We start from the raw sequence: 123,647 nt of genomic DNA, 5'->3' as shown, positions 1-123,647 counted from the left end.
TGTATTGCTATTATTTTTTTATATGAATATACAATATTTGGCATAATTTGAATTCAATTTATCTTAAAATCCTTAAATATGCCTTCTTAGATTCTTGTCTGCAACCAAACACACATCTGAATGGGCCAACCAAAGTTACAGAGAAATCGGCGGCCTAGGGTAAGACCATAAGTACATATAAGCAACGAGCAAAAATAAGAGGGAGTGAACTTTACAGGGTTTACCAAGAGGCCCCCAGATAAGCAAGGTTGGAAACCTCTTGTGTAGATGTATCAACTAACATTTTATAGACTCATCTAAAAAAAATTTTATGACAGATTTTGCATCATGATCTCTGTGAAATAAGCTATGTGGAAAGCATTTTACGTAACATGTTTCTTTTTTATTGGAAAGTTCATTAAAAATATATATTAAGTGTTATTTCGTGTACACTTCTATGGTTAGAATGATTTCATGAATCGTAAAAGAAATATTTCTTCTTTTTTAAATATATGTGTTGGCAAATTATGACTGACACGTTTAGATTATTACCTTGTAAACAGTAACATCTTCTCTTTGTGGTTACACATGAATTTTCATCGTAATATACGTTCTACAAGTAATTCATTTTGTGATAATTTTTTACTGATTGATACACATAATTACAAACTTTTGTGGATAATAATATTTCTGATCGATACTTTTGTTGTTGTTGTTGTTCATCTGGAAATTTTCATTGGTATAGGCTGTAATCAGTGTTTCTTCCAGACACGTTTTTTTGGGGAGCATTACGACCCGGAGCTCTGAGAGTGCCCCCCGGACAAGACCAAAATAATACGTCTATAATATATAATATAATAATAAGTAAAATGGTACTAGCAGTGGCCCCCGGAATATTACGTGTTCCCCCCCCCCCCGGAACATTTTTTTCTGAAAGAACGACTGGCTGTAAAGTTTGAACTTTCAACAGATGTTAACCTTGTTCTTAACAAATTTAAGTCCCCCACGAAATGTAGGCACCAACGTCACTTTAAATTTTATTTAAGGGGGTTCGAGATTTCCCACCGACATAAAGGCTTCATATTTTCTTTTTATTAGTACGGTATATTAGTATACGATTTAACCTTCACTAAAAAAATCCATTATCTGGACAGCAGTATATTGTACAAATATATGGAATCAATAAGTTTACTACGGAAATCTGTACTGAGCATACTTTATCCATATGCTACATACCCACTGCCCTTAGATGTTACATCATGCCGTTGCAGGATATCTGACATCTAACAATCTTCCGAATATTACATACGTATATGTATGTTACATACGTCTGCTATATGTTATACGCGTCCTTTTGTATGTGAGATCCTGGTCCCCTTATATATAGTTCTTTGTTTGATACGGAAAATACGTATAGATGGAACACTTATAGGGAAAGTGTTATAAAAGCATATGTTTTCAGTTACACATTTGCTGCCGGATGTTACGTAGAATTGTACCTTAAGTCCAAAAACTACAGGATTTACGCATGTAACCTATGTTTTTTCTCTATATTGCTGCTGAACAGGACGCTACAATCTAAAACAACAACAGCAATAAAAGAACTAACGTGTACCTGTTATCACATTTTCTCATAGAAAGAAGTCACCTTGAACCACTCATTTCTGTACATAAGTATATATAATCGTCTACGAAGCAGTTTTTTTTTTTTTCGATTTTTGGCTCGGGAGTGGTCGGGTACGATTTATCGGCGGCCCAAAATGTATCAAAAAATGTACGCACGATTCACACAGTATCTAAACACACCGAACCTCTGTGTAATAAACATTACGACTTGGTTATGTGTGTCTTACATAACAGCGGAGAATTAATACCCTAAGAACATTATTCTCTCTTTTTATCCAGGTTTTGAATTAATATTCAGCAACGACGTGTTTTTACATGTAGTAATAAATAAAAATAAAATAAATGTTAACAGACAGTGGAAAAGAGTTTTCTGTTAGGTCTGTTGGAGTTTCAGTGTTCAATCCGGGATTGCGAGTGTAGGGTCGAAACTGTTGAATAAATTATGACAAACGATTGGTTAGCCAACATACAGTTCAAGCAGTAATGAGTCAACATATTTTTCAACTTTATTTTTGCAATTACCAATTCGTAACCACCCTGACCATCAGCCTACGTTTGGCCAATGTATTTTTCAACTTTATTTTTGTAATTACCAATTCATAACCACCCTGACCATCAGCCTACGTTTGGCCAATGTATTTTTCAACTTTATTTTTGTAATTACCAATTCATAACCACCCTGACCATCAGTCTACGTTTGGCCAATGTATTTTTCAACTTTATTTTTGTAATTACCAATTCATAACCACCCTGACCATCAGCCTACGTTTGGCCAATGTATTTTTCAACTTTATTTTTGTAATTACCAATTCGTAACCACCCCGACCATCAGCCTACGTTTGGCCAATGTATTTTTCAACTTTATTTTTGTAATTACCAATTCGTAACCACCCTGACCATCAGTCTACGTTTGGCCAATGTATTTTTCAACTTTATTTTTGTAATTACCAATTCATAACCACCCTGACCATCAGCCTACGTTTGGCCAATGTATTTTTCAACTTTATTTTTGTAATTACCAATTCATAACCACCCTGACCATCAGCCTACGTTTGCCCAATGTATTTTTCAACTTTATTTTTGTAATTACCAATTCGTAACCACCTCGACCATCAGCCTACATTTGGCCAATGTATTTTTCAACTTTATTTTTGTAATTACCAATTCGTAACCACCCCGACCATCAGCCTACGTTTGGCCAATGTATTTTTTCAACTTTATTTTTGTAATTACTAATTCATAACCACCCCGACCATCAGCCTACGTTTGGCCAATGTATTTTTCAACTTTATTTTTGTAATTATCAATTCGTAACCACCCCGACCATCAGCCTACGTTTGGCCAATGTATTTTTCAACTTTATTTTTGTAATTACCAATTCATAACCACCCTGACCATCAGCCTACGTTTGGCCAATGTATTTTCCAACTTTATTTTTGTAATTACCAATTCGTAACCACCCCGATCATCAGCCAACGTTTAGCCAATGTATTTTTCAGCGTTAGTTTTGTAATTATCAATTAGTAATCATTAGCCTACATTGAGTCAACTTATTTTTCAACTTTATCCTTGTAGTTATCAATTCCGAACTAAAGCGACCAGTGGCGTATTTAAAGGGGCTTCCAGGCTTAAGCCCCTCCCGAAATGTTATTTACTATTTTAAAGTAAATGAAATATCTTGCAGAATTTTCACATTCCCAAAATAAAGCTAGCAAAGCCTCCCCCCGAAACAAAATCGTAAATACGCCACTAAAAGCGATTATTAGCCGATATGGTCTGTCAAGTGTGCTTCTAGGATCTTCTCTTCCTCTGTTTCCTTTCGTAATTTGTTTCTTAATTTTATGTAGACATTTTTGGCTTACGTGTTAGTCGGCAATAAGTAAAAAATGATAAAATAGCTAACATTGAGTGGAGTCCAAATTCGGAGAACTCCGTTACACCACTGTGTGGCACAGAAAACCTATTGTAATTTAATTAGATAGGCTACCAGATTTCAAATAAATAATGTATTTCTAACAATCTTTACCTAACATAAAGCTACAGTATTTTTCTTAGCTTTTCTTTCTTAAAGCTTAATATCAAATATTTATGTTATGTTAAATCGGAAAGAAGGAACACAGTTTTCCTTTCTCATCTCTGAATTATTAAAGGATTGGGACCCTGGTGCCCAGGTCAAGGAGTATTTTCATGAACAATTTTAGAACCGACTTACAAGTGACGAAACTGGAAAGAAAATCGTGGAAGAGCATTTGAAAGTCAGAAAGACGTTCCGTGATCAATACTGCGGAGCCATCTAACGGAAACTTCGAGACCTAACTTACATGACGACGACAAAATGCATGAATAAATTGAGGGAAACGATCGGTCATCGTGGGTAGGAATTATCACTTCTCTTCGTCCTCGAAGCAGCCAACTTGCATGAATTAATCATAAAGTGAAGAACACAAAACACTTCCCCTTTTGTTCGATTAGAAGGAGTATACTTTTTTTTTTCTTTCACAAGTGATTCATTGTGTAAAGAAGTGTAAGAAGGTTATAGATACTTTAACCTTTAAATGTAAAGTAAAATATGGAAAAATATTCATTTCTTATTACACGATTTTAATCAACTATTTAGGCCGAATTTAGAAATGATTTTTGTTCACTCATTCTACCGACCTTAGCATTCTCTTTAGGCTTTGCGTCGATGTTTCCTCTGTTAACAACACGATACTTTATAAATTCCTTTGCTCTATTAATTAAGTCAAAATTAATTTTTAAAAAGTTTGAGTTAACAAACCTATTTTTACTATCGGGTGGGTTTTTAAACTTGAGACTCAAAAATATTTGGAGAAATAATTATCGGACGAAAACAAATGTTCTCAACAAGTTAATATTTATATTTTAATATTTTAAAGTGGGAAATTCGCCTGTAATAATATTATCCCCCCCCCCTTGTAGCTGGAGGGATTTTTAAAATTTAAGTGGAGACCGCCATTTTTATGGCAGATTCCGATGCTAAAGGGGGGAGGGGAGATTATTCGAACTATTTTTTTCGATTCGTGATAGATGTCACTGTAATAAGGGAAAACTAGTTTCACCAATTGGGAGCCCCATGTTTCATTCTCGAATAAATCTGCGATAAATGGAACCAACGTTTTCTCGACTCGTGATAGATGACGTGGAAGATTGCTCTGTATTCGGCGTGAATTGAGATACATTCAAATGTATCATGTGAAATTTTAATGCAGTCTGCGACGATAATGGTAAAAAATGAAATGAAATCTTTAAGTTTAACGTCCCTCGATTATGCCGGTTAGGCTAAAGGAGACGGTGATAATGAGAAATGAGTGAAATGGTGGAATGAAGAAAGTGGGAGGAAACGGGAAAATCCCGAGTAAACCCACGGCAACGGTGTTTGTCCACCACAAAGTCCACACGGCGCGAGCTGGGTCGAACCAGGGATCTCAAGCACCGGAGGTGAACGCTCTACCACTGAGCCCCCACGCCCCCCGCGATGATAATGGTAGTTGGCTACGAAGCATCTTTGTCAACTGCATCGCTCCATAGTCGCTCCGATTTCTGTAAATTTGAGGGTAAGGATGCACACGAGACAAGATTTGTAGCTGTCTCGTCTCGAAAATGTACTGTAAAAGTGATGTCTCGACTCGAAAAATGTATATTTTACTATTGGAAGAGCCCTGTCTCGACTCGAATTTTGTCAGGAAAATCCTGTCTCGACTCGTCTCGTGCGCATCCCTATTTGGGGGGGCCCATTCAGATGCAGAAGGTATATGTATATCAGGATTTTAAAACAAACTGCATTCAAATTATGGCAAATATTGTGTATTCATAAATACAATAGGGGATCCACATGAGCTTTAGGGAGGCCCGGGCCCCGGCCTCACAGGATCGGTGCCCTTATCCATAGTCATGAAACTAGGCAAAACTACAGTAGTTCAAAAATAACAAATAAAGCAACTGAACGATTGTAGTAAAAAGTATCAAGCTAAATGAGGTGTCAGTCAGAGATGCACAGACAGGGAAGGTCTACCGGACTCAGACCCACAAAAAGAGTTTCATAACTCGAAATATATATTTACACGGTTTCTTAATAAACCTATACTTGTTCGGAAGAGATTTGATCGATGTAACGTAAAATTTGATCTTACACCATCTATACTTTACCATACAAAAGCAATTTAATTATATAGTTTTTTTTTCTGAGCATATGGTTGACAGTATTTATCAATTACTTATCTGTTTTCAGATGTAGAATGAAATATGTCCAATATTACATAGATATGCTGTCTTGTAGTATTGCCACCCCCCCCCAAAAAAAATAGACCCCTCCCAACAAAAGTTTCTGGGGTACATGCCTGGTGTCTGTACACAAAATGCCGTAGCGACGTACACAAAATGGAAAATGAAAGAAACGAGTGAACTGATAAACAAACTTCTTGATTAACAATTAAATTAACGTATTTCTCAATTAAAGAAGTGAGTGTCAACCACGAGAAAATCAAGAACACAGTGTTTGTCCACCACCAAGTTCACTTGACGCGAGCTGGGATCACACCAGAGGTGAACGCTCTACCACTGAGCCACCGCGCCCCTCCCATCTCAGCATGAATATCCAGCATACGGGCTTCATAGAACTGAAATACTATAGCGTTAACGCTGGCTGCCGAGCAAAAAAAAAAAAATCAATGATCTTAACGCGAAAGACAAATCATGTTCTACTCTTTGATTACGAAAGTAGTCGTTCAGCTTTTCTTGGACCTCTCTTCAGATTTCGCTTTTTCAGTAGCAAACTTAAACAAATTTAAATTTGCATAGGAATTTACATTTGTATAAGAGTTTCTACACTGAACAAAAGTACAGATAATAATCTATCTATTAAAATGCTACAATAGCAATTAAAAGCGCCTGATCTCCAACCTATAACTTTGGCTTTCTTTACAGTTATGTGTGATTTCACGTTTAACAGAGACAAACATTTTGAGTATGTGTACTTTAAATAAATTAGTTCACTAGATCTTTTTCGTAAAGTTTATGTTTCAAAATCATTGTTCAAAGCCTTTGTATTTTAATAAGCCTTCTCTAAAATCAATGCACGTGAATTGTGCTTCCATCTTCCGAATACTTTTAAACTATATGTTGTGGACGTTTATATGTTTGTGGTCAATCCTTTCGACAATGAGATTTCGGAAAATACAGGCTCTAGAAAGATGACATTTTCACTGATTGATTGGAAATTTTTCGTAGAGTGTCCAGTCCTAATTTAATATTTATTTAAAAAAACATGGCCATTATTTCTTTATTACATTTTTAAGGGCACACTGGAAGCGTTGAAATTAAAAAAAAAACTAAAGTGTCATATCCTACACATTATACATTCCAACAACATATTTTTGTATATAGGGGTTCCATATATCTCAGGCGTTTGTTGCGTGGTCAAATAATAATGAAAAAGGAAGGATAACCATTTCTCCCGTGTAAAATGAATCTTTATTTTTGGAGTGTTTTGTCCAATGAACACCAAAATATAACTGCCATTACAATTAATTGTGTATGTAATGTATTTGCTTATTACATACTGCATGCAAGAAGAAAGAAAACACTGGTCATGCATGAATTAGAAACTCCAACCGGAAGTAGGCTCAAATCTTGCAAACGGTGCGAGATATGGAGAAAAAATAATCGAAAAAATATCCCCTTTATGATACCCTTGCCGATTTTTTAAAAATCAAGACGTCTTTCACTTGTGTCTGTAAAGGCACATGTACAGATGTTATGAGGAATGAGAAGGATATTTATGCTCATATAGGAATGATGCGCTGTGTAGAGAGCGCAGGTTCAGCTAGTCTATATATTAAAATGCTAGGTTTATATGTTTGTCGCCAATCGTTTAGACAATGAGATCTATTCGATTCCAAATTTTGTGTAGATATAATTGAATATTCAAAAACCATGGCCATTATTTCTTTATTATATTTTTTAGGGGTACACTCGAAGTGTTGAAATTTTAAAAATACAAACATCATATTCTATGAGCTATACATTCCAACACCACATATTTGTATATAGGGGTTGCATATCTCTCCGGTGTTTGATTCATGAAAAATGAAAAACGAACGATAATCATTTACCCAGTTTAATATAAGTCTACTTTTTGAAATGTTTTGTCCAATGTATACCATATACCACTAACATTAATTGTCTGTGTAATATATATACAGGGTGTCGAATATACAATGCAACCCGGAGTTTGGGATAGAAGAACTTTTGAAAATAAAGCGATATACAAAATAAGGTTATACCAAAATGAAGTTTTGCTCAAGTATATATTTTTAAGTAGGAAGCAACGATTGAGGTACACTAGGACTACACAGTGTTGCCAGATGTAACCGAAGGTGTAAATCATTTTTTTTCTTTTTGCAAAACATGTAAATAGACTCATAAGTCATACATACGTATGTATGTTCTGTCATTAATTTTCAGTTTGTTCAGTTTGAGTACCTTGTAATCTGTGGAGCAGAAAAAAGAATTTTTCATTTCCACTGATAACTAATTGGATGCGGCCTCTATCAAGAGGAAATAGGAAAATCGCAGTTTTCATAAATTAACAGTCTGATTCGGCAACATTGCTGATGTTTCAGTGCATCAAAAGCTCTGTCTACATTATTCAATTCCTGAAAACAACGAAAAAGAAACTTCGAAATTATCATGATAAAACATTTACTTACAAGCACCCGGCAATACTGCTATACATTTCTATGGGGCTACTTAAAGCAAGAGGTATACAACAACAATTTTCGAACTATACAAGATTTGGAAACGAACATTCACAGTCCCATTGAGAACATTAACTTTTCTACTCTTCGCAAAGTTGCTACTAACATGGTGAAACGTGTGAACCAGTTTTTGAATCAAAACAGGGGACACTCCCAGCATCCGCTGTAGAGCTGGTAACACTTTTCTGATAGTAACAGTGTTGCCGAGTGCATGTTAGTAAACGTTTTATCATGATAATTTCAAAGTTTTTTTCATTGTTTTCAGGAATTGCATAATATAGACAGATACTTAACACACCTTTTGATGCACTGAAACATCAGCAATGTTGCCAATTCAGACTGTTGATTTATGAAAACTACGATCTCCCTAATTCGCCCTTACAGAGGCTTCATCCAATTAGTTATCGGTGGAAATGAAAAAAATATTTTTTCTGCTCCATAAATTACAAGGTACTCCAACTAAACAAACTGAAAATTAACGACAGAACATACATACGTATGAGTTATGAGTCAATTTATATGTTTTGCAAAAAAAAAAAAAAAAATTGATTTACACCTTTGGTTACATCTGGCAACACTGTGTAATACTTAGTGTACTTCAATCGTTGCTTTCTACTTTAAAAATATATACATGAACAAAGCTTCATTTTGATATAACCATTATTTGGGTATCACTTCAGGTTCAAAAGTTCTACTATCCCGAACTTTGGGTTGCATTGTATATTTGACACCCTGTATTTTGCTTATTATATACTGCATGCAAGAAGAAAGAAAACACTGATTATATATGAACTAGCATCAATTATCCGCTTCGCTGGGTTAAATTAAGAAAAAATAGTAATGTGTTTCGTTAGTAAGTTACTTTTTACTATTACTAAAGCTCTCCTTGATATTCATCATTTTCGATTATTTTTTATATCCCCTCTCCTCCCCATGTTGCGGGCCACGGCATCGGAAGTATAATTGTTCATCTCAGCGACCCCAAAAAGTATGAATTCGACACTATATTGGTCATTTTGATTATATATACCCCTCCCCCACATAATTTTTGCGGGACTGAATTTGGATTTAAATGACATCAGAACTATTCATCTTAGCGACCTCAAAAACTATAGATTCAACACTAATATCGGTCATTTTCGATCATTTGTAAATGCCTTTCCCCTCCTTTAAGTGATACATCCTCAAAGTGATATGACAAAAATCATCTCATGTTCAAACTTAATCTATGTTGAAAATTTGATCGAGATCGGCCAGGTAGTTCAAGAGTGAAGTCACATAGACAGTCACTTTTATTTTTATTTTTTTTACATATATATTTCCGCCACCCCCTCCCCCTTTCCTACGTTGCACCGTCAAAGTTAAATGACAAAAATTATCCCAAGCCCGAACGTCATCTATGTTGAAAATTTGATCGAGATCGGTTGGGTGGTTCAAGAGTTTTAATTATTTTTATATATTTGTCTCCTCTCCTCCCCCTTCCCTAAGGTCAACCGTCAAAGTGATATGATAAAAACCACCCCAGATCCGAACTTCATCCATATTGAAAATTTGATTAAGATGGTCCTGTGGTTAAAGCGTGATGAAGTCACAAAGACGGTCACTTTTATTTTTATTCTTTTTACATATATATATCTCCCTCCTCCCCCTCCCCTAGGTTGCACCGTAAAAGTGAAATAACGAAAACATCCCCATTCTTCGTTCTTTATGCTCATTGGCCATACATGTTTTTTTAGATGACCCCTTCTGCGACTTCAGATTCAGCTTCCAATTTATTTATTTATTTTGCGTTCAAACGACCACAGTGCTGTACAGTTGTACGTGCGGCATAGAACATGTCAACATTCTTCTATATGAATAGCAAACATACATTAGTAATGAAATGTATATACCTTTATATACATCTCATTACTAATAAAGCATTTATCTTCTTTTAGGTGATAGTTTGATACATAGTACAAAAATTTTAAAAAATGAAATGAAATCTTTAAGTTTTACGTCCCAGGATTATCCCGGTTAGGCTAAAGGAGACAGTGATTATGAGAAATGAATGAAATGGTGGAATGAAGAAAGTGGGAGGAAATGGGAGAACCCCGAGAAAACCGGCGAGCACGGTGTTTGTCCACCTCAAAGTCCACACGGCGCGAGCTAGGATCGAACCAGGGACCCCAGATGAACGCTCTACCACTGAGCCACCGTGCCCCCACAAAAGTTATAAGTATACACGTATTACGTATTACTAATACATATTCTTACTTATACACCTAATTGCTGTATTATTTACAGTTGTCAACCTTATTATGATAACTTTATAGTTACTAGCTTTTCATTTAATTGTGGCTTTACAAGTTTCTTGTGTATGTTCAGAGAGAGAATAAAATCAATGATTCAATAGGCATCGTGTTAGTCTTTCTTTGAAAATTTTATATGATTTAGAATCTCTTATATTGTTAGGTAATTTGTTGTAAATTAATATTCCTGTATACTTAAGGTCTTTGTGATAAAGCGTTGTACTATGTGTAGAGATAGCAAAATCTCCTTTCTTCCTCTTATTGTATGTATGTATGTACGTCATTATAGCACTTAAGTGTCAGTTTGAGATGTTTATTTATTAAAATTGCAATCCGTGTGTGTAATTCGCAAATCTTCAATAATAATAATAATAATAATAATAATAATAATAATAATAATAATAATAATAATAATAATAATAATAATAATAATAATAATACTTTTATTGCATACTATAAATTACAGACAGAACTGCCCACTTACAATTTCCAGTTACAATTTCCAATACAAAGAAACATGCAAATAGCAAAAATAAACGTAATCTTATATATAAAAGAGAACGTACAAAATCCTTTGTTCCCTCATCACGCTAATACGGCTGAACCAATTTCTTTTATTTTTGGGGGGTTATTAGGATTTGGACCCTAGATGTTTTTTATCATATCACTTTAATTTTTAATTACCAGTGTCTTGAGATAATTGACCATTCAAGTGTCCATAACGTACAAATCCTTTGTTAGTTATTCATCATAGGTAAAAATAAACGTATTTATATGCAACCCGCATGACCGTGTCACTCGGCGGGTTAACATAAATGACAGGCGATATAATGTTAACATTTACTGCAATAGCGAAAAAGTAAAAATTATCTAAGTAACAAAGTTTATTGCGTTCCGGGGTGACCGCAGCGAAGCGGGGCGGGTTAACATAAATGACAGGCGATATAATGTTAACATTTAATGCAATCTTCTATGGTTTTTATCATATCACTTGAAAGCGAAAAAGTAAAAATTATCTAAGTAACAACGTTTATTGCGTTCCGGGGTGACCGCAGCGAAGCGGGGTGAACGCTGCTAGTACATAATAAAATACAAATCATACATGCACAGAAGGAAAAAATCATGCATAAAACAAACATGCTCTTATATAAAAGAAAGTAATACTCTCAGCTGACTATGAAATGATTATATAACTGTCTCTTTATATTGCTAAAATTATAATCAAAAATGTCAATAACACTGGCAAAATCATTGACCACTGATAAGATTTTATAGCCTACAGAGGAACATCATTGAGAAAGTGAATAGGTTTAAATATTCTCGGATTTCTTATATGATAACTGGTTGTACACAGAGTTTTTATTGATAACAGATTCAAATTACCGTGAAGAATTGAATGTAGCATTTTAAGATCCAGAATAATCCTGCTTTCAGACAATCTTAACATACCTAAGGGCAACCTAACTTCATCCAGCGACATACTTTCATAACACTTAAACTTCAAGCGTAAGCACACAAGAAAAAGATTTTGAATTGTCTCCAAAGTAGTAGATATATAATCTATACTTCTATTCCATATAATTGAACAACATTCAAGATAACTTCTAACATTGGAATAATAAAGCATAAGGCATGTTTTGACAGAATTAAAATCTTTGGACATCCATTTAAGAATTCAAAGATTTCTTCTCGCTTTGGGGGTTATATTCTCAAGATATTGTTTGAAAAGCAATGTACTGACAAAAAAAATATCGAAATCTTTAATAGTATCTACAATTCTAATTGGACTATCATTTATATTATAAGTGAAGAAATTGGATTTGTTTTATTTGTAATATTCATTGAAAAAGTTTTGTTACAATTTAAAGGTACTACATTGTTTTTAGACCAAAGTAGTATTTTATTAATTTTATTTTGGAGCACCAAACAATCATCCAAATTTACTTTTGGTTTTTTAGATTTTGAGGTCATCTGCATACATCAAACATTTACAATCCAAATTTTCAGTTATATCATTAATAAACATAAGGAATAGAAGTGGTCCGAAATTTGATCCTTGCGGAACACCGGAGTAAATGTTATATATATCTGAAAGACTACCCTTAAACCTAACCACAAACTTTCTTTGGAACAAACGTGATACTAACCAAGCAATAAATACAATGGAAAAATCATAATGTTTCAATTTGTAAATTAAGATGTCATGTGGTAGCTTATCAAAGGCTTTAGAGAAATCGAAATAAATTACATCGATCTAACCATTACTCTTAAAAATAGGTAGAGTATCAGCCATAAAACATCTCAAGTTAGTTGTAGTTTATCTATTTTTCATAAAGCCATGTTGATAGATAGTACTATTGGGACAAACATGATTATACAAATAATTATATATCAATTTATTAAAAACCTTGGGTATGAAACTCAACAGAGAAGTTGGTCTATAGTCGGATGATTTTTTTCCCATCAGTCTTGAGGATAGGAACAACAACAACCATCTTCCAATGTTCAGGATAAACAGAAGTAAGCAAACTCGTTGAACAAAGATGTTAAAACAGGCGCAATGATGGACACAATCCCTTTAGTATATAAGCACATACAATACAATCTAAGCCACAAGAAGATTTAGTATTAAGATTGTTTATAGCCTTAATTACTTGCTCAGTTGTGATAACAGGATAAAAAGAATTATTTCCCGCTAAATCTGATAAGTCAATATTATGAAGAGAAGGACGGCTTTGATATATAGTGTCATGAATTAGCCAAAGTTTTAGGATCAGATACGTACACATCATCAACCATAAGTCTAGTGGCTTGGTTCATTTGGCCTTTATTTTTGTTAACAAACTTCCAAAACTTTTGAGGTGAATTGTTTAGTGCATTCTCCACTATATAAGCAAGCTTATCCAACCTTAACCTTTCTTTAAATTGTTTCCATACAGTATATAAGCAAAGACATTATAATCTTCATTTGAACCAGTAAGTTTAAATCTCTTATGAGCATTTTCTTTCGCTTTAATTAATTAAATCAGATTCCTGGAGTACCAAGAAGGATATGTTCTAGATTTAGATCTATTTAGAGGCATGTTCTTACCCATACTGGATTTTATTAAATTTTCTACAGCAATGACAGCAGTATTAAGGTCTGAATTCAACAGAATATTAGTCCAATCAGCTACAAGAAGTTGTTGATAAAGGGCTAAATAATCGCCCTTATGATAAGCATAATGAGAAGAATTATCAACAATCGGAGTATTGAAATAAAAAGAAAACGTAATTTCAATAGGATAATGAAAACTATCAGGCACGACAATCGGTTGGACATTCTTGGAAGCACATAAATTAAAATTAGATATTACCAAATCTAAATCAAATATATTATAATCACAATTAAGATTAAGATCAACCAGAAATGAAAATAAAATTTTAGCTTTAAATTTAGCATAATAATAAATACCTGTTAAAAATTGTTTCTTAGCCCAATCCACTTTGGATACATTATAATCACCAACCATTAAAATGTCATAATGTAAAATATCTATTTTATTAGAAAAGGCCTCGAAAAATTCACTAAATACATTCAATTGCAAATTAGGATGAAAATATACACAAAATAATAAAATATTTTTTCCAACTTTTCTTGGAAATTCTAAACAAACACTTTCCTCAAAGAATTCAAATTCAGTTCGCTTCAATACTTTATTGTTTTTCTTCACTTCACAGAGACCACCACCATCTCTCTCACAAACATGGCATTCATAGTGTCTATCGGATCTAAAGCAAGAGTTAGTGTCGGGAAAATAATCATCATTAATGTAAGTGTTACTTAACCAAGTCTCAGTGACAGCAACAACATATTTGCAGTCTGCCACAGAACTATGAAACTGTTTGTTTTTAGTTCGTAATCCACGTACATTTTGGTACCATAACTCAATGTTCTCCATGACAAGTCTCTATGCTTTCATTCACTTCTTCCATATTATTTGTGGCATTTAATTTCTTTAGTTTTCCATAGAATAAACCAACTAAAATACCTTTAGGCCAAATTTCAGGATCACTTATAACATTATAATCAAACTCAGGGACCTCAATATGAAATGAAGAATAAGAGTCATGTTTAGTTTTGAGTTTAGTACATTTGACAGATTTTACATATTCATTTAATAATTCTTCAATATCCTCAACAGAAGTGGATGGGCTAAATCTTGTAACAAACAAAACCTTTTTCCTTGCATTTGAAACCAACTTAGTTTTAGTATTACCACGACCAACATTCAATTTGCGTAAATTATTCTTTACTCCTATACCTGCATTCAAATTTTGATTTAAGTTTTCCCATTGTCTTTATTAACAGCTTTACTTCTCATTCTTCTTTGATTTCTCTAAATTACTTCAACCCAACTTCCTTCCGAATTATCCTTCCGATTAGTCGTACCTGATGCTTGATTAACACTTACAAGCGATGGAAAACTGTTTTCTTGATCTAATTCTTTAACCTGACTGCTTTGATCATTTTCTAATTGCGATTTCATATTAGGTACATGATCGGACATAATTACATTATGTTGTAAAAGCGACCTCAACTGATAATTCTCATCACGTAAGGAAGTTATCTCAGCTTTGAGAGCTCTTATTTCTCTCAAGAAAATTTGAGTCATTTTATCTAAAGAATTATCAATGACCCGCTGAAAAGTAGCCAAAGAAGGATTTTCACTCAGATTAGATTTACTCTGTTTATTCATTTCACTACTATTTCCAGTGTTATCATAGTCTTTTTGTTCCACACAGTTTTCACATACATAATTTCCTTCAGTTTTCACTGAAATACATGATACATGACATTTACTTCTACATTTATTACAATTAGCAGCTTTTTGTCTTCCATAAACTAGGAGATTATAATGTGGACAATTTTCAGCTGAGGGTGGCATAATAAAAAATGACAAATAAAAACTACACTCATCAAAAAGAAAAGAAAAGGTCGAACTCCGCTGGCCTAAGGAGCAAGACAAAGAAAAGGACCATCCAAAACACAGACACCAAAACACAAAATTGCTTCTCAGCACTGCAAGAGGATCTAAAAACAACAAGAGGACCTCACGACCTTTCCTACTCAGAAATATGAGGATATAGATAACGGACAGATGGAAATGTCCCTCCTTAGCCGCTGAAGGCCCTGCTGCAAGACACAGTCACTGCGACATACTGTCACACTACCGGTTGACTAACTGCCATCAGCGTTAACCAACCCACCAGCCAAGGATAAGAATTAGATGTAAATATATATATATATATATATATATATATATATATATATATATATATATATATATATATATATAATAAGAAAGCACTTGGCACTTTAGGAGCACGGGCGCCTACCCTGCTCCACCCCCAAAGCTCATGTGGGCCACCAAATTTTATTTATGAATTTACAATATTTAATCCTCATATATATATGCATTCTGCATCTGAATGAGCCCCCAAATTTGCATAGAAATCGGCGCCCTTGACTAGGGGGAAAGGACACCTACTCTAGATAGAAATTGGCCAGAGAACTAAAGAAATACTTTCAAAAAATAGAGTAGCCACGGGGCGAAAGGCCGAGAAGCGATCCGAATAATAATAATAATAATAATAATAATAATAATAATAATAATAATAATAATAATAATAATAATAATAATAATAATAATAATAATAATAATAATATCCTATTTTATGTGTTTATATTAACTTGCAGCAACACTTCTGCATGCTGTTTGATTATTATTATTATTATTATTATTATTATTATTATTATTATTATTATTATTATTATTATTATTAGAAGTAGTAGTAGTAGTAGGAATAGTGTTATTACGAGAACTCAAATGAATTAATATCAAATGGAAATAAAACATTTGTTGAGGTAGTGGATAGTCCATCGCCAAACAATCCAAACGGTTTACTGTACATGCAAAACACAAACAATGTCAATGATATAAGCATTATTAGGGTGTTATTCTCCAAGAAGGAAGCATTTGTACTCAATATGAACACTAAAAGATATTATATGCATTGTCGAAGGTATTTTGAATGACAGTGAACAGAAATAACATTCTCTCCTGTTCTTCCAAGTGAGGTTAAATTTACATTAAAGTTGTACCACCCGATCATGACATAATGTCACGTTGTATTAGTCCACTTTACACACACTATTGATAAAAAAAAAGTAATTCACTATACTACGGAACATAGCTGAGCCAGGCACGTAGCCAGGATTTCGTGAAGGGGGGGGTCCGTGACATGAAATACTGTGGTCATCACAAAAGGTGCTCGATCACTCTAAACTATTTTACTGAAACATATATTGGTTCGTTTAGCCAGGATTTCGTAACGGGGGGGGGGGTGACATGAAATTGTGAGGGCCCAGGAGCTCGATCAATCTAAACTACTTTACTATCAACATATATTGGTTTGTTAGGACAATAAAATGAGGATATGTTGGCAAGTATTTTAATAAACTATGAAGAAATTTCGAGCAAAATAATAATAAAAAAAAAACATTGAAAAAGATTTTGCAATACTTACGTCCTTCTGTTTATTCAAATATAACAATTTTCCTTTCGTTATGACCTCAATTATTATAAAAAGTACATACTGAATACTGTCTTGTAAACTATCTTCTAATATAAATAAACTAAAGAGTTAGTTTGTGTGTTTGTCTGTCTGTCTGTGTGCGGCCTGGGGACCAGACGAGTGGACCGATAGTTACCAAATTTTGGTCAGAGGTACCTTGGCCCAGGCCCCAGATCAAGACCAAGAGTTTTTTTTTAATTTCGAAAAAGTGGGGTCTCAGGGGGCGTTTACGGGAACCGGCTTGGGAACCAGACAAATCGACAGAGAGTTACCAAATTTTAGTCACGAATACCTTGGTCCAGGCTCCAGACCAGAGTTAAACGTTTTTGCAGAAATTCGAACCAGGGGAGTCTCAAGGAGGGCGTTTACCGGGACATGTAAAAGTAGTAGAAAATGACCGATATTTATTTGTTTAACAATCATCAGATACAGCTCAGAGGCCATTTTACATTGAATATCCAACAACATTAACAATGGAAAGGATTTGGGAAGGTATCGGCCAGGGCTGTTTAGTAGGTGCCATCCCGGCATTTGCCTGGTAGGACTGAGGGAAACCCTGGAAAACCTCAGTCAGGATGGTAGGCAGCGTGATTCGAAGCCACGACCTCCCGAATGCGAAGCCAACGCTCTACCACTTGAGCTGTTAGTGTCGAATCCATATTTTTGCGGTCGCTGAAATCAATGGTGACACTTCCATTAGCGATGACTTGCAAGAATGCGGGCCGGGAGTCAGCGGGGGGTGGATACCGAGCCATGTAAAAAAAATAGCCCAAAATGACCGGTATTAGTATCAAATCCATAGTTTTCGCGGTCGCTGAGATCAATGGTGATGCTCCCACAGGCGTTGACTTCCAAATACAGCCCCTGTGCGAAGCATGTGTATATTCAACTAGTTTTACAATATATGCGTTCCTTTCTCTGTTGAATCAAATGCTAACAGAACTTTCTTTCAACATAATTTTTGGTTTTTATTATTCCGTCAACTACTGTCGGTTCCAAATGACAGGTTAAAGGAGCAACAGAAAACTGTCCTTGAAATAACATGTTTGATACTGCAAGGATGCGATGACGAAAAGTTATGATTTAAAATGTCCACGCTGTTACACAACGGCACTTATGCTTTCGAAAGCTTGAAATCTCCCTGACTAGTAGCAGGATTTCTAAGAATTCCATAACTTTTCTTGAAATTCCAAATTCCCTGACTCTTCCAGAATACCCGCTTACCTCGCCACCATATTGCAAGTAATACAATTCCTCATAAGAAAGAGTAAGCAAAAGCTTCCTATAGTTTTCTTTTTAATTTTTAACGCAGATCCTTCTTTTTGTCATTTCATTTTGTTTTATCCTTCCTTAATTTTTTTCATTTCTGGTCTCGAAGGGGGGGGGGGTCCGGACCCCCCGGACCCCCCCCCCCTTGGCTACGTGCCTGGCTGAGCGAGGGTCAGCGAGCGAAGGGGTTTAGAAGCCCCGCTAGACTCGTTTTATTCAATCCTTATCACAATTCACAGAAAAACACCCTTCCCTTCACAGTCACCATGCCGCCTAGATAATACCACGTGACATTACGTCACGATCGGGTGGTGCAATTTCAATGTAAATTTAACCTCACCCTTTTTCTTTTGTATATTATTATTACACTATTGAGTAACAAAACATACGTCTTAATCTCAGGGCGCGGGACAATTGCCCTCCTCTGGCACCTCTAAGTGACTCGCTTGTTCTTACTTATGCCAACATTCTGAAAATTAAAATTGTAAAGTCACTAATGCAATAAGTGTTTTTAAGGCAGTACCGGTATTAGATGATTTGAGCCCTTTAACCAGTAAAAAAAAAACACTTTTAGACATTATTTGATTATTATTTTTTTAATGAAATATCTAGTGCATCATTCCGGTGGTTTTACTCCGTAATAATCCTTCCAAAATGTTCGGATAGCAATGCAATGCAATTGTGCAGCATTAACTGCTACGCGGACTATCGCAAACTAAAATTTGCGTGGTGTTAACATAACTGCTACGGAATGAGGCCCCTATAGTTAGCTCTTTTACAGATGAATCAAAATCCTGCAACAGTGTTCAGTCGTAGTTGCTATGACAACGGTATGTTTGTAAAGAAGTTGCGGTGAAAGTGACGTAAGGTGTTAAGCGGCATTCGTGTAAATGTGTATGTTGTAAATTTTGTGTTTTATGTTAAGTGAAATTGAAGGATGTGAGTGCTTATTAAAAATAAATAATAGGTCTAAGCATCTACAATTGCTTTGAATTAAGGTTGAAGACTGAAACTTTTGTAGTCATGAAAGATTAGGGATATTGATGACTGTAATATACAGTAAATCGAGGAAATTTGTTAATGTCGGTTATGTAATTTTCCTTTAATAATAGTTAAGTTCCACGAAAATGCAAAGAAAGTACATTGAGAGCAATTCATATGATATAGACATTCACGGTGACGTTGACTTTGAATTCTTTGAATCTGATGATAATGATTCTAGTAAATCGAGCAAGTGTAGGGACCTGAGCATTTCGGACAGAAAAGATCAAGGGGATATAAATTCATCATACAATAGAAAAGCAGATGTTAACTCTGATAGTCCAAGGTTGTTGGAGGTAGAAGTGCATCCACCTCCTGCGAAAGGCCAAGCTGGGGATACCTATATTATAAAAGATCTTCCGAGAAACAATGGGAAAGCGAAAAAGACTGTTCCCGTATATAAATCAGATTCTAGACCAGAAACAACGGTCGAATTTATGGCATCCTTGCATGGGGCTGCTACAAATGCAGATACAAGCAGTAAACCTTTAACGTCGTCCAATGTGTGTGGTATTAATAAACAAAACAGAGTATCGCGTAAGGAAACTGTTAGTGAATCTACGTTGAAAAGAAATCAAGTTCAAAGTGTTAGGGATGAAAAATGTACTGTTCACGGGCAAAAGTATAAAGAATTAAAGAACTGCATTGCTTTCCGTGATGAAAAAGTGCCTTCAAAGAATAATACACAGGAAGAGCGAAGAAAACTTATGTCAGTTTTGGCGTTAAATGAAAATGCAGATGGAGACCAAGGGAGTTCTGATAGTGAAAGTGATATGACTAATGTGACACCAATTTCATCGTCCTATGAAAGTCTTGTGTTTGGCGATCACACAACGAATGCTAATAGTAATGTTCGTGAAAGTAATAAACATGAGGAGAAACTCGAGGAACGCAATGGAAATCAGGAGCCAGATGAGGAGGATAATTCTGCGAAACCAACGGACATGAAACTTCTCATGGAAGCCATCAGCGAATTGGAGTCAAATTCTCATTGTTCGTCGAGCGTCATCAGACAGATAACACCTGCAGAATTGAAAGGACGAAGGAAGAACATGTCAGTTGTTAGCCAAGAGGCAAGAAGGATTGATCGAGAGAATCAAATTCTGTTGAGAAAAATATTAGCTACACAGAAGTCACGCTCTCCCACCGTTGCAAATCCACCCAAAAATTTTGTCTCAAGTGCGGCTATTAATAGGAAGCAAAGGCAGATGAAAATTGAGCGAGAAAATATGGTAAGTATTTACGTTATTAGTGATACAGGAAGTTCTTACTTTGACTCGGAGAGTGATTGCAACCGATTCGTCTGACCCGGATCATTTTAGGAATCACATTGAAGTTATTCCACCCGATCGTTTGTTTCGTAACGTAAGTAAATCACTTTAATCAACCAATTTGTGTGTGAAAAGTGGACTATTTGACAGCACCAAAGGCACAAACAGTTCCAGGAATGACTGAACCTATAAGAACCGATTGAAGTCACTGTCTGAGACAAAGTAAAATCTTGCCGTGATTCGTGTTTCTATTTCATATATTTCATATATTTTCCGAGGGAACACTTGAAGTAGAAAGGGTTTAGGTTATATAACTGGGGTCTTCGTGGCTATATGCCAAAACTCATAGAGAACTCCCTGGATGAACTTATTTTAAAGTGCGATTCTAGTCCAGGGTGTCTATCGGTCACGAAATCAGAAAATGGTCATGAAAGTCACGGAAAAGTCACGAAATTTAGCTTTTCGGTTATGATTTTTTTAACTGTTCAAATGTAAATGCAGATTGGAAAATTTTATTCTATAAAAAACGTCAAAGTTCACCACAAAAAATGTCTATGATCGGCTTTAGACACTACCAAATCGCAAGCAAAGTATGTTTTAATCGCATGGATGAAACTTCTGCCTAATTCGCACCCAAATTCGCTCTTGAAAATATTAGGAAATTTTATGATTTGGTAAAGAAAAGGTCATGAAAAAGTCACTAAATTTCATTTTGGAATTTTAGTAGACACCCTGTAGTCCCTCACATCGATTTCTGCAGGAAAGCGGTGTTCCACAAGGCAGTGTCACACTGTTCGCTGTCGCCATCAACAGTGTTCTATTGTAGATTCAGATTACTGCATGTGGTTTGCTTTACGTTGACGATCTTCCAAAATTCTCTAACTTTCTCTCTATATACAAAAACAGACGTGTAGGTGTCTATGTCAGAGATGTTACAAAGGCATCCAGGTTCAGCAGATTTTAAATAGAGTACCTTCGTTAATAGTTATTTATTTGCTGATGATCTGAATATTTGTGTTAACTCACGACAAAAAGACTCAGTTCAGTCTATATTAAGCATCACCTCAGATATTATTAAAGACTGGTGTACTTCCAACTTGCTTTGTATTAACTCTGATAAGATCAAAGACTTGGTGCTTACCTACAATAACAAAAATTCGAATGCAGAACTTAAAAAATATTCCGCTTCTTTTTTGGGTTTTTTAATTGATAATCATTTGAACTGGGACGACCATATCCTTAAAGTGGAATCTAGAGCTAGTAAAGGGGTTTATCTAATTCGTAGATTAAGACTGTGCGTAAGTTTAAAGGTACTTAAAACTGTTTATTATGCACAAATTCACAGTCATTTAAGTTACGGAACGATACTTTGGGGTCATCAGTCCTCCATTAAAAGCCTATTGAAAATACAAAAGATATGTGTAAGATTAATGCTCGGTCTCCCTAGTCGTGCACATTGTAGGTCAAGCTTCGTTAAATTAGGAATTATGACAGTACCTGCAATTTTCATATACCAATGTTTGCTTTACATCAAGGAAAACAATCATATTTACAATGAGTTAGGGTACTCTCATACGTATCAAACTAGAAACAGAAACCGTTTAGGATTATTTAGATGTGAATATAGTAAGACGCAGAAGACCTTTTACTACATGTCAGTTAAATTTTATAATTTTCTTCCTATATTTCTAAGAGAACTTCCATTTCTGGCTTTTAAAAAAGAAGTACAGAAATTACTTATTAATAATTGTATATATAGTGTTGAAGAATTTTTTGAACTCAAAATTGATAGTTAAAATATTTGCGTCTGTTATCCAGTAATCTTTGTTTATATTATGGTATATTATGTTATGTTATATATGTAACCCTAAAAATTTCAACTTCTATTTCTGACGATTGTAATACATCTGATGTTCTCAGATGTTTCTCCAATAAAATTTATTATTATTATTATTATTATTACCAAAAAGCATTATTTTGATACATTTTCTTCAAATTTTATATTCTTGCTAGAAGAGAACGCTGTCATAAATACTCCAGTTTCTTTTTTTTATTTCCTTTTTTTATTATTATTTTGACATAATTTCCTCAAAGTGTAACATAATGGGAAAATTATATAACCCCTTGGTAAATCATACCATTTATTGTAACAACTAATGTAATTATTTTTTATATAGTACTTTGAAACATGGTTAAATCATCTAAATTACTAAAAACAAACAAAAAAATAATAATAAATTGGTAGCTTAAAATATTACACTAGGTAAAGTGTGGTGAATGGAATCAGTCTCTTTTTTCTGATAACAGCGTCTGAAAACAGTGTAAAAGAAACAATTATGTTTTGTAAGTGTTAAACTAAATAACCCACGTTATACTAAATTGAGCTATAAAACTAAAATACATAGAAATTATAGCCCCCTTGCCATAATTGCCTCGTATCAGAATTTCCTCGCGTCACTCTTCAAAACACCCTGGTGATATAGTCCATGAAGAGCTATAGCTGGCCAGATGTGCCACGTTTAACTGGGTGATGCGTGATCAGCATATCAATACATGAGGCTTTCTCCACTGTCAATCTAAAGTCTCATTCTTAATATGCTAGGTATTCACTTCAGGTTTTGTCTTTTACTTAAAAAAAAAAAAAAAAAAAAAAAAAAAAAAATTATATATTAAAAAAAATAACTAATGATTGATTGAGTTCTTATTAATAATAGCTTTTTAGATCGACACTCGTTTGTAAACGAGTGAATTAGCAACTACTCTCTATGGGCTGTCTATGCTCTGACTTTTGTTACTACTACTACTACTTATTTATTGTATTGTGCAACTTGATGATAATAAGGATGATGATGTCACCCTTCCACATTACCATGCACGAGCAGTTACCCGAAGGGGTCAGTCCTCTGTACTAGGTTAGGCCTACACCCGTTCAGAGAACAAGCCCTTCGTGTATATGCTACTTCAGTGCAATATGGAATGGAAGAGTCAAATACAAGCCTGGATTCGAACTCGGGCCTTGACTCAATCTTGGTCGTTGACCCTCACGGCTCGCATGCATACCTCCGACCTTTGACTTTGATTTGAGAACCCAATCAATTGCCAGGCATGGATACAAAACGCGAGTACTTCAACTTTCCAGATTAAGCAAGCGCTCACAGGAAAAAAAAAAAAAGCTCGAAAATAAAATTAATTATTCAATAAAATATTGATTTTGAAGCCAAAAGTTGTCTAACACGAAGAAGATTCCACAAACTGTTTTCCAAGCACGGTTTCCATTCTCATACAACGCAAATATGAGGCTTGTTTACATTCGAAATAACCCCTGCACTAGCTTCCGCTTCCTAACGAAAATATATTGAAACAACAGCAAATCTCTACCTAGCAATACGAATACAGTTCTGCTTGTGAAATGAAAAGTTTCTTCCACTAAATTATTTATTATAAACTCCAACTAATAATAATAATATACACAGTAACGTTACATTATTCAACTTCCAAAACAGGTTTATCCAAATAGTTTCATGTACTTCAAATAAAACAGGATTTAATTTTGAATGTCCTTTTTTCGAAATAATTCTGAACTTGTTTACATATTTTCTTGACAATAATGTAGAAGGAATTCAAAGCTTGTAAAATGCACATTAAGAATTTAAAACATTAAGTACCTCTGCTCTGCATTGTACAACCTGCGGATCGCATACTACGCTCTTGAAACAGCTCTATACAGTACGGGTTACTTGGCTTATAGAGAATCAGGGTAAATGTCAGTGCTACTTTCGGCCCCCTTTCCGCATTCTTACGTTTCATTCAACATTATCAAGGGACACAATATTTATTTTATTCAATACCTAATTTAACCTACTACTACAGGACCTATGCTAAGTACACCTATAAAATACACATATATAAATACTCACACACGAAAATATTACAGGCACTGACCTTCAATGTAAATATTATGCACAAAATTTAATCTAGATTCCCTGTTCTCAAGCGCTTCTCCCAAATATACACCCTATGACGATATATATGAGCCTCGAGCACAAACAACACGATCAAATAGCATATAAACATACAACGCAACTGTTACATTCTTTATATCGGGCAGAGAGAAAATATTTATCCTACTTAATTATTTACTTAGCCTTTTTCCATAGGAACTAATATGAAGTATTGAATTCCTCTAACAAATTTTTTTAGATCAACATTCCGAATTATCTATCAGGGTAAACAAACTGTTTTCTTTTAATTCAAGGAAAATGCCATCATAAACAAATGAATACTATATAGCGAAAGCTCATACTGAAGACGGAAGCAGACAAATGACGATCGAACCTCGTTAATTTCTAGTACCCAACTGCATTGTTGTACAAGATTCTGATTTCTTTCTTTACTTTATATTGAAATATCGAAACATCATACCACAAAAATAATGTTAATAGTAATTTTAAGAGCCAATTATTTAAGATATTAATTTGTAAGGTTGTTATTTCTGAAATAAGACTATCTATATCAATGTAGCCAAACTATGATCACATTTTGAAGTTATGATACAAATTCCCCCTAACCCCCAAAAGGTATACTTTCGAACTACATGTGGAATATATTATCGAAGGTATCCGAGGGAACTTTAGCTTACTACACCATCATTGCCATTATGATTCTTGCACATACGAAATTTTAGCCAAAGGGTTAGTCAAGGTTATTACTTTTGAAGATTCCTAAAAAAAAAAAAAAAAAAAAAAAAAAAAAAAAAAAAAAAAAAAAAAAAAAAAACCTCCACATAAACAATCCACTAATTCTTGTAGATTCCACTGACGAGTTTCCGTAGTTCACAAGACACGCATTAATCTAAATGAAACTTACTTGCTGTCCTAGTTGGAATAACTAGGATACTGACACCTCATCACTCCAAGAAAACAGTAATCCAGCCTCCTGGTTACTTCGTTACTACAAGGTAAATCACAAGTCCAACTGAACTGTCCCAAAGCCATGTTTTATCTGGATGTAATCTGCCATACTTTACCTCTCCAAAAGAAACTCCAAGGTTATCATGAACAATAGCGATTGTTCCAATTGTCCATTAACATGGATCCGCCAAGCCGTGAACCTCGAACACCACGTTCAAACAGATGACCGAACTGTTTATATAACCCGCACTGACTAATCAGTTTACGTTCAAATGTAGACATTCCTCTAACCTCTTGAAAGCATAATTTTAGTTATTTTGAGGGTTGAATCACGGATTTCATCGTTCTCTTGAAAGTTTTCCAGGAACCATTCAATACGGGTCCCTCCTATGATACAGCATCCCGCCATACAAGCGTCTAGAAGCCTCTTACAACAGAACTATGGGTAATTAAAAGCGAATCATAGAATTGTTTTCATGATGACGTAACTGAAAACCAATTAAATTCAACACCTTTTCTTTTATCCCTCTAGAGTCTAATTGATTATTGGATACCTGGATTAGAAAAGAAATATGTTTTCGAAGAACTTAAAATGTTAAATATGGCCGAACAAGAAATTTTTGAAAATTAAAATGAATTCGGTTATTACCTAGTTCAATCCATTTCCTACTTCCCTCTTAGTAATTTCGAAAAAAATCCTAAGCAAACAAAATAATAATAATAAAGTACCATCCTTGAAACGAATTTCCTTACTACAAATTGTATGAAATAATAAACTATTACAAACCCTACACTACCTTTCCTCTACATACAAGATATTAAAATGACAAATAATAATAATTAAAAAAAATGCTAATAAGAAACACAAAATCAACTGCGTAATCAATATCTATTACATGAGCATATTCTCATGCGCCATGCTTGACATTACTCACTTCTTTTTCTCAGCAGTTGGATTTTTTTTTTTCGAAATATTCCAAATGCTCCATGTATATTCCAGATTGGAACATCCAACTGGGATGTTACATGTCCATAGATGAGACCCTTTCGCTAATTTTGGACATGAGGCCTTATCCAACTCAACCCTTCATATACTTTCTTTTTATAAATGCTCTCTATTCACAAACGCAGATGATAAATTTTGATGCATAAGCAGACGATAAAGAACCTTAAAAAATTAAGAGCACAATACATAACAAATTTGTTGAAATCACACGTAGGATTAAAGATATTACTTCCGGGAAGTAAGATATTTTCTTCTCTACAAAATTCTAACCCTTTATGTTTAGCTCTTCTAGTGTCAAATCAAATTACTGAGTATGTCATTTTGTGTGTGTGTTTTCATATTACCCTTCAAATCACAACAATATTATAACAATGAACCAAGAAATAGGCAGTGCCTGTTGAGATTTACTATTCTTATATTCTGGCAACCCTGTAAATTAATGCAGAAAACCATTTATATATCCCCCAACAGCATCTAGTAAACACAACAACAGTGACTCCACAAAACAAACACAGTAACTCATCATACCAGTACTTCATTCTCTTCTATCTAATAACTAACTAACTCCATGACCTATGGAACCCGGAGGTTTAATGCCGCACTCACAAAAGCTCTTCCTTGACTTCTGTCCCTAGCTAACTGGATCCAGGTTCTATTTTTTATTCCGATTTATGCGAGACTCATCTTAATATTTTCCTCCCATCTGCGCCTTGGTCGTTTTCGGCTTAGGTTTCCATTTAAAATTTTGAAAGCGTTCTTTCTGCCATTTTGGCTATATGACCCATCCACCTGAGCCTTCTAGACTCAATGACCCTAACAATCTTAGATAAACGGTATAAATATGCATTTCTCCGTTATGAAGGTTTTGCCATTCTCCATTCCGATCCTTAGGTCCGAATATACGTCTCAGGATTTTATTTTCAGATACTTTCAGTCTGCGTTCTTCCTTCAAAGTAAGTGACCTGGTTTCCCAACCATACAGTACAACTGGTATATTATCGTTTTGTATATTTTAGTCCAATTTTTTCGAGCAGAATTCGTGAAGACAAAAGACTTTGGACTAAATGATAACACGAATTCCCTGCTTTCATTCGACATTTAATTTCTTCTAGGATATGGTTTTAATCTGTTAATGTTGATGCTAGATATTTGAAAGTGCTTACTTTGTCGAATATATTATTTGATATTTTAACGTATCCAGAATTTCCAGTATTATGCTCATTATTTCTATTATGGCCAATTGCAGTACTTTTATCTGATTCACTTTGTATCTAATCAGTTATTTTTGTGCAAGACTTACTATATTGCTGATTCTACAAGTTGTATATAAGTAAATTGAATGTACAACTTCGGGTTTTGTTTTGATTAGTAATTTTGTCAGACTTTCTCTCCTCTATTGAGGAAATGTTAACACTCTAGTACAGCAAATACTCTATTTTAATCCATGAAATACAATGAGTTAAACTGTCGCAGTTTTAACAACTCAGTTTGTCGCATTCATTCCGAACAAGAAACTGCGATGTACGTTAGATATTTATATAAAGAAAGAGATGTTGATCATAAAACGTTATCTAGATAATAGTAACGTTCTTATATTTGTGATTCATTTAGGCAGTTTCAGTGTACTTTGTCACCTTCTTCAGTGGCATCCTAAAATTGCTAAACTCGAAATTTTTAGACTATAGGTGGGATGATGTTTCAACATTTAAGAAAACAAAAGTCTACTAAATAAATCTATTACTTTTTGCGTTACAGAAATCAGTTACAAACAATTAAAAAAGCTTTTATTCATATACACTAATGGAACGAGGAAACAACCGGTTTTTTTTTTTTTTTTTTATTTTTTTTTTTTTTTATTTTACACACAAAGTCTTCTATAGATGTGAATTCTAACGCAGAGACTGAAAAAGTTAGTGACTGGACCGCGACTCGTACCCCGGAACCTCCGGCATACCGTGCCGATACGTTAACCACTACGTCACTCAGTCCGCTCCCCAGAACAGCTACTCTCTCGCTCGCTCCCCTTCTCTCTAGGAAGCGGACTGGGTAGCGTAGTGGTTAACGTATCGACACGTATGCCGGAGTTTTCGGTCCAGTCAGTCCCTTGTTTACTCTGTGCTTTAGAATTCACTTTTATTCATAACTCAATCCATTTTAACAGCAACATAAAACCTATCTTGGTACAGAGGTCGTTTTTCATTTGTTTATCAACACAGTGAAGTCTTCTGCAAATTAAATATATATATATATATTGTTTCTCGTATACGTTATCTTCACACATTAGTGAATATTAATTTTGACAACCAATAAATGGTGATAATAATGAATGAAATGGTCAGATGAAGAAAGTGGGAGGAGACGAGAGAACTTAGGTATACGATGTTTAGTCACCACTTGGCGCGAGCTGAGATCGAATCAGGGACCTCGCGCATCAGAGGTGGATGAATGCTCTACCTTTGAGCCATTGCGGCCCTCAGGAAGAATTAAGACCTATCAGACTAGTGATAATATTCCCTTACCTATGTGTTGATAATGCTTACAGTGGTCGGCGAAAATTTAACTTGATTCTTTTTTTTTAACTATAGAACGAGAAGGAGCAAAAGTGAGTTAAATTTATTGAACTGACACGTTCTTTACCTTGGGAGCCGCGTGATACGCAAGCGACTTACATTACTATGCTGTAACATTTATATAGTCTGATGGGTGGCCTCCGGAGCAAGGTCCTGCAGTTGGTTCCTAAAAATCGTAATTATTTACATTTTCATGGCTGAAATAAATTTTTAATCTTTTTTCGTAATAAGACAATGTGGCTTCCAGGAAAACATTTCTTTTTTCTAGTGTGGCAGTCAACGTGTTAATGATGTGTATTAAAAGGACTCATCACGGCGAAATTAAAATACCGCTAGTTTTATAGTATTTATGTGATATCTTCAAATAGATATAAGATAATCGAAATATAAAACAAGAGCTCACTAGACAATATTATTTTACATGAGATACCGTTATCACGACTTACTTGTCTGTTTTCGATTTCCAGCCATTTAGAAAATCGGCATTTATTTTCGCGTTTCTAAATGGCCGCAAACGGAAAGCTGCTAGGTGACTCGTGATAACAAGGGCGTTATGCAAAATAATATTGTCTAGAGCGCTTTTGTTCCACATTTCGCTTATCTTTTATCTATTTGAATATATTACATAATTACTGTAAAATTAGCGGTATTTTAATTTCACAGCAATTAGGCCTCTTAAAAGTATTTCTGTTCTGTTGTAATCTGAGCATAGTAAATCATTTATCTTTCTTTTAAAAGTAATTACTATCGATTTCTTGCAGATCCTTCTGAAGAAAATTCAGTCAGCTCGCTCTACTATAGGTTCATTCCCGAAATCTGACCCTTACGATAATTACAGAAGTGTCTCCCAAACGAAGTCCATCGGCGGGAAAAGCATCAGGTCTTCTGCGAGTAGCAGCAGTAAGTGATTGTTACTGACTGTTTGTGTGAATGTATGCTTGTGTGATTGTGAGATAAATCGTCTGTTGTAATTCCTACGAGGTAAAGAATATACATATTTATTATATATTCTTCTAAATTATCTATTGAGGTATTCAGAGATCTTCCACTAGATAAATTACTATATCTGAGGACTAAGACACGTTTTTATCTTCCAACTATTATCAAGACTTCCACTATTTTATGATGAATTTTTCATTTTGTACTGTAACGTGTATAATATTAAGATATTTCCGCAAATAATACATAAAGGAAAATCTAGTCGAATTCAAATAATAACTTGTTAAATTGTTTGCATTGCAAAGTAACGAGAGATATTTATTGCCTATGTATTTTGAAAGTGTTATGAAACGAAGTTTGTGTCTGGCATTGTGAGTCGTTTATAGTAATCATGGACACGATACAACAATGTTTAGCACTAGTATTAAGCTATCTAGTCGAATCGTAATTAATGATTTTTATTTTCTTATTGATATTTTTCAGACAATTCTATCATGTGTGATAAAAGTTTCAGAAATTGTATTTACTTTTTCCGAGAAAAAAAATACATTTATCTTTTGTTTCACTGTAAGTGTATTTATGAATTACAGTTCTTCAAAGACATCGAGAATTTTATTTTTGTTATTTTCAGTGCTAGTATATGTAATAAGACTTATTTGACTTTAAAATAATACATTATGTTTTTATAGTATTGTTATTATCAGTTAAAAGTATTTGAGGTATCTGAAATTGGAGTGAACTAACTGTTATATTCAATTTTTGTGGAAATAGTGGTAACTTAACACGAACTGCTTCCATTGGGAAATGGGCTTCACATGATCGTTGCTTGAGTTTCTACACTTTGTGTGGCACAAAATTCATATCTGTAACTCAAATTATTTCAAGCTTAAACTTAGAAATCAGCGAAAATGCAGTTAGTTCACTGTTGTTTCAGACACTTTATTTATACACTGTAGGAACGAAAGAAAGTTAGGTAAAGTTGTAGTGTTTTTTTTTTTTTTCTTTCTTTCTTTTTTCTTTTCATTAAGCTTCGAATCTATTGGCTTTGAAGTCTAGAATTATTTAAGACAATATGAACTCACCTTAGTTGTAATCTACCTACAAGTTTTGTTGGTAACAATTGTGGTGACATTTCTCTTTAATCTGTATCAGAGATTAGAGAAAGTTAGGAAGTTTGAGGTATTACAGAAAGTAAAATTACATGAAAGAAAAATGTCCTTCTCTTAATAAAATTAATATGTTATATTTTCTGTAATCTGAACTACTTTTTTTTTTTAACAATTTTATCATTTTTAACATTTTCCATAAGTAGAAGCTTTGCTTTGTATATACTGAAACACAAACAAACTATTTGCTGAGCAAAACAATATATTCACATAAAAAACTACATGCGTGTTACAGTTTCGCCAACTAACATTTTGGCTTCATCAGACACTATCCGCACAGTGTCCGATGAAGCCAAAATGTTAGTTGGCGAAACTGTAACACGCATGTAGTTTTTTATGTGAATATATTGTTTTGCTCAGCAAATAGTTTGTTTGTGTTTCACTTTTAACAGCTTTATTGATAAAATTATAGATACAACTAGATGTAGTAATTTCTTCAAACATTTTGTTCAAATCAAGAAATTCTGCTGATTACTGTGTTTGAAAACGTACTCGCATAAAAAATAAGATTGCAATAGAAATATATTTCTATAACTTTTGGTTTGTAATAAACCTTAAGTTAGAGAAAATTCACCTTTCGGATATTCCTTGGTATTTTGTGACGATTATGTGAATTTTTTTTTTCCTAACAAAAAACCAAACCAACTTTTGTTCTTTGTTCAGGAGTGTACATTGTTTTTACTTTATTTACTTTTCCCAGAAAATTGTTTCGCTAGCTATTCTACGGATACATTTTGATATATTCGACTTTTAACATCTACAGCAGTTCAAATAAAAATAAAATATGTAGTGAAATATCAAAATTTAAAAAAAAAAATAATAATTACAAAATCTCTGTGAAAATTATGTGGAATATATAAAGAAGCATTGTTTTTGGATCAAAAGATTCAATATATTTCAATTAAAAATTTTCTTGTAAGCCTTATATCTGGAGAAGTACATATAGTGTAGCCAAACCCAAACTATCACTTTACTCAGTATAGAGCTCCTTCGTGGCTAAGCGGTTAGCGTACGCGCCTTTGGCGTGGGAGACCCGGGGTTCGGATTCCACGTTAATCAGTAGGTCCGCGTCTAATATAGCCTCGCTGCTGAATGGGACGTTAAACTCAAAATCAACTCAGCTCAACTCACTTTACTCAGTATGATGTGCTTACTACGTAGAAAATACGAAAACTAGCGGCCGTTCAAAAATTTTGTGGTCCCTGACTCAGAAAACTAATTCTTGGGCAAGATCGCAATCTTTTGATCCGTTTTTTTGATCATTCCTAAAATTCTTGTTGTTATGTATGTTTTTTAATTATTATTTTTAACCAAAGAGATAATTGAAGGAATTAATCAATAATAATAATTGAGAACCGTCGTGGTGCAGTGGTTAGAGCGCTCCTCTCTGACGCCATAGGGTCCCTGGTTCGATCCCATCTCCCGCTAAATGGGCTTTGTGGTGAACAAACACCGTGTGCGTGGGTTTTCTCGGGGTTCTCCCACTTGGTCATTCCGCCATTATCATTCATGTTATCATTACCGTCTTCTTTAGCTTCATTGCATAATAGTAGGACGTTAAATTAATAATAATAATAGAATGAAAAGTTACATGAAGGAATTAATATTGAAGTCTAATATATCAATGCAGTGGTTCTCAACCTTTTTTGTCTGACGACACACTTTTGCTGAGCGTCCAGGACATAGCGACACATTTGTTTGATATCTTTGTTGTTGTTATTATTATTATTATTATTATTATTATTATTATTATTATTATTAGTAGTAGTAGTAGTAGTAGTAGTAGTAGTAGTAGTAGTAGTAGTAGTAGTAGTAGTAGTAGTAGTAATAATAATAATAATAATAACTATTACAATAGTGAAACCAATTAATTTTTATAATGACTCTATATAGCACTGAGCATTATTGCTACCACAGGAGGTGTGTTGACTGGTACAGTCTGTCACGATTTTAACTAATTATTATTAAATTCTTCATGATTTTTAAATTCTAAAATTTCTCCACATACCTTAGGGGACTGCGTGACACAGCAGTGTGTTGGGACACATCGGTTGAGAACCACTGTGTTAATGCATCCTTGAAAATGCTATGAAAATTGGTAGCGAAATATCGTTTTAAAAAATCCCAAAACAGGGTACTTTTATTTTTTAAAAAAAAATTGACCTTGGTAGATTACTATAGAGCTCTCTAGAATTATGTGGAAGTTTTTTTTTCTTTCTTTTGAACACTACTATACTCATTGGATGGACTGTCTTTATTTACTTATATATTTGTATAAACATATAGTGCAAGTATATGTACTTGTTAATTATACTTTTCTAATGTTTTCATGCTGTAATATGATTTTAAAAAAATGAGTAAGCAATTGAAAATTCCTGTGTCATGGTAATTCTAACGTCAAAAGAAAGATAAGCGAAAGAACATGAGGCATGGAAAGAGACCTGTAAATGATGGGAATATACATGTTGATCCAAAAGCCAATTTCCTCCAAGAAAATTTACATGTGTAATTCTAAGACTTAAAATATTGTTAAGAGTTTCTCGCAGACTATGTTGGGCAGTAGTGGCCTCCATGTGAAAACTGGTAATTGTGGTTCTCCTATCTTCCTTCAGCAATAAATATAGATTTTCTTACTATTGTGCGGTTAACCAAAGCTGGCGTCTGGAACATAGCTGCACATGCTATAAGCAAAACAAAGGAAGGGCTCTTCGCCAATTACTGCATGCAGTATTCTTTCCAATGTTTCTAGGCAATCAAATTCATCAACGCGCTTTTGCCGGTTCTGAAATGTTAAATCTTCTGACAAATGTCCCAATTACTATCAGGGCCGGCTTTGCCATATGTGCATTTACACGGAGCGGCAAAATCTGTCGTAACTATACTATTAAAAATAAATATCTTCATAAAGATGGTAGTTAAATTTACTAAGCTGACCTTCGATTTGAATACTACATTCATAAATCATGTTTAGATCGCATTAGTTTAAGATCACATGGACAGATCTAAAGCAAATGATCAAACAAATCCCAGCATGAATTACTTGATTGTTGTCAAATACAAGAACTCAAGTTCCTAACAGTAACGAACACCTATGTATTCCATTTAGTTAGTTATCACTATTTTAATATGAAAACTAGTCTTGTCTTTGTCACAAACAGGTTCCTTATCATTGAAAGTGGAAACAAGTTTTTAAAAAAAAAAATGTAGAAGGAAAATCAAGAAATAAATATAAAAGAGCTAGTTGCACTGGAATTGCAAACTGATATATTGAGATTAAAGCTATATTGAGTCTATATTGACTTTTATAAAAAGAATCACCGTATTTCATCTGCAAGATGTTTGCTTATCTTTTACTAATGTAATAGGTTATTATTTAAAGAAAGAAAAAAAAAAAACGCAACCAGATTGATTTGTAGTGTTAGGTCTTTTTGAGTGCCAATGCACTTTCCCTCCCCTTTGTTGTTCATGATGGCGTAGCATACTTAAATCGTGGCTTTTACGATTTGTTCTTTTTGGAGAAAGGAAGGGGGTGGCAAATTACCGAGGGCTGGCCTTGTTTAATATTACTTTTGTTATTTCGAAATAGCACTTACAAATCATCCTTTGACATTATTACAATTATAGAATTGTAGTTGGTTAAATATTTGACGTTTGTCGACAGAGCTAGTATCTCTGTTGTTGCAGAGCCTTTGGCAACAGCGCCTCCAATGCACCACGTGTTCTGTCCCGTTGCCAGACGCTAGGTTTCTTTAATTGTACAGTACAATTACAATAATTGTGATCTCTCCTAGAGGAAGCTGAGTGTTGGACTACCCTGTACAATGATTGTGATAAATTTTGGAATATAGTAAAGGGTGATTCTTTTAAAACTCACGGATTTCATTTGGGTCTAGAATTTCTATCTGAAGTCCGATTTTCATGCGGTTTGTAGGAAGTGATCAAGGAAGGATGGGAGATTTATGGGACTATGTTTACTGGTTTAAATTTATCCAGGGTAATATAGATTACGCTTCAAGAAAAACAGCAAATTTTCGCCAGTGTACCTTACAATTGGAATGAAGTGTGGTGTGATGTGGAGATTTGAGTTTTCTTTGTTAGATGGCAACCATGCCAAAGTCAATAAAAAACAGGAAACTGGGCCGACTGCATTGGGAATTGTGCTGCACAATTCTGTGCTACTGTGTGAGTATGATCAGCGCACAGTAAGAATAGTGTACTCTTTGGAACAACATAAATTTATCATTAAAACTTTGGAGAACAGAATCTGTTGTTGCTATGCAAAGGGCATTCAGAAACAAATTTGCCTCACATTCTTCCCCAGACAGGAACATCATGTGATCGCTAGTGAATAAATTGGAAGAAAGAGGATCGGTTCTGAGTGAGACAGGGAAGCATCGGATCCTGCAGGCGGATGTTGTGAAAGATGTCAGTTATCGACTCCTTAGGTCACCCAAGAAATCTCTCCGTCGTTTGTGGCAAGAAACCGGCTATAGCTATTCAATATGTGATTTGTGGGCATTACCACTAACACTTAATTTGTTTTCTGCAGTTTCGCTTCAAAAATCCAAAACCTCATTCTAATTGTAAGGTACACTGGCGAAAATTTGCTGTTTTTCTTGAGGCGTGATCGATATGATCCCGGATGAATTTTTAAACAAGTAAACATAGTCCCATAAATCTCCCATCCTTCCTTGATCACTTCCTACAAACCGCATGAAAATCGGACTTCAGATAGAAATTCTAGACCCAAATGAAATCAGTGAGTTTTAAAAGAATCACCCTGTATAATCTTTTGAAGATGGTTCTGTAAAACCGAGTTGGCCTTACATCGTATTTGAGAGAACATTATGTGAATTACAGAGAATATCATGTGAATTAAGAGATTCTGGTGCTCGTATCTCTATTGGCTTTCCTTTGCACAAGGAGAGAGATAAAGAATGGTAGACTTCTTTTAATAGGCCTTTTGTTAATTTGTATGTTAATATAGTACTAAGGAACTACAGTCCATGATGAATAATTTTGAATTCTGTGTGAACATCCTCTCAGGCAAATTCTTTGTATGTCAATCATTTCTAACGCTGTCTATGTCGCTAATTTCTAACCGTATATATTTCTCAGGGACCTGTAAAAATATTACTTATTTCTTCAACTAGTTTATTTTGCTAGCGGTATATATACAAAAATATTATCGAACTACAGCAGACATTTTAGCTTAATGAAATCAAGTTGATTTTAATTAGGATTTTTCGTTCAGAATGATTGATATCGAGAAATATTACAATTAAAGAGCGAAAACAAACAGAAAAATCAAGTTATAAACTTGAATTCTCCACAGGTTCTAAAACTACTTGAGGGTATACTCCATTGGACTAAGGATTACTTGTAAAAATTGTATTATTACGTCTTGTCTGTGTCTTCTTTTCTTTCGTCGAGAAAATTTTTTCCAGGGTCCGTAAGACTGTATAACGTCAATTTCAGACTGTTAGATGATTCACGATTTTTCGTAGAAGAGTCAGTTCAACAGCCATGAGAAGGGGCGAAACCCTCTAGTGTCTTTCTATTTCAACTGGGCCCCTTCTGGCGCTGCTGTCGATATGTGATTTCCCGTACGTCCCGTAGGGACAAGTTGCTGGGGCCGAGACTCTTTCAATTGTTGGATGCGGAAGGAATTATTTCAGGGACCTCGCTGTGCTCTGTCTTGTTATTCATTCTAAGTAGCCTACGATCTTCACTCATCAAGACCAAACGACTGAATGACAAATTAACAACAGAGCTGAGGTCATTCAATTCTTTTCCGTAAGCAAAGGGAAGGTTTCATCCGTCAGAGTGTAGGTAGGGGTGGGGCCGAAGTATGTTTCACATATTTTCCGAGGACACAAGTGAAATAGACAGGCTCTAGTGGCAGATTATATGTACCTCTTGCTTTAACAACTTCTCCAAAAAAAAGAATACTATTCCAATAAGCGATGCCCTTGAACGCATTACTAAATAAATAAAATATTACTGAAACACATTCTTTAAGTAAATAAAATCATGATCGACCGAAATTGCAACGTGGTTGAGACGGTGTTGACAGACCAAGACTAAGATCCTATTCTATTCTTAAATAGAAAGTTGAAGTGCTTGTTAAATAGGAGATAAAAACATTACCGATTGCGTTTTCTCTATCAATACTTAATTACATCATTAAGTTGCGCTGTTGATAGTGTGGAGAAAGCAGTTTCTCTAATTAAAATTAAATTAATTCGGACTATTTTATAAAACTATTTTAAAAGTATCTAGGACTACCACTTTGATTTATGAAGAATGACAGAAAACTGAAAGAAATCGTTTCATGGGGAATCTAAAAACGTATAACATAAGACCCGGCAACCCTAGTTTGGATGTCAATGGTACACAATCGGAGGTTTGGCGATGAACCTTAATAAGCAAAGAAAGGAAAGAAAAAAAAAACATTGAACTTCACTGTAAGTGCAGACAAAAATTTTGATGATAAAATTAATAGTTTTCAAGTAGAGTTTTAGTTTAATAAAGTAGTTTTATGGACTTACAGCATATTGACGTTTTTCATTATCTGAGGAACTTTAAGTACTTATAAATTGTGACACGAAATAAATATCACATTCCAATTGTCGCAATTGAGGTCTATTCATGTAGTTTTAGTGTTATCCCGAAAATGATGGTACGATTACAACACTTTAAAAAATAATAATAATATTTTTACTAACACTTTAAAAAATAATAATAATATTTTTACTTTCAGCCTGTGACAATACATGGAATGCTAAGACCATATAAATTTGTGAGAAACATATAACTCAATTGTAGTTTAGCATTATGTTGTACCGAGGGTTGTAGTAGCTTTGCTCAAAATATTTCCAATCTGTAATTTTATTCATTGAGTTCACTCACACTGTTCTTTGTCATCTATAAAGTTGACATCTTGTTGATACTTATAACAGTGTGAGATAGTACCGTTAAAACTATTTGATTATTTTTTCTGTTGTTGTTCAAATATCCGAATGTTCAGACAATCTATTATTCGAGCACTCCAATAATGAATTATTCATATTTTAAAAGGACTGGTGTCACGTGTACACCATGTAAAGGGACTTAGTTTATATGGCGTGATATTTTCTCGATATTCAAATCGATAGTTGTAGCAGATTTCTGCTACTTTCGGTTTTAGTAGAGAGATTAGATTAGAGATGGAATATATTTCAGGAAAGTTTGATTGCAGAGAACCGCTTCTTGCTATCTATTATAGTTTTTACTCTATAGCGATCAAAGTCACACCCGGAAGTATTTGATTTCTGCCACTTCCGGTCGGAATAAAAGACTAAGAGAAAAGACGGTACCGATTTTTTAGAACAAGATCGATTCACAAAGACCGCTTCTCGCTATCTCTATGTAGACCATGTTGAAACCGGAAGTAATAGTGTATTACTATGACTTCCGGTTTTCATACAGAGTTAAGGATAAAGATAAAATGTATTCTTGGGACGTTCAGTCAGTTGCAGGAGACTGCTTTTCGCTAACCGCTTTTGCTCTATACTGATGAATGTTAAAACCAGAAATGGCTGATTTCTACCTCTCCCAGTTTGAATCTCACCAACATTAACAAACTTGATTCCGCACTTTTGATCCTTTACAACGCATCAAATACACAGTGTGTACTAAATTTCAAGACTGTCAATACTGTAAGATAACCGCTGGAGCCACCAAGTTGTTATTGTGTGTAGCTTTTAGTACCGAGTGTGTTATTCATTGTAGGAAGAATTCACGAATTTATGTTCTGAAGTTTGTGAGTTATAGTGATTTCAGTGAACTGTATGTTCTTTGTTCGTAAAGTAGAGCAGAGAGTAGTCATCAAGTTTTGTGTAGAACTTGGCAAAACAGCCACACGGAGACCGTGAACATGATTCAAACAGTTCACAACAACGATGCTCTTTCTCGAGCGAACATTTTTATGTGGCTTCATCGTTTTCGTGAGGGTCGGGAGGCAGTCACGAGCGACCTTAGACTTGACCGTCCGGTAACCGTTCGAATTGACGAAAATGTTGAAAAAATGCGGAGAAAGCTGACTGAAAACTGTTGTTAGTTCTTTAGGATGATTGCGGAGGACTTGAACATTAGTATGGATACTGTTCGGATGATGTGGAACAAACTGGTTCATTCGGATGATTGGCTCTTTTTGCATGACAGTGCACCGTGCCAGAGCCATTAACGTAAAGACTTTTTGAAAAAAAAAAAATCGTTTGAACCATTCTTCCTACTCACCTAACCTGACCCCAGCAGACTATTCTTGTTTCCAGATGTCAAAATGACGTTGAAAAAAAAAGCATTTTGATTCAATTTTGGGCATCCAGAGAGCTGTAACGAAGGAATTCAACACTGTCGGACAAGAAGACTTCCAGAAAGGAATCCAGAAACTATACAACAAGGAGGGTCATATATATTGGAGATTAAAAGCCAATCAAGGTAGTTCTCTTATGCATTATTTTCAGATAATGCCAGTCTTAAAATGTAACCGACACACTGTGCAATTCTTGAGATTTTATGTCTGCCGGACGGACACACAGACAGACAGGATAAATATATAAAGAAGCGTTGGTAGACCAAACTCTTTAATGAATTGAACCTTCATTTGTGATGACACGTGTAATAGGAAGTTGTAGTCTTCAACACTATTTCTTTTGCTATTATCAAAACTCGCCGATTGGAAATGTTATGAGCACGGCTACTATAGAAATATTATGAGAAAGTTAAAAGATTAGCATAGAAGTTGTTTCAAACAATTTTAATTGTATATGAAAGAGGTAGGTTGGACAGTGCGAATCTTTTCCATTGCACAAAATACAATACTAACATTTTTCAACCATTGTCTACATATGAAGCATGTACTTTCTGTAAGGAATTGACTGTTCCTCATGTAAGTTGCATGTGGTACTAATGTGTATATTGCATGTTCAAAACAGATATTGAGAAATTATATTGTGAAATAAACCCATTGTCATTAAATAAATAAAAAATGAAATAAATACTAGTCAAAAGAAAGATGATCGCTTGCGTTAGAGGTTGTACAGACTGTATATTAAGTCAATTAAATGTACTTCGTAGTATAGTAATGTAACAGTGTAAGAAACGTTATGGTATATGTGTACACATAACTTATTACAAAATATTCTTAGAATTTGTTGAAGTCTTATAGTATCAATTAAGACATTAATAGGATTAGGAAGGAGCCGAGAGTTCTTATTGTACACTATTTGATTATTTTTGATAAAAACTTCTCTTTCTGTGCAGAATAGGAGATGTTGGCTGTAAAGAACTCACTAAAATGGTTGGAAGTACTTTTAAAAATAATAAATAAATTTCGCATTTGTAAACATTGTCTTCGAAGTGAAAGTGAACATTAAAACATTTGCTTTCTGATAACTTAAGTTTATAGTGATGTAAAGTCAGTGTACGGTACTCAGTTTGAAACAACATTCTCCGAGTCTTGCCTCACTCGTCCTCAACTTTAGAAATACTACTATTTAAGCCATCGAATTTTCAACTGTTACAGATACTTCAAAGGTTAGGAGCCTGACATATTAAAAATAATACAAAATTTACCATTTTTCTTTTGCTTGGTTTTCGTAAGTGAAAGGAGATAATGAAATGCAACTTACCACAATCATAGATAATGTTATTCTACAACAGAAGATATGACTGAAGAATTTTCAGTGTTCCCATCCATAGAAATTAGTGTTCTCAGAGTAACATTTCCTCCAAAAATCTTAGTAGCAACTAGAGGAACGAACTCAATTGCACTTTATTACGTATCACGTTGTTTTGGTATCCTGTAAATTACTTTTTAAATAACATTATTATTTAATTTTAATAACTGTGTGTTAAAACGGATTTTTTTATTACAAACTAAATACAACTATTATTTAAAAAGTAGTTCACAGGATTCCAAGACAACATAATACATAATCAAATGCAGTTGAGTTAGTTCCTCTGGTCACTGCCTTGACTTTAGATTTTTGGGGAAATATTATTCTGGCAACACTGAAAATTCTTGAGGTTCATATTTTCTGTTGTAGGATAACATTATCTATAATTGTGGTAAGTTGCATTTTATTATCTCCTTTCACTTACGAAAAACAAGAAAAGAAAAATGGTAAATGTTGTATTATTTTTAGTATGTCAAGCTCTTAAATAATAAATCCTGTATCTCTGTAACGGAATTTTGTCAATTTTCATGTTTGATCAATTCTTCCTTCTACTTAACATTCGCAATATAATAAAGAAGACTGCCGAATTCGATAGTGTAATCAGTAGTATTTCAGGACGCAATTGTAAAGCTTCGCTTTATTCAGAAAATCTTTTTCTATGATTAAAACTTTTTTTTAAATAATTTCAAAACGATATTTACTTTTACGGACCAGCAATATTTTGAATAGAATTGCAATATAAAAAGGTTCAATTTGAACATGAATTATTCTTTTTATTGGTAATAAAAAGGACCATTTTTTTACAAAGTGTGAGCAAAAGAGACAAACAGGTGTTTAGTATGTTTATCAAATGTTTACATAATTAATCAATTGCTTTACAAATTCATAATACAGTAGAATCCCGAAAACTTGGCCTAATGTGAACCAAAGGGTGGCCGAGTTATCGGGAATGGTGTTTAAAAAGAATAATTAGGAGTGTTTTCTCAGAAAATACAATACTGTACTTCTATGTATTGGTTACTTGAGAATACAACAGAGAATAAGCTGCCTAAATATCTTTAAAGAAAGGAAAACTAGTTACTTTATGAAGGCATAAAAATGTCTATAATGAAAATTAACTAGCCGACTTTGCAAAAACTTTTTTTTTTTTTTTTAATGTGTATTGTCCTGTTGTTTTCCGCACTGCATTCTGCGTAATGCCATACTCTCTCCAATTCGTAATTTTTCACGTTCCGAAAAAAGAAATACAAAATTTCATCATTTTCATATACTTCTGGCATTTGTGAGGAGGAATGTCGAACCCTCTCCTCATGGTTTGTATCTCGAAAATATGTACACAGACAGACCTTCCCTGGGTGATAATTTTATTTCATTTGGACTTATGATTGAAAAGTTCTGATACTCCTTCAACTTTCAGATTGTCCGACTTTCCGGACACATTATAGTATAACCTTTAACACAAACCCTATTCTACCTATTGTCTAACTACTTTTGGTACACCCTGTATTTATGGAACAGTTATGCCTATTTCTTTTTATGCAAAATATTGTATCAATGATCCCTATTCTACTCTTTAAATTCTATCTGCAATAAATTTGATTTATTCTGATGGAGAAAATTTTCTCGGAAACGAAGCATCGGCAAATATGTTGGTTACTTTTTTCTTAGCCGAAGTTCAGAAAAGGGATAATAACTTCACATATATTGACAAGACTAATGTATATAATCTGAAATTTGTGGTATTATCAAATGTCATCTATAAAATATATTGTATGTATTTCCTGTTACAGATTATATTGAGTGTGATAATTCGTTAAATTGCACATTGTTAACTTCTAATGCGTAATATGGAAAATAAATATATATTTTAAATATTAAAACTTGTTTTCAGTTTCTATTCCAGAGTACTGTAGTAGTATGACGTATGCAGATTAGCAATTGATAATACAAACATGATCCAATTGGTATAATTGTTTACAGTTAGTTGAACTGATTTCTGGACAACCCTGTATATGACTAAAAACCCTTTGCAAGCTAAATAATTTCAGAGCTATGAACTTAATAAAGTTGACAGTACCTTTAGCGCTATAATCGTATCTTGAAACTCATGAAGATTAAATGTCTGTACTTGTTATAGCTTGGTAGAGGCTTTCATAATTCTTTTTTTTTTTTTAAAGAACTTTGTAACTTGAACTGCATTTAACCTGTAGGTGTTTCTTGTCTAATGTCGCAAATTCCTGCAAGTTTTCTATTGCTAAATATCCAGCGTTCATAACGTAATGTAAACTCGTACCACCTCATCCCATAAGTAATATAGTATTTTTTTATCGTTATCGTTGCGGTGCCGCCATCTGACGAGCGAATAGTGAAATAGACAACACGTGCCATAATGTGTCATCTCATATGAGACATTTCATTGTGCAGCCATGTGTGGAAGGAGAATGATCTTCACGTTTTGGAATTCTGGTTTCTGTTTAATCATGACAAATCATGACAGTGTTGGAGAATTACATACGGCATGTTACGTTGTATGAATTTCACCAGGGACATTCAGCCAGTGCAGTAACGGAAACATCAATGCTAAATATAGTCAAGGTCCTGAGGATATCCGGAAGTGCCAGTGATTTCCGCCTCACCGATAAACCACAACATAAGACACCCTGCGAGCAGTAGTGGAGGCAAATCCGATGCATACTATTGAAGAACTGGCCAGCGAACTCTCTGTGTCACCCATTCAACCGTTTATCGTCATCTACAGGACTTTGGGTACCTATCAAAACCAGGTAAATGAGTGCATCATACGTTAACATGTGAACAGAAGTAGTAACGAGTGGACATTGCACTTCCCTCACAGACATAAGACGTTTCAGGACGGAGTGGTGACAGGGGATGGAAAGTGGGTCCTCTACCATAACATTACCAATGTCAGTGGGTTCCTAAGGGGGGAAGACGCAGGAACTGTGCCAAAACAAGACCTCCATCCTTGTAAAGTAATGATGAGTGTTTTGAACTTTTGTCACGTAACTAGACAATCAATGTAACATCTTCAACGCCTATGGACTGCATTGTTGGAGAAAAGTCCTGCTCTGATTCATTCCAAGGGAATGCTCATCCATGGGAAGAAGGACCTATGCTAAGATCGAGGAATGTGACTGGGAGAAAATCCCCAGTCGGCGTTTTCACCACGTCTTACACGCACAGAATTTTTCACAGTCTACAAAATAACTTTTCCGGGAAAATACTGCAAGATTACGATGATGTGCGACGAATAATGACCCAAATTTTTGCCTCTAAATCCGGTGATTTCTTTCACCGTGAGATTCATCAAATGGTTGATAGGTGGCAGTGTTGTGGAGTCCGACGGAGATTGTTTTCGTTATTAATGGTAATGCTTATATATTTAACGTTCTTTTTATTATGGTGCAAATGTAAGACACCAATCCAGATGTGATGGACTGCATAGCTAAATGGACAAATTTAGTTGGGTTAGACCCTCCGGCTCTCGAAAATCGTAACAATCAGTCGGCTTGGGACGAGCCCATCGTTAATTGCCAGGCAGCTTCTTTATTGCAGACTACAAATAACATTGAAGATAAAGCCAGACTTTTAGCGGTAATGTCCCCAGAAAACGGAGCATGGCTTCAAGCTCTACCATCACCATCTCTGGGCCTACACCTATCCAATGAGAGCTTCCCAGTATCAGTTGCACTACGGTTGGGAGCAGATATATGTGAACCACACCACTGCCCCATTTGTAACACCTTTGTAGATAAAAAAAAGGATTACACGGTTTGTCGTGCAAAAGCAGCGCAGGCAGATACCCACGTCATTCAAGTGTAAATGATATAATATTAAGAGCATTAATAGCAGCAGGAGTCCCAGCAGTGAGGGAACCGATTGGATGCAGCCGATCTGACGGAAAAAGACCCGATGGTATGACATTAGTACCTTGGAAGAAAGGAAAGGCATTGATTTGGGACTTCACATGTTCAGACACCTATGCCCCCTCCAACCTACAATATGTCTCAGTACAAGCTGGACTCGTAGCTGCTCGAAGAGCGAAAGAAAAAAGGAATAAATATAGCAATCTACTCGATAACTATTCCTTTGTCGCAATAGCAATTGAGTCTAGCGGTTCTTGGGAAGAAGGAGGCCTCAAATTTATAAAAGAAATCGGCCACCGTCTATCGATTAAATCAGGAGATAATCAGCGAAAAGTTTCCTGATTCAACGCATAAGCATAGCCATTCAACGTGGGAACGTGTCGGCTCTAATGGGAACGTTATCCACTAGTAAAGAGCTAGAACAAATCTTTCTTCTGTAATTGCGAAGAAGGGAGGTTAGGAGTAAGAACAGACATCATTGGTGCATCAATTTATGTAGCAACCGAGCAAGGAGTATGGAGAGACAGCTCACAGTCCATAAGTTTATATGAAAAATTACAGCATGAATGCTGTACCGTACGTCAAGACAGTGACATAACATGACAGGTTGGAGCCTTTGAAAGCAAAAGATTTAGTACTACCTGCCGAACATTATGGGAACAAAGTACCGAAGAATAGATATTTACTGTTTCATTTTAAATTTTCATTATAACAGTTTTTTAATAATCATTGTTATTTTAAAACCTGTAAAAATGTGATTTCTTATCATATCATTGGAAGATAATTAATTTATCTATATACAAGTTAATGTTCAAGTTTTTGATTAATAGAGACTAAAACTTATCAAAGTTAGGAGTGAACCATGTTTTATGTTGGAAATTGAAATTTTAGAAATAAAATAAAACAGCAAATAAATATATATAAAGGTAACCAATAAAGTTCTGTCGCTTTTTCACCCACTACCTTCCAACATTGATATGTCACCTAAGACGTACCTGGAAGGTCAAAAATAGTCCTCATAAGCATCAACGACCTGCCAACGTTCTGGAAGGCTATGGATTCCATAGAGGTAGAACATGGTAGGCCGTGAACCGAAAGTATCAAGTGCATTTTGCACCTCTATTAGGAATTTGAACTGGCTTCTTCTAAGGGGATTGTCCAAGGAATAGAACAGGTGATAATCGGGCGGTGCAATGTTTGGTGAGTATGGTGGATGCAATTGTTTCCCATATAAGGCGTAGAATGGTGTTCCGGGTCATCCTAGTCACGTGGGACTTAGCGTTGTCCTGTAACAGAAGGATCCCTTTGCGATTCAGAAGTGCTGGCTCCTGAGTTTTTCTTGAACATGGCTCAACTGCTGACAGTACACAGTTGGATTGACCAGCTGGTAGCAGTTCCCGATGCACGATGCCGCAAGCAGTCCACCAAACACACAGGAGGACCTCCTTCTGGTGCAATGCTGGTTTCGGCTGTTTTGGAATCGGTTCGTGGGATGCTAACAATAATGACGGCGCCATGGAGCTTCGTACAGGACCCACTTTTCATCACATGTCAACGGCTCCTTCCTCAGACGAAACAGCAAAGAAACAGAGGTGTCTGCTCGCGTTGCCTTCTGGCCTGGAGTCAAATCATGTAGGACTATCGACCCCAACTTGTAGTGCTTCCCAAGTTGATGGAGATGCTGCAGAATGGTTTCTCCACTCACACTGACTTGTAGTCCCAGTTCCTCACATGTCTGGCCATTGTTCGCCTCAATTGCTGCCTGGAGATCTTCATTTTGTACGTGTGTTGGTCTTCCGAGTCACTGTCCTTAAACTTGTTATACCACCGCTGTACTGTTCGCGTAATCACACCTTCACCAGAGGCCTGGCATATCTTACGCCCCGCTGCAGCGGCGTTTGACAACAGTTTGAACTCGTACAGCATACACGCCCTTATGACGCTCTGTGGAGGTCCCTGTTCACTCTGTCCTTACGCAAGTTCATGGTGTATCTGAACTGCCACAACCAGGTAGAATGTTGGATATACCCACACCAACAACTGACCTTCGCCTTATCTCTGTTGGCATTCAACTCATGGTGTGAGGGCCAATTGAACACAGAAGTAAGTGTTCTTGACATATCTTGTAGCCCAGAGCTCTCCAAATGGCGGCCCGCCAAACCATTTTGTGCGGCCCGGAAAGCTCTCACGATTTACAATTGTTATTACTGATAATATTTTTAGTTATATTTGTTCATGCTTTTAATGTTTCCACTCTTCTGTCGAAATAAGGCATCCATTTAGCAATTCTGTACAAGAAAAAGACGGTCATCCATGGCAACACTGAAGTCGGGAGTCGGTAATGCAACTACAAGCAAGGCATCGTTGCTGAAGGGACGATTACTTCAATAAGCCAAACCAATACCTCTGGTCTAGCTTTGTAAAGCAGACCCTTTCTTCCTCGAACTCTGCCTAGCACGCAAGGAATGCACCAGTTCCTGTAATAAACACACACACACACAAACTGATTTTAGAGTGAAACTAAGATGGCATTTTTTAACGTCAAGCAAAACTTTCCCATCCCCTCTTGTCATATTTTGGGTTCAGGACAGAGTTCATGTTCCCTAAAAATGAGTTTGTAAATTAAGTACTCATATTCGAATTTTTTTCTGTTTTGGGGAGATGACTTTTTTTTTTTTCGTAACAGAGCTTTTATTTGAACGTAGTTGACAGCTACAAAAGGAACATTTTCCAGTTGTGTTTCTAAGTCACGAGTTTACCAGAACAAACCCCCGTAATCTGTTGGAACTCAAACAAGAAATTCGACGTGTCCTCGACGAAGTTGATGGGAAAATGTGTGAGTGATGGTTAATTTCATGGACCGAGCTATCACGTGTAGAACTAGTAGAGGGAGGGAGGGGCGGTCATATACCCGATATTGTGCTTCATGTTTAAACCTCAACATTTCCTGAAGAAAACGGAGTGATTTGTTTGCTTCTTTCAAATAAAAAAAAAAATAAATTCGATTTATAATAGCTTCAAATCCGGAGTTCTTTTTAAGACACCCTATAGATTGTTGCTACTGTGGTTGAGCTATAGAGAAAAAAATAGGTAGAAAGCAAGAATAAAACAATGAAACAATTACAGCACAAAATAGTTCATTTGATTGTTTATACTTACAATACAAAATACCACTGAAAACAATATGATTACAAGTATGTCGCTATTTAACAAGTTATTCCGGTGCATTATACGGTTATATACAAATACATCTTACAAGGTTCTAATTGTACAGGTATCACAGGCGTCTTCTTAAGTGTTAATTCATTGCTACATTCTCATACATTCAAACGTTTAACAAATCTCACACACACACATTCACTCTTACATACACTCTCTCTCAGAACATGATGTGTCACTTTTTGGTTTGTGTATCAGATGCTATTTGAGCTGCGAGATCGGCAAACTTCGCCATGTAATCCACGCTGTTCTCACTCATCAGGCATTGCAATTGGGCATCAACCTGTAACAAATACAAAATGAAATTAAAGAGAGATCCTACAACCATTGTACAGGGTGTCAGTAAAGTTACTATACCTAGGTACAATATGAATGCATGCTTCTATGTAATATATCGCCTGTTTATTTCAAAAGTGACATAACTTAAAATTAATCTTTTCAGGAAAAGCGTTTGAAAATTTTGAAAAACATTGAAAAAGATTTGGCGCAAGAATGACGTAAGTGCTCTCCTCTAACGACTAGTTTTGGAAGCACATCTGTGAAATTTTTGTCAGAGATAGACATCATTAGCTTTCATTTTCTGCCCATAAATCGATAAGGACGATTTTTTGAGTTATGTCACTTTTGAAATAAACAGGTGAACGACGTATAAATCAGATATATTGCATGGTCTGAAACCTATTTAGCAGGGGGTGATGCTAGATGTAAAAAGAAGACGAAAACGTTATATGACCAATAACCTCTAGGGGCCTTGTTTCGGTGGTAAGGTCCGGTAAATATAGATGTGGCACAACATTGCATGGCGTCTACGTGAAGTAGAAACAACATATATAACTGGCAATCAGGTAATCCATGTTCGATATATATATATAGATGAAAGTTACTGGGTCTACCCAGTATATATACACACCCCTCCCTCCCCCAAGTTGGGGGACTGAATTTGGATTTAAACGGCATCGGAACTGGCACTGTTCGTGTCAGCAACCGCGAACACTATGGATTCGACACTAATATCGGTCATTTTCAATCATTTTTAAATATCCCCCCTCCCCTAACTTGCACTGTCAAAGTGAAATGATAAAAACCATCCCAGGCCCGATCCTCATCTAATTTGAAAATTTGATTCGGATTTGTCGGATGGTTCAAGAGGTATCAAGTCAGTAAGAGGTGATTCCTTACATCAAAATAAGAAAGAAAAAAAAAAAAAGTTTATATGGACCTGTGGCAAAAAGTGCATACTTTCAGAGCTAGGGCTTTCCAAAATCGCGAAAAAGCCGGATTTCAACAGATCCTATTTCGAATTCCAGACACTGTGGATGGTGGTCTTTTTCAGCGTAAAGGAAGTCACACATACGCAATCCAAAAATGCATATTTCATTAATTTTCAGTGGGTGTACAGAGTATTCCGTACACAGGGTGAAATTCCCACACATTCCATCAACCGAATTTTGAAATATGCTCTGATTTTATAATTGGTAGGCGAACGATGAGTCTTGATAGCAGTGAACACAGAATCTTTTGGCGCGATGTCGGAAGTGTTAAGGATCGTCAGGAGCACGGTTTCTGGTACCCGGGAAAACGTATGCTGCAATGTTTTATTTCACGCTTATAAGTGAAGAAAACGTGAAATATACCGTGACCAAATACATTGTATCACACACTGTTCCGAACACACACACACACACACACACACACACACAAAAAAAAAAAAAAAAAAAAAAAAAACATGAGCTGCCGGTTCTTAGCACTTCCTACTTCCCTCCGAAGCATTGGATGTCCATTGTTGTCAAGGCTTACCTTCTGCCTACTTTGGACCCTCCTTGAAATCTGGGTACATCTGAAAACTCTATTGAGAGCGTATCTGAGAATTATACCCTGTATACCTATTGAAAATTAACGAAAGATGCACTTTTGGAAAAAAAAAAATGAAATGTTTAAGTTTAACGTCCCACGGTTATGCCGGTTAGGCTAAAGGAGATTGTGATAATGAGAAATGAGTGAAATGGTGGAATGAAGAAAATGGGAGGAAACGGGAGAACCCCGAGAAAACCTACGAGCACGGTGTTTGTCCACCACAAAGGTGCACTTTTGGATTGTGTATGCGTGGCTTCCTTTACGTTGATAAGGACCACCCTGGAATTCAACATAGGGCCTGTTGAAATTTGGCTTTTTCGCGATTTTGGACAGCCCTAGCTCTGAAACTATGCACTTTTCTATTTTGATGTGAGGAATCACCTCTTACAGTTTGTCGATATAGTTCATTAACACTATATAGATAGATAGATAGATAGATATAAATGATCATGATCGAAAACGGCCGATATTAGAAACGGCGCTTCAGTAATAGTAAAAAGTGACTGATTAACGAAACATATTACAGGGTGTCTACTAAAATTCCAAAATGAAATTTCATTACTTCTTCGTGACCCTTTCTTTACTAAACCATAAAATTCCTTAACATTCTCAAGAGCAAATTTGGGTGCGAATTAGGTCGAATTTTCATGCATGCGGAAGAAGCATTCTTTGCTTGCGATTTGGTAGTATTTAAAGCCGACCATAGACATTTTTGGAGGTGAATTTTGACGTTTTATAGAACAAAATTTTCCTGTCTGTACTTATATTTGTACAGGTTAAAAAAAATCGTGACCCAAAAGCTAAATTTCGTGACGTTTCCTTGACTTTCATGACCGTTTTGTAATTTCGTGACTTTTTGTGGAATTTCGTGACCGATAGACACCCTGTATTACTTTCCATTTTTTTTTTTTTTTTTTTTTAAATCCAGCAAAGAGGGTACCTGAGGCTAGTTCCAAGTTAAATTTGAACAGAAACCATGAAACAACGTGGGAATAGTGTAAAGAAATAGAAGTACACTGACGTACCATGTAAATGTGTAAACGTATTTAATTTGTGCTACAAAGTGGACATACGGTTCTAGATGTTCTAACAAAGAGACACAAACAAATTATATACATATGCCAGATATGCGCAAGCTCATACTGGATCACATTTTGCTATAAGCAAAGTGAGTCATAATGTAATACAGGGTTCCCACTCTCTTTCCCGAAAACATTTTCAGGATACTTCCAGGACAAATCACCAATTTTCCAGGACTCAGGAAGGTATAACAGGACTGCAACTGTAGGTTCAAAACCCTCAATAGTGAAAAGTACAGTAGCTTATGCAGTAAATATTAATACAATTACAGTATTAATACACAATAATTAAATACACACAGCGGAGAGTAATGTGCTGATTTTTTTAAGGGGGGGGGGGAGATGGCCTCCCAACCCCCATTATAGCCACCCATATCCAACACATGTATTTTCATTCTTTCTACATGACATTTCAATTGTGCACCGAACAAATTTACAAACAACAAAAATGTATTTTTCGTACATGGCATCTTCATTGCGTAACAATGTGACAGATATAATTAGAAGAAAAAAAGAATTATATTACAAGTTTTTCAACTGAGTATTGAGCTGTGTGATTTCCTCATCTATAGACATAATCTCTTTCTTCTTTAGTGAAGCTGCTCTACGGATAGCATTTGAATTTATCAATAAAGTACCTAGGTACAGCAAGATGGTTTGCTTCAGTCTCTAAAGCTTCACTTGTTTCCATCAATGTTCTTTTCTTTCTCTGCAGCTCCTGTACATGTTCACATCTCTTTCCTCTTGCTCTGTACTTGAATTTCTCTTTCAACAGTTCTTATTTTCTCAAGCTCTGTTATATACGTTGCCTTGCATGGAAGGCATGATGCAGCATTTCTTTCGCGATATTGACTTAAGTAAATTATTTATGCGAAATGTTATTAGGACTCAGGATTTTATACCCTATAAAACTGTAAAATATGTATGTAAATATGTCACAAAAACTTGAAAAAATGTCACGAAAATTTTAAAAAGTCAAAAAATGTCATCTTCCCAAAACAAAAAAATTAGACGCTTACAACTATGTCCTTACCGTTTGCAATTGCTACAAGCTCTAAAGCCTGCAGATTACAGTTTACAGGCCAACTTTGCAAATGAAGTGTTGATGCATGACGATGTAGATTTTCTGGATCGTGTCATTTTCAGTGATGAATCGACATTTCACTTAAGTGGCAATGTGAAAGCTCATAATGTTGAAATCTGGGGATCGGCTATGGTATAGCTGCAACGAGACTCTCGTAAATTAAATGTGTTTTGTGCCATATCCGGGCGGAAAGTTTATGGACCTTTCTCGCCTAAGTAATGCCATTTATGTTTATCCTTATATTAATAACTGTATACCCACTTTAAAATTTCTCAGCTTACACAACTCGGGTTATAAAACAAGCAAACCTAACAAAAAAAAAAAAAAAAATGTATCCCACTCTCAACCATTGTTTCTACAGGGACGAATATTTGTCAAAAATGTAGTTCTTCAAGCAACGTAATGAGTCCTATTGTTTCATTAAGTAATTTTACACTCAAACTACTTTTAAATCCTGTATTGGAATACACAATTAAGTAATGCGACTGATTTTATTGTGGCAAAATAGTGAATGCAATCCGTAAGCCAATACATGTGTTCGAAGAGTAATCCCTCTTCTACATATAGCAATTCCACATTGTCGTACGTGAAGCATAACGGGAAATATGACGCCATTACCAGCAGTCACTGAGAGACCCTCATCACACTAGCAGCATGAAGCAGAGAGCGAATACCAAATTGTGTGTTAAACTGGGTAAAAGTGCCACAGAGACTGTTTATTTGATGCAGAGAATGTATCGGTGTGTGTGTGTGTCTCATGTACAGATTTTTAGAAGGTCTGAACGTTTTAAACGTGGCGTGGACTTCAGAAATCAAAATTGAAGACAATGCTCTGTGTTTCTACAACAGTAAGGATATCATTCACCATGTATTTCATGAAGATAATTCGTCGTGTTCGGTGTGAATACTCAGCTCCAGACACCTGGTTCCTTATCCATGACAATGTACCCGCTCACCGGGCACTACTTGTTCAGGAATATTTGGCCAAAAAACAAGTGGTATGCTGCAGCACTCCCTTTATTCTCCAGATATGTCCCCCTGCGACTATTTTCTGCTCCCTAAACTGAAGTTAAAAGGATAACTTTTTGACAATGTTGAAGACATCCAAGCAGCTGTGACAACGGCATTAGGGAACATACCACGAACTGAGAGTTGCAGATGTCATTCTATTTCTTGCGTGACCGCGCCACTCGCTATATTGACGCTGGAGGAATATACTTTCAATAATAAATAGGTATTATTACATTACCTTTGTTTGTTTGGTCACAATAAAATCAGTCTCACTACTTTAATTGTCAGACAGTGTATATTCATTATCATTATCCAAGCTGCTGACATGCTACGTTGCGTTCCAGGGATTTTTCCCGGAATCTGAGAGTCACAATAATCTAATAAAAGTTGGTTGTTCACTAAGAGACTACTTTGAAGGTGACAAAAGCCAATAAGGTATAGGTATACATATTTCTTTTTATTACGGACTCCCGGAACTGTCATGCTTCGTAGAATAGAATAAAACTTACATCAGATGAAAGCCTCGTATCTTCTCCACTTGGTCCATTCGCTGTGCCGACTGAAGATTTCAACGGAGACTCCAAATGACCCAAAAAGCTGCTCAACGAGAAATCGGCCACCTGAAAACAAGAAATAAAAAATTAAAACAAACCAATCATCAGAATGATTCATCACGTAGTACGTATGCTGTCAAGGTATTAAGATTATTTGTTAACCGGCCACAGAGAAACGGAGATGGTTTTCAATTCGACTCGAAACTATTGTGACGAATTTAACTGAAACTTAAAAACTGTATTGTTACTAAAAGAACCATCCGATTTCACAAGTTATATTGTTTACATGAATAAAGATAGATCTTCGCGGCAAATTTCAAAGTTCACTTCGAAACTAAAGTTTCCTTGGCGCCAGTTCCCAATCTCTGGTTCCTGTGGTCGCCCTCCCTGGTCCAGCAAGCTCGCTCGTTCAAGTACTCAATATTCATAGAGTCAAGATAACAACAAGCAAGTAACAAAACGAATTCTGCGTTTCAACAATTGCCAGTCGATTATAACTGTGCAACATGGATTTTTGTCGATAGTATGGCACTACAGCTTCTACAACTCGGAAAAACGAAATGAAATGAAATCTTACAATTTAACATCCCACGATTATACCCTTTAAGCTAAGAGAGACTATGATTAAGGGACGATTATACCCTTTAAGCTAAGAGAGACTATGATTAAGGGACGATTATACCCTTTAAGCTAAGAGAGACTATGATTAAGGGACGATTATACCCTTTAAGCTAAGAGAGACTATGATTAAGGGACGATTATACCCTTTAAGCTAAGAGAGACTATGATTAAGGGACGATTATACCCTTTAAGCTAAAAGAGACTATGATTAAGGGACGATTATACCCTTTAAGCTAAGAGAGACTATGATTAAGGGACGATTATACCCTTTAAGCTAAGAGAGACTATGATTAAGGGACGATTATACCCTTTAAGCTAAGAGAGACTATGATTAAGGGACGATTATACCCTTTAAGCTAAGAGAGACTATGATTAAGGGACGATTATACCCTTTAAGCTAAGAGAGACTATGATTAAGGGACGATTATACCCTTTAAGCTAAAAGAGACTATGATTAAGGGACGATTATACCCTTTAAGCTAAGAGAGACTATGATTAAGGGACGATTATACCCTTTAAGCTAAGAGAGACTATGATTAAGGGACGATTATACCCTTTAAGCTAAGAGAGACTATGATTAAGGGACGACTATACCCTTTAAGTTAAGAGAGACTATGATTAAGGGACGATTATACCCTTTAAGCTAAGAGAGACTATGATTAAGGGACGATTATACCCTTTAAGCTAAGAGAGACTATGATTAAGGGACGATTATACCCTTTAAGCTAAGAGAGACTATGATTAAGGGACGATTATACCCTTTAAGCTAAGAGAGACTATGATTAAGGGACGATTATACCCTTTAAGCTAAGAGAGACTATGATTAAGGGATGATTATACCCTTTAAGCTAAGAGAGACTATGATTAAGGGACGATTATACCCTTTAAGCTAAGAGAGACTATGATTAATGGACGATTATACCCTTTAAGCTAAGAGAGACTATGATTAAGGGAAGTGAATGATGATGGAATGAGAAAGTGGGAACAAACGGAAGTACCCCGAGAAAACCCACGGGCACAATGTTGTCTACCATAAACTTGCTTGGCCGGAGATCGAACAGGGGACGCGACGCACCAGAGACAGGCGTTCCAGCACTGAGCCACCGTGCCCCCTACAACTCAGAACATTCGACATTAGCACCAGCAGTTTGAAAATCGATGGAGAGCATACTGAACGTTTGTGAAAAGATAAAAAAACTACCTCAAGATTTTACGTGCATTTATATCAAAGAAAGGGGATACCGTGGTCTGAGCGTTGGATTCACGTCCACGTGGTCTCGAGTTCGATTCCCGGTCGATGCTTCCCAATTTTCGGCGTCCATCCAGCGTCGTGAGGCAAACTGGAGAGCCACGTGAATGAAAGAAGTGACGGTTACTATTCCCTGTTCAGAGTAAGCTCTAAACTCCGATAAACAAAATGTTTGTATCCTTCCGCTTGTCACAAATACGATTGGTTAGTAATGTATCACTCCCACTCCCCACGGGAAGGAGCAAATTATACACGTGCATTTTGACAATATTCTCTCGTGTTGTCCAGATACTTACAGCAGCAGCAGAAAAGAGAAAAACCTGGAAAGATTAAAAAAAATATATATATTTGAATTTCGCTGGTAAACAATTGTTGCTTAATGAGTCATGTTTTACCTTGTTGGTGTTTCACCACAACACTCGCGGAATCGTGATTCATGCCATCCATCTTTTCAGTACTTTAAAAGCAGAACACGCCTTCACAGTTGAATTGGCGCCATAATTACTGCGCATGCTTAGTGTTTATTTCTATTGTTCCATTAACCACACTCGATTGCAGTACTATTAGATAATCCGGATTATATTTTTGTTATTTATAATAATGTGGCAGTTTTATATGGAGCTTCATAGTAAAAGTAATAATCAAATCACATGAACAATTTTGCGGAGGAGTACAAGCGTCTGTAGGACAACAGCAAATCAGCGAGATTTAGTTTTACGTGGCTTTGTTTATCGCAGTTTAGAGCTTACGTCGAATAGGGGTATAGGTCTAGAATAGAGATGGGCAAAACCGGTTTTTATAAAAACCGAAAACAGGTTTCTATAAAAACCGAAACCCGAAAAACCGACATTTCGGTTTTCTCCAAAACCGGTTCGGCTTTTCACCGAAACCGGTTTCGTTCGGTGAAAACTTTTCGAAAACACACAAAACTATTTCTGTGGAAATGGATTCGGTTTCCGGAGAACAACGCAACACCATTCTGGTCAGAAATAGAACAAATTTTGAGAAAAAACCGGAATCGGATTTGAAGAAAACCGAAACCGGATCAGGTGAAAAACCGAACCGGTTTTGGAGAAAACCGATAACCGGTTTCGGCGAAAAACTGGTTTTTATGCCCACTACTAGTCTAGAATGCTCCCGATAAGCCGGTTAGTGACCACGTGCTCGTCGCTAGCCGGCCGCTGACAGATGGCATTGGAGCGGTTCAGGCCCTCAAAATGGGCTGTTAGGCCAAGTGGTGATGGTGGTGATGGATGTATATCAAAGAACATGAGCATCATTAGTGCTTTCTGAAATCGGATGATTCTTTTTATATATATATCTGCGCTGCCTCACATCAATAGATATCGCTAGTCAGGCAATTTCCTTATTTAAAATTATTCTGACGATTTAATTACAACTTACGAACTATATTCTTTCAATATTCAAAACAGGATAAAAGGCCATAATAATTTTCCGGTTTCAGTATTAATATTTGAGTATTTGTACAGCATTACGTATACAGACGATTTAGTTGGAACTTAAACTGTATTGTTTCAATTTAATAATTTCAATGATCATAGTAATAATACTGAATTAGAACATGCTGTGTTGTTTCTTATTAGGCCAAAGATCGTAACCACATTTAGATTTGACTATTAATGTTTGTGTAACCGCATGTTTATTAGAGAGCAAACTATCTATCTATTAAAATCCTACAATAACAACAAAAATGCATGAGCTCCAACGTCTAATTTTTGATTTCAATCCTTTGATTTACGGTTATTTGTGATTTCACGTTTAACAAAGACGTGAATAAATTCAGTTTCAAGTACTTTAAATAAATTATTTAAATACATCTTTTTCATAAAGTTTGTTTTAAAATTATTGTTCAAAGCCTTTTTATTTTAACAAAATATTTAAAAAACAAGGCAATTATTTCTTTATTACATTTTTACGTGTACGCTAGAAGTGTTGAAATAATAATAATAATAATAAAAAAAAACTAAAGCATGATATCCTACGTATTATACATTCCAACACTATATTGTTATATATAGGGGTTGTAGTATATGTCTCAGGCGTTTTTTCATGGCCAAATAATAATAAAAAAAGGAAGAATAAGCATTTCTCCAAACTAAAATGAATCTTCACTTTTGGGGGGTTTTGCCGCATGAACATCATATATATAACTGACATTATAATTAATTGTGTATGTAATGTATTTGCTTATTACATACTGCATGCAAGAAGAAAGAAAACACTGGTCATACACGAATTAGAAACTCCAACCGGAAGTAGGCTCAAATCTTGCAAACGGTGCGAGGTATTGAGAAAATAAAAATCCAAAAATTTCCCCCTATAGGGACATGTACAGATGCTGTCAGGAATAAGGAGATTTATGCTCATATACGAATGATGCGCTGTGTAGAGAGCGCAGGTTCAGCTAGTTTTTAAAAAAATAAAAAACTAAAAAATAACCAATTCGAGTTTTTAATCAAGCACAATATTAACCTATAGTGTAGCAGTCTGAAGGCTTGGGTGCAACAACTGGTATTATAACGGTATTTTACGGGAGACAGAGTGTTTACTACATGTTTGTTTCTTAAATTCAAGGCTTTTTGCACATTTCACCAGGTCTCTATTTTTTATAAACAAAGAAAAGTTGATACTGTTAATATCCCCTACCAGAAGGCCAGTTGAGAAAAATATACAGTAACTGAAATAACCAATCAGAATTCTCACTTTTAACTAACATGTGATTCATATCCCTTGGTAATATTACTCTCGCGTTTCAATTATCGGCTTATCTTAACAAATAGGTAAAACGTAAATAATAATAATAATAATAATAATAATAATAATAATAATAATAATAATAATAATAATAAAGTTTCACTTCCTGAGCAAAAATCCTCATTTTTTCTTGATTTCCATCTTAAGTACCATTTTTCCTGACGGATCCTTACTTTTTCGTAAAATTTTCTTTTCCAGTATTTTCCTGATTTCTAGATTTGAAGTGTAGCAAAAAAGGTTTTCGAACTGCCACATAAAATACAGATAGAAATTCCACCTAAAGACTTCTTAGGTCTATGGGAACTCTGCCAACAGGAAGCGTACAAAAAAAAAAAAAAAAAAAAAAAAAAAGTGTCTCAGGCAAGTAGAAGCAGTGACAGAATCCAGCTCAAGTATCCCGTGCTCGCCATCAACACAGTCACAAAACATAAACCTTTTCTATTATATCCACAGAAAAAGGTAGGATTGAGAAAAATTCAGTTTTGTTAAATTCCAGGCTTTTCCAGGTACAAAAATAAATTCCATTCTAATTTCAGGTCTTCCAGGTCAGTACACACCCTGCCTGATCGGACGCCGATGAAAAAATGTAAGTATGAAGAATAAAAGAGAATTTTCCGGGTAAAACGCACCAATTATAAAAGTTTGAGTGCGTCATAAAGATATCCAAACATGATCGAAAAGCAATATACGAATTTCACATACAAACATGCACTGCTACTATGGAAAAACCGTGCGTAGGAATCTCACACACACAAATTATATTTAACTTAATCGATTTATATATTATGCATATTTACACACACGAAATAGAGTATCACTAATAAGTATTACTTTACGACGATACTTCAACAAAATCGCGGTTTCTGGGCAAAATGATGAAGTGGTTAATGCATGTCATTCCTAATTAATATCGAACTGCACAGTGATTCGCAAGTCGGCTGACGCTTCCCAGCGTGCTGCGTTAAGTCTCGAACCTAATGCTTTTTCACTAAAAATCATGATCTCAAATGTCTCAGGTATTACATTTTTTATTCACGCGTCATCTGCAGGCACGTTACCACTGCCTACTACTGTCAAGTACCTTGCAGCGACAAGCCTGGGATCTACTGAACCCGAACGTTCTTACGGCCTTGAGAAAGAACCGAGAACAATGCATTTCTGTCCATACGAGTAAAGAAAATTGAGAAAACTCTCCGATGCACAGAAAATGTCTCAGTGAGTCCAGTTCATTCAAATGAAACTAATGTTCAAAACAACGTATATTAAAATTATTATAGTATATATATCCTTACTTAGAGCAGGTGATGGGGACCCAAAATAGAATATCACTAATACAAAAATACTTTACAGCGATACTTCAAGAAATACGGGATTTCTGTGCAAAATGATGAGCTAAATTAATGCGTGCCGTTCTTGATTAATATCGAGCTGCACACTGATTCGCAGGCCCTCGTCGACCTACGACAGGTTACAAAGTATATGTTGTTGATAATTATCAACGACCTACAATAATAATAATAATTAACAGGGTTCCCACTTATTTGGAGTGCACGAATTCCTTGACTTTTCCAGGTTTCCCAGGTCACAATTTAGGAATTTCCAGGTCTATTTATAATGTACAAAAGCAACTATATTTTCCCTGACAAGGAGGGTTCCTCATTTAGTATGCGTGTATGTTATATATAGTGTATATGTAGGTAGGGATTTCGAAAAACAAACTAATTTATTTTATAAAATATTCCCTACCAATAGCCGGGCAAAGGAAAAAGAGAAATGGGTTTTGAGAAGTCAATACTTTAAATTCCATGACTTTTCCAAGTTTTCCAAGTCAGAGAGAACCCTGTATAAAGAAGATACGGGAGATGATAAAATGATAGAAAGCCAATTATGGCTTATGTGTGAGACAGCTGGAAGATCAACACACCTGATGATAAAGAGCACTCAACACTAGTCCCAACCACTTATCACAACGGCAGATAGCATACCATTTGCATAAAAATCTGCGTCAAGTTCTCGTAGCTACTGTGAGGCAGCGGTTTTCACATAATCACATGCCAGATAATAGGGGCCAGTCATTTTTTGCTTTACAACAGGATAAAGGTGGAAGTCAACAAGGCTAAGTCAGGGCTTTAAAAAGGGTCTTCTAGTCGTTCCAAGCGTAACGTGTGGTTGAAGTACTGGGTCTTCCGCTGTGTCCAGGGTTGTTATTAACAATATTGGTCCATATTTACCACTTTCCTACATGATGCTTCGAAATTTAGCCTTCCCCACAGGTCTCTACAATCTGTATGAATGTCAGCATGTGTAGTGTTTTTGGCCCATAGGAACCGCACCAGTGACCTCACTTCTACTCTAGACCAATTTTCAAGACGTGTCATCATTTTTAATGCTTCTCGGGTATACATGACCAGAATCCGAAGGCTTCAAAAACCTGCATTAAGACATGTTATTAATCTACAAATAAAATTTAAGTTACAATGAATAATAACATGGAAGCTTTAATGTTTCGATCATTCCTCGTATATCGTCATATCACATGCTCATACTAGAACTGATCAGACTTTCCATCTATACAGTGCGCACTCGCTATTTACTGTTTTTCTTTTCGCAATTTTTAGGAATTTGAATTGGCAAACCTATTCGCAAGTCGTAAATACATGTAATAACAAAACCATGTTGCTAAAAAACCACGTTTTGCAAAGTACTCCTGTAACTAACTAACTAACCCTATGACCTATGGAACCCGGAGGTTCAATGCCGCGTTCACAAAAGCTCTCCACTGACTTCTATCCTTAGTAAACTGGATCCAGTTTCTACTTTCTATTCCTATCTCTGCGAGATCCATCTTAATATTGTCCTCCTATTTGCGCCTAGGTCTTCCTAATGGTCGTTTTCCGATTGGTCTTCCAGTTAAGACTTTGAAAGCGTACCTACTTTCTTACATCCTGGCTAAATGGTCTGCCCACCTAAGCCTCTTAGACTTGATGACCGTAACAATGTTTGGTAAACCGTATAAATTATGTAGTTCCTCGTTATGAAGTTTCCGCCATTCCCTATTACCGTTTCTCTTGAATCCGAATATTCGTCTGAGCATTTTATTGTCTCAGAGTAATGTTCTTCTCTCAGAGTAAGCGACCATGTTTCGCATCCATATAGAACAACAAGCATGATTGTCGTTTTATATATTTTAAGCTTCAAATTCCTCGGCAGAATTTGCGACCACAAGAGATTTTGAACTGAATAATAACATGAATTCCCTGCTTTTAGTTGACGTGAATATGTTTTTCGTCTATTCATATTGATCCTAGATACAAATTAAACATAACTTTCTTACAAGGCTGTCTATAATCTTTATTATAAATTAATGAGAAATGTTACAGTTTCGGAAGTATATCACTTCCTTCTTCAGACTACTATTCCAACTGAAATCATAGATAACGTAACATAATTTGTTATCTCTACCAATCAAGAATCTATATATATATATGATCCTAGATATATGAAAGTATCCACTTTATCAAAAGCATTATTCGATATTTTAACGCATTCATAATTTGCCGTGTTACGACCCCGAAGAACTTCATTGTATTTAGTATAACTGCACATATCACATGAATATACACAAATTTCCACATTAAAAGACCAGAGAAAGAAATGTGACTACTTACCTCTGAATTGAGCCACTGGTTGTCCGTTTCCTCTTTGAGGATCCGCGAAGGACTCGGTGGCGGTGTGTTGCTCGTTAGCTCCGGACTAATGACGCGTACAGGAGTATTAAGGCCACTAGGGATTTCTGGACTAGCTACACGCACAGGAGTCTGGAGACCACAGCTACTCGATACGCCTTGATTAGCTGCTTCATTAGCAAGCAAGTCTGCAAAACAAGGCACATCATTTATATATTAAATATCTCTAAAAGTATCAAGAACATTTTAAAAAGTATTACCGTCATTTTTTTTTTTTTTTTTTTTTTTGTTTGTTTTATACTGTTTCTACAAGCATTCTAACCTAGTTTTGGCCTGTTGTTTGTTAGCATGAGAGTAACGAGATTTTATAGCGTTAAGAAGTCGTTATAGCGTACACCAACGGTCCCCGATTTTTTTTTTTTTTTCTGGTAATAATATGCCCCATTGTGAATTATTTGCTTGCTTTCACTACTTATTTTGTTAAAAGGATTTTCGACCGAAAGAAGTAAAGAAGAAAAAATTTAATACACAAAAGTTTAAAAACACGGTAAAATGCAAAAACAGAAATAAATTTAAAACAGAAGAAATTTAAATAAAATCAGAATCTTATTTTAAAAATATAAAAAAATCTTATGTTCCTAATAAGGTATATTTTCAAAACAGCTGAAGTATAGGGTGGCCCAAAAGTAGATATACAGTCTAGCGTACTGATCGACTTATGGCATTTTATATAAATTTACTTATTATTATTATTTATACAGGTCTAACTTAGGCTACTTTATTATTTGTTTTTGATCTCTTTTCACTTATTCCCTAAAGTCGGAATAGACCGAAGCAAATAACCTTATTATCTTAAACTGTCATACTTAATCAATGCAGGGTTTTATACCTACTTTTGGAGCACCCTGTATTATTATATTGGTCATTAGGATAAAAGGGATGGTGACACCCCTTTAGTTTATGATTTTGCACTTGAATTGGGATTTTTTTTTTCGAAATCGTTTTTATATCGTTTTGTGATACTATAAAATTTTATAATTATCGTTAGAATTCATATTAATTGAACGGTAGAAATAATTTCTAAGTAGAAAAACCCTAATTCCCGATCTACAAATAAAAAGGTTTGGAAACCGTTCTTAACTTAACAGCATTTTGTGGATACTATCTTGCTCACATTTTTTATTTTTGATATTCTTCACTGTCTTTTAAGTTATTCGCTAGAAGCAAAAAAGAAAAGAAAAAGTGAGCCTAGAAGAGAGCCTTAACGTGGAATCCGAATAATTACATTATCGAGGATCGAACCCGGGGTCCCCCACGCCTAAACTGCATACGCTAACTATGCGGCCATCCACAATGGAGCTCTTTAGAAATTAGTTATCAATATCTGGTCGAGGCGAAGGCTGAAAAGTCAAAGGAAAATGCAAGTCCCGCCCCAGCAGATCCGGTCTTCAATTCCCGGTAGGCAGATTCCATCGTCTTTTGCGAAAGGATAACTATACTGAAAGAATTGACGCTGGCGCTCCCATGTATTTGGATACAATCATGGAATACCTGGCAGCTGAGGTTCTTAAGTTGGCAGGCAACGCTGCTTGTGACAAGACGACTACGATTATTCCACGTCATTTGCAATTAGCTATCAGTAATGACGAGAAATTGAACAAGTTGCCTGGAGTGACAATCGCTCAGGGTGGTCGTTTACCCACAAATCGTAATTCTGCTCAAGAAAACTGTAAAGAAGGCATAAATGTAAGACCTATTTCTCATACAAATTATACATTTTTTTTATATGAGAGTCACGATGAAGCTCTTGAGGAATGACAGTCTTTCGTGTTTGGCTACTATAAAACTATAGTAACTTATACTTTGCGTTATCCCTAAGTGGATTCTCGAGCATTTTTTTGAAAGAAAATCTCTGCATGAATTAACCAATCATATACACAATTTAGTAGTTTTGTGTAAGTTAGAAAAAAAACTGCACTGAAAAACCCATCCATTTGAAAGTATCAAACTAAGTTTGTCGCAGGAAATCCAACTTTGAACAATAACTGTAAAAGGATCGTGTAAACTCGAAGAATGATACTCACCAACGAAGTTTGCATTGGAATCTGGCAACGCCACATCCAGCAGCCCTTGACTAGCCTCCGTGCCTTCAGTAAGTGCTAGCTCTGCACTTGGCAACGAAATATCCAACAGCGACGAGATATTCGGTGGAGAAGATGGCACTGCCGACAAAGGAGCATCGCTTACAGGTGGCACTTTCGCTTCCTCATTTTTGACTTCCGAAAGGCAACTTTGGTTATTTGGTTCTTGCAAAGTATTGTCAGGTTCCGCTGGAACAGTCTGCGTGATCACAGGCGCTGTGGTCACAAGCGTTTTCACTGTTTGCTGTTGTAAAGGCACGGATGTTTGTGATGGTTGTTGAATGACGCCCGGCGCCGGAGCGATCGTTAGAACAGATGATGACGTGCATAACGGCGCTGTCATTGGTATAAAACCTCCGGACAATTGACTAGTCTGTGGGATCACTTTCAGTGTGACCATTGCGTGGCCATTCGGAGATTTCGGCAGTAGAGGGAGCACTCGTTGAACAACCACATTCTTCCGACCATGCCTTCCTCTTCGGTTGCAATACCTTGGCCGAAATTTCTGAAAAACAAAAATGTACATGTTAATCTTAACACTGAAGTGAAAAAATCGAAGATCTTAATTATTTTATGAGCTCGCCCAAGTGTTCTCTCTTGACAGATTTATTGTGAATTATCACCTGTAATATATTTGGAGGAAAATTCAATCACCGGCAGCAACAACTGCTTATTTTAACATTATTTTATTCCTTATTCTCAAAAGTCTATCTTCTTGTCAAGCTCGATAAAACCAATAAATCTCAAAGAAACAAAATGCGTCCTATGTAGAGAACACAAAGAAGTAATAAAATCTTAACGATAATTATTGGGTAATTACTTAAAGAACGCAAGAAACATTTATATTTACAACTCTTCATCTCCACGTTCCATTAATCATCCTCTGAAATATTTCAAGGCCTAATTAAACCCCATCTTCAGCACCAGTAGACTGCGAATTTCACGTATTTTTATTTTGCCTTACATTATAATGCTTGAGAATCATTAGAAATGCATATTTCCCCTCAAACTTACGAAAAAAGGCATCTCCATCCAATGCATTGTTGACTCCCTACGTTCTTGACCGGTGAGTACCAGGGTCGATATGGGTATGAAGAGAACACGTACGCTCTGTAGGTCACGAACACGTTGGTCTCCATGTCGCAAAGTGACGTGTGTTCGAACAGGAGTTGAAAAACCGATCGACGGTCCCGACAGTGTTGAAGTCACTTCTCGGGTCACCGTGCGCCACTAGAGAGGCTTTTGGTAGAGATCTTTGGATCTATCCTCATCTCTTGACTTCGTTGCGTAATTCTATATCGCACACTACCCATGAAACCACAAAGATCCAACAGGTTCCTCACAAGAAGTGACAAGAACTGGCATAAAAGCACGGATAGAGTAAAAAGCATGGGGGTGCGTATTTCCGGTGGTCAACGGGCCCCTCGTGCATTGTGGGTATGGGGTACAAAGGGTACAAAGAGCAGATACACTAATTTCCGAATATGCAAAATCCCGGTATCAAATTTGAGGTTGTTTCAGTGCAAGAACTGAGTTTGACTTGGTTCCAGTGGAACTCATTTTGGGCTTAGTTGTGATATCTAGCATGCCAGTAGCTACGAGCGTGTTATGGGGGAGACACAGTTCAGTTTCTTCTCTGACACACACACACACACACAAACCAAGCTCATCTAACGCATGGGTCGAAATAGCCGAGAACGCTCAGCAGTGTCTGGCTGTTTTGAGCCCTGGCACTGGAACAACTTCAAATGCGACATCGGGGGTTGCATATTAGGAAAACTAGTGTCTCTTACTGTTGTCCCCACACTCACAATACCCGAGGGGCCCGTTGGTCACCGGAGATACGTGCCTCCACAAGTAAACAATCCGTGCTTTTGTGTCGGTTCTCGTCACTTCTTGTGAGGAACCTGCTGGATCTCTGTAGTTTCATGGGTAATGTGCGGCATAGAATTACGCAGTAGAATTGGGAGATGAGGATAGACCCAAAGATCTCCATCGTTAGCCTCTCCAGTAGCGCACGGGGACCCGAGAAGTGACTACAATAATGTCAGGACCGTCAATCGAGTTTTCGACTTTGTTCGAACACACCTCACTTTGCGACATCAAGATCAACGTATTCGTGACCTACGGAGCCTATCAGTTCTCTACATACCCATGTCGACTTTGGTACTCACCAGTCAAGTAGGTAGAGTCACTAGAGATGCACTTTATCAACTACAGAGTAAATTAACTCTATAGAAAAGACTTACAGGTTCGACACTCTCAGCTAGCTTATGATCACAAATTAATGTTTTCAGATGCATCGAAATAAATAACAATCTTCCACACACCACAAACAACTTATTATGTACCAAACCCGCTGTTTAAACTAGTTTGTAGCTTCAACTAACTGGGAACATCGAATCTCTATATCTCTATACAATTAATTTTCTCTCAAGTTAGGATTATTATTTTTTTTTTTTTTTAATTTGACAGAAGGTATACGTTTCCAATAATACTGGAATGGCTTCAAAAGGAAGAAAATAATAAAAATATGTAAAATTTGCAATCTGCTGCTGCCAGAAGATGAAATCCGATTAGCAGGGTTCCCAAACGTCCTCTTTTACCACACGTCATCTTCATCTTTTAAAAGAGTACAGTAAGCGTCTGAACTTTCTCCCACAATGAAATTGTTCATGTTTTCTAACAATTCCAGAAAAATTAAAAGTTGAAATAAATGGTTCCATCTCGATTCTTGCACGTATTTGTATCTATCGACCACAAAGAAAATGACTAATAGTCGGACGCAGCTCAGAAAGTGCTGGTTTGGTTATACTGAGCAGAAAAAAAAGAGCTATAATTTGCTCAGCAATAACATCAGGAATGCATGTAACAAACTGATATTTGGATGTTTAAACTTTGTAAAGCAGAAAGAAATTGTCATCTGAAAACTAAAAGAATAAAGTTTGTTTCACTCATTCTAATTTTCGTATTTATAATTCTTTTCCTATGAAATTTACCACTAATATACATTTCCCGATTATATACATAGTATCAGTAGTAAAAGTACCCTGCAAAATCATTATCAAATTATATTCTTACAAGAAGGCAGTTATACATACGCGACAATCATTTTGGACATGAGTGTACCTCTTACTTCGATTCTATTTAGGATTCAATTCCACGATATTTCAGTCTACTCTGCGACTGTGATCACGTGCAATATGCGATGTAAGAAGAAACTATCATTTCTGTTCCATTAAATTTATAAACTTTTCCTTGACCTGAAAATTAAAAACCCAATTGAAAGTAAGCGTCCGAGCACACCTTCTCCCATTGCACGTTTCCTAACAATTCCAGAAAAATTGGAAGTTGAAATAAATAGTTCTTTCTCGACTCGTGCAAGTATTTATATCTATCGACCACAAAGGAAGTAACAATCGAACGGAGCTCGGAAGGCACTCGCATTGTGGAAACCACTCTTGTCGTCAATCAATTCAACACTTGTAGGTACAAGAAACTAATCACTTTCTTGAACTTTAAACAGTGTTAGCAATGATGATGATAATTTTTTTATAGCAATGGAAAATGCATAGTGGACACCATAGGTGACCAAACTCGCGAGCCCGACGCTCGTGAGCTCGGCACTCACGCTCAACCGGGCTCGGGCTCAATAATTGAGCGCGAGCCCGAGTGAGCCCGAGCCCACTTGAGATTAGTGAGCGCGAGTCCCAGTGAGCGCGAACCCAATCGAGAGAAGTGAGTGCGAGCCCGAGTGAGCGCGAGCTCAGTTAACAGAAGTGATCGCGAGCCCGAGTGATCGCGAGCCCAGTTCAGAGAAATGATCGCGAACCCGAGTGAGCGCGAGCCCAGTTGGGAGAAGTGATCGCGAGCGCGAGTGAGTGCGAGCCCAGTTGGGAGAAGTGATCGCGAGCCCGAGTGAGTGCGAGCTCAGTCGAGAGAGATGAGCGCGAGCCCGCGTGAGTGCGAGCCCAGTTGGGAGAAGTGATCGCGAGCGCTAGTGATCGCGAGTCCAGTTGAGACTGGTGAGCGCGAGCGCGTGAGTGCGAGCTCAGTTGAGTGCGAGCCCACGCTCACGTGGACTAATTTGCTTTAGACTCAAAAAAATAGGAAATTCATTCCATGTGCAGAATTGTAAAGGAAGAATTAAACAACTTTACAAAATGAAAAATCACATTCTTGAGGTCTGAGCTGTCATTTTATTGTCCAGAGGACTTCAAACACCTTTCGATAGAGAACCGACTTTTTCATGGCTATTATGAGAGGATGGTATTTGAGGCAGGTATTTGTTTTTGTTGTTTTAGTAACAACTTACATGACTCAAGCTTTTTTTTTTGTGTGTGTGTGTGTGTGCGAGATCATAGAATAAGGAAACTACTTGACCTTGCGAAGTAGGGAATTTATTTACTAACAACTAATGAAGCTATGCGTTCATAGAAAAGTCGAGCGAAATAATTACGTATTATTTAATTATAGCTTCTTTAAATCCCAACAAACAAGAGCAGCTCTTAAGAATGTTGATAACTTGCATCATAATGGTTATTCAGCCCATTAATTTATATGAGGAAACAAAGAATTTTAGCCAGTTAATTTTACTGACTACTTCTTCTTGAGATCTTTAAATGTATTCTATGCGAAATTTAACCACTGTATTATGTAATTTTAATATATATAAATAAAAACTAAAACAATATCATTACATTGAATATTTTTAAAGCAAGGAACCCTTAAATAGGCCAGAAGAAGAAATTAGTAAAATTGAATGAGTAAAATCTCGTCTATTTAAAAGAAAAATACTTCCTCATATAAGTCAATGGGCTATTAAAAAAAAAAAAAAAGAAAGATAGCAATTCAACATCCAAAAAAAAAAAAAAACACACACACACACCTCCTTTCATTAAAGTATTTTTTTCGAAAGCTACCCTGAAACGATGGCGTGTCGTTTGTTGCAGCCAGAGTTAAAAGTGAAGGAAAACACGGGGGATGTCATCTCCCACTTCCAAAAATATCTATGGCGTCCCTCCACTTCCTAAAAAATATAGTGGACAAAGATAGGCACAAGGGATGACATGACGTCATGCGTTCCCCAACCTTTTCAGATCAATTTTTACCCCTGGTTACAACTCGATTTTGATGTTGTTTGACTTTTATTAAAAACAGACTCCAAATTGAACTGAACCCGCTTGATATAGACCGAGCTCACAGAATGGGTAAGGGCAAAAATAGACCGATCATTGTTAAATTTGCATACTACAAAAGGAAAGAGGCCATACTGAAAAATGCATATCGTGCCAAGGGGACACCTGTGCGTATAAGTCAGGATTTTTCCTATAGTATTAGAGCCATTAGAAGAGAACTCAATGAATACCAGGTTCAAGCCAAGGCACGCGGACAAAGGGTGCGAATGCAATTCGATAAGTTGTATATTGATGGGAAATCTTATACTATCGAGGACCTACGAAACACAGATGACAAAAATCTAAGTGATATAGTTGGTGTGTGTTCAGTGAGTGTGAACAATGGAGACGCTTCAAAAAATTCAGCAGTTGCAGGTGCTTCTTGTAGTGTGTGGTCACCTGCAGAGCCTGTGGGGGTGAGTGATGAAGAGTTTCCAGCTTTGAGACAAACAATGAATGCAGCTCGAAGGAGCAGAGATCATCCACGCCCTGGAGGAAGAAGCATCCCTTGACAAACAAGGGAGAATGACCTTCAACAAGGTAAGACTTCTCAAAGTGAGTGCAGTGATGTGTTATGTAATAATGACAGCAAGTGTGTTGTAGATAACGCAAAAAATGATAATTTTCTAATGTATTATATGAATACGAGATCACTTAGGAACAAAGCATGTGAGTTTTCCAGCAACATTTCATTGAACAATTATGATATCGTAGTAATAACAGAGACCTGGTTGTCTTGTGATTATTTTGATTCAGAGTATTTCGATAACAGATACCTAGTGTATCGTAAAGATAGGGACTATAATACAAGTGGTAAAGCAAGGGGGGTGGGATGTTGCTGGCAGTACAGAACCTGGAAGTGAGTCAAGTGACTGTTACTGACCAGAATCCAGAAGGCATTCTAGTGAAAACTATGGTTAATTACAAACCGCTTTATATCTGTGTTGTGTATTTTGAACCAAACTCACATCTATCATTATACGAATATTTTTTTCATTTTATCGAAAGTAATTGTACGATAGGTAGCATTATTCTCCTTGTAGGTGATATCAGGGGTGCCCATCCCCCCCAAAGCTGATGGCGCACTCCCCCCCAAAGTGATGCCACTTTTGAACTGGTTTTCAGTTTACCGCAGGCTCTGGAAAATGTAATCGCACAAACAGAAAACTATACAAAATATTATCATTAATTCATTTATTATACATCATGTAGCAATTGAACAGTATTACTTATTAAGTGTCGTACGTGGTATAAATAAGAAATAAATAAATGCTCCCAGCAGAAAATGGGTAAATTACCTACACAAAGCGATAAACCGACCAGCCCATCCTTTCATATAGCAACTTGCGCGGTACCGTACTTCATTCATAGTTTCTAAGCAGGGGGCAGGGGGATTCATTCTCGAGATGTAAAAAAAAAAAAAAAAAAAAAAGTCGCATCGTGTTCCAATGTTATTCTGACGACAGCAAAATTACTTATTCGACATTAGAGTAAAATTCTTCCCCAATTTTTTTCTCGATGGCACAACTTGCGCCATTCATCCCTCCTGTGGGCGTCCCTTCTCTCTCAAAACGAACCAACCTTTCCTTTCATACGGCTACTTGCGCGGTACTTCATTCATCGAGTATCGAAGCAGGGGGTACGGGGGTTCACCCCGGAAAATTTTTGAAAATTAGCTTCTCAAAATCGTGTTTTAATGCTATTCCGACAGTAAAATTGCTAGTTCGAAAGCAGAGTAAAATCCCCCCCAAAATTTTTCTCAATGGCGCAGCTTGCGCCATACACCCCCCCTGTGGGCGGCCCTGGGTGATATGAATTTGCCTGAAATAACTGGAACAAACTTTGATTTTCTACAGTCAACGAGTAAATCCCAAAGTCTCTATCATTTTATGTTATATCATGACATGAAATCACTCAATAATGTTACAAATAGCTTAGGGAGAACATTAGATTTAGTAATAAGTAATCTTTCCAATGTAACACTAATAAGAGAACCACACCCATTAATTAAAGAAGATAATTACCACCCATCTATTTGTATAAGCTTTCCGCATGTTAAATCATCTAGAATAAAAAACAAAAACATATTTAGTTTCAATTTTAAGAAAGGAAATTATGATAATCTCTATAATGAGTTAGCGAGAATAGATTGGCATATCTAAACGAATATACGGATCCAAATAAAGCAGTAGAAGAATTCTATAAAGTAATTTATGACATATTTGAGAAGTGCATTCCCATGGAAAGGCCAACGCAAAAAAGGTACCCTTGCTGGTTTAGTAACAGTATAATACAAAAAATAAAACTTAAATGGCAGCATCGCATAAAATGGCTTAAGAGTAGGGGAATGATTAATCACCAATATCATTATAACGAGTACTGCAGACTACGTAGAGAAGTGAAGCGTGAAATAGCAATAGCACATAATGATTTTATCTTTAATGCTGAAAATAATATAACCGAAGACCCACAACACTTCTGGACCTACTTAAAAGTAAATCCCGACATTATTCTTCTGATTGGTGATGGACAAAAGCTCACCGATAGCAAACATAAGCTTCCTTGAAGGACTTGTAATAAAATTCACCGAATATTGAAATTCAGGTGTTAGTTACTTCCTAAGCAGAAAATGGAGCTACTATCTTATATGACTTATCTATCAGGTATAAAAAAAAATAATAAGGACGTTGCGGAGTTGCGTTGTATTAAACGTGGGCAGACCTTGAGGAACTTGTAATAAAATGCCCTGGATATTAAAATCTAGCTTTTGACTACAATTACAAATAGGCCAAATAACTCGGTAGAAAGTAGAGCTACTAATGTCGTATAGCAGTTATCAGATATCTGAATAAAATAGGGATGTTGCAAGTTTAATGTGTGAAGCATGGGCGACAGTAAGCCTAATTTTGGCTCTGGAAATTTTCGAACCAAATTTTTCTTATAAGCCTGACAATTCATCAACTGCATTAAAATAATTTCATGATAAGGCATGAGTACTTACATAATAGAATTTTCTTGCTAACAGGACTGGTGTTTTTTTTTTTACGAAATCATCATACTCAGATAGGCTTTGCTTCTTAATGCTGCCGTCGTGCTTGCAAACAAACACTCAAACAAGTTTTTTTTTCGTATTTACTAACACTAAGCTTATTTTTTTTCATAAGTTGTTTTGATCTTAGTAAATAAGAAAGAGATTCATTTAATGAGTATTGGTCTGCAAGTGTGATGACAGCCTTAAGACTTAAAGTCTGCAACACTCTTAATATTTTATTCTGATGTCTGATAACTCCTATTTCTGTGCTTAAATAGGAAGCAGAGCAAACACACCTGAAAGATGTGTAATTGGCTAAAACTGGGAAACGTAAACAAATCTTTGTCTCTGATTGGTCGAATACCTGTCCACGCTATTTAAAGGAAACTTCCAAACATATTTTTTCTTCCTTTATATAAATTTGTTTTCTTAACAGATTTCCAATAACTATTTACCAATGTTTACTCAGAGTTGAAATATAATATTCTTTCAATGGCCTCTTTTCACCTGACGTAGTCAACATGGAGGAAGGTCCAAGAGCTTAGACTCACAGAACAATACAAGAACGATGAAAATTTTCGTAACATTCTGATATTGGCAAATCCTAATATTTGTAAATAATGATATACAAACCCGTTATAGACCCATTTTGCCTGTGCTTTTAACATTTGCTGAAGCTGACATTATGTTGTTCTACTGATGAAATTACTGTGTAAAAATTTCTGTGACGAAATTACCTACATGCTAATATTTTGGTGACGAAATTTCCGGTGACAAAATTACCGTCGCCCAGGTCCAAGAGCTTAGACTCACAGAATAATACAAGAACGATGAAAATTTTCGTAACATTCTGATATTGCCAAATCCTAATATTTGTAAATAATGATATACAAACCCGTCATAGACCCATTTTGCCTGTGCTTTTAACATTTGCTGAAGCTGACATTATGTTCTTCTACTGACGAAATTACTGTGTAAAAATTTCTGTGACGAAATTACCTACATACTAATATTTTGGTGACGAAATTACCGGTGACGAAATTTCCGGTGACAAAATTACCGTCGCCCTAGTCATATAGCCTATTTTCTATTGAGGAACTAGGCCTACTAGTGGTCAAAGCCCAGATTTTTAATATCTGGAGCATTTTATTTCAAGTTCCTCAAAGTCCGCCCACGTTTAATACATTAAACCCTGCAACATCTTTATTATTTTATTTTTATATCTGACAACTGATATATAGAATTAATAGCTCTATTTTCTACTGAATTAGGCCTAGTGCTAGTCAAAGTCTAGATTTTAATACCTCTTTATACCCATCATATACCCGCGAGCCCAATTGAGGCAAGTGAGCGTGAACCCGGGTGAGCGCAAGCCTATTGGAGAGAAGTGAGCGCGAGCCCGAGTGAGTGCGAGCCCAGTTGGGAGAAGTGATCGCGAGCGCGAGTGAGTGCGAGCCCAGTTGGGAGAAGTGATCGCAAGTCCAGTTGAGACAAGTGAGCGCGAGCCCGGGTGAGTGCAAGCCCAGTGGACAGAAGTGAGCGCGAGCCCAGTTGGGAGAAGTGATCGCGAGCGCGAGTGAGTGCGAGCCCAGTTAGGAGAAGTGATCGCGAGCGCGAGTGAGTGCGAGCCCAGTCGAGAGAGATGAGCGCGAGCCCGAGTGAGTGCGAGCTCAGTCGAGAGAGATGAGCGCGAGCCCGAGTGAGTGCGAGCCCAGATAAGATTAGTGAGTACGAGCGCGAGCCCAGTTGGGAGAAGTGATCGCGAGCGCGAGTGAGTGCGAGCCCAGTTGGGAGAAGTGATCGCGAGCGTGAGTGAGTGCGAGCCCAGTCCAGAGAGATGAGCGCGAGCTCAGTCCAGAGAGATGAGCGCGAGCTCAGTTGAGACAGGTGAGCGCGAGCGCGAGAGAGTGCGAGCCCAGTCCAGAGAGATGAGCACGAGCCCGAGTGAGTGCGAGCTCAGTTGAGAGAAGTGATCGCGAGCGCGAGTGAGCGCGAGCCCAGCTGAAACAGGTGAGCGCGAGCCCGAGCGAGCTCAGTGGAAAATGGCCACCTTTGGTGGACACACAAGTGTTGCAGAACGATTATTATACAGAAGGTAATAACCGCCACTAGAACCACGGTATTTAATATATTTTTTTAGGGTAAATGATATTGAAACATTTTTGGATAAACTCTCACTGAAATGAATTTAAAGTCTAAAAAAATGATTGGATTTTGTTCCCACAAGTATTGAATTAATTAACGCGTGTGGTCTCCACAATATTTGGGACTGTTGTCGAATTTGAAGGAACAGTCTACCTCATGGAATAGAAGTGATAGTTTCTCCTTACATCGCATATTGCACTGATCACGGTCGCAGAGTAGAATGAAATATCGTGGAATGGAAAAATGAAATCTTTGAGTTTTACGTCCCACGGTTATGCCGGTTAGGCTAAAGGAGACGGTGATGATGAGTAATGAATGAAATGGTGGAATGAAGAAAGTGGGAGGAAACGGGAGAACCCCGGGAAAACCCACGCACACGGTGTTTGTCCACCACAAAGTTCACTTGGCGGGGGCTGGGATCGAACCCGGGACCCCAAGCACCAGAGGTGAACGCTCTACCACTGAGCCACCGCGGCCCCATCGTGGAATGGAATCCTAAGCAGGTTCGAAAAGGTGAATGATGGGATTTTGTTTTTTGAAAAATTCATCCTAGAATTTACAACAACTACTTCATATTTAGTGGAAATTGATGTTTTATATTTTCAGTTATTAAATGAATTTGTCAATACTTACATACAACTGTTCTTTGAAAGCTTCTTCAGCTCCTGGTTTGACTATCGTCTTCCTCTGCGAAGGGGCTAACAACGGTCTTCTGAACACTCCATCGTGTAGCGCTGGAAGCGTTGTATTCACTGGTCGAAGGGCGGGATTTGGGGGTGTAACTACTTTATTTAAAATTTTGGTCTCCTTGTCTTCAGGTTTATCTTTAGAAGAATCAGTCTCACTTTTCTGAAACAAAATAAGAGTCGTAATTAGTAATGTATCCAGTCAAGCATGACCACCAAAATTTGGAACAAAACAATCTGAAACGGGATGGACAACTAATAAATTAACGGAACATAGTGAAAGATGTCATCACACAGCAATAAAAAGGTACACCAAAGTTCTTTAGCTAAACGTTTCATTAGATAAGAGGGGAAAGAACAGACACGTAGATGTGAAGTGCCAATTAAAATGAGCTAAGCAACAGTATTGCCACGTGGAAAGAATGTAATTGAGAAAGATAAAAATAAAAGAACGCACTAGTCGGTAAGAGCACAAGAAAGGAATAAATGAAGAAATGTACATATAATATAATTATGTGAAATATCAGAGCAGTCAAAAAGTTCCGGGAATGTTGATTATAGTTTTGGCCCTTGTGATGCAATTTCAATGACTCTTGTACAGCACAGTCCTTAAGTTGTCTACTTATGAATTAGACAGGTGTGAACATGCCATAAATGAGCAAGATGGAGGAATGCGTGGTAATAATTTGGCGCAATGTCGCAGTTCAAGCAACGCACAAACATCAAGTTAATGTGCAAAGTGGGGGAACTCTTCTTCAGAGACTGATAGCCTTAAAACAGTTTACAGTGACAATGCTTTGAGGAAAAATTGGCGTCAAAAGTGCCCGTTTCATTATCGTAGAAGACGATCAAAATAAACGTGACGGCTGAACTGCTAAACATACAACACCAACAGAGGACTTTCGTCTCTGGTTCCAGCAATGATAGGAGCACTTGAACAAGTGTATGTGTTCCCAAGAAGCATACTGTACTTTGAAGGCAATTGAGTGAATGTGTACTTATGTTGTGACAATAAAAGAGCTCCAACAAAATTCCGGGAACTTTTTGACTGCCCTGGTAACATAAAAGCAATAATAAAAAAAAAAAAAATTAAAAAAAAAAGCAAGAAATGAATTTTAACTGTTAGTTTACACTGTAAGTTATAAAATCGGAAGAGAAGGAAATCTTATTCCCAAATTTTGAGCTCATTTCATCACTTTTAATCTACAGGATGGACAAAAAGGATTTCGTTTTCTTCAGATCCTTCAAACAAGAGGCGACGAACGCCTCGAAACTGTGCGCAGATTTTATATCTTTTAGATGTTTTAAAAGTACGAGAATTCTGATTTAGGTCTGCATTCCATTGTATCCACTGTTAAAGACGGAAATGTAACGTATTGTTGAAAAGCTGGTTTCATATTAGAAAACAGTTCTTGCTATCTGTAACTGCTTTTGTTTTATACGAGGGTGAGTAAAAAATTATCCGCAATTTTGACATTGTTCATACTGACGTCTGTACTTGGGTATTTTATTGTTATGCTGGTGTGATCACGCTACGAAAGTTTGATTCTAATTCCTCCATTTGTCTTCTTTTTGTTGCCAATAGATCATGGCCGCTCCATTAGAAGTTTGCACCAAAGAGGAACAACGAGCAGTGATCCGGTTTTTGCGGTCGGAAGGTGTACCAGGGGCCGTTATGCATCAAAGACTTTCGGCACAAAACGGGAACAGTGTTTTGCCGCAACAGTGTGTCTATGAATGGACTACAAAATTAAAAAATGGTCACAAAAATATAACTCACGAGGAAGAAGCCGGACGACCATCAACGGCCACAAATGATAACACTAAGTGTGCACCTGACATGGTTCTGTTATATCCTGGCCGATGAACGATGATTTCTGACAGCTTTGGACAAGGCCACGGCGAGCGAGCAGAAGACAGCAGGTCAATCAATCTTAGACTGAGAGAGCCAGTTGCATCTCCATGGTAACCACCGCACATTGCCAAACTTACACTCACCCCCTCCCGCCCTCAACGAGGAAGCAAATGAGTTTTCCCTTGCGCGAGAAGCACATGGCAACACCTCAGTCATCCTCGCGAGCTGAGCTGTCAGAAATCATCGTTCGCCGGCCAGGGTATAGACAAGACGAATGACTATTGATGAAGTGGCACGTCGTCGGAAAATTAGTCATGGTTCCTGATACACCTTCCGACCACAAAAACCGGATCACTGGTCGTTGTTCCTCTTTGCCGCAAACTTCTAATGGAGCGGCCATGATCTATCTGCAACAAAAGAAAGGCATATGGAGGAATTAGAATCAAACTTTCATAGCATGACCACAACAGCATAAAAATAAAATAAAGGACAGATCAGTATGAACAATGTAATATATATACACATTCTGGATAATTTTTGCCTTATCCTCGTACATAGCAATAGTTTGAACGTCGAAAGAATACATAGATATAAAACGAGAATTTTGGGTTGGAGACAAAGAAATCTCTTTCCTTACCTCTACAAGTTCTGTTGTACTATTCGCCTTATTAACTTTCGCCACCGTAGTTCGAGGGCGATTAATAACGGAGCTGCGGGATACTGACGATTTACTGGAGCTGGTGCACTCGTGACCACACGGGCAATTTATCTACAAAACAAAAACAAATTTTAATATTCACTACAGATACATAATATAAACTCTTCTTGTTACGTTATATAATAGATAACACATACAGTATGTATATGGATTACACACATTCAATGCACAGAAAAAATGGACCATTTTCTTAAAAAGAGAATGAAATATGCAAATAAATGGCAATGAAATGTCAGGTTTCACAAAAGAGAGAGCCAGTTTGATGTTTATCGTGCGATTATTAACAAATATCAAGTAGACAATATAACCTCTTATCTGAAACATCCATACAGATAAATCTGACAAACAATTTTAAGGTATACTTGAACTCCTCTTCACTGGAGCTGAAAAACTTTCGCTGTCAAACCGATTCCATATTATAGAGAAAAATGAAGTCTTTCAGTTTTACGTCACATGGTTATGGCGCCTAAGCTAAAGGAGGCGACGATGATTAGAAATGAATGCAATGGTGCAATGAATAATGTGAGAGGAAACGGAAGAACCCGGTGTTTGTCCACCACAAAGCCCATTTGGCGCTAGCTTGGATCGAGCCAGGGACTCCATGCACCAGAGATAAACGCTCTACTACTGAGCCGCGCCCCTTCGTTTATAGAGATTTACCATTGTTATCTCATATATGTAATTAACTATGGAGATTTACCATTGTAATTTTACATTACACAGAATATTCGTTATTGAGTCATTGGTATCTAATCACAGGAACTGTGGGACTTTAATGTGAACTAATTTGAGGAAAAACTCGCCTCAAAGACAATGGTGTTCTAGAAAAGTGCACGGGTCAATAAATTTTCCCCATAAGATGAGTAAAGATAACACAAATTAATCACGAATCATTATTCTACTTTCAATTTAAATTTAGCAATGAAACTCAAATCAGTCGTACACTTACGAAGAGGTGAGTATACGTTGAAACCCGGTAAAATAATTTATGAATGTTCTAGGATCGGGTAAGTGTATTTTTGTTTATATTTTAATAAGCCAATGACCTACCGCACCGGAATACCGCTTCTCGCGAGATCAGCAAAGTCAAGTAGTGCTAGCTCTGGTCAGGGGAAAGTTGGGTGACCGTTTATACTCACCAGGTGGCGTTCGTGAGGACAAGGGGAGCTACTTGAAAGAAAGAAGTAGCGAATCCCGGTGTAGAAAGACAGCATGAACGGTGATGTGCTTACCATGTATTACCCCAAAGGTATGAATGCCACAAGTCGGCTGGTAGACCCTGGACCCCTTAAGTGTGCTGCGCACGCGAGGAGAATATTTTAGTATGCACCGAATAATGTCTGTTGGCAATTATCAACAAATTTATTTATTAATGAAGTTTCAGACGACGGGAGTATGGGGGAGATTTTTAGACTGGAAAAATCGTAATGGGAAACAAATTTCGCAAGGAACTTCGCCAAGATTTATATAGACATTACCTACTTATCTGGTGGTGAGGAAAAAAAAATGCCTGGCAGCAGAATTCGAATTCGGGATCTGTTCATGTGAAATCCATTCATAAACGAAGAATATTCATAAATGTGTGTTTCCCAGATCTGAATCAAAATTGGTGGATAAGTAACACACGGTCTAAGAAATAAAGACCGCTATATTTTGTGGCCAAACTCGACCAGAAACAGGCTCGACTTGTTTATAGTATCTTATTTCTTGGTAACTACTACACAGATCAGACCAAATTTGGTGGGCAAGTAGCCCATCGTCTAAGAAAGTATTTTTAGTAGCCGAGCTGGGTCGTGAAATAAAGGATATTTGGTATCCGAGCTAGGCCAAGGACAAGCTCAACTTGCATGTAGTATCTTACTTCTTGGTAACTATTAGCCGAATCAGACCAAATTTGGTGGTCAAGTAACCTATCGTCTAAGAAATAAAGTTTACTATGTTTAGCAGCCGAGCTAGGCCTGGAAAAGGTTCGGCTTGTATGTAGTACTTTACTCCTTGGTAACTTCAGCCAGATCTGAACCAAAGTTGGTGGGTAAGTAGCCCATCATATAAGAAATAAAGCTTGCTATATTTGGTAGCCGAGCTCGGCTAAGACAGGCTCGACTTGTACAATCCGCGGCAAAAAACCTGCAACATGAGCACATAAGTTCATTGTGAAATGACGAAATCTTTTGCTCCAAAATAAGTGTGCACGAGAGGAGGCCGAGGTTTATCCTGACGTGATTCGTTCCACTTAGACGTTATGTTCATTCCCTGTGCTGTTAGGGGTAGTTTCACAATAAACTTACATCCTCATGTTGCAGGTTTTTTGCCGCGGATTGTACCTTATTTCTTGGTAAGTACTAGCCGGATCAGACGAAATTTGGTGGGCAAGTAGCTCATCGCCTAAGAAATAAAGCGTACTATGTTTAGTAAGCGAGCTGGGCCAAGAAACGGCTCGGCTTGTATGTAGTACTTCATTTATTGGTAACTACTGCCCAGATCTGAACCGAAGCTGGTGGGCAAGTAGCTCATGGTCTAAGAAATATAGACAGCTATGTTTAGTGGTCGAGCTCGGCTAGGGACAGGCTCGGCTCGACAAGAGAAGCTGTATTTCGCAGCTTTGCACGCCGGGAGCTTCTAAGTTCGACCACCAAATTTGGCCATCACGGCTTGCATTTGACAAAATACCTGGACTCAGTGATAAGAGCACTCCTCTCTACTCTCTGGTTCGATCCTCGGCTACGCAAGTTTGTGGTAAACAACACTGTGTTCGTGGGTTCTCCCATTTCCTTCCACATTCTTATTCCACCAATTGCTTCACAACTATTTACTTGTGGCACAAAACTAGAAATTCCACTATCGTTTTATTCTTCTATTTTATTTTTTAAAACACAGTGTTGATTTTCATTCTTAATTTCTTTCTCTAGTTCCTATTAAACAAATGTGATGAAATAAACCCTTACCTTAACCTTCTTGAGATTTAATTTGGCCAATGAAACTAACTTCTGAAGAACCACTGTGACCGAATGAATTTTCTTCTCTGGAATGTCCAATAAGGTTTTGGCTGCTGTTACCTCCTCCTCCTTATCGCTTTTACATCCAGATGAGACATTACAATCCACTTCCTGAGTATTTCCTTCTTCCTTCAAGCTAACAACTTGGGTTTTACACACGTCAAACCTATATTCCAGCTGCAGTTTTCCCTCGCTGCCAAACTGTTGAGAAAAATATTAACATCTCTTACTATCTGATGCTGTACCGTAACGTATTAACGATAACACTTGGAAAAAAAAAAATTCCAAACAAAGCTATTTGTGATTGTGCGATCCCTAATACCTATTATATCGGTTAGCACAAATTCTATTTTCAATGCAAAACACGTTTGGTTATCAGCTCTTTTTAGTTGAACTGTGGAATGACAAAAGGAGGAGGACATGGAAGAACTCCGAGAAAATCCACGCACACAGTTTTGTCCACCGTAAAGCCCACTTTGCGAGCTGGGACCCCACGCGCCAGAAATTAACGCTCTATCACAGAACCATCGCGGGTCTTTTAGTAGCATCTTTATACAAGATAATTTACTAGAGTACTTCACGAAAAAAATAAAAATTTTACGACAATTTATTTTCGTTTATGAAAAGGAAAAACGAGCAAAATTTACACGACAATGTCTGAAAACTCTACGGAAACAATCTGTGATTTTTTTTTTTTTAACAAATCTACACTTTCTCGACAATATGAATGCTGTGCTTTTGTTTGCATCAGAACTGTTACAAAGAACAATGCATCGTAAGTACACACTTAATTTGAAGAGGGTTCCCACTCGAACTAAATAATCGAATTCACGGCCTTTCTACGGTTTTAACGAGCCAAAATGTTTCAATTTCACGGTCAGGAAGTTCATAAAAATAACCCTTCCTGAACGCACGACAATGAAACATTCTGGTATGGGATCGAAATTATTAAATTTGCGGAAACTATTAAATTTAGAACACTTCAAATCACAGTTTCGCTACTCAAAACTATTTTCTTCTGGTAAGTTTTTACTATTAATTTGAAAATTTTATAATTTTCAAGGTTTGATAACGAAATTCACGGCTTATTCTACGTTATTTCAGGTATACGAAATCCACAACTTATTCCCAGTTGGGTGGGTACCTTGTTGAAATCGAAATGATTCCATTTTCACAGGTTTGGAAAACTACTCAAAACTATTTTCCTCTGGTAAGTTTTTACTATTAATTTGAAAATTTTATAATTTTCAAGGTTTGATAACGAAATTCACGGTTTATTCCACATTATTTCAGGTAGATGAGATCCACATCTTATTTACGGTTGGGTGGACATCCTGTTGAAAGCAGAATGGTTTCATTTTCACTACATACCCAAAATGATGAACAACGACCTCGTTCTGTCAGGAACAAATGAAGATACCAAAATTTATGAACTCCATTGTCACTAAACGGCTGAAGTGTCGCACTTACAGAGAGAAAACCAGATTTGATTCTCGGTGAGGGTATAATGTGGTTTTAGATGGTATTTAACGATGTAACGCTACTTCTCATACTGCAAGAGATGTCGTTATGGTCCACACAAACAATACGAATTGCTAACTTCGATTGAGGTAGTCAATGGCTTATTATTCCACATTGCTTCTTGTAATTCATGGACAGTTTGCTATAAAATGCTCTTAAGGTTACTTAAAAATTAAAGAAACACCCAAACATTTTAAAATACTGTAACAGCAGAATACTCAAATTTTACTACTTCTTAATTTGAAGTCTGCTATTTGTCATATCTTATATCGGCATAACAAAACGCTGCAAAGTAAAGATCAATAAACAGACCAAATACAAGAAAAGCAATCTGAACCGAAGAATAAATCGTCTTACACAAGTCACGAGTCTAAGTTTTACAAAATAATAATAATAATAATAATAATAATAATAATAATAATAATAATAATAATAATAATAATAATAATAATAATAATAATAATAATAATAATAATATAAATAATACTGACCAAAAGAACGGAAGCAAAATATATGTACATAGCCAGGGTTTGAAAAATCCACTCGACTGCTCGTCAGTAAAGAGTAATTTTTACATTTGGCGAATAAAGACACTATGACTGCAAAATAGTCTGGCTAGTAGATTTTTTGACTGGCTAGTACTTGTAAGCAAGATTTTACAAGCCCTGTATATAGCATTGTTGGATAACTGAATTCATATAACAAAGTTAACTACAAAAGTTGAAAATAACTAAAATTACGCCCCCAAAGAAGTGATTTACTCGAAATAATAAGAAATAAAACTAAGTTTTGCTCATGGTACAAAGGAGATAAAGAGGTAACATCCTGAGTGCGTATAACGAAGTCACAGATGAATAAGAAACTTGGCTAACATTTTGTAAGTACCAAAATGTAATCTTTTCAAGTTTTAATATTACCTCTTATTTCTTTAAGTGTTCTGAAAACGTAAAAGCATACAAAATTAAACAAAAAAGCCTTAATATAGAATCAATAATCATTTAACTTACTTGGAACTTCTGATTCCTGAAAATATCTAATACTTTCTAGCTTTCGGCTTTCCCCTGGAGACTTATTCAATTCACAGAGGATAACACTAACAAGGAAACTTTTTCTGGTGTCACACGAAATGTGGAACGAAACTATGGTCAATCGATTTGTGTTAGTGAACAAGAAAGTCCACAGGCAGGAAAATCCCTCGATCGGAACTGTTCCGTACTTATGGGGGTGGGAGTAGGTGTTGGCAGTGCCCCTACTCTTTCACTAACACAATAGTTTCGTTCCTCATTTCGTGTGACACCAGAAAAAGGTCCCTTGTAAGAGAAAAAGTAATATGAATAATTTTACATCACAGAAATAAAAGGGAACGAGTTCACCACGACAGAACCAGGGACGGCTTTGGGATTTTAATTTTGGGTAGACCCACTCCCCCACTTATGGGTACATATACATATCTGATTAATTACTGACAGTAGGAAATTACTTTTACAGTAATGATTGATGCTATTTGTTAAATAATTATCTACTATTAATATAAATTGTGCGAAATATACTACTTACTCTTTACCGTTTATATATTTTTGAAAACTTTTGAGTAGGCTCGTGCCTACTCGGCCTACCCGCTAAAACCGCCACTGGATAGAGCAGTGAGCAAAACACCTTGTCGACAGTTGCCGATCACATATCAAATGCTAGTGCAGCACGCTGTGAAATAGTGGATTCACGATATGTTGTTGTTGTGCCAATACTGTGTGTATTTTTTTTAATTACTGTCTTTCCATTCCTTCATAATCAACTCTTTATCTATACTAACCAAAAATACATACAACATTGACACAAGTTGAGAATTTTCCCAGCTTGAGCAAAAGACAATATAGTGAAAAAGTGTGACTGGCCCGAGACTCGAACCAGAACCTCCAGCATACCGTGCCGATGCGTTAACCTCTACGCTACCCAGAACAACCATTCACTCTCGAGGTCGGTGCTCTCCACTCGGACTACATGGGTTGTACCACAGACCACTGCTGTGCTTGAACAATCCTTGTTTTCATATACTGAGCATTTATGACTGATTTTTAACACACATCAGATCCTCCGTAGATGTGAATTTCATAACTAAAGCGCACTGCGTGGCGTAGTGATTAACGCATCGGCACGGAGTCGGAGATCCCTCACTCAATTTTTCACTCTTTGTAGGTTGTTTTCTCTTTCATCGCTATATATAAAAGAGAATATAACTTGGACACCGTCATTTCATAGCACGCTACGCTACCATTTGATGCATGACCGACAGCAATCGACAAGGTGTCTCTCCCACTTTCCTTCTTGGTGAGTCCGTTCCTTTTATTTCTCTCATTTTTTTTCTTCTCTATTTATTTTCAGGAATCAGAATTTCAAGGAAGTCAAACGGTTATCGAAATTCCTGAGATAGAATCAATAAATTTATAAATAATAAATAATGTGATACCATTAAATATAGTTCACCAACTGTTATAGTGCCAGCACTTTCAACGGTCCACCCTTCTCGAATTTGGGCAATTTTTTCTTCCGGAGTATTTCGCTCACTAACATCACAATTATTATCTCCTACGTGTACGCAATTATTACAAAGTTTCATATTGGAACAGGTACTTTCACACGACACACACTGGCATTTCTTTGGTACTTCGTCATGTTTCTGTTGTTGTGATGGTTTATTTTCACACACTTTATCATCGTTTGTTTCTGTTCTGGAATTGATAACGTGATTCACTACGGTTTCTTTGGTCCTACTACATTCAAGTTCTTTTATTTCAGGTTGGTTACCGACGACAGTGCTTAAATTGTGTTGCAACGACAAGATTCCTTCAACGGCTACAACGTTCATATCGATCTCATTTGGGCTACCCACGTTCATTTTCTCCATTACAGCTGCGCTATTTTCTTCTGATTTCTCTTCGCTGCCTTCTTCCGATTTGGCCAAATTCAACTTTTCTTCTCCGATTTCACTTTCTTTCGCACAAATATTCAGTTTCGCTTCACTGTCTTTGCACTCACTATCGCTTTTCTGCCGTTTGCTTCTCTTGATGCAGTTTTTACCTTTGTACTTTGCTCGAACGGAATTTTTGAAACCTGGATTGGACACACGTTCCTGGTACGTTTTCAAACATAAGCTTGAACTGGTTAAGTATTCGCTAATGTTTATAGTTGGAAGACATATGTTAGCCCCTGTCTTTGGTATCACTCGAAGCACTGGCTCTGGAACTTTACGATTCTCGCATGGAAATGGACTTGAAGCTATCAATTTGTCACGCTAGAAACAAGTTAAGGAAACATACGTATCTAGAACAACATAAACACTTTCAAAAAGGTAATTTCAGTTCACGAAATACATTACGGAAAAGATTCCTGAAGACATTAAAAAGAATTCTAAAACGTACCAATTCAGGTGACTAGAATAGTAGAAATACAAAGAAATTTGTATTTAATGTATCCAACAGGTTATTAACGAACTCACCTATAAGCATACGAGATGAGAAGTCTCCGAAAATAAGTTTCCTCGGGCGACTGTAGACAGAGGTGGGTATGTATGCAGCCATAAAGGTCAGACGTACCTTTATTTTTGCACGTAAGTACCACGTACATTGAGACATTTATCATACCGGTCTATAAGCTTCAAAAATCCTTCCAGGAAAAATTCAGGGCTCTGCATACTGAAGAAGCGTCCAGCAGCTTCTGTGACTTCAGCACTGCTTCCAAAGCGCCTGCCGCCATCCTGACATTTTCGTCTGTAATGGCCGTGCACATCCTTCCAGGTCTCTGCGTGTCTAGCACTTGCTGGCGTTCCTCACTGAATTAGCGACACCATCTCCGCACCATTTGTTTCGACATCACATCAGGCCCATAGACTTCCACGAGGCGGTTACAGCGTGTCTACTAAAATTCCAAAATAAAATTTCGTGACCTTTTCTTTTCCAAATCATAAAATTTCCTAATATTTTCAAGAGTGAATTTGGGTACGAATTAGGCCGAATTTTCATCCATGCGATAGAAACGTACTTTGCTTGCGATTTGGTAGCGTCTAAAGCCGACTATAAACATTTTTAGTGGTGAATTTTGACGTTTTGTAGAACAAAAATTTCCAATCTGTACTTACATTTGTACAGTTTAAAAAAATCGTGACCCAAAAGCTAAATTTCGTGACTTTCATGACCGTTTTTTGATTTCGTGACTTTTTCGTGACCGATAGACACCGTGTTATAGATTTCTGCTTCCGATACGCTACGTGCCCATTCATAGCGGACAACCGCTCGCACTTCCTCCTTTGACCACGACGTCAAAGCGGCGCCTTCTCTCCATAGCTACCAGGCTCAAACTAAGACACTCGTCTCCGCTTTGCGCAGGCGCTGTGACGACGCCATCTGCAGAATCCCGGACGACAAATATCCATTTGTGTAGGGGTGTGTTGTGCGTGCAACTGCTGTCTTGTTTCCCCTCACTGCTGTTCACTTTCCTGGGGAAAACGAAAGGGGGAAACTTATTTTCGTTCTCCTCCTCGTACTCTAGACACCAACAAAACTGTTTCAACGAACTACTATCATCTTTATTAATGTGACTGAACACAAAAGCTTAAGCCATTGAATAGAATGTTTATATATTACTATTACGTATTATTAAGAATTGCGCTACTATTTAAAGTCTTTCCCACAATATCTGTACAATTCTAATCTGTGGGAAAATGTAACAGTAAATCCAGACAGACATTTACAGACACAATAAAGATATAAGCATACAAGTATTTTTCTTTTATTATAATGATAAAATTAGTTACTAGTAGGATACGAATTTCACTTCATGTGGTCTCCAACGATGTTGCAGGTACGCTAGAAGCGAGGATAACCGTCGCTGTAACGGAAGATAGGTTCGAACTCGGGGATTCTGCGCCGTTGATTGCACAGCCGCCCACGCTTCATTATGGATTGGTCGTAGTTCTACTAGAACACGTGACGGAAGTCGCAGTGCTTCTTGTATATCTGCTCAAATAAGAAAGAAACGAAAAATTTCAGATGATGAAAAGGAATAACATTTAATAAAATTATAATTACAAGAAAGAAAAAAAAAACTTCCAGATCAGAGAAATGGCCTTAGTTATGTGATTTGTGGTCATACAGATTGTTTTACAATTCCTGATGAATAAGACAGTTATATCTTGATAATCACGAAGCAGTAGTATTTTAATCAAACATTTTCAATGTGGGCTGATATCTCCTCTGCTGATGATATCTTAGGGTGTCTACTAAAATTCTAAAATGAAATTTCGTGACCTTTTCTTTACCAATTCATAAAATTTCGTAACACTCTGAAGAGCGAATTTGGGTGCGACTTAGGCCAAATTTTCATCTATAGTCTGCTTGCGATTTGATAGCGTTTAAAGCCGACCACAGACATTTTGGATGGTGAATTTCGATGTTTTATAGAACGAAATTCTCCAATCTGTATTTAAATTTGTACAGATTTAAAAAAAAAAAAAAAAAAAAAATGTGACCCAAAAGCTTTTTCTTGACTTTCATGACCGATAGACACCCTGCATCTGCTAAACTTTGAAACATACATAACACTATCCATTACGACTAAAACTTATTCATTTATTTAAAAAAAAAAAAAAAAAAAAACTTTTTCATTAGAGCAGTGGTTGTCAACCGTTGTGTCGCGACACTGGTGTCACGAAGTCTCCTAAGGTATGTCGCGAAATGTTACAATTTCAAAATCATGAAGAATTTAGTAATTTAAAATCTAGAGAGCCTGTACCAGTCAACACCTCCAGCGGTAGCAATAATGCTCAGTGTGGTATAGAGTGATTATAAAAAACTAATTGGTTTCATTATTATAATAGATATTATTATTATAATTTATAATAAAAACATCGAAGAAGTGTGTCGAGATGTCCCGAAAATTCAGTAAAGTAAGTCGTCAGTCAAAAAAGGTTGAGAACCACTGGACTAGAGTAGTACATTTGTTTCTTAATTTGGTTTGATTTGAGTTTAGCGTTCCTTTTAGCAGCGTGGCTATATGAGACATGGACCTCTATCCGAACTACATGATTTTCCGTCGGGAACCGAAACCGGGTCTCCCGCACCAAAGGCGCGTACCCAGTGTTGCCAATTTGGGGGAAAAGTCGCTAAGTCTAGGGGATTCGACCTCCACGATAACGACAAAAAATAATTTTTCCGATTGGCGACTTTTTTGGTGATTTTTAAATGACGATTTACCTACTTACTTACAAATTTAGAGACTTTTTGCTGCAAACAACCTGTTAATATATAGAGAAGCATTTTTTCTTTCTTTTTGTTTGTTTTAATCAACTCAAGTGATGAGGAGTTTGGAAATACAGCGTACCCACTCCCCCACAATCCTGCATTGTTATCTGTTACTTTTGTCCTCTAATGGAGAACAACTACAAACTTGATGTCCTCTAGTTCGCGTTCGCAGAGCTTCCGTTGAGAGACAAGTAATACGGCATTAACAATAGCAACGAGATTAGCTATAGATGCGTGAATAAAAACGAAATGGTTGTTAGTCATATTTGTCCTTAGAGATCTTTTAATTATTCTCCACTTTTTCTTTTAAAAAATGCACATCGTAAGAACAGTAGTGTTAATTATCTCGGAATTATTTTGACTCCAAAATATGAACAAAAGTACCCGAAATAATGTTAAATGATCCCTGAATTCAAGGATTGGCTGCTCCCTGTTGACAACGATGTGAGTAGAATATTGTTTATTTTACATCTACAACTTTAAAACAATGCTTATAGACAACGGATTTCACGAATAACTTTATTTAGCGACTTTCACTCAAAATTGGAGTCATTTCACCTCTCGTTTAGCGACCTATTGTCAACATTTTGGCAACACTGCGCGTACCCTATGCACATAGCTATGAACGAGCTTAGTTATTTCTTGAAATTGAAATAATATACAACAGTTTCAATAACTTTAACGCTATCTTCCTCAGACATAACCTTCTGTGTTAGATTCAATATCTGAGGAAGACAGCGTAAAGTTGTTGAAACTATTATACATTATTTCAGTTTTAAGAAATGTATATATTACTCACGTCAGAAAGTTTTTAAATAATTAAAACATATAAGAACGTTTCTACTTTCCTGTGGAAACCTTCTGAAAGAAAAGTAAACGACTTCACACAACTGTAACGTAGTCGGTTTCTGGAAAAACTATGATACATAACTTAATAAGCTTATCATTGGTTTTAATTTGTTGCCATTCTTGTGAGTAAAGCTAGGTTGCCATGCTGCACTAATCTTGTAGCTGCCATTAAAAAAATCTTACAATCTTATCTTTCTATTTACTGTTTACACAATACAGCTTTCTGAAACAAGAAAGATATCTCCACCCATGAAGCACTGCACTCTATTGGACAAATAGTGAACCTTTTCATTAAAAACGTGTAGCGCTTGGTGCGCTTCCCCTCCACGTCCAAAAAGAATCCGTCGTTTCGGAAGTGGTGAAACTGTTTTTTTTCTTTATATCGGTGGAAGGGCGATAGCAGGTACCAAGCAAGACGACCCAGAAAGTGCATATGGTTTGATTCCTTGCAAAATGAAAAAATTCTTGTATGTCCCTTTCAAGACTATGTTTGGAGAAAGAGACTTAAAGAGCTGTTGACGTGATTCTGAAAAAGAAATCTCTGTTTACCGGCCCACGATTATGCCTCTTAGACTAAGGGAGACAATGATTAAGGCAAGTGAATGATGATGGAAGAATTGGTGGAGTGAGAAGCGGGAGTAAACAGAAGTAAACGAAGAAACCCACTGACATGGTGTTGTACACTACAAATTTACTTGGCCGGGGTTCGAACCAGGGACACCACGCACCAGAGGTAATCGCTCTACCACTAAGCCACCCCCACACCCCCGGAAAACACTTAAGTACACTGTTTTCATATCCAATACATTTTGAAATATGTAGTGAATTATTTGTATTTCCCTACGAATGAAGACTTAAGCGCCATCTAAAATCGATTCAAACATTATTTTAGCAAATTTTATTATTTACAAGTTTTTCTCATGACTAATAACCTGATTTCCGAGATTGACTCTACTCTAAGAGATGTTCGTAAATTTACACTATTGCACCGTAAGGTGGTAAGAACCCAGGGACGTACGCAGGGGGTGGGTCCTGGGGGGTCCGGAAGTTACGACTTTGGTGTAAATTTAGCCAAATTTTAGGGGCAATTTTAGAGATTTTAATACAAAAAACTCATATATTCAGTTTGGACCCCCCCCCCCCCGCCCGAAATAAATTCCTGCGTACGCTACTGTTAGAACTTGCCAACTGGCAGAACACTCAATTATTTCAGATGAGCAAGAAATAAATACTCTGATTCAAATGCATATCAAACACGCAAAACTATCATATAGTCGATATCTCTGTTACAAAACAGGTGTCTGGCAACTGCGAGATCAGGGTTCGAGATCCAATTTTGCTTCCGTACACTGATTAATTTTCTGAGATTTATTTTCAGTACTATTTCCTCATTAATTAATTTATTATTTTTTTCGACAATCAAGATCACAATTTTTCCAAGTTCACTGGGGAAAACCGTTACATTCACCTACGCTGGTAGGCATATCGTCGTATTATCTTTATCCTGAAAAATTAAATTAAATCTTCAAAGTGCCTACTAAAATTCCAAAATGAAATTTCGTGAAATGGTGGAATGAAGCAAGTGGGAAAACCCCAAGTAAACCCACGTACACGGTGTTTGTCCAGCACAAAGCTCACTTGGTGCGAGCTGGGATCGAACCAAGGACTCCATGCACTAGAGGTGAACGCTCTAATACTGAGCCACCGCGGCCCCCAATCTATCTTGACCCTGAGTCTGGATCTTCAAGTATACCACTCCCTATTATTTACGTGTAAAAAAGCACACCAAACTGAAAAGAAGTTGCGTGGATTATTTTAGTTTTCAGTTTACAATTATTTTTCTAACGACACGTAGATTGTATTCATTGTTCTGGTACATTAAAAATATATACCGTGAATTATAATATATCTATATGTGGACTAAAGAAAGAATTGGATTTTTCCTGGCAACGTGACTCTTCTCGGGCTATCAGCCAGGTGAAGGTACTGACATCCGACGTTTCGAATGCAGACATTGCATTCGTCTTCAGGGATTGTAATGAAGAAACTGGAGACGTGGCTATTATCATAGTAAACAAGTTGAGCAATTTTTGGAACAGAACAATAAAGGAAGCCATAGCCATCTCACGTGAAAGGAACAGTCTCAATAGAGACAATGAGTTTGAACTTAGAACTACAGTATCTGGTCGGTCCTTTTCAGGAACAAAAACAGACATCCAACAAAGCCATTCTCGGAGTGACAACAACAGCCAATCAGGAGCCAGCATTCCTCAGCCAATCACAAGCCCCCATTCATAGCTCTGCCCCTAAGTAGTCATTATATATATACATGCTCACGTCTCCGGTCTCTTCATTACAATCCCTAAAAATGAATGAGATGTCTGTATTCAAACTGTCGCATGTCAATACCTTCACCTGGCTGATAGCTTGACACAGCCATATAGTTACTATATGTGGACTACTAGTGGAAGATGCCAAATGTGGATCTGCTGTTTAGAATAGACTTCTAATGAAAATCCTATGAGAAAAATACTAACAAAACTTAAAAGCTACTGTACAATGTATCTATACTATACCTTGTACTTGATTTAGTTTCCTTAAGGCTCGGCACATAGGCGTCTTGATTCGATGCGTTTTCCCTCGAATTTTAATCTGAGTTGTACCTTTATAAATAAGTTCATTTAATCTGACGCTACTCTTTTCATTTAATAAACCACCGATTTTTTTCCTCAACTCTCCGTAGTTGATTAAACCATATAATTCCCGAGTTGCCTTTTTCACGTCTGAAAATAAAGGAAAAAAATCAAATTTATTACTAACAGATACTTCTACTTTAAATATGCTTCAAATTTCATTGTGAGAGAACTTGTGCATATGAAATAGAACATATTTTACCTTTATTTCTTGATGTGGGCGTCATCGGAGGACCGAAAGACCTTCAGATAAATCCTGAATTCCTACTCCTTTTGCACGATGTTTATTATAGATCATACACTTTACTGTAGGTCCAATACAAAATAAAAATATACTTATCTATATAGACTTCACCACGTAAGAGGAGCAAAAACTCAAGTTTTATCCCTAACTCCCCTTTGGCTATATAGTTAGTGCACGCGGGAAATCCGGCTTCAATTCCTGTAATTCGGACCCCACACGTTAAGCTGTGGGTCCACGTGTCATATAGCCTTAGTACTCAGTGGTACACTACATTCCAAATAAACCAATTCGGTTTTGTTCCAAGGAATTGCTGTTATCCGATGAAGCCCACAGCAAGAAAGGTGGAAGAAATATAACAAAAAGCCAATTCACGCAATATAATGATGACAAAAAATCATTATTGCAGTAATTTCCAATTGATCGATGTATAAAGGCAGAAAACAGTACCTACTACAGGGTGTCTACTAGAATTCCAAAATGAAATTTCGTGACCTTTTCTTTACCAAATCATAAAATTTCTTAACATTTTCAAGAGCGAATTTGGGTGCGAATTAGGTCGAATTTTCATCCATGCGATAGACACATACTTTGCTTGCGATTTGGTAGCGTCTAAACCCGACCATCGACATTTTTGGTGGTGAATTTTAACGTTTTATAGAACAAAATTTCCCAATCTCTTCTTAAATTTGTACTGTTTAAAAAAAATCGTAACCCAAAAGCTAAATTTCGTGACTTCCATGACCGTTTTCTGATTTCTTGTCTTTTTCGTGACATTCGTGATCGACAGACACCCTGTACTAAGAACAAAGATCTGGAGAAGGGCCAATGACGGTAGATAAGAGGCAAGTATGGCATTATGCGAATGGTCAGTCATGAGTTGCGTACTTGAAAGGCTATTGAAGTTTTTATTTGACAACACTGTATCGACAACGTCAAGCTGCTCTCCTGAGTTTTGCCTCATGATTAGGATAGGAGCTATATTTCTGGGCTTTCGGCATCTACGGCCATATTAGCTGTCATGCATGAGGAGAGTGGGGAAGGGAAGAAGAGGCCTGGGATCTTTAAATTAAATACCATCTCGGCATTTGTCTAGTATGAATAAGGAAACCCATGGAAAATCTCTCAGGATGGCTGTCCTGAAAAGGAAAAATTCTTCAGTTTAACGTCCCACGATTATGCTCTTTACCCTAAGGGAGACGATGATTAAGGCAAGTGAATGATGATGGAAGAATTGGTGGAATGAGAAAGTGGGAGGAAACTGGAGTACCTCGAGAAACCCCACGGACACGATGTTATCCATCACAAACTAACTTGGCCGGAGATCGAACCACGGACCCCACGCACCAAAGGTAAGTGGGTTACCACTGAGCCACCGTGCACCCTCGATGACCTGAAAAGTGTTTAACACTTTTCCGACCACGTTGTGTTTAACACTTTTCCGACCACGTTAACACACAAAATCAAATCTGGAAATGCTCACACCATGGGAGCGTTAGCAATTACGCTACGTAGGCTTACATTTTTGCCTCATTCAACACCGAGGTTATGAAAGGCGTGACCTACTATTACGGGTTTCCGCAATTGATGGGTGAACCATCACGCAAAATCAAACCTTACAATATATAGTTTCCCCACAACACTACCCGCCTTTAACAAGACCATGCCACGGTTCCGGTTGCTCTGCTTATTCCCTATAGAACGGAAGAAGCATACTATGCGACGTCACACAGCACTGAGTTGGAAATGACTGACGAAGTATGGTGTGTCTAAATATAAATGAACAAGTGAGAACAGAAAATAAAAACATTGAATTTTTCTACTCACCTAAGACTTCATTAAAACAGTTTCTATGCAAACTTCTTATATGTGACGTATTTCCAATTAATTTGTACCGAACGCATATTGTCAAAAAATTCTGTCGTTTTTAAGTGTTCATTAAAAAAAAAAAAAAAAATCTCATATATGAACATTTATATGATCTGATTTTAAAAACTGCCCTCTGCTTGAGAGACGCAAATATTTCGAAAGTGCAGACACCTACAGATCATTACTGACATCTGCAAAATCGTGGAGATAGTTCTGTATGTTCCAGGAATAAGTGCTTATGTGGAATGCATCTTTAGTCTAATAAATAAATATTTCACTGAAGAAAGGAAAAAAAAAAGTATTCTTACTACGGAAACATTAAAAGCAGTGCCCACATTGAAAACACGCTTTCATTACTCCTACTCAATATTTTGTGATTAGTACATGTAAAACAAGTAGCACTTATAGAAAATTAATTCTTATCTGAAATATAGAATTTTCCCTCATTTATTTATACTTGCATTAAACTAACAATACTGAAAGTGTTAAATAGTGTACTTTAAGTCACTTGTATGATATAGTTAGTGGAGTATTTAGGATTTTGTTTCGGGGGGAGCTATGCACAAGACGGGGAAGCAGGGGGGGGCGATTGCCCACCTGAGTGAGAATTAAATATATGCAGAAATTGAAGTTTTAATGGTAAGATTTGCAGACTGATGAATCTTATGTGACATGATATACACAAAAATTTAGCCTCTTATTCTATTCAAAGAAGAAAAGGGAAGCATTTTCTTGGCCTACCTAATTTTCCGGGATACTTATTCTCCCCTCTTGATTTTCTTCAATACAAACATTTACTTTTCTTTATAACTAAAGGATGTAAAAACTCTCGTTATGTTGTTATCCGTCCAAGCTTGTGTGAAGCCCAGTTTCGCTTATCAGCTCCTCTTAGTTTTGGTATAACTAACGACAGCCGACTTGAACCACAACTAACAACGGTCGAAAGTATGATAGGAGAAACGAAAGAAAGTAACAACTAAGAAAAAGAAACAGAAGAGTTGAATGGACGAAAAAAAAAAAGAACAGTTTTTATATGGAATGAAATTTGACAAGTACAGTATTATTTCTGAACAAAGAGCATAAGAAAATGAAAAGTCGATGAAATTCTTAGAAATGGTAAGAAGGATTATTGTCGTACTTGTCGTACGTGAAATACGAAAAACTAAAAATTTATTTCGGGGGGATGGAGGCCTTGAGTCGGATATCCCCCTAAATGCGCCACTGGATATAGTAATTAAATTCCTGTATTCCAAGATGTTATATTTTAAATGGAGCCCTTTTAAACAGTTAAGTGTAGTAGTACTAAAGCAATGTTCACGGAACATAAGAAATAACAGGCTAAAATTGTATTATGACCACATCATATATGCAGTGTGTCTATTTTTCATTTTGAGAATTGGGCCAACCTGTTTATGTGATGGATCAAAAAACTCGAACACACATCGAATCCAAAATCATGTGCGGTAACGATGCTCCACAGAAATACTTTTACCTAGAATCCAAACTGATTCTGGACTAAACGGCATGAAATTGCTTTACGTGCATGCAATGAGTAACACGACACTAACGAAAGTCAAAAACAAACACACATTACATAGTAAAAGTATCACTACTCACCATTGGGAAAGTTTAAGTGCTTTGATATTTTATGCCACGTTCGATAGTAGAAATGCCTGACTTGATCTTTATTTTTGATAACGTTGTCTGGTAACCCTTTCTTCTTCATCTTATGAGCAAAGTAACTTTGTATGGAATCAAAGTCCTTGCCATATTCATTCAAAGCTTCAAAGAACGTGTTTTTATCCTCCACCGACCACAGTTCCCAACCTCGGCGTCTCTTTTTCACATCACAATCCTTTTTTTCCTCCACCTTTTCCTCATCTTTAGTCGATTCTAGAAAAAAAATACAGGAAATAAATAATTTATAAATAAATAGATACGAAACTTTATTTAAATAATAAATATATACATAATTAAAGAATTTGGAAATAAAAACAACGCACACTAAAAACTATTTTTGAAGTGGTTTGTTACGATAATTGTATCGGTCTTCAGGTCAAGTACGTGAGTCGTTCAATATGAGTTTTCCTAAGCTGTAAAATATTTATTTTTTAAGATTTATTTGTAAACTATACGTGTAGGTGGATCCTTCCTCACCTCTTGACATTCAGGTATTTGTCTCACCGTTGTATCAATTTCTGCAGACCATCTGCAAAATCTCAGGGCTCTGGCTATTTAGTGCTCTCCTTACATTCGGCTTCATTTCTTCATCGCCAGTTGACGGGAGACCAGGTCGCTTATGTCGAACCTGGACTCTTCTTCATGGACCCAATTCGATATAAGCGACCTGGTCTTTTCTTGACGATAACGCTCACCCTTACTCACACGCAAACAGTGGTTTGCTACAAAGTTGAAGAATTAGGGTGGAAACGGCTGTCCCACTCTCCCTACAGCCTCAATTTAGCACCGAGTTTCTTCCATCTTTTTTCCGTCTACATTCCAAGGTGAACGTTTCAAAACAAATGAAGTGAAGAAGAATGTGAAGACAGTTCTAAATAGTTAGAGTCCTGATTTTTGCAAAAGGTTTGGACAAATATGTACAACCAGGCCCGTATTTATTAGTGGTGGGCACACAAACCGGTTTTTCGGTTTTTAGAAAAACCGAAACTGTTTTTTTGAAAATTTTCGAAAAACCGGAACCGGTTTCGGTTTTTGATCTATTTCTGACCAGAATAGTGTTTCGATGTTCTCCGGAAACTGATTACGTTTCCACTGAAATAGTTTTGTGTTTCCCTGTGTACTAAAAATTTGCCGCTCTTCCCCCCCCCCCCTCCCCCTCGCACAAACATATCTCAAATAAGGAAACAAGCCGTGATTTTGCAAACATACCAGATCTTGTTGAGTAGCAGTTTAGGTATTACAAGTTATAATATTTACAACGTACTTTTAAATGGCCTAATTCTTTAAATGATGATTATGATGTGGTGTTAGGTAGATGGATCATAATAAATAGAACCATGGAATCTTAATATGTTTTAAAGCTCTCAGAGAAATGATCCAAATGACCTGTTCCAGACCCCTACGTCACACCTGAGCTGAGATATGGGTGTGCAAAGTCCCCATAAGAATAAAAGGGGGTATTTTTAAAATAACGGAAAACAACCAATATTAGAGTTGAATTCATAGTTTTTGCGGTCGCTGAGATGAATAGTGACAGTTTTAATCCAATTCAACTTCAAGATCATACTCCACTCCCCACGAAGGAGGCGAGATTTTAAAAGTAATCGAAATAACATATATTAGTGTTGGATTCAGTTTTCGAGGTCACTGAGTTTAACGGTATCAGTTTTCATGATGTTCACGTTCATCCTCACCCCTTGGGGTGGAGTGGGAGAGGATGACTTTTTTAAAAACAATCAGATAAAATAGCTAACTAGTAACTACTGTAATTGAAGCAAATTAAACATGTTAACATACTTTCTCGAGCTTCCACGGGACTCTGCGGATTGCTAGTTTTAAATATTACTTTACTGTGAATCTTTTTAAAAAAAAAAAAAAAAATCCGCCCCCTAAATTCTGCCGCCCTGTGCTCGAGCACAGAATAGCACTTACCTAAATACGGGCTTAGGTGCAACGGTGAGACATATGCCTGAATCTCAGTGAGAATTATGTGGAGAGTGTGGAAGGACCTACCTACACATGTATGTAACTTTACTAATTTGTCTTAAAACAGGGAGCAAAATTTGAAAGTCAGACGCGCTCGCTAACCCAAAAATTATAGTCGCCAGAACTCTCGCGTACAAATTATGAGTCCTCCTCCCTCACTGCCTTTGGTTTGACAAAGAAAGAGATTATATCAGGGCATAAAATATCAAAACCAGAAATTCAATTCAGGATAATCAATTTTGAACTGGAAAATTCATATCGATCTCTCGCGTTGACGCGCCATGAGACAAACCATTTCGATTGAGGGTGGGAAAGAGAGGTGAATTTTTACAACGTTGTGAAGACCTGACATTCCGTGTTTTCTCTCACTCAGTGGCAATTATTTTCGAGCGAAACAGAAACTGCGTAGCCCTGTGAGTTTAGACAGAAACCATTCCTACTAAATACTGGTCACCAGCTCTAAATTTTCAGTCGCTAATGGCGACTGGAAATTTTGTGCCCTGTCTTAAAAAAATACTAAATATTTTACAGCTTACGGAAACATATATTGAACCACCCTAGTAAAATATCAGCTTTTTTAATGCTAGGTAAAAAGAAAGAAATTAAATTCAATGATTATAATGGATTTCTCTTTACAATTGGAGCGCACAGACATAGATCCAGTAAGCAAGGAACCAATAGAAGTAAGAATTAATTTTCAAATAATATGGTACGACACCTGTACCGGTCTTCAGATCAAATATGGTGAACTATTGAAGTTGGTTACTCACAACAATGAAACAAACAAGCATATGTTTACAAGAAGATTTTGAAAATACAGCAAAACCTCCCTTAACTTACTTTATTTAATACCATAAATTTCTACGATAATTAGTCCCAGAAATTATTTCTTCAATCTATTAAGGCACTGAATTTATTTAATACTTATCATGTATTAGAACTTACCAGCATAAGGGTTTGTTTATCAACAAAAAGGGTATCTTACGTACCGGACCATTGTCCTTTATAACACATCGTTGCAAACGGGCACTTTCATACTACAGACACGTTTTTTGTTCCGGTAAAATTATGCACTCTTATGGGAGAGAACTTTCCTTTTTACGGACAATTTTCTTTTACCTCCAACGCTTTTGTAACCTCTTCATAACGAAAAGAAATTATTCTTAGTTCATACTTGTTAAGCACAGAAAATACTTTCTGCAATTAAAAACAAATCTTCAAATGGTCCACCCCTTTAACTAATCCAGCAATTAGTAAACAAATTCCGATCAGAAACTGCAGTCACAGGATTACACAGCAGATAATTATTGCAGATTTCTTACCACGGATTTCCTCAGTCATCATGATAAGGGTATGTTTATTCCTTTACAAGGGGAGAGGTTTCCTCCTCAATCTCCCAGTAATTCGAAGACTGAGCATAACAGTATTTCGAAATAAGTCTATAATCACATTTATAACTCATTTATCACATTTAGAACCCGAGAAAACCAATGCACACTGTGTTTGTCCACCACAAAGATCACTTGGTGCGATCTGGGGTCGAACCAAGAACCCCATACACCAGAAGTAAACGCTCTACCACTGAGCCACCAAGGCCCAGTAACTGAGGTAAAGCTTGCACTGGTCAAACTGGACGCATTATTGAAGTTTGCTGCAAGGAATGTGCAAACTATATAAAACGCCTTCAAGTAGACAAATCGCAATTAGCAGAACACAGTATAAAGGACGGGCATGCCATCTCATTTTAAGAAAGGGGGGCGCGGTGGCTCAGTGGTAGAGCGTTCACCTCCGGTGCTTGGGGTCCCTGGTTCGATCCCAGCTCGCGCCGTGTGGACTTTGTGGTGGACAAACACCGCGCTCGTGGGTTTTCTCGGGGTTCACCCGTTTCCTCCCACTTTCTTCATTCCACCATTTCATTCATCTCTCATCATCACCGTCTCCTTTAGCCTAATCGTGGGACGTAAAACTCAAAAGATTTCATTTCATTTTCATTTTCTGAAAACACTATACTTTTCAGAAGCTCAGGATATTGAGATGGGAGAAAAAGGAACCCACAGCAATTTTAAAAAAAGAAGCTCAACAAAGACGTTGGCTATCAACTCAGTAATACCTGGATTTCTTTACTCTGAAAAGCATCAGCCAGCAACTAGTCACAGCCAGTCATTGAGCCAACAGCTAATTGGACAATCTACCAACCAATCAGCATGTCCCAGCCACCGACCAATCACAGTCTACCTTGCCCAATCCACATAGTATATTTGGTCTAGGAATTAATTCGTGCGGTTGGTACGCACACATTGAAGCTGTAGTACAAACACAAAATACATAAATGCCTTAAGAAAAATATTGTCCATCGCTAGCCACCACTTTCGCCCATCTGTCAGGCAATGTACGGATTCCGTGGCGAAAGAAGTCCTCATCCTTGGAAGCGATCCAGTCAGAGACCCATGTTTCGATATCTTCTGAAGAAGTAAACCGCTGTCCAATCAAATCGTTGTTCATGCAATCGAACAAGTAGTAGTCCGAAGGAGCAACGTCTGGTGAATAGGGCGGGTGGGGTAAAACTTCCCATCCGACATTTTCTAAATAGGTTTTGACCGGTTTTGCGACATGTGGGCGAGCGTTATCATGTTGAACAATAAGTTTATCATGTCTGTTCTCCCATTCTGGTCGTGTTCTGGCCAGAGCTTGCTTCAAACGCATTAATTGTCGTCGATAACGTTCTCCATTCATAGTTTCACCCGGTTGCAGCAGCTCATAGTACACCACACCTTTCATATCCCACCATATGCACAGCATAACCTTTGCACAGTGAATATCTCGTTTTGGTTGTGATGGACCTGGTTCACCTGGTTTCACCCAGGCCTTTTTTCGTTTAGGGTTCTCGTAATGGATCCACTTCTCATCACCCGTAATAATTCGATGCAGAAACCCCTTTCTGCTCTGTCGTTGAAGCAGCAATTCGCAAATGGTTTTTCGTCTTTCAACGTCTCTGTCTTTCAATTCATGTGGAACCCAATGTGACATTTTGAATCATTCCCATGGCTTTCAAGCGTTTGGAGACTGTTGTTTGATCAACGCCTAATGCTGCTGCAAGTTGTTCCTGCGTTTGACACGAATCCTGCTCGAGCAATGCTGTCAATTCTTCGTCTTGAAATTTTTTTGGCTGTCCAGCTCGCTCTTGGTCTGCCAAGCCGAAATCACCACTTCTAAACCGTGCAAACCACTTCTGACACGTTCGCTCAGCTAGAGCATGGTCACCATACACTTCCACCAAAATACGATGACTTTCAGTCGCACTTTTCTGCATGTTAAAGTAATGAAGCAGGACACCCCGCAAAAACACTTTATCAGGCACAAATTGCGCCATGTTCACTTAACTACAAACTGGTGTTGTTGACGCTTTAATCCACTGCCCTATACTACGAACGATACGCGATGACAGGGGTTTGCAACACATGTGTGGATACACGGAACTGTGGGACGCTCCGTTCGTTGCGCCATCTCTTGTCCACCCGCACGAATTAATTCCTAGACCAAATATATACACACGATTCTTGTACCTTGTCTCTTCATACTGACCGTGAAGATTAGAACGATGTCTGTTTTCGAAATATTGATCAACGAACACTCCCCTAGTTGATATTCCGAGAAAACATACTTGCATAGGTTACAGCTTGTTTGAAACTACAGCATTCCAAGCACGACACTTAAAACTAGACTAGACATAAAGATTGAAGTACCTATATCCCATGCATATTACACATAGGAGCGACTAATCCCACCTATATATGGTTTCTTCACCATGTAATTGAATGTTTTGCGACTTTTGTATTACACAAGACAAGAATATTAGTTAAGAAAATAATACCTTTTTTGTCCGCTTGTGTTGAAGAGGCAGTGACACCAGCTGCCAAAGAATCGAGTTTTAACTTCTTCGAAGCCCGAGTGCTTGATCTGAGCTGAAATGTAGAGTTTTTGTGGCAGGTGGGTGTAACAGGTTCTACTTCTTCGCAGTGCAGCGAAGACAGCTGCTGAGAAACAACAGCTGACGGCATCTCGGAGACTGACGTTTTGCCACCAACGACGGAGGAGCTTGAAGTACTCGCAGAGTGACGACCATCAGAAGAGTGCGGTTTCCTTTTGTCTGTGTTTCCAGAGTTTCTTTCAACACTCTGCCCAGTGTCCATGCTGAAAGATACAATATTAGAAACTTTAGGAATATACACAGGGTCTCAAATTAATGTTTACACTTTTTAAAACACAATGTCTCACTAATTAAACCAAATAGTAATAAAGATAAGTTCGTACAAATTTTTCTATTTTCATGAAACATACCGTGATTTCTTTGATCAGGGTGTCTACTAAAATTCCAAAATGAAATTTCGTGACTTTTTCGTGACCTTTTCTTTACCAAATTATAAAATTTTCTAACATTTTGAAGAGCGAATTTGGTCGAATTTTCATCCATACGATAGAAACGTACTTTGCTTGCGATTTGGTAGCGTCTAAACTCGACCATAGACATTTTTGGTGGTAAATTTTGACGTTTTATAGAACAACATTTTCCAATCTGTACTTACATTTGTACAGTTAAAAAAATCGTGACCTAAAAGCTAAATTTCGTGACTTTTTCGTGACTTCCATGACCGTTTTCTGATTTCGTGACTTTTTCGTGACTTTCGTGACCGATAGACACCCTGTTGATGTTTCAGAATTAACCATATTTCTTGAGGCTGAAATCGGTCAAGTATATGAATTTATCTCCTTCAATTTCAAAATATAAGCTACTCTCTTCTATTACGTATTGCGTTACTATTCAGTGATGCTGAAACATAATTTTCAAGAAATAATTTTTCAAATCAATTACGACATTAGGAAGATGCAAGCTTATGAGGAGAAACCTGTTTCTTTCAACTATATGTTAAATGTAATGCAACTGGCACTGCCTTGAAGAACATTACTAATTTCTTGTAGTATTTATTTATTTATTAAAATATACAGTACGAGACATAGAAAACCAACAATCGATATATCTTATCAACAACTGATCAAAAGTACGAGGGAGAGACAGAAAGAAAGAGAGACAAAAATCAGGCTCACCTTCAGCATGTTCATCGTGCATTTACACCCACAACAAATAACTGTCAATCATCCACCATGTCGACAGTAAAGATCCGAGCATACTGGAAGACAGAAAAAAAAAATCAGATATTCTTATTATGAATTGCAAGCATATCAAATTTCAAGTTTTTAATTTCAATTCTAATTACCTAAAACATGAGGTTTAATATCCACAAAAACGTCCATTTAAATAGTGTAACGATTCTATTCATGTAAAAAACATGCCGCTACTTTTACCAATTATATGTCAGTGATTTTATACTAGTGACTCAGTTTATGTAACTTTATATACAGATCTTTATATATTACGTTATCGATATTTAATACGACCCTTATTTTAATAACAAACAACAAAAGACTTCCGCATTATCACTATTATCAATTAAAAAAAAAAAAAAAAAAGCAGCCACACAGATATGAGGCGAACATAACGGAGAGACGACTGTTAACTATTAGGAAAAATGAAATCTCAAGTTTTACGTCCCACAGTTATGCCGGTTAGGCTAAACGAGACGGTGATGATGAGTGAAATGGTGGAATGAAGAAAGTGGGAGGAAACGGGAGAACCCCGAGAAAACTCAAGAGCACAGTGTTTGTCCGCCACAAAGTCTACACGGCACGAGCTGGGATCGAACAAGACCCCAAGCACCGCAGGTGGACGCTTTACCACTTAGTAAGAAGTCTACCTATGAAAAGAACGACCCGTGTTCAGTTCTCGCTGAGGGTCAGATTTATTTATAGTTCCAATGGGTTTAGAGATTTAACCAGTCACTGCAAAATGGGCATCCGAGGGAGAATTAAAGGCTGACTATACCGGCTCATGAAGTCGAGCAAACGTGGAGTTCCACCAACCCCCCTTCCATTCGTGTTGGCCCTCACTGGCTTTTCCAAAGTGGTACATGTTTACAAACAGTAGTGTATCTATAGACTTAAAATGCACTCACTTTCGTTCTTCCCCATTATTACAGATGTTTTCAAGAAATCATTGTTAAAGTGTTTTTTTTTAATCTTCATTCATAGAGAGGAATACAATTTTCTATTTATTTTATTATTATTATTATTATTTCGAGCGATTTTTCGATCTCACGTTACACTATAGGTCAACATCTCGTAACGCCTCGGAGGAAAACACTAAAATTACCGTCTAATCAACATTAAATCAGAAGACGAGCGCTTTGCAACAAAAACGCTGGAGTAGCATCACTGACTCCTTTACTGTAGTTAGCAACCACAAAATAAAAAAACAGGCCTACGTGTTATTCTCTGGAGCATAAAGAGGCTTTTATTATTGTAAACTAGTTGAACCTGTGCTCTCTACACAGCGCATCATTCGCATATGAGCATAAATCTCCTTCTCATTCCTCACAACATATGTATATGTCCCTTTCCAGACACAAGTGAAAGACGTCTTGATTTTTAAAAAAATCGGCAAGGGGTATCATAAAGGGGAGATTTTTTCGATTATTTTTTCTCAATATCTCGCACCGTTTGCAAGATTTGAGCCTACTTCCGGTTGGAGTTTCTAATTCATGTATGACCAGTGTTTTCTTTCTTCTTACATGCAGTATGTAATAAGCAAATACATTACATATACAATTAATTATGTCAATTATATATCGTGTGCATTGGGCAAAACACTCAAAAAATACAGATTTATCTTAGACTGGAGAAATGGTTATCCTTCCTTTTTCACTATTATTTGGCCATGGAACAAACGCCTGAGACATATACAACCCCAATATACAACATTGTGGTGTTGGAATGTATAACGCATAGGATATGATGCATTAGGTTTTTTTTTTTTTTTTTTTAATTTCAACGTTTCCAGTGTACCCTAAATAAATGTAATAAAGAAATAATTGCCATGTTTTTTTTTTAAATATTCAATTAGAACTGGACAATCTACGCAAAATTTCCAATCGATCAGTGAAAACGTCATCTTTCTAGAGCCTGTAGTTTCCGAGATCACATTGTCGAAAGGATTGAGCACAAAAATATAAACATAGTTTGAATGAACACGGAAGATGGAAGCACAATTCACATGCATTGATTTTAGAGAAGGCTTATTAAAATACAAAGGCTTTGAACGATAATTTTATATCATAAACTTTATGAAAAAGATTAACTAATTTAGACTATTTAAAGTACGAATACTCAAAATGTTTGTCTCTGTTAAACGTAAAATCACACATAACCGTAAATTAAAGATTTGAAAGCCAAAGTTATAGGTTGGACCTCAGGCGCTTTTAATTGCTATTGTAGCATTTTGATAGATAGATACAGTGATGCCTTAGAATCAGAACTTAATCTGTTCGAGCTCCAAGGTAATTTTTCCTCTTTAAAATGAAACGAAACGAAATCTTGTAGTTTGACGTTCCACGATTATATCCTTTAGGCTAAGGGAGACGGATGATTAAGGGAGACGGAGGGGAAGTGAATTATATTGCAAGAATTGGTGGAATGAGAAAGTGGGAGGAAATGGGAATATCCCGAGAAAACCCACGGACATTATATTATCCAACACAAACTTACCTGGTCGGGGATTCGAACCAAGAACCCTACGCACTAGAGGATGTAAGCGCTCTACCACTGAGCCATCCTCCCCTTTAAAATAACAAATTGATTTAATTCGTTTCTAGCCCCCCCCCCAGGGACTCAAGTTTTAAAACCAGCTACAAAAGAACAAAATAAGGAACGAAAATCACTCGATACTTGCACTGAAAAACTGAACAAGAAAGCGTATGGGTGGTCCGAGGGCAGGGGCCCACAAACAACATACTAGGCGTTCGAATGCTCGAATTTTTCGTTCGGATTCCAAGCTGTTCGATTTCTGGAAGGTTTCGGGGATTCAACAGCATAGTAGTCGTATAGCACAGCGAATCGGTGCATTGAATGTGATATTTCCGCATTGAGTTTTCCAAAATTATATACGAATAATGAAGAGAATCTATTAAATGTTTATGAGAACCACGAATTACTGAATTGAAGCTTCTATGAGAACCGGTTCCAGTCACTGTTCTAGTTTAACTAAAGTCTTACCGTGTAACATAACCTAACCTAACCTAACCAAACTTAACCCTTATCCGGGCAACCGGGACCTCCTAGGCCCAGTAGCTTCATTTTTCTAAAATTTCTCAATAACCATACATATTTCGAAGACATAAAATACTGAATTCTTCTATCTTTCGTCGAAGTTAAAATCATGAACATATCGAGTTGGTAAAGCTAATTTTTTTTTTTTTTTTTAATCTTTTCCTGACGTAACCGGGCAACCGGAGCCTAGAAGGCCCCGTATAACTTTAGTGAAATTCCTGTCAAATATTAGATCAAATTGTCACATAATTATATATTGAACGCGTGACTATTGTAACCTTTAGTCGGAACAGTATGCGGCAACAAACATTGAATTTTGAGTGTTCTGCACTTAAAATATATATTGGGCCTGACAGGCCCCGGTTGCCCGTTTACGATACAAAAATGTCTGGACCGGATTTGCTATTCTGCTTGGCTTACAAAAGCGAGACACGAAAGTTTCGCTACTTGACAAAAATATATACCGGTACATTCTAGACTAGTCTAAACAGTAAGTGACAATAGGCATTGATTTTGTGTATTCTGCACTTAAAATATATACTGGGCCTCACAGGCCCCGGTTGCCCGTTTACGTTACAAAAATGTCTTGCCCGGATAAGAGTTAAACTAGCCTTACAATTTTAAGGTTTTAACTGATTTTTTGTCGGTTTGAAACTGGAGGGACACCTCTAAACTTATGACAATAATAACTTCAAATTTTTTCAAGATGAATAAAAATATTTTTTTTTTCCTTCCTGCTACTTGGGAGAGAGAAATAGGTTAACACGTATAAACGCTAGTTTCAACGTGGAAGTGTGACTAAAGCTACATTTCCAACCCCTAGACGAAAATGTAGCATGAAATATATACCTTAATTATTTAAATGCTGTTGCTATCTTTTTGAATGCAATTGCAGTGTGGCTGTGTAACCGAGTCGCTTTCTCGGCCAACATTAATAATAATAATAATAATAATAATAATAATAATAATAATAATTTAATAATTAAAAAATAAAATGGGTTCACTCGAGCAGACTGTTCTACCAAGTAGAAAGTGTATGGATAAAATACGATGTGAAAGTTTTCGTGAAGGAATTAAGAGTATAATTAGAGGTAATTTCTGTCAGTGCACAGCACATTGAAATAATTTTAAATGGTAGTGAATGTATTGCCTGTGTACCGGTAACTATTTATAGAAGCGGAAGGCGGCAAAACACAAGAATGCAAATTGCATAGAAATAGATGGCGGGAATTTTCGGTTCATATGTTAGTAATGGAGGTTTGCGACGCATGTAAGACGGTACTAATCTCTAACCTAACCCGAAAATGTAAGAAATCTGCCAGAATTTGGTAGAACCGTCTGCTCAAGTAATCCCAATAAAATAATCCTGCAGTTTCGAAGATGATTGTTGACAACAGTACATTTGATTGCTTGGCTGTTCCATTACTACACAACGGGGGCGTGAAGGTTTATGAGGGAGAGAAACTAGAGAGTAAAAGTGTCTAGATCTTCCGAATACGACAGCGATAGCGAGACGATAACCATGCTTGTTAGAGTGTTATGCTAGTGATTCCGGGGTCGGGGGTTCGAACCTTCTGCATTTCTTTTCAAAATTTTGTTTCTATTTTTGTAAATTTATACCAAATGTCGTCTAGCTTTACAATCATACACTACAACACGCGCCATTTAAAATACAAGCCCTTCGATTTATTATTATTATTATTTAGCATCTCGGTTAACCTACAACTCAATTGGTCTGTGCTCTACTGTATTTTGGCAATCCCAGCCGACTTGTTGATTAGCCTAACTGCTACATCATTTGCTAGCATTAAGGCACCGTACAACGAGCCTAAATCGAAAATAAATAAGGAACCTGTATGACAACCAAAAACAAATACTTAACATTCCAGCTAAGTACAAGGTCATACTTTGCCTACAAACGATTTACGGGAAATTCTACTGTATTTTTATTTTTGCTACATTTAAACAAAAACAACAAGAAATAGACTAACCTCTTTTTAAAAATATAAAGCTCTTTTTAAACCTCTTTTTAAAAATATAAAGCTTACGGTATCAAAACATCCAACCTAAATTTGCTGGCTATTTATAGTAGGAATATATTGAAATACACTTCAGTACTGTATAACACACAGCCAAAAACGCTTAATTTTAAAATATTTTTTCTGGCAATAATATACTATACTACAGACGGATTTCCTAATAAAGTTATGCAATCCTTTTCCACGACACACACCCCTTGAGGAAAATTCATACGTATCAACTCTAATATTTTGATTTGAAATAACCGCAGAAAATAACTGACATGGAACACATGTTACACACGCCACACAATCGAATATATTTTCGGAAAATTAACATATTAATTGAACCTGATGACAATTATAACAATTTTGTTTTCACTAAATTCCTCTTGAACCAACTGAAATTATATTCAACAAGTATGGCTGCCAGTTTCGAGGGTTTTCCGCGAACGAAAATTTTATCCGATTTTTAATCCTACTTTATGTACATAACATACTACCACTAGCTACGTTATAATACACATTTAACACAATTATCAATTACTACTGCATGCTTTTATCTCTTTTCAAAAAAATATGTAATAAAATTCTTTACATTGAATCCCATCCCACCAACCCGCAGTTTAAAAAATCTGTCCGTTTGGCCACGTCCATTTCATTATTTTTCTAGTGATTCCATGTCATTAATTTAACTACTACATATATTCTATGGTTAATAAACACTTCACACGATTTTTAACGATATTTAACAATAAACTTAAAAGACATAATTGAATTACTTGAAAAATTAAAATTCTCACAAACCACTTCCACTACCTCAGTGCAAATGGCGTTAGCTGCTGATAGTTATAATTTGACGAAGCAATATTAAATGAAACATAACAGAATATTCCCTTTTTCTATTACTGGTCTCACACAAGACATATTTCCACATCAGATTACAGTCCTCAAAACACGGGTTTTGTCACAATTCACAAAAAAATTGAAGTGTTTCTTATTTACTGCTCACAATTACAAACATTCCTATGGCCACTGTTTTCATCTCTGTACCTATCCAAAGATATTTTAGAAAGATACACCATGGGGGTATTGACCGCCAAAGAGTTATAAGTTTCAATTATCTTTTTTAACCTTCTGCTCGTAATCGTCCCCTTTTTCGAAAGGATAGCGGTACTTTTGTCGCGACAGTATAAATACACGGAATGGAATACTGGAAAGATTAATTTTCTATTCTAGTTCAATTCTTCAGAAAGTTCATTTACACTCCTAATATGAACAAGTGAAACTATGAGTATTGGTCGAAAGTTGTATACTGCTTTAATATGAATTATATAATTGTACATGGAGAGATGCTGAAGAATCAAACTACACATTTTGTCAATTATTCTTTTCGTTTTAAAATTTACTGCTTAAGAATGTTAATGTTTCAGTAAAGTACTAAATATATATTACAATAAATTATAACAATTTGTAATTTAATTTTTAATACTAATTAGTGTGAAGTAGGATTTTTAGGAATTTCGCAAAATCAGATGGAAGTGTTATATTCATAATTTAAAAACCCAGCACTACGAATACAACTTATTACAACCTCTTCAGCCTTTCTTTGTTGGTGCAGCCTTTTCACCTGAGGCAACACGTAACTTGTTAGTTGAGAAAACTAAAAAGTTAGATTTTTTTCTTGTCATGTCTGGCCCTAGTCTCAGCACATTCAGCTTTCCATCTTCTTCATGTGTCGTTCTCCATGACAAGGCTAATCTATTTTTTACGCTGTTTTTCTTCTTGGCGTGAAGTCGATTTGCTAAAGCAGTTTATCATTATTCTGAAAAGTGGACTAGAATCGTTACTCAACTGTAACCTAAGTAATAACACATGGATACAGGCCTCTCTTCCAGTTGATTCTGGAGGTCTTGGTATTCGTCTGACTATCGATTTGGCCTATCCTGCATATTTAGCCTCAAGAAAATGAGCCTCACATAGAATTGGATGTCCAAGACGGTATATCTGGTTGGTCTAACCTAGTTGGTTTAAGTCCTCCTGAAATAACTGGCAGAAATTCACTATCAGTATGGGACAACCAGATCATCAAATTGCATCAATCAGCGATACTACAAGAAGTAGACAGCCAAGAGGACAAAACGAAACATCTCGCCTCCTCATCTCCAATTTCAGGTGCTTGGCTACAGGCTTTACCTTCACACAATCTAGGATTACACCTCTCAAATGAAAGTTTTCGTATTGAAGTTGCACTTCGCCTAGGGGTAGACATATGCGAATCACACAACTGCTTTAAATGTGGTACATCAGTCAACCAGAAAGGGCTACGTGGTCTCTCTTGCATAAGTAGTTCCGGAAGACATGTAAGACATTCAAACGTGAATGACATTATCTGGAGAGCACTCACATCGGCGGAAGTTCCATCTGTTTGTCAACCTCCTGGATGTAACAGATCTGACGTCAAAAGACCAGATGGCATGACGCTAGTACCATGGAAGAAGGGAAAGATTCTTCTCTTGAATTTCACCTTCTGTGACCCTTTTGCGTCATCCGACCTTACTCTTTCGTCATCATATGAAGGAGCTATTGCAAGGACTAGCTCAGGAGAGTAATGCTCCCGGAAGTAGGAACGGAAAACTCAGTTCTGATTGGTTGGCGTTATCTATGTCTTGCCACGGTCGTATGTCCTTTGCCATTAAGCGTGCAAGAAATGAAATCTCCCCTTAAATGAGTAAATAGGTTATGTTGACTTGAACATACCACAAAATCATCTTTTACTCTTCCTGTAAAATTTTAAAAATGTTAGTTAATGTTCTTTTGTACTGAAAGTGATGATATTATAATATGTTTAACCTTTAATGCATCTCGTACATACTCTCAATATATATATAGTTTTTTATTTAACAATTAAAATTATATTACAAAAATTTTCTGACAGCAAATATTTGAAGAATACATATATACAAGTACATACATATACATTTACTTTTTTCAAATGATAGCAATATATTACTTAATTTACATTTTGGTATATGAATTAAACTCTCTTTCAGTTCAACTTTCATCCGGTAGAACTATTCCGTACATACTGTCCGTTATCAGTACATCATTTCATACTTTAAATATATATAATCTCCCGATATACAAAATCATGTGGTAATTGTGAAAGACATGAAAGAAAAAGAAACAAGTTAAAAAGGAAAAATGAGAAAATATAAAACGATGGTGGTAGAAAAGAAAGAGCGAAATATGATATGAGAAAACAGCAAATTCTGCATAGTTACAAAAGGAAAACTTCTTCTAATAATTTGCCAGGAGGTAGTGTACCTAAAATGGAAGCCACATTGCCTTGCTGGACTGCTATGCTGATACGTTGTATCAGAAAATTTGTAGCCCGTTTGTCCCCAGTAACGTGTGCAATACGTTGGCCCACTTCTTTAATAAAATTTAGACCTTCGAGGCTCCAACTGCCGCTCGATTCAATGGCCACGGTCACTAACATGGACCTATCAAGTAGTTCTTTATATTTTCTTCTTTTCTCACATTCTCTGCGGGCTGCAATAGACGACCCGCTCGGGAGAGTAATGCTCCCGGAAGTACGTTTTCTCGCGCTACTCTAGCCAGCTGTTTTACGCCCTATCCTAACCAGTTGTTTTAAGTTGGTCACAAAATTTATATCATGGAGCACAAGGGGAACAAAACGAGACCTATATCATGGAGTACAAGGGGAACAAAACGAGCCCTGTGGGGCTTCTAACCCGTTCCTACTACTATTACTACTACATATTTGCACAAAAGTAAGTAAATCACTGTTTTGAGTATTATTTTCATATTGTTTTAATTTTAAAAGTGTTATAAAAATGTAAAAAAATACTTTCCTCGGGCCGGATTTGAACTCATGCCAAAAGAGATTTACTTTATTACTATATAGCGCCAGCCCACTCGGCCACGAAAACCGAGAACAACAAGGACTAGCTCAGGAGAGTAATGCTCCCGGAAGTAGGAACGGAAAACTCAGTTCTGATTGGTTGGCGTTATCTATGTCTTGCCACGTTAGATTCAAATAGCAGAATTCAAACGACTGTTGTTGTCGGTCTTCGTAGCCGAGTGGGCTAGCGCTATATGCTAGTAAGGAAAATCTCTTTTGGCGTGAGTTCAAACCCGGCCCGAGGAAAGTTTTTATAAACTTTTTTTTACATTTTTATAACACTTTTTAAATTAAAATAATACGAAAATAATATTCAAAAATGTGATTTACTTACTTTTGTGCAGATAAGTAGTAGTAGTAGTAGTAACGGGTTAGAAGCCCCGCAGGACTCGTTTTGTTGCCCTTGTACTCCATGATATAAGGCTCGTTTTGTTCCCCTTGTACTAAGTGATATAGATTTTGAGACCAACTTAAAACAACTGACTAGGATAGCGTATAAAACAGCTGGCTAGAGTAGCGCGAGAAAAAACGTACTTGCGGGAGTATTACTCTCCCGAGCGGGTCGTAAGGACATGTGTTCCTTTTATAATGTAAATGTTACTCTCAAGCTTTTCGTTTATCTTGATAAAATTCCAAAGTTTTGCACTTACTCCCTTATGTTGTAAACAGATGTATGTTAACTTCTAGTGCTTTTAATAATAACGTGGCGTATGTTTCAGTGCTTTGTTTCACATTTTTTCATGGCTGTGAACATAATGAACATTAAAAATATATTTTAATGGTGTAATTTCCATTTTTCTTATTTTTGTTATAATTATAAAAAAATATTGTTATAATGTTTCTCAAGTTTCGCTACACGCCATAGAATATGAAAATGAATCTGTCTTTAAGAAAACCATTGTTGCTATATTAACACAATGGAAAGTTCTTTTAGCAATCGACCTCAACAAAATCTTCGACATGTTCCTCACTTTGGAGATTCCGAAAGTAGGCGTGGTAGTCTTTTACCAATAGACCTCAACAAAATCTTCGACATGTTTATCGCTTTGGAGATTCCGAAAGTAGGCGTGGTAGTCTTTTACCAATAGACCTCAACAAAATCTTCGACATGTTTATCGCTTTGGAGATTCCGAAAGTAGGCGTGGTAGTCTTTTACCAATAGACCTCAACAAAATCTTCGACATGTTTATCGCTTTGGAGATTCCGAAAGTAGGCGTGGTAGTCTTTTACCAATAGACCTCAACAAAATCTTCGACATGTTTATCGCTTTGGAGATTCCGAAAGTAGGCGTGGTAGTCTTTTACCAATAGACCTCAACAAAATCTTCGACATGTTTATCGCTTTGGAGATTCCGAAAGTAAGCGTGGTAGTCTTTTACCAATAGACCTCAACAAAATCTTCGACATGTTTATCGCTTTGGAGATTCCGAAAGTAGGCGTGGTAGTCTTTTACCAATAGATCTCAACAAAATCTTCGACATGTTTATCGCTTTGGAGATTCCGAAAGTAGGCGTGGTAGTCTTTTACCAATAGACCTCAACAAAATCTTCGACATGTTTATCGCTTTGGAGATTCCGAAAGTAGGCGTGGTAGTCTTTTACCAATAGACCTCAACAAAATCTTCGACATGTTTATCGCTTTGGAGATTCCGAAAGTAGGCGTGGTAGTCTTTTACCAATAGACCTCAACAAAATCTTCGACATGTTTATCGCTTTGGAGATTCCGAAAGTAGGCGTGGTAGTCTTTTACCAATAGACCTCAACAAAATCTTCGACATGTTTATCGCTTTGGAGATTCCGAAAGTAGGCGTGGTAGTCTTTTACCAAGAGACCTCAACAAAATCTTCGACATGTTTATCGCTTTGGAGATTCCGAAAGTAGGCGTGGTAGTCTTTTACCAAGAGACCTCAACAAAATCTTCGACATGTTTATCGCTTTGGAGATTCCGAAAGTAGGCGTGGTAGTCTTTTACCAATAGACCTCAACAAAATCTTCGACATGTTTATCGCTTTGGAGATTCCGAAAGTAGGCGTGGTAGTCTTTTACCAATAGACCTCAACAAAATCTTCGACATGTTTATCGCTTTGGAGATTCCGAAAGTAGGCGTGGTAGTCTTTTACCAATAGATCTCAACAAAATCTTCGACATGTTTATCGCTTTGGAGATTCCGAAAGTAGGCGTGGTAGTCTTTTACCAATAGACCTCAACAAAATCTTCGACATGTTTATCGCTTTGGAGATTCCGAAAGTAGGCGTGGTAGTCTTTTACCAATAGACCTCAACAAAATCTTCGACATGTTTATCGCTTTGGAGATTCCGAAAGTAGGCGTGGTAGTCTTTTACCAATAGACCTCAACAAAATCTTCGACATGTTTATCGCTTTGGAGATTCCGAAAGTAGGCGTGGTAGTCTTTTACCAATAGATCTCAACAAAATCTTCGACATGTTTATCGCTTTGGAGATTCCGAAAGTAGGCGTGGTAGTCTCGCGGTATCATTCTTATATTGCATAAAATTTTCCAAGTCTTTCTTCTTTTGCTGAGCAATAGGTCGAATAGAAGAATGCCGGGGTAAGAGTGTATGGTGGTTTAGTGTATAGCTTCGGAGGAGTCTATGCGCATGAAAAATCTGGAGAATTCATGCCTCAGTCGTGTTTTAAATAAAACAGACCCCAAGTTCTCATCCACCACAACTTTCGCCATCCTATCTCTTTGACTTAATCATCTTTGCTAACATATGGAAGAAACTTTCGTCGTGTTACCTCGAAGACAGAGAAGTCATTTATCGTCACCGAGTGTACTTCGTATGGAAAAGTTTCTTTTTTTTTATCGCCATTCGAGCAACAGTTAACCACTCGGTTGAAACGAAGACATTCTACATTGCGTTTCGCACGCTCAATGGTACTGTGCATTGAGTCAACCTCCATTTCGGTGTGCCCCAGCTTAAGAAATTTATGATCAATAGTTTTTATTCGAGTACTACTCAGAGCACAGAGACACTTTGATGCGAATTTCTTGTTTAAATTTTGTCCTCCACAGCAGTCTGAATACATGGTTACATTGTTCAACTTCCGTTGATAAATACTTATTGTGGCGTATGAATGCCTGAGGCAAAAGCGGATTAAGGGTTTTGGGGCTCTGGAGCCGACTATTTCAAGGGAGCCCTATGTTACGAATAATTCCAGCACATAAATTTTGGATTTGGATAGATTTGGAAAACCTCCTAGATTTGTTCTAAGTAATGACAGAGGTATTGTAAAGGAATTGTCACCACAAGCTAATAATTTGGTTTGTAATAGAGGCCCAAAATAGCTCACTCCCTCACAAAATACTAAATATCATGAAGACGCTGGTGGAAGAAGACTTAATTCTAGCGATACCACGAGCGTAGCGAGCTGAAAAAAATTAGCATGGGTCTGAAGCCTATAGCCTATAATATGATAAGTTGATCGCTATATTTTAGTATTTGGCTCCGCCCTTAATCCGCTCCTGCCTGAGTGTACCATCGTTTATTCAGATCGTCTATTGCAGAAGGGCGTATGTGTCATTTAAGCACTTATGCTTTGTACAGCTTACTTATATTTCTCTTAACACCCTTATTAAAATTACCCCCCCCCCCCTACAGCTGAACGGTTCAGCCTACAGTCACAAAAATTTGCCAGTAGCTGTAGACAATCGACATTAATTGGAAGAGCTGAAAATCTCAAAATCCGAAAAATGTAAGTTACGCCCTTTTGTATTGAAAGCGACGATGTATTTTAATTTATTTCTTACGTACCTATTGGTATACATAGTTCATAGATTTAACAAGTAGACTACATAAAATACATTTATTTGCGTGAGTGTTTTATCAAGCAGGTTCTGCCCATTCACCAAAATATGTAAGGCAGAGAACACGAGTATGGTCTAGCAATACTACCCTTATTACACACATATGCTCACTTGTGTTCGTCAATTAATATTTACCCAATATTGTGGAAGTACACAGAAGAGAATTTGAGCAACTACCAGGGCTGCGACTAAGAGGGAACAAACGGGGTACATGCATAGGGTGCGTATTTGGAGGAACATCTAATAACCAAGTTAAGCAAGGACATTTTCGATAGTTTCAAAAATGGCATTTTTCTATTCCATTTATTTAAAAAAAGACTGCCAAAATCAATACTTTTGGACACCCTAATTAACTAATACACTTCCATTATGGCATCAATCAGTAGTGTTTTTTTAATATTATGTTTACTGAGACTTTTTTAATATAAGAAATCCTTATCCTGTTGCTTCATTCATTGACATTCTATATGTGTGTCAGTAGTATCTTTTCTACTTTTTTTATTTTGTAGTGATAATTATGATTTTAAAAGAAAGAAAAATTTACGTGATGGAGAACAGTTAACATTTTTGTGATCATCATAATAGAATTATTCAGAAATCATATATTTTACTGCAAAACCCAGATTACAAGTCAAATTTATTGATATGTAAATTTTAATCCAGCAGTTCTTTGCGAATAATATCGATGTATTTTCTATTAGGTGAATCTTAAGATAATACAGATTATTTGCATTATCACAATTACAAACTGATATAACATTAGTTCGATTTTAAGTAATTTGTAGTGTAATAATATAACTAAGTAATGCTTCTCTTATAAAACCTCGAGGGTAGAGGACGGCGAACTTCGTTCATTGATCCAGGTGATAGAAACCCTAGTTACGGGCCTGCTAACTACCAATACAGTCAATTAATACTCCTCCAGAGTGTCTTCATTGTTTTACAGTGTCTGATGACTAAAACCTCCGGAGAATCATATTGTGTGCAAAGATTAATAACATTTACAAACTCATCCGTTTTATACTAATGGTACCCTTAAGCAATGTTGAAGTATTACTAGAAAATTTTAATGTGCTACTAGCACATAATGGATCATATGGAGCCAGGGGTAAAAGTGGATCTGAAAAGGTAGAGGGACGGATAACGTCACGCCGTCTCTTGTGCCTATCTTTGCCTATTGTAATGTTTTAGGAACTGAAGGGGCGCTATATATAATTTTGGAAGTGAGAAAACGGCGTCCTCTCGCGTTCCCCTTAATTTTTAGCCCTGTATGGAGCTATAGTTGGGATGAATTTAAGCAAAATTTACTTATTGCTGACTAGCTGAATGCCCGTTCTTCGCACGGGGAGAATAGATTTATTGAAAGTATTTGAACCCTCCCCTCCCTTACGATACACAATTCAATGATAGTGTAAAGATAAACATCCCTAATGTCATCCGTTCTCACACCCGTGCCAATTGAGGATGAATTTGGACAAAAACGCCATCGGTATGTGTCACTATTCATCTCAGTGACCCAGACAACTATGGTTTATTGAAGAATATATAGGTTACTTTCGATTATTTTAAATGTCACTTCTTATAGTACTAGACTTAAATGTATCAAGAATGTCAGTATTCATCTAAACGACCCCAAAACTATAGATTGCACATTAATATTGGTCCTTTTCAATAATGTTTACATGTCACCTCTTCCCACACTTATTCCGATAATGTGATAATATCTTTATTAGGTTATGGTCTACTTGTGTACCAAAAATAATCAAATTCGGTTTCATCTGCTATGGAGGAGTTTTGTGCTAAACACCGTCAGATTTATTTTTATTATATAGAACTAGCTGAAATAATCGTTCTTCTCACTAGGAGAATAAATATATGGGAAGTATTTGAACCCCCTTCGCAGTTAGGAAACACATTTCAATGAAACTGTATTGATAATAATCCATAAGATACTCTACTTTTGACAGAAATTTAGAAACACCATATCCCCGTTGAATACGAACTTAAACCAAAGTGACATGATAAAAATCCGCCTAAAGGTAGATACGAACTATGTTCCAAAAGATATTTCAAACGGGCCAGTTGTTTTCTCGATCCCGAAAAAATGAAATGAAAAATGAAAATGAAATCTGTAAGATTTTCATCCTATGGTTATACCGGTTAGGCTAAAGGAAACGGTGATGATGAGAAATGAATGAAATAGTAGAATGAAGAAAGTGGGAGGAAACGGGAGAACCTCCGAGAAAACCCACGCACATGGTGTTTGTCCACCACAAAGTTCAACTTGCCGCGAGCTGGGATCGAACCAAGGAACCCAAGCACCAGAGGCGAAAGCTCTGCCACTGAGCCACTTCGACCCTCCCGAAAAAAAAATAATTCGATACTATTTTCGGTCAATTTGAACATTTTATTTATCATCCCTTCTTACCTACCATATCGATAGGGGCTGCAGATGGAACTAAATAGACATTGGGGTTTGTCAGTATTCATCTTAGTGATTCCGCAAACTATGAATTCGACACTATTATAATACAGCTCGTTTTATTATTATTATTATTATTATTATTATTATTATTATTATTATTATTATTATTATTATTATTATTATTATTATTATTATTATTATCGCATTTCACATCTTCTGATTCCACCTTGGGGTTGCTAGAGATATCTTAATTCATAACATATTTTACCAGATTGTAAAAGGTATGTGTACCAAGTTTGGTTGAAATAATTTCATGCGTTTCACACTTGTGATGATACATGCTTACGTACACGCACATCTTTACATATTGTAAGGATTCGTACCCGCATGCATTACAAACCACATGTTCTTGCTACTAACACGTGTTTTTACTATCAAAAACAAACAATACCAGACGAGAAAAGGAGACGACACCGAAAGGAAGAAACGAAAAGTATTCGGAAAAGCCACGAAGAAGGCCGACTTTCCCTTCATGGGTCCTCCCTCCAAGAAGACGGCTATAAAAAAAGACGCCGAGACGAGGAAACTGTCAGTTCAAAACTGATCGCTGACCTACCTAAAACCTCCTCCCGAGGCCTCCATGGGCTACGCAGATTCCTTCTAATACAAACTCCTGGGGTTGCAACGAGCTATGGAGTTTCCTTTTAAAACATATCTTCAGAGGCTGGTATGAGCTAAGGAGTCATATCGATCTCTTTCTGAGGCCGCTGTGGTTTAGGACAATTATCCTATTCCGAGACCACGTTCTGTGCCGAGGATCATGAAACTTATTGTACAATGAAAACATTTTAGAGAAAAGACTTAAAACAACTTTGTGAAAAAATTATAAGACAATTATTTTTATAATAAAAGGTGATGGGCCCGGTTTACATTATTTAATGACTCTTCCAAACAGAACATTGCAATATATAGAGGTACTGTACAAGCAAAGCCTTCTGCATTTTCCCTGTCAGAAAATAAAGAATTAACTAGAGTAAGTGAGTATCGCCGAGGGGTTGGCCATGTCATTTCCGGCCCAACTGACATGTGCAACGCTTTCGACGTTGTCCTCAACCCAAAAAGCAGTGGCGGATCCAGGGGGCGATCGAGGCGATCGCCTCCCAGAAGAGGAAACTTTCTTATTTTATATATATAAATAAAACCCATCCCAGAGTTTGGAGCCCTTAAAAGTAGCTCAAAGTAGCAGTATTACTACTCACCGCTCCCTAGAAATTCGTGTTGGATCCGCCCCTGCCAAAAAGGAATGGAGTTGAGTAAATAATGACAGATAACATCTTCAGAGTTCCCCTTTACATTTCCAAGCCAACCGACATGCCCGTTTTTGCCAAAGCTTGGGCTTAAATATAATTGGGTTTGGTACTTAACAGTTTAGCAGCGCCGAAAAGACAGTGAGGGACGATGGATCCCAGTGGTTTCGACGGTAATCTCGGTCTTCACACCTTCCCATCTTCGATACCGATGGAGCCTAAAAGTTAAATTTAAACTTTAAAAGTTGCGGAAAGTGTGACTATTCATCTCAAGAACTAGGAAAACTATGGATAAGACACTAATATTGGTCATTTTCAATTATTTTTACATACCACTGCTTCCCGCCAACCCCTAGGGGTTGCCAATGAGGGCAGAATTTGAACTTAAACGACAACAGAAGTGTAAGTATTCATCTCAGCGACCCCGAAAACAGTGAATTAGATACTAATATCGATTATGTTTTAATGTGTTTAGAAGTTCCCCACCCCACATCTTCCTAGGGACTCTAAGGGTCTTACCCCTTCCCCTGTGAGCTGAACTTAGACTAAAACAGCATCGGGATATTCCAAAATTGACTTAACGACTCGGATAAAATTGATTCGACAGTAATATTGGTCTCTTTCATTGTTTTACATGCCACCCTTTCCTCCAGAGGTACCGACGGAGACTGAACTTAGACTTAAACAGCTAAAGGAGTGTCACGATTCACCTCAGCGATCTCGAAAGCTATGGACTAGACACTAATATTGCTAATTTTCGATCATTTTAATAAGTCACCCCTTCCCACTTGCTCCTAGTGTGGTCGGTGGCATTACCCATACTGGGAGCTAAACATAGACTTAAAGGGCACAGAAACTGTCACCAATCAACCTATAGACCCTGAAAATTATGGATTCGACATTGACATCGATTTTTTCTTTTTCGATTATTTTTACATATCACCAATTCACTCTCTAGAGACGCTAGCAGAGCCTGAACTTGAACTTGATCAGCATCAGGAATGTCACCATTCATCTCAGCAATCCCGAAAATCATGGATGGGGCACTTACATCGCTTGTTTATGATTATTTAATATGTCTTCCTCTTCCACTCTTCCCAAAATGTGATAGGGATTAAAAAAAAACGTATATGACAGGAAATTTAATGTAGTTTAATTTGGTACTTGAAATGCTTTTTGCTAAGGCACTGAGAAACTTGAAAAACCTACCTTTAAACCCCTTCCAAAATCCGCTGACCCACCACTCCTCTCTGGAAATTTTAGTAGAGCACTCCCCTCTATAACTGATCCACATATAAAAACTACAAGATTTACTTTTTTCTATTTTTCCTTCGTTGACTGGACTAATAGTGAAACAAGATACGAATTAGAGTAGACCCCAGAGTATCGGTATGAGTCAACCAACGAAAATTCGGTCTTTGGTTTGGGATATTTAATATCACATTCTGATCTTCCCGTGGCCAACGAAAGATTTTCTTATCTTTACGTTGGCCACGGATTTTGCGACATGACGTCAGTGACCCAAATTTTGCTTTTTAGAGTCATATATCCTCCGCTATTGTTTTCAGAAATTTAGCATTGAATGAGCATGGAGAAAATTCCATTAAAATCCTCCTAGGGAATCCGTGTTAGACATGGAGTTGATGGACGCCTGTGGTGGTGTTAGAAAAGTCCGGGTACTCTGAGCATAGTGGTTATGTCAAAAATGGCGGCCCGGTCATGGCTTTCAAAATTTTGGGCTTGGGTCCCTTCTATACGCCTATTAAACATAGAATTGTTGTACGAGGTTGGTTTGTTGGAAAGGTTTGGGTCGTCTGAACACCGTGGTAATGTCAGAAATCTGTGGGTCCTGTTCTCGAAGCCCCATAAATGGGATCCTGAAATTTTGGGCTCGGGTTCACTCTATTTCTCTTTTAAGCTTGGAATTGTTGGATGCAGATGATTGTTTTGGAAAGCTCTGGGTCCCCTTAGCACAACGGTGATGTCAGAAATCAGATCCGGGCCAAGAAGTTTTGGATTGTGTTGTAAACCCTTGTTGTGGATCGATATAAATACGATTGTACGAGATAAAACCATCAATTCAACTATAAATATTGTTTGTGCCATTAGAATATGGTTTATGAAGATGACACAAAGCGTGTGGTGCTGTTTTAGTTCGGGGAACAGGTCATGAATAGTAATACCATTCGTCATTGTCAAATACAAGGTAATATTGGCATCAGTTTAAGATGGAAACAATGTGTTTATGGGTTCTTTCGGGTTTCTCCCGTTTTCTCCCACATTATCATCTCATGAATTCTTTTATAATCATCCGCCTTTTAAAGCCTAATTGAGAAAATCGTGCTGCGTTGAAGACTTTATTTCATTTTTATACATGCTCGGCGAATAGTGCGGCAGATCGATTTCCAGTAACATCTGTGACTCATAGAAATCATTTTTCTATCTGTAACACTGTTCAAAGCAGGGGCGGATCCAGGATCGACTTCTGGGGGGGGGGAACAGTGGGTTGTCATACTGCTAATTTTAAGGGCTCCAAACTTTGGGATGGGTTTTATTTATATATATAAAATAAGAAAGTTTCCTCCTCTGGGGGGGGGCGATTGCCCGGATCGCCCTCTGGATCCGCCCCTGGAAGTTGCTGCACCCTGTTATTCTGTGAAGTAATAAAGCGAAAACGGAACATTTTCTCTGCTATAGAGCTGCCTAAGTCATTTTAAATTCTATTCGAAGTTTTAGCAAACGTACTTACGTTCAATAAATCGTTTACAAATTTGTAGTCGTATCTCAAAATAAAATTCAGCATTTCAATGTAGTTGTTCTTGTTCATTAATTTGCTATCCTTACTATATCTTCTATGTTCCAATCCCTGCTTTGCTAAAGAAAACTTCTGGGACTAACCAGAAGTTAAATGTTTCTGGTTTTTACATTTTCATGATCTCATAATGATATTGATAGTCCACTCGATCGTCAATCCTTGAGTAATCGAATGTCTTTACGCAGTATTTTGATGGACATGATTTTGGGACTATTCATGACACCCACTATTTACAACAAAATGATCATTGAATTCTGAGATGTTATAAACGTCTTTTCAGTAAGAAAATAAACATGATTAATATGGCATTGTATCACTTGATGAACACCCAGTTGGCTGTTTTGTAGAACTAAGGCAACTACTGAGAAAATGACTAGAGTAAGATTTTGTTTTCGTTTTAAATTTTGTACAGTTAGGGATAGGCCTGCCATTTGCAACAACCGTACATTATCATAACATTCAGTGAACCAAAATGACACAATTCCATTTGATCTATCATACACTGGCTGGCTCATTTCTGTGAACCTGGAACAGGTGCCACTTGTTCTGTTGTAGTCTGTTGTAGAACCGTAATAAGCAGTATGGAAACCAAAGCCTTCCTGATTTTTATATAAAAAGTGATGTAATATCACATACAATGTTATACAAAAGGATGAATAACTTTCTTTATTTCTTAGCAAGTTAAAATTATTTAAACGAACTGAACTGTAAGATGTGCTAAATTTCACTATGGGCAATGCACTGGTAGAAACAGGCCAAGTGTACAGCTTCCTCTGCTTTGTCGCTATATTCGTGTTTGCTCGGATTTATTCGGAAGAAATAATCTCTTTCACCACCGACAGCAACAAAATGGCGTTGCATTCTTGCAGAGTAGATGACACGGAGTTTGCTTGCAGTAAAGCATTAAGTAGACTTTTTTCCTCCAAATAATAATAATAATAATAATAATAATAATAATAATAATAATAATAATAATAATAATAATAATAATAATAATAATAATAATAATAATAAGCAAGTTATAGAATAA

At 36.7% G+C, this 123,647-nt stretch overlaps 2 protein-coding genes and 1 pseudogene across 4 annotated transcripts; 2 read left to right on the top strand and 1 right to left on the bottom strand.

Annotated features, from left to right (window-relative positions):
• Window positions 1–19,390: 19,390 nt before the first annotated feature.
• On the top strand, window positions 19,391–30,906 carry LOC145670467 (uncharacterized). Its single transcript, XM_081739181.1, has 2 exons — window positions 19,391–20,832; window positions 30,119–30,906. The coding sequence occupies exons 1-2, from the start codon at window positions 19,687–19,689 to the stop codon at window positions 30,263–30,265; spliced, it is 1,293 nt and encodes a 430-aa protein (XP_081595307.1). The 5' UTR covers window positions 19,391–19,686; the 3' UTR covers window positions 30,266–30,906.
• A 17,282-nt stretch (window positions 30,907–48,188) lies between these two features.
• Window positions 48,189–109,383, bottom strand: crm (cramped chromatin regulator). Of its 3 annotated transcripts, none has more exons than XM_081739179.1 (14): window positions 109,099–109,383; window positions 103,185–103,267; window positions 101,953–102,272; window positions 96,033–96,308; window positions 92,189–92,395; window positions 87,289–87,479; window positions 84,935–85,759; window positions 80,899–81,150; window positions 77,873–78,004; window positions 75,328–75,543; window positions 64,285–64,846; window positions 62,183–62,388; window positions 53,825–53,935; window positions 48,189–48,570 (listed from the first exon to the last, which is right to left on the bottom strand). In XM_081739179.1, the coding sequence occupies exons 3-14, from the start codon at window positions 102,269–102,271 to the stop codon at window positions 48,463–48,465; spliced, it is 3,405 nt and encodes a 1,134-aa protein (XP_081595305.1). In that variant the 5' UTR covers window position 102,272; window positions 103,185–103,267; window positions 109,099–109,383; the 3' UTR covers window positions 48,189–48,462. The 3 variants fall into 3 exon arrangements, with proteins under 3 accessions (XP_081595305.1, XP_081595304.1, XP_081595306.1); XM_081739178.1 differs by having other exon boundaries at window positions 109,136–109,383; XM_081739180.1 differs by having other exon boundaries at window positions 109,329–109,375.
• Window positions 62,549–63,944, top strand: LOC145670632 (histone H2A-like; annotated as a pseudogene).
• Window positions 109,384–123,647: the final 14,264 nt, after the last annotated feature.

Source organism: Thermobia domestica, chromosome 14 (assembly GCF_964235325.1).
Source record: "Thermobia domestica chromosome 14, izTheDome1.hap1.1, whole genome shotgun sequence".
Lineage (NCBI taxonomy): Eukaryota > Metazoa > Arthropoda > Insecta > Zygentoma > Lepismatidae > Thermobia > Thermobia domestica.
Note: the sequence above shows the minus strand (reverse complement) of the source record. Positions and strands in the feature narration are given on the sequence as shown.

Excerpts from the sequence above, each read along its gene's own strand:
- LOC145670467 (XM_081739181.1), top strand. The coding sequence starts at position 19,687 with ATGCAAAGAAAGTACATTGAGAGCAATTCATATGATATAGACATTCAC. Across the intron at positions 20,833-30,118 it reads AAATTGAGCGAGAAAATATG|ATCCTTCTGAAGAAAATTCA; the intron begins GTAAGTATTTAC and ends GATTTCTTGCAG.
- crm (XM_081739179.1), bottom strand. The coding sequence starts at position 102,271 with ATGGACACTGGGCAGAGTGTTGAAAGAAACTCTGGAAACACAGACAAA. Across the intron at positions 85,760-87,288 it reads GACCACATGAAGTGAAATTC|CGTGACAAATTGATAGCTTC; the intron begins GTATCCTACTAG and ends ACTTGTTTCTAG. Across the intron at positions 53,936-62,182 it reads ACCAGTGGCTCAATTCAGAG|GTGGCCGATTTCTCGTTGAG; the intron begins GTAAGTAGTCAC and ends TCTTGTTTTCAG.